The sequence below is a fragment of the Medicago sativa genome, chromosome 3, assembly GCF_051527215.1.
Source record: "Medicago sativa cultivar Bolivia chromosome 3, Bolivia_mono, whole genome shotgun sequence".
Taxonomy (NCBI): Eukaryota; Viridiplantae; Streptophyta; class Magnoliopsida; order Fabales; family Fabaceae; genus Medicago; species Medicago sativa.
Window position 1 is genome coordinate 69,818,779 of NC_140751.1, and position 144,179 is coordinate 69,962,957.

Here is a 144,179-nt window from a genome sequence, read left to right on the forward strand (position 1 = left end):
TGCAGCTTGACAACCAAGTAGGTTAGAACGTCCCAACGACCTCATCACTTGTATAGTCTACATAAGAAAACTAAACGCCAAAAGAATGTTAATTAATTCCAACGAAATAGATAGCGGGATTCGAAGAGTCCTAACCGTTGCATACTTTTCTGCAACCAAACAGGTAACTTGCTCTGTTGCAAACAGATAAAAATTTCAATCTCTAACCCTTAACTCTTTTATTTTATATCGTCAAACTAAAATATGAAACGCGAATTGTTTGGACGAAACGACAATCCATGTAGATAAGATACTCTACCTATCACTTTATTACTTAGTAAACGATTTGGTACACTTGCCTAATCCATCCATCAATATTCGGTAAAAAAACTCATTATTTATCTCTCTAAAACATTTATGTCCACGTGAACTTAACTCGGTTGTTAGCTACATTGCATAATATATGCATGGTCCAAACTCCCTATTTAGTCACTTTAAAAATGTGAATTTCTAGCCGATATATTCATTGATAATAAAAAATAACTCCTTAATTACTTTAAATATAATACTCAACCAAAAGTTGAGGGTAACTATTGGAATTTTATAAATTCATATAAACTCTTTAATCTAAACTTAAAAAATTCGAAGTAAAATTTTTTTTACACGAAAGTTACCCGTTTGAACATAAAATTGTTGGTCCTTATATATATAATGCTTGCATTGCCTTGTTCATTCATCTTAGCCAGTTGGGCACACCACCTAGGCATGGCTAACTTTGAGGGTGTGTCAAGCAACAATTGAAACATTGAATCAGAAGCCTTGGGTCAAATGCCACATATAGTGTTTTTTTGGCAAAATTACACTAATAGTCCTTTAACTTAATTTCAGGTAACGTTTTGGTCATTTATCTTATTTTTTTTCCCATTTCAATCCTTTATCTTTTTAAATGTTAACACTATTATCCTTTTTCAAAAAAAAAAAAAATTAAAAACCCAGCAAATTCATAACAAAAATAAGTTGTTCATCAATAAACCCATATCTTCATCAACAAAAGCCAAAAACTCAGATATTTATAAAAATCCAAGAGAAAAAAAAATGCAATCCATCTTCACTCTTTGTTTCACATAAACTTACTTTCTTCTATATTCAATATTCAAGAACAAGTACCTAACACATATTAGATTAATGCACAGCACAAGCACAATGTCTGTTTCAATTTATATATGTATGTATGCTATGCTATAGTTTGATTGATTTTTGAATTAAATTAATTCGGTGAGGAGTTGAAGGTGGGAAAGGGAAGCTGTGGTTCATTCTCAGACACTCGCGCTCTCAACAACTACTATCATTTTTTTTCTTATCTGATTATCAATTGATTTTCTCCCGTCTTACAAGTTAAAATCCATTTTTGCCACAAAGCAACAATAGATATGAATAAGTGTTGGAGGATAGGTGCATTTAGCGCACAAAACCAACACTCCAAGACCATTAGGCATTCAAAACCCAAAAGCAACAATAAGCTCCAAATTTGTAATCCAGATATCTCTCTCTCCCACAAAGGCAAAGTGGCAGTAAGACAAAGTGACGATAAGAGTTTGAGTTTGTTTAATTGAGAGAAGTGGGTTGATAGATGGTGGTGAGGTAGGTGTGGAAGAGCTGAATTGGTGTAGGTTGTATAAGAGGTTGTGATTGTCATTCATTTTCTGCAGCACAAATCTGATATAGAAAAACAGAAATGGTGAAGGGGATTTTATGAAGATATGTGTTTCTGGGTTTTATTAAGAAGATATGAGTTTCTTATTGAAAAATTGATTTTTGTTATGAATTTGCTGGGTTTTTGTAAAAAAAGGATAATAGTGTTGACATTTAAAAAGATAAAGGATTTAAATGGAAAAAAAAATAAGATAAAGGACCAAAACGTTACCTGAAATTAAGTTATGGGACTATTAGTATAATTTTGCCTATTTTTTTTATTAATAAATTGTTGTCCCTCTCCCAACCATGCAATATTAATAAATATGGAAAATTCTATGGTGAAGTCATGGAAATGTCTTTTTTGGTGAAGTTAACACTATAACATCAAAAATGTAATGAATAACACCTCATTGTTTGTACAATGGCATCAAAAGTCCAGTCCTCATAGTATCATCAATTCATCAGATTAACAAGACTACACTTAATCTAATTTTATCCTACCTTGTTATAAGCGTAACACCCCACAAAATGTAACACTTAAGACTATCACATAATATCATCAACTCTGTTTGCATGTTAAAGATTCCGACAATAAAATAGTACTTGTAAGTCCAAGATGTTGCAAGCATTACTAGATGAATGACTGTTGATCATTAATCAGTAATCAACAATTTAAAAATGAATCAAACATTAAGATCAAAATTAACTTTTTCAAAAAAGCCAGTTTTCTGACTGCACCATAGAAGCTCCCAATTAATATATGTAAGAGCCATGTGTTTAAATCTTAATTAAATTATTTTCAATTCAAAGTGATCTCAAGGACACGTCGATTTGTGTTTAATTATGCATTGAATTATTATTTTATATTAGTAATCCCAATAATGTAGAGAGTGATCATAAATTGAGATTGATACGTGCCATTATTTAACTACTGAACATTTTTTGTTTTTTTTATATTGTTTTTTTTTCAATTTAAATTAATAAAACATAAAAACATAAAATAATAATATTTTAAAATATACAAATAAAATGAATAATAAAATATTACAAATTAAAAATTATCACCACAAATGAGAAAAACTAGAAATGTTCGTGTGTGCTACATTCCCTATGTCTAATGTCACGAACAAAATATTATGGTTCTTCCGATTGTACATTGTCTATAGATGATTTCACAGAAAAACCATATCCTTGAAGTAATCCGTGAAATGATAGAAAAAAAAAATTCTCTTTCAACTTCATCTTCGCGTAGAAAATCTTCGTCGGTTGTGCCAACGTAGAGGAAAATCTTAATGGACACATGCATATGACAAAGGTGCACGCGGGGGTCACATAACCTCTAACCTTGCAGAGTCGATAAACAATTTGTTCAAGGGTATTCGTAACCTCCCAGGCACAACTTTGGTCAAATCAAAGCAATAGAGAGAGAAAGTAAAAACATAATGTGCATATGAGAGAGGAAGTTATTACAAAAGTTTGTCAAAAAATTATTGTACAAATCATTTCTCTTAATTTAATGTAATTGATATTTTATATTATGTTATCTATTAATGTTATTAATATTATTGTTGTAACATTTTATTACGAAATTTATTAGTCTTTTTTTTAAGCATTTCTAATTTATTTTTAAAAAATTAAAATTAAAATTGAAATAAATAATAATATAAAACAACAAAAAACAAAGAAAAAAATAACGAATGCTTCACTAGCTAGTGCACCAAACTTGTTGCCACATCACCAATGAGTGCGCTATTTTATTTGGTATACTCGAAATTCCAACTAGGACAGTTTGGTACTTAAAATCTCAAGCAAGGCAGATTGGTGATAAAATCTCATAGATAGGGCAGACAGCTAAAAAGAATGTATCTTGTTTGTATGATTTGCTGCTGGCGCAAACTATTAAGCCATAACCAACCTTAGGCCTAGCAAATGAATCTTTATGAGGAATGATGTTGGTGTTTAATTTGTTTTTTCTAAGCCAAGAGAAAGAACATGCATCAAAGGAAACAACGATATCCCAATTAAGTTGGCATCCCGCGAAACCTCCATCTTATGCTGCCAAACTCGAAAATTTTATTAAAAAATGATAAAAATATTTACAAGAGGGGGGGACTAGACCAAAACTCTCATAAGTCGAAAAGAAAAGAAAAAAAAGCAGGAAATGACAAGCAGATTAAGGAAATCTGTAGTTAGGTAGACCACACCGATCAATAAAGAAATCTTAACATCGTTTTATGAGACAAACCTAATTTTTTTAATGCAACTCTTGTATCCGAGTTGCAATACCTCGAGTATTCCAATAAAGGACATTCACTGTGCATTTGGAGAGGGGTCATTGTAACGCCCTATTTCTATTAAAGCGATAAAACACGCGAATATAACAAATATTCAAGAAATAGACGCTACGTCTCAACAAAATCCAAAATCATCATGCATATATAAAATATCTCAACAGTCACAGCGGATACAAATCATATATCTCCAACATATACATACCATGGTCAAAATACATCATCATATAACATCCTCCAAGTCCCAACAAGTGGGCAAGTTTCAACAATAAAAATAGAATCCAACAATAATATAAAGACACGACCACTTAATCAGAGCCTAAACCTACGACTCCAAACGTTAACGGAGATAGCTCCCACTATCCAAGCACTCACCAAAAGCAACTACTCATGCACATCGTCTACCCATCCATACAGACAGATAGGGGGTCAAAACCACTGGAGGTTAGCTTTACATTAATCACAATTAATAAATAATAATTGACATAAATGAATCAATTCAACTTTCAATAGTTTGCATGAACAATAAATTTTCATATACATTCATACAATCACTCCAAGTATCACAAGCAACACTCATCAAACAATTATCACCAACAAACATCCTTCACATATCACGACAAGATCTCATCTCTATATGCAATGCACCTATACATTGACACATATATGCATGTGGTACCATACAACAACAGTAGATGCCAACCGCACATCTATGTAAGAGTACACCTCCTATTACAACAACTATGTAAAAGTACACCTCCTTTTACATTTCAACATACGACTCATATGATATGATGCATGGACATACAACAACGACCCAATAATGCACAACTTCAACATAACAACTATCAACAACAATGTAAAAGTACACCTCCAATTACATTAACTATCTCAACAACAATTGCATTATCAAGTATTCATGTCCACACATTCAACAAATCACAATTCAAATAAGAGTCATCAGCATGGATCAACATACATCAACATCAACTAGAAAATATCACAACAATTCCATATACTCCTCATAAACCAAGTAAAATGGAGCAACACAACATTTCATGATAATTATCATATTCAACCTTCAACAATCATCCACATATTCTCAATTAATCATGTAAAACCATTCACGAAAGATTTATAAGGTAGTTGGTTTAAAGGAACCATTTTCAACCAAGTTCGTCTATCTTACTACCATTTTCAAAATAGTTGAAGCTATTGAACCAAAACCAGGTAAACAAGATCCAATGCCTCAACTAAGTATACCTTTAGGCTACATATAAGTGCAGTAGAGTATACCTTGGCGTTTCACCGGCTAAACACGACGAAATCATGAAATTCACAAAGTTCGTCTCACATAATCACTTTTCAAGAAAATCCCATTTTCAAAGCAAAACAACTAAGACTTGATGAAACCAATCACATCCATTTTTAGAAATCATACAATCAGTACACAACCTTAACCCTACTTCAATTCCATGAGAAAAACGAGTTTCTGGAAAATTGACGTTTTGGTAGGAGTGAGCACCGGTCGGGTTCGGCCGGGTTCGGGCCGGAAAGTGTCCATCCATGGAAAACCGAAGAGCTTAAAAAGACACCCATTTCCGTTAGTATGAGTAACGATTAGCGTCGGATTCGGGTAAGGTGGAGTCACGGGTGTGTCGGACGGGTAGTTTCGGTTAGTAATTTCACAAGGCAGTACCAAATTTTCTTCTCATCTACGACAACAATGGTGGAGAGAGACGTGAATGCAAGGTAGAAGATGCTTTGGTTAAAAGCTTTTATGAGCTGTGTGCTTGTATACAACTATAAACCAAAAGCAGCACACGTAGTAGCTAGCTAGTACATTGGAGTATTCATTTTAAACTATATTTTATGAGATATGTACTTGTGTACAGCTACAAACCAAAGGAAAACTGCACACCTAGAGCTAGCTAGTACACGTGACATATGAGTGTTCATATTATTTGCTGTAATGCGGTCGGGCTCGGGTAGCAATAAATTTATTTTTTTAAGCCGACATCGACCGTCCAAACCCCTCTCTAACCGTTTTTTTACTCATTTTCTACCCGTGGACCGCCCCGCCCCGCCTGTAACACTCATATTTTCAACGGGTTTCTCGGGTTTCGGTCGGGTGGTTGGAATCTGCTCAGTCCTACGTTTTGGACCATTTTTCAAAAGTTAACTGAAATTCACAAAATCAAGTCCAATTCGATTCAAATGAAGTTCCAGTAGGTTTAAGTGTGTAAACAGAGGTTAAACAAGTTAAAAGAAACATTTTAGAAAGCCCGGATTGGTCCCTAAGTGCACGAAGCGAGGAAATAAAAATGGCTGAACTGGGTGTTGCACGCTTAAGCGTCCTCTGCACGCTTAAGCGTCCAACTTCCAGTAGCTTCTGGGAGTATACGCTTTTGGCACGCTGGGTAGCTCGCTTGCAGCTCGCTTAAGCGTGGTGAGCACGCTTAAGCGTCCTCTATCAGTCTGTCAAAAATCAGTTACGGGTTCCAACCCTTTTTCAGCCAAAATCCCAATTTTGATCCTTCCAAACCCCAAAACTTAATCCCAAAGATGTTTATAGGTCACATACACTTCAAAACACTTAAACATGCATAAGTTTTGAGATTAAAACACCAACACAACAAAATTCACAACTTCACCAAACTTCCACAACTTTCAACAACAACAATTCTCATCACCAATTCACCAATTCATGATACCCAATGCATCAATTCATCAACAACACATCTAACAACAACAACATCTAATCATGAATTCATCAACAATCTAACAACCACAGCATCATTCATCATCAATTTCACATAAAAACACATTATGGTCATATATACCCATTTTGACATACAAATTCAACAACAACAACACAATTATCATTCAATTCATGTACATAATCATGTCATCAAAATTAAGCACGAATTTCTACAACAATATTCAAATTAACCACTTAAGCAAAGAATTAGGGAAGAACTACAACTATTAATTATGATTAAAGTCTAACCCCTTACCTTAATTCTTCACAAAATCAACTAAGGCTTCACTTTAGCTCCAAAGACTTGAATCTCTAGCCTCCTCTAGCTCTCTCTAGATCTTCCTCTTCAACCCTTTCTCTTCTCTTGCTCTTTCTCTCTCTACCTCTTCTCTCAAAATGAAAAATGATGGTAAACCCTATTTTCCTCTAACACTAGAGTTTATACAGGCTCTACCTAATTGGGCTCAACTTACAATGCCTTAATGGGTCTAACCCATTACTATTCTAATTCAAAATGTTACTACTCACTTAACGGTAAAATGTAATAATAACGGTCACCTACCGGTAATAAAACAATTCACTACAACTCCCTAGCACTTAGTAAAATAATAAGGCTCTCACTAAGCACTAAAAATAATCCTCATCAAAATTACTAAATTACCCCTACTCACAAAATGACCAAAATACCCCTGAGTCCAAAATGACTAAAATACCCTTCTAACACTGAATTCCACAACTCCCAACCAAAGATACACACAGAGGCAATAAATCACATAAGAGCACATATAACACACATAAATAAATAATAAAATAAATCTAGCAAAAAATCGGGCTGTTACAGTCACCCCTTGAGCGGGTTCGATACAACGACTTTCGAAGTACTTGTTCCTTTAATTGCTTCTTCTGTTTCTTGGATAAAACCGGAGTGAATGGTTCCTCGGTTGAACGTTGATCATACTCCCGAATTCTATTCCAAAGATCCATATCTTGCTGCAACGAAGAGATAATGCAGCCTATGAGTTGTGGGCTCATAGGAATTTAGATAATTTACGTTTGATGCAACAAAGAGAGAATGTAGCATATGGACTAAATTATTCATAGTACTTTGAAATGGAAACCGTTCGCAGCAACAAAGAGATAATGCATCGTATCAGTTACATGCTCATAGTAATTTAGATAATTTCCGTTTCTGCAACGAAGAGATAATGCAACCTATGAGCCACGAGGTCATAGTAAACATAGATGATTACCGTTCGCTGCAACGAAGAGATAATGCAGGCTACGTGCTAAATGCTCGTAGCCCCTTTGAGACCGTTTACAACAACAAAGAGATAATGCAGCTTACGCGCTAAATGCTCGTAGTCCATTTAAGAGCGTTCGCCACAACGAAGATATAATGTGGTCTATGTGCACATAGTGAAATGATATAGATGACATGACATATATGAGAAATGTTGGATTTATTAAATTCCTTTATTGATAGATGTATTTTGACATTTAGAATTCACATGTATTTCTAATGATGAGTTCTTGTTAATAATTTCATGGAAAATGTTATTTTCGATGTTGTGAAATGTTTAAAAGGTAGAATTGAGCTTTAATTTTTGACTTTATTTTTTTTTTTTTTTAGTTTAATAATCTGTAAAACATGTGATTCTCACTTCTCATGTCCATTTTGATCGTTATACTCTAACCGAGTCTTTGTGACTCACCTCTTTCCTTCTATTTGTTTTTCTTCTTTCTTTTAGTTTACAGGTTGTAAAAATAAGTGTTGTAAAAAAAAAAAAAAAGTTGTAAAAATAGACGAGAAACAACCAAATTTGGTAGCTCTGTATTTTAGAAAACGAGTAAATGACATGCATTACTTACAGAAAACACACACCATATAATATTAAATAGCCACAACAACCATGCACATACATCATTATTGAAATTTGGATGGATATTAACAAAACCCAATTATTTAGTCGGAAACAAAGACTACTTATATAGATGCATAGTATCTAGCATGGTAGGGTTTTTTTTGACATATCGGATATTAAGCTATAGGCCATCTTTAATGCATATTCCGCTTCAGAGTTAGAGGCAAAACACCAGCCATGTTTGATATCAGAATTCGGAAGACGAGCACAAAAATTCCCATTACCCATTTTTGTGCATTCAGCATGAGACCAACATAATTTATGATTTTCCTGAAGCTTCTTCATATGATCTACAGAAGAACGACTAGGCTCACAAGCACCAGTATAAGAGCCAGGGGGAATGATGCAGAAACAACTGCCACAGTCATATCCAACAAACAGGCCGCAAATACCTCCACAAGGAATTGTTGCATCTACTTTCTTCATTGGGAATATCGCTGTAAAATGACAAAACTAATTAATGTTTGAACAACATACATTACACATTCCATTATTATAAGAATAAAATTATTGACCACCAATTTTAGATAGAAAAACAACTGAAATTTATTACTTCTGTCGCTAAATTTAGTGGAAAATGATTCTGATTAATTTCTCATGATTTCTAAAGCATAAATAGAAATGCATGAGTGGTATATATTGGTGAGAAAGATGATTGAAATACATACAGAGTGCAGCAAGCAAGAGGACAGCAAAAGCAGCAAGCTTAACATAAGCCATTGATTGATCAAAAGAAAGAATACTATTGTTTGTTAATTATGAGCTCAAGTTTGTATTGCATTTCTTCAGTTCTTGCATGCAGCGCAATTTATAGACAAAATAAATGCTACTGTGATCCCACGGTTAATAATGTTTCCCTTATTAAATTCAGAAACAGGGAACACGGGGTTAATTAATTTAAGGGAAATGTTAACTTATGCCCTTAAGGAATAAGATAAGGAACCCAACATAGTAACTTTTTGTTGGAATGTGTGTATTCAATTTAACTTTTGAATTTATCATAAATAAAATGCACAAAATTTGAGGGAATATTTATACTTTTGAATTCCTTAACTTGTGCCCTAAGGGCACAAGTTAACATGACCCTTAATTTAATTAATAATCTCTATATTATTAAATTCAGAAAATTGTACAATACATGAGCTGGGAATGGAGACATACAAGATGCTTATACATGTAGGCAAGGCTATCAAAATCAGGACTTTACTTCAAGTCGAAAGGGAGTACCAAAATTGGGACTCGTAAAATCGCAATCAAAATCGAAGGATTTTACTCCAGGTCTTTTGTAGAATCGATTTAGGATAGCAAAGTCGCGACTCGTAAAATCGCAATCAAAATCGAGGATTCTACCAAAACAAAAAATAATGCTAAATATATGTTATAAATTGCACATCGTCATAAATGACTAAAGTTCAAAGTCCACAAAATACATATACATAAATGACTCAAAGCCTAGATGCAAATATTCTTTAGTAGTCATAATAATGCTAAATAACCTAGACAAAATACTTAAAGGCAAATACTAAATGTCTAACAATGATGGGTTGAAGCAAAAGGATGATGGATTGAAGGAAGGAGGCAATCTAGTTAGGTTTAGTTCTTTTTGAACTAGATGAAAAATGAACAATCCTATGTAACTATTGAGGAAGTGTGGGGGAAGTGAAAGAATGGAAAATTTTGGCCTTTTGGGTATTTGTAGAACCGGGTCATGGATTCAAATCGGGTCAATTTACGAACCGGATCAAAAATTGACCCTTATAAAAAAAATCCTGCAATTTTGAACGGGTTTCACGATTTTGTGCGATTTTGATAGGATTCTGCATGTTTTTAGGACTTTGCTATGGATTTGAGTCGTTGAGGCTACACAAATTCGCAAAAACCAGGATTTAGGGACTTAAGTCGCGTTTTTGAGAACAATGCATGTAGGAGCTTCCGTCCAAACTTTTGCAAAAGAATAAAATAAAAACCCAAATGTGCCTTTCATGATTTGAATGGTTCTTTTCCTCGGACACCGCAACACTCCAAAACCTACAAAATAAAGAGCAAGAATCGCTCCCCAAATAAAGAGCAAAAATATATCCACAAGATCATAATTCAACTGGTAAAGACATTGAATTATACATATAGAGGTCAGAGTTTGAACGTTGGGTTTCCGATTTATTCACCTTAAACAAGAATATTTAGTCACTAAGCTAATTGACAAAAAAAAGCAAAAATCTTAAGGAGAATTATACATATAGAGGTCAGAGTTTGAACGTTGGGTTTGCCATTTATTCACCTTAAACAAGAATATTTAGTCACTAAGCTAATTGACAAAAAAAAAAATGCAAAAATCTTAAGGAGTAAATGATGTTTGAATTGTGTTGAATATAATTATTGTTTAACAATTTTGTCGTTTCCTAAAAAAAAAGCTGATTTTGTTGCTCTTTACACAATTTTTAATTTTTTTTTTGGTATAATCTCCTTACACAATTTATATCTCCATATTTCTCACTATGAAGTTGGAGGTGTTGCGTTATTAGCTGAGTTACGTACTATCCAGATAGGTCTTGATTTTTGTAGTAAAAAAGGTTATGTCAGCATTATCTGTGAGAGTGATTGTTTGAAAGCAGTTGACCTGATTATTGATGGTCACGATCATACCTTGCACACTTATGCTACTGACATCCTTCATATTAGAGATGTTTTACATGCAAATGGAAATACAACATTGGGGCATGTTCTTAGGGAACAAAACATGTGTGCAGATTTTTTGGCTAAGGAAGGATTACATGGAAGGTGCTCTGCTCACTGGAACTGCCCTCCGCCTGGCATGAAATCTCTCATCCTGAGAGATAAGCTTGGAACTTAATTTCTTCTCTTTTTTTTTTCTTTTTTCTTTTTTCCTCGTTACACTGTAACACTACCAAAAAAAAATATCTCCATATTTCTTCAAAAAAAATTTATATCACCATATTTATTTTATTTCGAAAAATTGAATATTATTTGTTTATTGGGCATAAACAAACAATATGGTAAAAATTAAAAAATTTAGAATTTCGTCTTTAATAATTTTGAAAATTGATTTGACCTGAAACACGATTAAGGATGACGTGGTTGCGGTGTGGTTGCGGTGAACTGATATGGTGGAAGAGGAACTCTGGTGCGGTTGAAGCTTTCTCTTCGGCGAAGGATGGCATACTTACAAAACGTGTGCTGGGATAATTGGTTACAACTACTATACGTTGGAAACATCGATTTGGATCCTCAGCTGCAGCATCGTCTACTGCAATGTCTGCTGCTAAATCTGAGCCATTGGACTAAATAATTAATTAATTAAAATAGATAATAATAAAAATATGAAAACTGCCCAATTACTGCATGTAGTGCGCGCGTTATTTTGTTTCTACCAGGGAAGTTATTCATTGATGCTGCAAAAACTAACTAGCTTGTGCCAAGATACAAAGAACGCTAATATTCTTTGTCCTTATTTACTTTTTCGATTGTCTCAAATCTCAGGTATGTTTGTTGTTTTTTCTCCAATGGTCATTACTAATTTCATATGCTGATCCATTTCTTTTACTTGTAATATTTTTCATATGTTTGTCCTTATTACTTATATAAGAAACAAATTATTTCACATGTTTTTTTTTTGACGTTAAATTATTTCACATGTTTGTCCTCATTCACGATTACAAAAAATTAACCAAGAGAGTTGAGAATTGATTTTAAAATGTGATACATTAAATATTATATATATGTTTCTTTTGTGAGTTATATATACTCTTTTACGATAATTTAGACTGTTTATACTCATGTATAATTAAATAAGGTATACATTTGGCTACCGCAAATACGATATACATTTATTTTTTTTAGGAATTTTTAAGACTTTTGATACAAGATGAATGAAGATTGGAAGCCAAAAGTAGATATGGTTTTCGGTAGCTTTGAAGATGCTTGGGAGTTCTGGAAAACTTACGGTGGTAAGGTTGGATTTGGGGTGAGGAAAGATTATACACACAGAAAAAAGGATGGTTCAGTTTCTTCTTGTAGGTTTGTTTGCTGCAAAGAAGGCATACGAAAGCCAGACAAGCGAGATCATAAAACAAAGAATCCAAGACTAGTGACCAGAACAAATTGTGAAGCAAGGTTAGGACTTAAGAATGTGGATGGAAAATTGATGGTGCATGATTTTGTGGAGGACCACAACCACGAGTTACATTTGCCAGAAACAACTCATATGTTGTCTTCTCAACGAAAGGTTTCTGAAATTCAATGTCAACAAATTGAACTAGCTGATAGTGCCGGTGTACAACAAAGGAAATCGTTTGATTTACTGAGTAAAGAAGCAGGAGGCAGAACTAACTTGGGTTTTATTCGTCTTGATCAAAAGAATTATCTTCGAAAAAAAAGAGAAAGAAGTTTGGTACAAGGGGAGGCTGGCTATTTACTGCAATACTTTCAAAGAAAGTCAGTAGAAAATCCAACTTTCTACCATGCTTATCAGCTAGATATTGAAGATCAGATCACCAATGTGTTTTGGGCAGATGCTAGGATGTTGATTGATTACAGTTATTTTGGTGATGTTGTTTCTCTTGATTCAACATATTGCACAAATAGTTCACACAGACCACTAGCAATCATCTCGGGATTTAACCACCATCGAGGAGCTGTAATTTTTGGAACTGCATTATTATATGATGAAACTGCTGAGTCATACGAGTGGCTCTTTGAGACATTTCTAGAAGTACATAAGCAGAAAATGCCTCAAACAGTTTTTACTGATCAAGACAAATCAATGGCAAAAGCATTAGCCGAGGTTATGCCCGGAGCTTACCATGGTTTATGTACGTGGCACTTGATGCAAAATGGAATTAAACACTTAGGAAATTTAATGAAGGGGGAATCTTATTTTCTTACTGACTTTAAGAAATGCATGTATGGTTATGAAGATGAAGAACAATTTGAAGATGGTTGGACATCCCTCCTTATAAAGTATGGTGTTCAGAAAAATGATTGGTTGCAAAGAATGTACAGTATAAAGGAGAAATGGGCATCTTGTTACACGAAGAAGACTTTGACATTAGGGATGCGAAGCACTCAACTTAGTGAAAGCGTGAATGCAGATATTAAAAATTTTATGAGTAAGGACTTGGATTTAATTAAATTTTTTGAGCGTTTTGAAGATGTTGTAGAAGAAAAGCGGTATAAAGAATTGAAGTGTGAATTTGAAGCACGCCAAAAAATTCCAAGACTGAAGAACTCGTATTCTGATATTTTGCAACAAGTGTCCAAGCTTTATACTCCTACTATTTTTGACTTATTCCAACGTGAGTATGAGTTGTTTGAAGCATGCTTTGTGAAAAGCATGGACATACAAACATCATCATCTACTTATGTTATTGCCAAGAAAAGGAATATGGGAGAATGGCAAGTGACCTTCGATTTGGAAAAGAATACAATTTGTTGCTCTTGTCGTAAATTTGAGAGCTTTGGCATACTTTGTTGTCATTGCTTAAAAGTCTTCATTCATATGGACGTTACTTCAGTGCCAGAGCCTTATATTTTAAAGAGGTGGACAAAGATAGCAAGAAGTAGAGCTTCACAAACTATTGGTGTTAGTCATGTTGCAGAAGACTTGGATTTATCTCCAGCACAATGTTATAAGGAAATTTGTCCCCGCTTTATTAGGATCGTCACAGAAGGATGTAGAAGTCCAGAAGCTGTTGAGTTTCTTAAGGAAGTTGCTGATGAATTGGATGAGCAAATGTTGAAGTTTCAAAATATGCAAATTAAGTAGTGAACAAGTGAATGGAACCTCTAACAATATTAAAGAGATATCATGTACTAATGATGGTGCAACACAAGTAAAGGGGTTTAAGAACAAAGAAGGTCCAAAGGGTTCAAAACGTTGGAAAGGTTGGGTAGAAACAAAATTGGCCAAGAGAAAGAAACGCGCAAAGTCCACTGCTTCACAAATTCAAGAACCTATGGTATTATTATTATATTTAGTTTTATTTTTTGTTTTTGTTGACTACATAAGCTCACCTTTATATTCCTTTTTTTCATATAGAAGAACAAAGCTAAGCAGGTTTCCAAAAATGTAATGAGGCGGGATGAAGTGTCAAACACAAGTGCTTCACAAAGTCAAAATCAATATGTTGTGTCCAACATTAGTGATTTACAATGTCAACGGCCATATGCATCGCCAATTACAAGTGCACCTATATGGCTTAATAATGCATACAATCAACCATCTATGGTTAGCTAATAACAATTTGAATTTGTGAATGACCTTAACTATGTTTAGTGTTTAAATTATTTTGGTTTTTATGTAGGGAGACGATGGAACATCTAGTCAATTTGGCGTCACTAGTTTTACTAGCTTATTGATGGTAAATTTCAAATTATACGATTCACTTTCAAATATATATATATATATATAATATTAACTTGCATTTTTTAAATTATAGGAGCAACTTGATGATGGTACCAGAGACTTGAATGGAGGCCTGTAGTTGTGCTGAGATGTTGAAGAGCTTATGATACAAATTCAGTGTTGACATGAGTTTTTTTTATCAGCTGCTATTTTTGATTAGTTATTTAAGTGTTATCATGAATTTTTAATTAGGTATTGCTTTACATGAGCCCCTTTTACAATTATTGTACTATTTCTTTGCTGTTTGATTAGGTACTGTCAAATGTCAATGCAAGTAAAACATCCATTTGCTTTTCTTGTTTTAAATAATCAAATGATATATTGTTATGTGTTTAGCTTCTCTAAAATGAGTTTGTACCGTCATTAAAATAAGTTTTTTAATTTAAAATCCAAGCAACATGATATAATAGAGGAGTAAATTGTCCGTCGTTGTGTGTATTTTGTAACGACCGTCACGAGGACTGTTATCATCTGTTTTTCCACTGCTGTATAGCAGTTGGTATTTGGAGAAGTACAGGTTTATGACAAGTAATAGAACCACTTCTGCATAGATTTCATGATGCACCGGAAATTATTTTTTATCTGTTGGAACACGGTACAACGGTGCAATCCGAGCTACTTGTCAAAACTATGTGGAGCATTTGGAAGAGTAGGAATAATAAGTTATGGCAGCAAGTAACAGAGTCAAATGGAAGTATAATTGAGCGAGCCAAACATCTCCTTGAAGACTGGAGAAATGCAAACAAAAAGAAGGAAGTGCAGGCATCTCAGCAAGGAAATGCAGCTGCTGTCATGCTGCCAACTACACAGCAGGTCACGGCAGGAAGTAATGAGGGGAATAGGTGGAAAAAACCAATGTGTGGACAGCTGAAATGTAACGTGGACGCTTCGTTCTCATCTTCCACTAACAAAGTCGGTGTAGGTATGTGTATAAGGGACGAAGATGGATGTTTTGTTCGTGCAAAAACAATGTGGCACACACCGTTATGTTCAGTTGATATTGGAGAAGCATTGGGGCTGCATCACATCATTCGTTGGGTTCATGAACTACAACTCCAAAATGTTGATTTCGAGGTAGATTCAAAGCGTGTAGCAGACTACTTCAACCGAGGCAATGGTGATTTCACGGAATTTGGGGTCATTATGGATAGTAATAGGCACTATCGTTCTCTTTATTTACCAAACTCTCGTGTTGAGTTTTCTAAGAGGCAAGCGAATGGGGTTGCCTATGAATTAGCAAAGGCAGCCCTTTCCGAGTCTAGCTTCCGTATTTTTTATTATGTTTCAACATGTATTAACAATTTGATATCTAATGAAATGCTATAAACATATTTCCTTAAAAAAAATGATACCAAACCAGTACTTGTTCAAAAAAATAATAATTCCAAACCGGTAAATGAGTTTCTTGTTTGTACAATATCTTTTGCACTTTCAAATCTTACAAACTAGTATACACTAACCAAACCAAACTCCACCAAGCCACAAGGCATTTATAAGTTCACACAACTTGCTCCATCACCCAATGACCATATCTCTATTTAAGGAGAACTAAACTTTGATAAAAAAAAAAAAACCCTGCTAAATGCCATACAAAATCCAGTACAGCCAATAAATCTAATTGCAATCCAACAACTCATATGGCAAAATACTAACATAATCCTATGACAAGAGCATGGCTTGAGATGTGGATGTGCAGCTCGAACTCAATGAAAACCGTGATCATCCTCCAAAAACAATTCTAATAATTGTCTGAATTTGAGACTGAGACAATTGTAATGTTAAGCCACCAATACCAGAAAATTGCAGAAGAAATATTAGTTAAAATCACTTGTGACTCCGCAGTAAAATTAATCACCAATTCACCATCCACCTCAAAGCACATACCAAAACACAGAGAGCCACACTCAATAACTTATCCATTTTATAAGAAGCACTAAGCAGTGATTTCATTTTTTACTGATACAAGCAGTGATTTCTAACAAAATTTCTTTTAGTTTTATCAATGTTAAAACCTGAAAAACTTATCTCCCTGATTAACCCAATTCACAGAACCAGAATAACATGTATATGCCAGATTTTGAACTGCAAGAAAGATGAGAAGTGAGATGATGAGAATTGAATAGAGGACCACTGATCACTGAACGATGACAATTTTGATCCATTGTTCTTCAAATCACGTTTCATCTCCGCACCGACCGCACCCAAAAGAAATTTAGGGGTTCCAATAGGTGAGTGATTGTTGAAAGAGACGGTAGTTCTGAAGATTTCAACGGTTGTTCCGATAGGTGATTGTTGAAAGAGACTGTGTATCTGAAGATTTTGTCATTCACACTCACTGAGTCGTGTGTTCTTGTTTGCCATTCGAAAACAAAATAACGCGTGCAGAACACGCCGTAATTGGGCAGTTTTCATATTTTTATTATTATCTATTTTAATTAATTAATTAATTATTTAATCCAATGGCTCAGATTTAGCAACATACATTGCAGTAGACGATGCTGCAGCTGAGGATCCAAATCGAATGCTTATACTATAATTGAATTGAAGGTAAACAAACACCAACTCTTTTCAAGGATCGACAGCTACTATAACTGGAGATTTAATTTTATATAAAACTAGCTGAAAAATATAAATATTATGCATCTATATCTATACTATATATAAAAGGGAAAATTACACTCACCTCCCCTGAGGTTTATTAAAATAACAATAACACCCCCTCTAGTTTTAAAACTTACACTAACCTCCCTTAAATTTTCTTTTAATAGACAAACACCTCCCTTACTATTAACACCGTTAGTTTTTTCCGTTAACTTTTTTGTTTAGAATTTTCAATTAACCGTTAATGGGGACAAACCTCTTCTTGAATCCATTCAAGAAACTATAATATATTGATCAAACTCCAACACAAGCAGTACCAAAAGGTAGAAAAGGATTACAAAGCAAGAATTTGAAAGGCTGGGAAAAAAACCCAAACAGCTAGCGTGACAATATCCAAAGAGCACAACAAGCCAACACCGAAACCTAAAAAAACTATGAAAATCACCTCTCCTAAACATAACAGCAGCCACCACAGCCCAGTAGAAATATGTGTATTGGATCAAAGGTATTCCAGACATTAAAGAAACTATAGGGTTCTCCTTCTTAATTTCACATGGATTCACACATTGTTAATTTTCCACTCTTATCCTTATATATGTTGCACTGTGATTATTGACTATGATTCTGCTGGAACTCATCTAATTATCAATTTCATCTATCACTCATCCTTTATTTAAACTGCTAATTCCATTTTTTTATGCTAATTGAAATTATCTTTCATTAGGTTAATCAAATCAAAAGTCCACTGTATTCGAAATCAATTTAGCAGCATAATGGTAAAAGCCTACAAACAAGAAGTGTATAAACATCCATCAACAAAATATAAAAATAACGGAAAACATAACAGAGTTAGTAGCACGGGAGGTGATTGTATATTTGTGGAAAACTTAAGGGAGGTTAGTGTAAGTTTTAAAACTAGAGGGGGTGTTAGTGTTATTTTCATAAACCTCAGGGGAGGTGGATGCAATTTTCCCTATATAAAAAGAAAACAACTCCTTTCAGCTTTTGTCTTCTCTGGATCCTCAAATTGTCATATTAAATTTAGAAGCGAGGGACACGTGGTTAATTTAATAACCATTCCCACTAAAATACACAAGCTGAGGTAATTGTTAACGATTTCTATATGCTTATCTATAACTCGTGATTTAACTTCATAAAAAATAAGCTGAAAAATAAATAAATAAATAAATAAATAAACAAACATTATCGACATATAAAGATTGGCGACTTGGCATCAATATCTTAATATGTAATGCAATAGTCGTATGCAAGTTATTTTCAAAGAAATTAGGAAACTCTACAAAGTTTGAAGTAAGATAATGATGGTTTCTGTTACTATTCTATAACCATATAAGAAATGTTATATAAAAAAAAAAAAAAAATCCATGGAAGCTGAACTGCGAGCTATTCTTTTAGACGTATATTTCGCCCAAAAAAATTTGTTTAGAAAATCGATCATTGAACTTGTTTGCCAATAAATTTTTAGGTTAATATTATTTATGGATTTTGATAATTATTACATTAATTAGAAATACACTACATATGTTTAACCGAGCAAATTAGTTTTGCAGCTACGATTTCTAGTGATTACAACAATTTCCATAGTGGATTAACTTTACAAAAAATAAATAAATTAGGGTTTATCGATTGAAGCTATAATTTTTAAAATAGTCAGTTTCTAGGAATAATAAATAAATTAGGGTTTATCGATTGAAGCTATAATTTTTAAAATAGTCAGTTTCTAGGGAATTTTTGAAGTTTTTTCTCCAAAATATCATTGAAAAATCTTAAATTTACATAGAAGAAAATTTGAAGTTGAATGGAACTTTTTTTTATCTGGATTAAGTCTACATACCTCTCTTGTCAACCAAACTAGAAAATTGATCTTTTTTTTTTTTTGGTGGTGCCTTTAGTTTTTTTGGTGATGAGAAAATTGATCTTCTTATCCATAGGCACGGGAGAATAAACTATAGCCAACAGTTAAAACTTCCGAGTAGACAGAAGATAAAAAGGTTGTCAAATGGAGCCTCTGTGTTATCTATCATGTGTTCTTTTATGTCTAATGCACCATTTTTATAACACAATTTTGGTAAATGAAATTAGATAGGTTTTTTTGTCCTATATATTCTTTTGTAGTAGGCTAGCCCATATTTTAGTTATAAAGGCCAACTTATATCACATTTGATTTTGGATTTAAGATCTTTCATTTCAAATCGTGAGCAAACATGTTTAGAGAGATTATTTTAGAAAAATAAAATCGTGTGTTAATATCACCCATTTTTTTTCGGTGTTAACTCTCCGGTTCCTAAGAAAAAAGGGATTTTTGTTATCCGAAGTTTGACCGTAAACTAAGTATAGATTGGTCAAAGATTATTTCACCCAGGAATCGAACTTCATTTCTCCCTAACAATTTGTCCTTTGGAAAAGCTCATTCAACCAGTTGAGGTCAATCATTTATTAATAACACTAGAGATTTTATATTACACGCAAATATAAAAAAAATAGTTTTGGCAAATTAGATAAAAAAATATTAATAAAATAATTGAAAAAATATTATTAAAATGATAAACTAATTTAGATTAAGGGTAACAATGGAATAAAAAACCTCCTGAAAAATACACATTCCCTTCATATATAAGGTATAAATGTATTTTTACTTTTTTTAATTAATAATTTTGTAACAAGTTTTACCAACAAAATTTAAAGTATATACAAAAATTTAGTAAAACTTTTTTTGCAGCACGGGTCTCAACTAGTATTCTCCATATCCCTCTCCCAACAATGCAATATTAAGTATGTACACCATCCAGTCCCTATTTTAAGAAAAAATCAACATTTTAGATTCATTCATTAAATGATGTATGTGATCAATAATAAAGACTACATATATCATTAATTGAACGAATGTATTCATTAAATGATGTATGTGATCAATAATAAAGACTACATATATCATTAATTGAACGAATGTAAAATGTAAATTTTTACTTATAATAGCGACGGAGGGTGTACTACGTAGGTGACATTTGTTTAGATCTTACTTAAATTATTCGTGAATATGACCAACGGACGGCGAATGAAGGTTTTACGCAAGTATTGTCCAAGAAGCAGCAGCAGGCAGTGAAAAAGCAAGTGTTAAGAAACGCTTCATATAACACCCGTGCAAAGGGTACAAAGCCTCCTTCACAATGAATCTACTCTATTGGAATGTCCGAGGTATTGGCAATTTTGATACTAAAATTGCTTTAAATTTTTTTTGTTCTGTCACATAAGCTTTTAATTTGAAATGAGCATTTTTCACACTTTTAAGGATTTGACTGCACAAGTTTTAAACTAATGCCTGAAAAGTACTGTGGGTGCCATATGTTTAGATCTTGATTACTCCCTCCGTTTTAATAATAGTGTTGATTTTAATAGCAAAGTGTTATGGTTTACTAAAACATCCTTATTAATTATAGTTCCTAGAATAGTTATAGATGATTGAAATACAATAAATAAGGGTATGCTAGTGGAAAAAAAAGTAATAAATGTTGTATTGATATTGTTAAAAGGACAAATAATACGAGACAAAAATTTTTAGGAAAGAGGAAACCCATTATAAGACGGAAGGATTAAATTATTTTCAAAGTGATCTCATCAGACACGTCGATTTGTATTTAATTATGCATTCAATAATTTCCATAATAAAATTAAACACGATTCATAAAATAACTAAATAAAATGACTTAAATTAAATAGATCCAACAATTGAAATAGAAGTTCATCTTAGAACCTTATCCAATAGGGTTTAGTTACTCATGGTAATTAACTAAAGACAAAATCCAAAAGAAATAAAACCAACTCTAGAAACATAGAGCGAGGAGAGATAACCCTTAAAGCTATTGCTTGTTTTCCTCTTGATCCGCTTCGTTCTGAATGAGAGGAGTTGTATTTATAGGTTACGTTGTCACCAGGGTTTGGGTCTTAAAACTGTTTTTTTACCAAAAAATAGTAAAAAGCAGTTATTTCCCAAAATACAACACTCTGGGGCGCGCGGACCACGCTCGGGGGGCGCACAAGTGTATTAGTTCCTTTTTTCACTCGTAATCGCCTGTTTCTTCGTCCTTTGAGTGTTTTCTTTTATATAACTTGTCTTGGGTCAATGCCACATAGTTTTTTTTAAAGGACATAGTATTTCTTTTTATTAGATATTAAATTAATAAATATTCTACATATCCCTCTCCTAACCATGCAATATTATATACGTACTAGGTAGGTGTCATATGTTTAGATCTTAATTAAATTATTTTTAAAGTTATCTCATCGGACACGTTGATTTGTGTTTAATTATGCATTCAATAATTATTTTATATTACTAGTAATCGCAATAATGAAGAGAGTAATCATAAATTGAGATTGAGACATGCCATTATTTAACTCTTAATCACATGGTAGGATGTATCTTGTCTTGTTTGTATGATTCGCTGCCGGCGCAAACAAAGTGATAGAAACCTCTGGCCTAGCAAAGGAATCTTTATCAGCACTGAGGTTGTTTTAAATTATTCTTGTGGAGTTGTATTCGAACGAGGAAGAAATGGAATGACAAAGAGAAGATTTAAAAAAATTAAACACTTATTTGGAACGATTAAAATTAGATTTATTATATTAATTATAAACATATGATTTTTTACGCAATTATATTTAGAGAAGGATACAAGAGCTGGTTTTACAAAAACTATATTGTTTCTAGAATATATGTAATTGTTTACTGGAATATTTGGTAAACAAGATGACTAGTTTTTATATGTTACTTGCAGGATCAAACTAGAAATTCTAGGACATGTTGTGCAAATTTTTTCCAGAAAATATACGAATGTTCATCATATTCATGAGTTTGTTTATGAACAAGATGAATAAAACTGTTTGGATATGAAAAAAACTGTCTTTGGACAGAGATCATCAGTTTGTTAAAGGATTAAACACTAAAAAAAACTTAGAAATTGAAAAGGCAAATAAAGTTAAAAGAAAGTAATTGAATTGCATTTAAGTTGTTCATCAAATCATGTGCATAGATTAAGTTACTCTATTCTCTCTATGCCTGGATAATGAGTTTGAAGAACTGTTGGTCAGTGGTGGAGCTAGAAAAAAATTTCGGGGTGGGCCAATTTTTGTAATGTGTGTAGATTTATATTTTTTATTAGTTATTTTAGTGGCTATTAAATTTTTTTTAGAACAAATTATGCTTTGTTAATATATATTATTAAAAGCAAGATCAAGATATGAAAAGTTGTTACCTTTTTGGTGGAAAAGAATTTTAAAAGTTAAGCAATATGCACCGATTTGAATCTTGATGGCCTTTTTAATTTATTTATTTTATAAAAAAATCGTAAGAAATTAAAAAAGTGGCACAGCATGAATCGAAAAATCGTAAGAAATTAAAAAAGTGGCACAGCATGAATCGATCATGATCATGAGATATGAAGCAGCAAAGACCATCGACTAACCGCTGGAACACGCGGAAGGATTGTAAATTCTAGCGCAACATAAAATATATAATATAACATCATACTATAATTTTTATATATATACCTATTAAAAATTATTTTTTAAGGGTTTGGGGTGGGCCGTGGCCCACCCTGGGCCATGAGTTGCTCCGCCACTGCTGTTGGTAATGATGGATACTTTGAGTTTGAAGAACTGTTGGCAATGATTTCTGACCCCTTCTTTTCTATGTAAAACTTTTATATATATATATATATATATATATAGACACACACACACACACACAAGAAAAATAGCTAATATACCAACGGTCCTAAACTGCATCTCTTCGACAGCTTTTCCGCGTGTCTGGACATTTGATATTGCCTCTTCAGTGAGGATTTGAATTTCTCTCTATCGAATCTTAGAGTCCATCGAACCTTTCCTGTCGAAAGATTTACGCCTCATTTTGTACTTAGAGAATTTTATGGTCTTGATAACCAATTTGTATGTCGAAATGCATACTTAAAAATACAGGCTAACATTAGTTTACCCTAGATTTAATGTATATAGAATTTTTTCTCAGTTATTTTTAGAGAAGAATACAAGAGCTCTGGTTTTACAACTTCTATATTGTATTTTCCACCCAATCTACATCTCTTTTATTTTTTTATATCTCCTCTCTCTCCTTATTCAATCTCTTAGAGAGTGTGAGTGCAGGACTCACCCGGGGTATAAATAAGATGGATAGGGTGTACAAATATCACAGTCCAAGACATAAAAGGTGTTTATGCTATAACTGAAGGTAAACAAACAAACTCTGTTTTGTTGACAAGAAAAAAAAAAAAGCTTTGCACATTAAATATTCTTATACATAAGGGAAATGCAACCAAATTTTATCTTAGGATACATTAAAATGTAACTTTTTCAACATAAAATTTATCAATTGTTTCCTATTTTTAATCCTTAACAAAGTGTTCTGAGAACACTTGTTAGCAAGACCCTACGATGACTTATACCGCAGTGGCATCAGTTCGGTTTACAATGATTCTCCTTGGTAGTCTGCTACAATTAAGACAATGATAGGATAGTGCAATAAGGGACCATTGCAATCTTGGATATGGCCACCACAAGTTGTACTTCTCGAGTTGGAGAAGAAAGTATCATGTTCATTTACTTAGAAACATTCAATAGGAAGTGAACTCCATGCTACATAAATAAAGGTAGTATGAATTTGAACCTTATTTTATAAAATCATGGTATTCTTCTGAAAAATGGGTGATTTTGGAAAGTATCTTTCCAAATTTGATAGAAGTTCCTTACCACTAAGACCAATCTATCGTACACGCAGCACAAATGCATGCAGGCATTTCTTTCCTTCTTCTCCTTCTTCCCTATCATTCCATCACCGCCACCGCCCCCTCTCCATGGTCCGTGTTTTCTCACTCACGTCCCCTTACAAATTGATTTCAATAATTTCAATTCATTTCAACAATGCAGGGACTGGATTGAATATTGTTTTATTGACTCTCTAAAAAACTTGAAATTGATTTCAATTTCTACTTTAAAACTCATAAAAAGAACAAATCATAGTTTGTAATTTTCGATGCGAAGGTCTAGATCTAAGAGATATGACCACTATAACCAGGGTTATGCTCCTGGAAGCTTAGCGAGAACAAGGATACTTATAACCATGCCACTACCAAAGCAACTCCAACTGTCAACACAATGTAACAGGTGGCGGTGGCGAGAGGAAGAGGGACATACTCGATGGATATGATGAGATGAAGAAGATGAAATTGGGGAATTGAGAGGAGTTGGAGGAAAAGGGATCAAGTGTGTGATGGTTTAGTGTGAAAAACATATATTAATTAAACAGGCCTAACAAAAGCATAACACATGCTACGAAAGACAACCAAAAATACAAAGTCATGAAAGCACAAATAGAAATCTTCAACTGTATATTATATATATGAAAATTACAAACGAGTAATGGCATACATTACTTGCAAAATAAAATAACACCATATCTTACATGGACAAACCATGCACATACATCATTATTGAAATTTGGATGGATATTAAGATATCCAATTATTTAGTCGGAAACAAAGACTACTATTTAAAGTAGTACATAGATGCATGATATCTAGCATGGTAGGCTTTTTTTTCACATCGATCGATATTAAGCAGAAACAGACATCTTCAAGAAGTCTTTCTTGAACTTATAGGTAGAGGCCATCTTGAATGCGTCTTGTGCTTCAGAGACAGAGGCAAAACAAAAGCCATATTTGATATCAGAATTAGGAAAACGAGCACAATAATTCCCACTACCCTTTTTTGTGCATTCATCATGAGACCAACATAACTTAGGATGTTCCTCAACCTTCCTCTGAAAATTCCCACTTACCACATTGGGATTTTCGCAGGTACCATAACAAACAAAAGTCACACACTCAAAGAGTACGCATTCACAACCGCTATCACAGTCTTTCATAAAGGTACCGCAAAGACGTCCATCACAATTTGCTTCTACTTTCTTCATTGGTAATATTACTGTAATTGACAAAGCTAATTAAAGTTTGAACAACATACAAATACCATTAATATAATGATAAAATTAGTTGAGAGTGGATTCTGATTAATTTCTCATGATTTATTAAACATAAATAGAAATGCATGAATGGTATATATTGGTGAGAAAGATGATTGAAATATATACCGAATGCAGCAAGCAAGAAGACAGCAAAAGAAGCAAGCTTAACATAAGCCATTGATTGATTGATCAAAAGAAAGAACCAGCTACAATATACTATTGTTTGTTAATTATGAACTCAACTTTGTATTGCATTTCTTCATTTCTTGCATGCATCAATTTATAGACAAAATTAATGTTTTTGCCTTATCCATGGATCCTCAAATTGCCTTATTAAATTCAGAAGCAAGGGACACGAGGTTAATTTAATAACCATTCCCACTACATTACACAAGCTGAGGTAATTGTTAACGGCTTCTGTATGGTATCCCTCTTAAAAGAATAAACTTCTACATCAACATCTTAATATGTAATGCAATAGTCGGCAGACAAGTTATTTTCAAGGGAAATGACAACTCATATGTTATCCCCATTTTCCAAGTGATTTCCACAAGATTGATACTCCCTCAGTTTCAAAATACATGTTGCATTTTGACAATATGTATTATTCACATAACTTATACTTTGACCATATAAAAACAAATATTAACATAAAGGATGTTGTTCGATTTGTCTCGATCAATATTTTCATAGAAAAACACACTAATACTCCTTGCATCGTATTTTAATTGTCGGTTTTGAGTTGTGGACGTTATTAAACAAATGATTAATTATATTGATTTTGATGATAAAATTAGTATCCTTAACTAAAAAGTTTATTAAACATGCGGAATATTGCACATATTAAAACAACTAATGTAACAACTTTTTTAAAAAAACAACAATTATTTATTAAAAAACTATATATTTAATAAAAATGCACAAATTCCAATAAAAACTTACTATTTTAAACTTCTTATCATGTGTAAATTTGCACATGATAAAAAAAGTTTAACTAAAACACTATTATTAATTTTCGTTAATAGAGTATTATGTTAGATAAAATTCAATCAATAAATGTATAATAATAAGAGAAAAAATATTAAATTCATATTCTTAAATGTCAATTTTTTTAAAAATAAAAATAAAGGTTTTTTTAAGGAAAAAACAAAAAAATAATGTTAAAATGACCGTTAAAAAAACGGAGGAGATATTGCCTTATTAAATTCAGACGCGAGGTTAATTGAATAACTAGATCTGAATCGGAATACTCTTTGCTGTGAAAAGTTGATGAACCAGAGATTACGCTTGATTTTTTACTTCCTGAAAAATGTAGAATGTGTTTTCCGATAGCTTTGCAATTAGGAGAGGGTGAACGGAAACTTTTCGAAAAATTCAAGGAAAAAATTGGTGTTTTAACTTTATATTGAAGGGTAAAATAGACAATTCATATAAAATGTAGGGGTGAGAGTATAGATGCTGGGGTATAGGGTAAAACTTCCCCGGTACAATATACAAGCTGAGGTATCTATATGGACCGGACCCCTAAAAAAAATCTATATGTTGGGAAAGGAGACATAAAAGTTGAGGTAATTTTTTGTTTTTTTTTGTTTTTAATGAAAGATGAGTTAAAAGTTAACAACTTCTGTATAGTCCTCTCTCAAAACAAAAAATATATGGTCCCCTTCTCAAAAAATACTTCTATATGTGAAAGGAGATATAAAAGATGCTTATCTACAACTGAGGGTAAACAAACACAAATTAGGTACAATGTTCGAATACTACTATAATAACTTGTGATTTGTTTTCATAAAAATGGGATGAAGAATAAAAAAATATAGACATATAAAGATTGACGACATGGCGCAAGTGATTTTCAAGGACAATGGGAACTCATAAAAGCCTTTACCAAAGGAAATGAGTCCCCATTTTCCATGTGATTTCCACAATTACGGTTGATAGAGTTTGGCGTGGAAGGCATTTATCTTCAACGGCATTGGACAATTCGACCAAATGATCTGCCATGTAAATTGTGTTTGCATGTCTCCAGTGCAGTTAAATAATTTTCCTTACACATTACAAATGCGATTCTATCCTTTACACAAGGTTTAAGTAGTTTTTTTTTTCTTATTAGATCGTTTGGTCTCTTATTTAATTTCAAGTATTCATTTTGGTCCCATAATTAATAAAAATGGTGTTTTAGTCCCTTACATTTTTCTCCGTTTGCCAAATAAATCATTTCCATCAAATAAATCTCTTTTCTGTTAGTAGGCCACATGGCAATTATAAAAAAAGCATTTTTTTTAGAAACCCAGAATAGGGTTCCTCTTCCCCTATTCTTCATCTTCTTATAATAATCATGAACAACCTTCAACAATCCCAAAAAAATTACAGAAAAACCAAAAACATAAATTCAATATTAACCCTAATTAACTCAACATTAAATTCAACATTATCTCTTCATATCATCTTCGTCGATGGAGATTTTTTTTTTCAAAATGCAGAGAAGAGATATAAAGAGAGAATCATCGTGAGAGAGGGGGGTAGATCAGGGGCGTCAATGGAGTGATGAGGGCACGGTGGTTGTTGCTTCGACGGTGGTGGTGGCGATTGGTTTTGACAGAAGAGGGAGTTGTGTGCGGCGGCGCTTTGGTCGGAGATGGCCGTGACAGATCTGTGGTTGTAGAGGCGGCAGCGGTGCTGGATTTCCCCTTTCTTGCTTCTTTTTTATTTTCATTGCTTTCTTTCTTTCCCAGCCCCCTTCAAACACATTTTTTTATGTTTGTGTATTTTTTGTATAGAAAGCAGTAACAAACAAACTATAAAGTTTTGGAGTAGTGAAATGATTGATGGATATAAAATCACTAATTTGGTCCCTGAAGGCATTTAAACAGAATGAAATTGGTATTCAAAAAATGTATAATTTCGGTGATTCTGACATGAATTAAGGGAAAGCTTAATCACCTGATAATCCAAAGCGAAATGAAAGGAAGAATGAGCGGCGATATAGAAAGAAGGATTTGGTTCCTACTTCTGTCCATTGATGGAGTGGTCTTTTAAAAAAAAAATGGGTTTAAAGGTGTATGAAGATGAAGAAAAAATAGAAGAAAGAAGATGAAGAATAGAAAAGAAAAATCATGTGTTTGTAGTCTATTATAAGATTCAATGGTCTTGCATGATCCAAGGGCCTATTTTGTTTCAAAATGATCTAAAGGCTAAAGTTAAATAAATTAATAAGGTCTGTGGTGGACCATCTATAATGCTACCAAGTGTCCTTAGCATACTTTATAAGAAGTTTAAAGTGAAAATTTTATCTCGGGTTGTGTATTTAACACATTGAAACATTAAAAAGTATTTTTTTAACATAAAATTTATCAATTGTTTCCTTTTTTGAATCCTTAACAAAGTGCCCTAAGGATATTTCTTAGCAAGACCCTATGATGAATTATTCGGCAGTGGCAGCGGTTCAGTTTACAACGAATCTGCTTGAAGGTCTGCTTCGATTGATATAATGATAGGAGAGTGAAATAAGGGACCATTGCAATCTCGGATATGGCCACCACAGGTTGTACTTCTCGAGTTGGAGAAGAAAGAATCATATTCATTTACGTTGAAAGATTCTAAATAAATAAAGATAGTTTGGATTTGAACCTTATTTTATAAAATCATGGTGTTCTTCTGAAAAATGGGTGATTTTGGAAAGTATATTTCCAAATTTGATAGAAGTTCCTTACCACTAGGACTAACCCATCATACGCACAGCACACATGCATGTAGGCATTTCTCTCTCTCTTCTCTAACCCGCTTCTATCTCTTCCCTATCATTCCATCACCGCCACCGCCCCCCTATCCATATCCCCTTACAAATTGATTTCAATAATTTCATTTCATTTCAACAATGCAAGGATTGGATTGAATTTTTTTTATTTTAATGACACTTTAAAAAACTTGAAAAATGATTTCAATTTCTAGCAGAAAACATTGTAACGTATTTGTTCTTGTAATGAGTTGTTTTGTACTAAATTAAAATGCAAAGATATCTTGTACTCTTCTTTTGAATTATAATGGAATGGTAATGAGATTAATTGTTCAAATTTTGATTCATCAATTACCTCATTGTCTAATTGACTGTGCAATTTCCTTGATTACTAGAAAAAACATATATTAATTAAACAACATGCCTAACAAAAGCATAACACATGCTGATGAAAGGCAACCAAAAATACAAAGTCATGAAAGCAAAAAATACAAATCTCCAACTATATATTATACATGATAATTAGAAAACGAAAAAATGACATGCATTACTTGCAAAATAACACCATATCTTAAATGGCCACAACCATGCATATACATCATTATTGAAATTTTGATGGATATTAAGAAACCCATTATTTAGTCGGAAACAAAGACTACTATTTAAAGTAGTACATAGATGCATAACATATATCTAGCATGGTAGGCTTTTTTTGACATATCGATATTAAGTAGAAACATACATCTTCAAGAACTCTTTTTTGAATTTCGAGCTAGATGCCATCTTGAATGCGTCTTCTGCATTAGAGATAGAGGCAAAACAGAAACCATATTTGATATCAGAATTTGGAAGATGAGCACAATAATTCCCACTACCCTTTCTTATGCATTCAGCATGAGACCAACATAAGTTAGGTAGTTCCTCAACCTTCTTTTCAATAGAAATAAGTGTGGCGCAAAAGCCAGGAAGAGTCAAAGCATCCGTGACAAAGCAACGACAACCATCACCAGCGTCGCAAAAAATTGTGTGTCGCAAGCCTCCCCACACTTTGCTCCTTCTATTTTCTTCATCGAGAACATTACTGTAAATGACAAATCTAATTAAAGTTTGAACAACATATACATACCTTTATTATATTATAAGAATAAAATTAGTTACTAATTTTAGATAGAAAAAAAAAACTGAAATTTATTATTTTCGTTGCTAAATTTTGTGGGTAATTTAGTTATTTTTAAACATAAATAGAAATGCAAGAATGATATATATTGGTGAGAAAGATGATTGAAATATATACCGAATGCAGCAAGCAAGAAGACTGCAAAAGAAGCAAGCTTAACATAAGCCATTGATTGATTGATCAAAAGAAAGAACCAGCTACAATATGGAGTACTATTGTTTGTTAATTATGAGCTCAACTTTGTTTTGCATTTCTTCATTTATTGCATGCATCAATTTATAGACAAAATTAATGTTTTGACCTTATCCATGGATGCTCAAATTGTCTTATTAAATTCAAAAGCAAGGGACACGAGGTTAATTTAATAATTAACCATGGATCCGGATATTGCACGGTTAATTAGACATGTTTTTAATACTCCATTAGTAATTAATTATAGAGTGAAGATCCTCTCCATTTATGTTCCTCTCAATTTCTTCCATTCGTAAAGATAAAGACACACAAAAAAATTGAAAAAGTATAAAGTAATTAACGATGGTGGGATCCACTTAGTGGTAGGATCCACCATCTATTTTTTGTTTCTATCTCTCTCCAAATTGTATCTTCCATTTATTTTGTCAAATTGAGAGGATCTTAACCTCTAATTGTAAGCTCCCTTAGAAAAAAAATCTAGTTCCTAAATATAAGTCATTAAATACACCACTAATTAATACTGTTAATTTGCATTCGAATGTAAACAAATCAAATTAAATACACATATAAATAAAGGATGATTTAGTAAAATTCACACACAAACTAAACATATTAACTAGAGTATCAAATTTTCTTAATATGTTTGAAATTAGTCAAAGGGACTTATAATAAAGGATGGAGGGGGTAACTTTTTTCAATGGCAAGTGATTTATATAGAGGGACTGCTAACTTAACTCAACATAAAAACATTAGATATAAGTTAACAAGTGTGCATCTTGTTGTCGGATATATAATATTATTAGGGTTATACTAACTAGTGTCTCACAGACATTAGTCAACGGGAAAAAAATCAACTTTCACTTTGAAATGAGCATTTTTCACACTTTTAAGGATTTGACTGCACAAGTTTTAAACTAATGTCTGAGAAGCACCGTGGGTGCCATATATTTAGATCTTGATTACTCCCTCCGTCTTAATAATAGTGTTGATTTTAATAGCAAAGTGTTATGGTTTACTAAAACATCCTTATTAATTATAGTTCCTAAAATAGTTATAGATGATTGAAATACAATAAAGGCTTATTAGATCATTTGGTCCCCTAAACAATTTCATGTTTTCATTTTGGTCCCATAATTAATAAAACAGGCGTTTTAGTCCCTCATTTTTTGCTCCGTTTGCCAAATAAATCTCTTCTGTTAAATAATTAACACTTCCGTTAATAAAAGCTCACGTGTCAAAAAAACCCATAAATTTGGCTTCTTCCTTTGTTTTCTTCATCATCTTCCTTTGTGTTCTTCCTTTGTGAAGGAAAAAAAAAACATAAAAAAAATTCAGCAAACAAACAACTTCCCTACCCTTTCCAATTTCCCTTCTCTCTTTGTCGATCCCTTTCTTTTTCTCTTTCTCTTTCTCTTTCATAACCTTCAAAACATCTCATTCAACAAACAAAAATCCTTGATCCCACAAAAGAGGTGGGAAAAAATTGATGTGTTGGGCGTGTCTCTTCCTCCATCCATCATGCCATTATTATTCTCTACTGGTAATCAGTAACAATTAGAAGAAACATCAACAAAATCAACAATTAGAAGAACAACACCTCGTCGGAGATTTGGACGCGGCCACCGGAGGTTCTTGGCCTCGAACTCAGATCTGGCCGTGGCTGAGGTTTTTTGGCATGTGAATGGGTTTTTGAGTTGAAACTTGATCTTCCTTGCTCTTTTCTTCCCAAAAACGTGTTTTTTTTAAACAAACAAATCATTAGAAGAAATCAATCAGTATCACCAAACCAAAGAATCCTCCAAGAACCTAACCTCTAAAGATCTACTCTGATATTTTCTTTTTTCCTTCCTTATTCATTGCTATGGCTTGAATATTGATAGTTGCCATGTAGTTTGCATCATTGGATTGGATGATTCTTTGCTCTCTTCCTTGAATATTTATTGTTGCCCCTTACTGTTTTTTTTTCTTATGGGTTAGATTTGATGATTTATGAAGATGGTTTTACTCCTTTTTTATGTTTCTATTGTATTAATTTGTGCAGATTTGATGTTGTTGTTGTTGTGGTTTCATTGATTTGTTGATGTTGTTATTGTTTTAAGAATTGTTGATGTTGAACATTATATGAATTTTGGTGATTAGATTATGTGTTGTTGTTGTTTCTGAATTTTTTCTGGATTTTTCTCAATGTTGATGAATGTGAGTTGAAGATGATGAAGATTAGTAAGATAGAAGATGAAGAAAGAAAGAAAAAAATTAGGTGTTGTTGGTACACTGTAAGTAACAATAGACATGCGTAATCCAATGGTCATCTTTTTAAAAAATTTAATAAGGTTTATGGAGGACCACTCTTGAGGTTGGTCCACCATAGACATTTGGGGTTAAACTTAACAACCATGGATTTATTTGGCAAACGGAGCAAAAAATAAGGGACTAAAACGCCTGTTTTATTAATTATGGGACCAAAATGAAAACATGAAATTATTTAGGGGACCAAACGATCTAATAAGCCTACAATAAATAAGGGTATGTTAGTCACAAAAAAAAAGTAATAAATGTTGTATTGATTTTGTTAAAAGGACAAATAATACGAGACAAAAAAATTTAGGAAATAGGACACCCATTATAAGATAGAAGGATTAAATTATTGTGGAATGCTAGAAACACTCACTTTTCAACACTTTCTCTAGCACTCACTATTTTATTGGAGGAAATCAATGTATGCCCCACCATTTTGTGTAGGTTCAATTTTCAAAATGTAGACCCACGATAATTTAAACCAATAAAAAGTGAGTATTAGAGAGAGTGTTCAAAAGAGAGTGTTGCTAGCATTACTCTAAATTATTTTCAAATTGATCTCATCAGACACGTCGATTTGTATTTAATTATGCATTCAATAATTTCCATAAAAAAATTAAGCACGATTCATAAAATAACTAAATAAAAGGACTTAAATTAAATAGATCCAACAATTGAAATAGAGGTTCATCTTAGAACCTTATCCAATAGGGTAAGTTACTCATGGCAACTAAAGACAAAATCCAAAAGAAATAAAACCAACCCTAAGAAACTTAGAGTGAGGAGAGAGAATTCTCCCTTGAAGCTATTGTTTGCTTTCCTCTTGAACCGCTTCGTTCTGAATGAAAAATTATGAATGAGAAGAGTTGTATTTATAGGTTATGTTTTCACCTGGGTTTGGGTCTTAAAACTGGGTATTTTCCACCAAAAAATAGTATAAAGGAGTTATTTCCCAAAATACAACACTCTGGGGCGCACGGACCACACTCGGGGGGCGCACAAGTGAATTTTTGTATACCTGGGGCCGGGGGGTGCACAAGTGTATTAGTTCCTTTTTTCACGCGTAATCGCTTGTTTCTTCGTCCTTTGAGTGTTTTCTTTCATGTAACTTGAAGGGTCAATGCCATAGTTTTTTTTAAAGGACATAGTATTTCTTTTTATTAGATATTAAATTAATAAATATTCTACATGTTGTTTTTGGATTTCCAAACTGTTGTATTTGGATTTCCAAATTCTATTATCTACCGAAGTTGTTACTAGGTTAAGTCACGACCAGGTCGCTCTCTTTAAGACGTTTCGTGGCACTACCCAAAATTGTGCAAGGTAGACTATCAACCACGCCGCCTCCAGGATAAAACAAGCCCAGCTACAACTGTTCGATTAACTACTGCACTGTAGAAAATCGTTCGAGAATTACACCGTCAAATATGGTACTAAGACCACTCTTTAATACTGAAACCACTTTAATATGGTATCCTTACCATTCTATTATGGTGCTAAGACCACTCAAATATGGTGTTTCCACCATTCTAACCTTTAAGTTCTCCAAACTATCAATATGGTACTATGACCACTCAAATATGGTGTTACCACCATTTCTCCTCAAATAAAATTATTGAATAATTTTTATATACCGTTAAGATCATTCTTGATTCCGACGGGACATTGTTTATTCCAAATAGGGACTATGATCTTAAAAGTACTCTTTATTTCGAAGGGACTTATATTATCGAAGGGACTATGAACTTAAGCCCATTCTTAATTCCGAAGGGACATTAAACCGAAAAGGGACTATGGTCTTAAGAACACTCTTGATTCCGAAGGGACAGAAAGGAGTAGAAAAAGGAGAATGACTTGTTAAACAAGTCGAAGGAGGGAGAAGAGATGAAAGACTCGTCAACACAAGTCAAAAAAGGGAGAAGAGAGAAAGAGTTCCCAACAACTCAATGAAACTATTTGGTGTGTGGAATGCACTGTGTGAGCTCTCTATTTATAGAGAAAATTCACAACTAATAAGTGAAAAACTTTGGGAACAAGTAATATGAGAAACTTTGGGAACAAGTAACATATTACTTTGCAATTAAGTAATTCACATATTAGATCTAGTACAAAAATATCTTAATTGAGTACTAAAATATATTAAATTTAGTACAAAAATATATTATATTATGTACCAAAATATTTTAGCAAAACTTGGGGACTAAGAAAGCACTTTCTAATAATGATTAAATTAATTATTTAATTTATCATTTCCAAATAATAAAATATATATCAATATATATTTTTTCTCTAGTGCTTATGTACCCCCATTAATTAGAGGTACACCCCCACTATATAAACACTACTAATGTGTGTGTTCCATCCGATGTGGGACTTCCACTTTTTTCAATTCACACAACACTAGTTCTACCCAACATGGGAATTTGTGTTTAGTCTTTTTAACTCAATTTCCACACATGTTCCAGCAATCCCCCACTTGAATTTAAAAAATGGTTTCAGAAGTAACGTCAAAAACGTCTCCATAAGATTTGCTAGTAAACAAAGGTGTCGCCTACAACTTGAACCTTTGCATAGCGAGTAAAATTCTGATTAACAAGAGTTGCTTACAGCATTGAACTCTATCTCAGACATAGAACTCACACACAAACCTTTTCATAAGGTGTATTCTAAAAGCCCGTGCGTTTATGGCCTTGCACGTGTATCCCGGTTTTAACGAACGCTCTAGGTATTCTGCCCCGAATCCCATAGGAACCGGCCCTTAGTTCCACATTCATATAGGTGAGTCTATCAAGAGTACTCTTGTAACTATGTACTCCACTCCAAATAGAGTATAGATCTCATTAAGAGTTTCTATTATCTCATCCTTCTATCGCTGCAGGAATCATGCTTTCTTACTTTTTACATAGCATGTTCTATCACTTGTGACTTGTTATTACCCATTGAACCTATTTCTTGGGATCTCCAGTCATGTAGGTCGGGTTACCATCACTTGTGACCTTTGGGCATTAGTCCCATCCTATTGGATGTGTTTAGGACTTTCTTTTTAGTAATTCCTTTCGTCAAAGGATTGACTAATTCTTTATCAGTACGTACATGATCTACTTTAACCGTTCCTTTTGAGAGTAGCTAGCTCTCTAATACTTTATGTGTTCGTGACTTAATAATCGTCTCTTACCATTGTGGTAACGATTCTCAATTTTGTAATAGCTGCAGACTATCACAATAAATTAACACTTCTGGAAACGGTTTTATCCACTAAGGGATCTCAACTAGAAAGCATCTTGTCAACTTGCTTCTCCACTAGTTTTCTCTAGTGTTCGCATCTCAGATTCATTCCATAGTGGACTGAGTCAATATCATTTTTTTTAATAAACAACTCCTCTAGTGATGCTCAATGTGCAAACACTAGTCGCTAAATATTCATCTGAAAGATGTTCTATTTTATATCTTGTACCATTTAAGTACAATAGGTTATTCCTAGTGAAGTAATCTTAGAGTCATAGTCTTCTTAAGGCACCTCATGACTCTTTCTATAGCATGGCAATGCTTCTCATCCGTCTACTAGTAAACTTGGACAAGAGTTTTACGACATCGGCAATGTCGGGTCTAATACATTCAGTGGCTTACCTAAGGACTGCCAATGATGCTCACATATTTTATTTGTTTAACTCCATCTCAAGTGTTCTTACACTTGGATCATAATATATGATTGCAAGTTTATGGTGAAATAATAATATTTCCTTAAGAATTTTAACTTTGTCTAGGTCTTTCTTATCAATGTTATTGATAAACAATGATTTCACATAATTCATAACATGAATCTTTAAATCAAATTTGAGCAAGTCGTCTTTATAGAGATTTATGATCGTGCAAATATTATTTGTCACTTTCATTCACTTTATACTCATTCGATAGCATTAGAATGTCAAATTTTTCATGTCATTCCTTAAGAGTTTATTTTAGACCATACAAATAATTATCTAACTTACATACCATGTTTTCTTGTCCATGAATCTCAAAATTTTTAGGTTGTTTCATATAGATTTCTTCTTCTAGTTCACCATAAAAAGAGGCAACTTTTACATCCATTTGGAGTACTATCGAGTTATGAACGGCGGCTAAAGGGACTAGTACTCTTATGGATATGATTTTCGTGACCGGTGAATGAATGTCAAAAAAGTCTATATTTATCTCTTTGTCTAATACCTTTGATTACAAGGAGGGCCTTGTATTCATAAACTGTACCATCAGGTTTTAGTTCTTTTTCCCAAAATCCAAATACAACCGATTAGTTTGCAACTATGAGGCAAGTCAACAAAGTGTCATGTTTTGTTAGACTCTAGAAAATCAATTTCATCGTATATTGCTTCTTGCCAAAATTCAACATCCAATGAGGATATATCTTATTTAAGGCTTAATGAATCTTCTTCCAATGTATAAACCATAAGGTCCATACTCTTTAGCAATTCTTGCTTTCTTACCTCTTCGAGGTTCTATAACATCTTGTACAATGTTTTCATAACTAATTCTGATTACTGAAATATGATCAGATATAGTGCCCCCACTAGTTCTTAATATACAAGGGGAATTTAGTTTACCCCCACTAGTGCCCCCACTATTCTTTAATTTACAGGGGGTACTTACTTCATAGAAATCAACATCTTTTAATTCTATTATCACTTTAACATTTAGGTCCTAAAACCTATATGCTTCGTTATTTATAACATACCTAATGAATACACATTCATAGGCTCTACTAGTGAGTTTAACTCTCTTGGGGTCCTGAAGCCAAATATAGTCCGGACAATCCCAAGTTCAAAAATAAGACAAGTTGAATTGTCTTTTCTTCAAAAATTTCTTAATTAGAATTTTTGTTCTTAGACTTGGGTACTCTATAAATTTCAATTTTCGTTATAAAAATTGAACATTCAAGCATATCAATTTTATTTTCCAAAATTCACAGTCATCAATAAATATGATAAAAACATCATTTTATCATTTCTAATTTATGTGTCATCAAATTCACACATATCATAATTTATTATGTTTAGAGATTCATATTCTCTAAATTCTGATTTATATGAACTTTTGGTTCATATAGCTTGACTGCAATAAATAAAATTGTTCAATCATATAACTTTAGAATTAATTCCAAGTTACTCAAGTTTAAAATTAAAAGCTTGTTCGTGATCAATTTTGACATGTCAAATATTAAAATCACACAACTAATGAAATAGAAGGAGAATTTAATTTTTAACATACCATCAAAGTGCAGTCTTTTCCTACAAGAATGCATGGTACACAAGTCTTTCTTTAAGTCTGAGTAAACTCAGTCTTATTCAATAAAAAATTTGAAATTCAGATTCTTTCTTATTTTTATACGAAACATTTGGAACACATTTTTCATATAATTTCTAGTTCATCAAAGAACCTCTTTCAATTTGATCCATTCATTGATTTTTCAATATTAATTAAAGAGGCTTAGTTTAGAACATGACGTATCAGCTTTAACAATTTATTTCTTATCATGATGATGATTATGTAAAACCTTACATAAGCATTTCACGTTACTGATTCATAAGAAAAAACAACACTTAAGCATGTGTTATTAATTTTCAACCGAAGACTTTCGAGTTAATCAAATCAAAAGAGCAGCCTCACGTTATTTTCTTTTCCAGTCCAAACCTTTTTCATATGTTTTTTAACAAACTAAACTTGTTTGGTTCTGTAACAAATAATTTGTTTTGTAACAAATTATTGTTTCACTATATGGCTCTGATTTCGAAACCATATTTCAAACAAATTCAACGTATTTGAATTTTTAGTGTTGTTATTTAAAACAATAATCACTTCATCGTTTCAGTCAAAAGATGTATTTCTATAGCTTGATTTATCCTTAATATATTTAGGGACAACTTAACCTTAATAAATAACTTCTTCGGTAAACATAGTAGATCGAAATGTCTTAAAATTGTTGTTTTTGGATTTTCAAACTGTTGTATTTGGATTTCCAAATTCTATTATCTACCGAAGTTGTTACTAGGTTGAGTCACGACCAGGTCGCTCTCTTTAAGACGTTTCGTGGCACTACCCAAAATTGTGCAAGGTAGACTATCAACCACGCCGCCTCCAGGATAAAACAAGCACAGCTACAACTGTTCGATTAACTACTGCATTGTAGAAAATCGTTCGAGAATTACACCGTCAAATATGGTACTAAGACCACTCTTTAATACTGAAACCACTTTAATATGGTATCATTACCATTCTATTATGGTGCTAAGACCACTCAAATATGGTGTTTCCACCATTCTAACCTTTAAGTTCTCCAAACTATCAATATGGTACTATGACCACTCAAATATGGTGTTACCACCATTTCTCCTCAAATAAAATTATTGAATAATTTTTATATACCGTTAAGATCATTCTTGATTCCGACGGGACATTGTTTATTCCAAATAGGGACTATGATCTTAAAAGTACTCTTTATTCCGAAGGGACTTATATTATCGAAGGGACTATGAACTTAAGACCATTCTTAATTCCGAAGGGACATTAAACCGAAAAGGGACTATGGTCTTAAGAACACTCTTGATTCCGAAGGGACAGAAAGGAGTAGAAAAAGGAGAATGACTTGTTAAACAAGTCGAAGGAGGGAGAAGAGATGAAAGACTCGTCAACACAAGTCAAAAAAGGGAGAAGAGAGAAAGAGTTCCCGACAACTCAATGAAACTCTTTGGTGTGTGGAATGCACTGTATGAGCTCTCTATTATAGAGAAAATTCACAACTAATAAGTGAAAAACTTTGGGAACAAGTAATATGAGAAACTTTGGGAACAAGTAACATATTACTTTGCGATTAAGTAATTCACATATTAGATCTAGTACAAAAATATCTTAATTGAGTACTAAAATATATTAAATTTAGTACAAAAATATATTATATTATGTACCAAAATATTTTAGCAAAACTTGGGGACTAAGAAAACACTTTCTAATAATGATAAAACACTTTCTAATAATGATTAAATTAGTACAAAAATATATTATATTATGTACCAAAATATTTTAGCAAAACTTGGGGACTAAGAAAACACTTTCTAATAATGATTAAATTAATTATTTAATTTATCATTTCCAAATAATAAAATATATATCAATATATATATTTTTTCTCTAGTGCTTATGTACCCCCATTAATTAGAGGTACACCCCCACTATATAAACACTACTAATGTGTGTGTTCCATCCGATGTGGGACTTCCACTTTTTTCAATTCACGCAACACTAGTTCTACCCAACATGGGAATTTGTGTTTAGTCTTTTTAACTCAATTTCCACACATGTTCCGACACTACATATCCCTCTCCCAACCATGCAATATTATATACGTACTAGGTATGTGTCATATGTACCTAGATCTTAATTAAATTACTCCATTTTTAAAGTGATCCCATCGGACACGTTGATTTGTGTTTAATTATGCATTCAATAATTATTTTATATTAGTAATCCCAATAATGAAGAGAGTGATCATAAATTGAGATTGAGACATCCCAATCACTTGGTAGAATGTATCTTGTCTTGTTTGTATGATTCGCTGCCGGCGCAAACAAAGTGATAGAAACCTTAGGCCTAGCAAAGGAATCTTTATCAGCACTGAGGTTGTTTTAAATTATTCAGCATTTGGAACTTTATCAGCATCCAAAGTAATCTTGTGGAGTTGTATTCGAACGAGGAAGAAATGAAATGACAAACAAAAGATTTAAAAAATTAAACACATAGTTGGAACGATTAAAATTAGATTATATTAATTATAAACATATGATTTTTTACGCAATTATATTTAGAGAAGGAAACAAGAGCTGGTTTTACAAAAACTATATTGTTTGTAGAATATATGTAATTGTTTACTGGAATTTTTGGTAAACATGATGACTAGTTTTTAAATGTTACTTGCACGAATAAAACTAGAAATCATAGGACATGTTGTGCAAAACAATTTCAAAAAATATATGAATGTCCATCATATTCATGAGTTTGTTTATGAACAATATGAATAAAATTGTCTGGATATGAAGAAAACTCTCTTTCGACAGAGATCATCAGGTTGTTAAAGGATTAAACACTAAAAAAAGTTAAAAATTGAAAAGGCAAATAAAGTTAAAAGAAAGTAATTGAATTGCATTTAAGTAATCTGTTCATCATATCATGTGCATAGATTATGTTACTCTATTCTCTCTACGTCTGGATACTTGTAGTTTGCAGAACTGTTGGTAATGATTTGTGACCCCTTCTTCCCTATGTAAAACTTCTATATATATACATAAGAAAAATAACTAATAGACCAACGGTCCTAAACTGCATCTCTTCGACAGCTTTTCCACATGTCTGGACATTTGATCTTGCCTCTTCATTGAGGATTTGAATTTCTCTCGATCGAATCTTAGAGTCTGTCCAACCTTTCCTATCGAAAGATTAACGCCTCATTTTGTACTTAGAGAATTTTATGGTTTTGATAACCAATTTGTATGTCGAAATGCATACTTTAAAATACAGGCTAACATTAATTTAGCCTAGATTTAATATATATAGAATTTTTTTCTCAGTTATTTTTTGAGAAGATTACAAGAGCTCTGGTTTTACAACTTCTTTATTGTATTTTCCATCCAATATGCATCTCTCTTATTTTTTTATATCTCCTCTCTCTCCTTATTTTATCTCTTAGAGAGTGGGAGTGCAGGACTCACCCGGGGGATAAATAAGATGGATAGGGTGTACAAATATCACAGTCCAAGACATAAAAGGTGCTTATGCTATAACTGAAGGTAAACAAACAAACTCTGTTTTGTTGACAAAAAAAAAAAGCTTTGCACATTAAATATTCTTATAGATAAGGGAAATGCAACCAAGTGTTCTTAGGATACTTTATAAGAAGTTTAGAGTAGAAATTTTATCTTGAGGGTTGTGTAAGGGAAATGCAACCAAATTTTATCTTAAAAAAAAGCTTTGCACATTAAATATTCTTATACATAAGGGAAATGCAACCAAATTTTATCTTATGATACATTAAAAAGTAACTTTTTCAACATAAAATTTATCAATTGTTTTTAATCCTTAACAAAGTGCCCTGAGAACACTTGTTAGCAAGACCCTATGATGACTTATATCGTAGTGGCATCAGTTCGGTTTACAATGACTCTCGTTGGTAGTCTGCTACAATTAAGACAATGATAGGATAGTGAAATAAGGGACCATTGCAATCTCGGATATGGCCACCACAAGTTGTACTTCTCGAGTTGGAGAAGAAATAATCATGTTCATTTACTTTGAAACATTCAATAGGAAGTGAACTCCATGCTACATAAATAAAGGTAGTATGAATTTGAACCTTATTTTATAAAATCATGGTATTCTTCTGAAAAATGGGTGATTTTGGAAAGTATCTTTCCAAATTTGATAGAAGTTCCTTACCACTAAGACCAATCTATCGTACACGCAGCACAAATGCATGCAAGCATTTCTTTCCTTCTTCTCCTTCTTCCCTATATCATTCCATCACCGCCACCGCCTCCTCTCCATGATCCGTGTTTTCTTACTCACGTCCCCTTACAAATTGATTTCAATAATTTCAATTCATTTCAACAATGCAGGGACTTGATTGAATTAATATTGTTTTATTGACTTTTTAAAAAACTTGAAATTGATTTCAATTTCTACTTTAAAAGTCATAAAAAGAACAAATCATAGTTTGAAATTTTCGATGTGAAGGTCTAGATCTAAGAGATATCACTACTATAACCAGGGTTATGATCTTCGAACTTTAGCGAGAACAAGGATACTTATAACCACCTCTACCAAAGCAACTCCAACTGTCAACACAATGTAACAGGCAGTAGTGGCGAGAGGAAGAGGGACATACTCCATGGATATAACGAAATGGTAATGAAATTCAATTGTTCAAATTCTGATTCATCATTTACCGCATTGTTTAATTGTGCAATTTCCTTGATTTTGAGAAAACATATATTAATTAAACAACAGCCCTAACAAAAGCATAAGAAATATCTTCAACTATATATTATACATATGAGAATTAGAAAACGAGTAATGACATACATTACTTACAAAGTAACACCATATCTTAAATAGCCAAAACCATGCACATACATCATTATTGAAATTTGGATGGATATTAAGAAACCCAATTATTTAGACGGAAACAAAGACTACTATTTAAAGTAGTACATAGATGCATAACATATATATCTTGCATGGTAGGCTTTTTTGACATATCGATATTAAGCGGGAAGAGACATCTTCAAGAAGTCATTCTTGAATTTATAGGTAGAGGCCATCTTGTATGCGTCTTCTGCTTCAGAGACAGAGGCAAAACACCAGCCATATTTGATATCAGAATTAGGAAAACGAGCACAATAATTCCCACTACCTTTTTTTGTGCATTCATCATGAGACCAACATAACTTTGGATCTTCCTCAACCATCCTCTGAAAATTCCCACTGTATTTTTCGCACTCACCATAACAATAAAAGTTGATACAGCCAATGATATGGCAGCGACAACCGCTAGCACAGGTCGTATAGATATCGCAACCTTTTAAACATTCGTCTCCTTCTACTTTCTTCATCGGAAACATTACTGTTAATGCAAAGCTAATTAAAGTTTGAACAACATACAAATACCATTATTATAATAATAAAATTAGTTGAGAATCGATTATGATTAATTTCTCATGATTTATTAAACATAAATAGAAATGCATGCATGGTGAGGAAGATGATTGAAATATATACCGAATGCAGCAAGCAAGAAGACAGCAAAAGGAGCAAACTTAACATAAGCCATTGATTGATTGATCAAAATAAAGAACCAGCTACAATATACTATTGTTTGTCAATTATGAGCTCAACTTTGTATTGCATTTCTTCATTTCTTGCATGCATCAATTTATAGACAAAATTAATGTTTTTGCCTTATCCGTGGATCCGCAAATTGTCTTATTAGATTCAGAAGCGAGGGACACGAGGTTTTAATAATTAACCGTGAATCTAGATATTGCACTGTTAATTAGACATGTTTTTAATACTCCCTTCGTCCTTAGTTACAAGCTCATTTTAGAAGGAAAAAATCTACACCATCCGGTTATTATTATAAGCAAAACTTTGCATTTTAAATTTATTCAATTAATAATGTATATGGTTATTATAGACCACATACATCATTTAATGAATAAATTTAAAATGTAAAGTTTTGATTATAATAGTGTCCGAAGGGTGTATTTCTTAAATATAAACTCTTGTACAAAAAAAAAATTGATAATAGCTCCTATACAAATTTTTAGATTCATTTATTATTTTTTTATGGGTTTTTCTAACCTATGCAACATTACATAGGATAAGATGTAATAAATACACCACTTTCTTCAACATATTAATTATGTTTTTCTTGAAAAGTGATAAAAATAAAAAATTCTTCTCTCCCTCTCTCTCCCTTATGTCATCTTCTAAATACAATTCAATGTAGTTAAGCTTTTTTTCTTTCACATTATTTTCTCCTTCGACGTTAATTTTTTTCAAGGATATGGCGACATATACATTTTTTCAATTTCTTTCACGTTTTTCTCATATGTTCTCAATTGCTTTTACCTTTTTCTCAATCGACTTCTACTATAATTCATATGTTCTCATGTTAAAAAACTCATATGTTCTCATTTTCAAAAACCATTATAATTCATTTGTAATAATTATATCTATTATCTAACATTTTTCTCATACCCATCTCGACTCAAACATGTACTCACGTACAAAAAAACATACAATAACCATGTCAAACATGCACTCATGCACACAAGCATATAGTATTTGTTACAATTAATATATATTTCACCACTAATCCCTTCTTTACGAATACAATAATAATATTTTGTGGTAGTTGGGCAAAAATTGGTAATATTTTACTTTTTTAGCAATCTAGTAATAATGTGAATTTATTTGTGTAGGTTGAGAGTGACAGATTTATTTGATTTGAACAAATCTTTTAAATAATGAACCATGTGATAATTCATAATATGAAGTAATCGATTTGAGCAAAAATGAGCAGCATCCTATTAAAAATTGTTTTGAACCTTTTATTGGTCAATGTTCTCTATGAGAAAGAAGCTTTCAGATTTTATGAGAATTATGCTAAAAGGAGTAGGTTCCCAATCTGTAAAGGTCAATTTTTTAAGAAAAATGGGATGAAACATAGGAAATATTTTTGTTGTCACGGTGAAGGATTTTCAGAAGAAAAAAAAAATTATGATCCATCAAAAGAAACACAGTTGCATAAGGTGATAATTTTCCATGCATTTATTACTATGAATAATCTTTAGTGTTGTAGTATAAAAAAAATCACTTTCCAAGAAAAACATAATCAATATGATAGTTTATTTTGAAAATAGTGGTATATTTATTGCACCTTATCCTATGCAATGTTGCATAGGTTAGAAAAACCCTTTTTTGTTAAACATATCACTAATTAATTCTAAGAAAATGTTAATGAGTGCCTCCGGAGGATTCTTTAAACACTTTTAATACTCCCTCCGGTCCTTATTATAAGAAACAGTTGACTTTTTTGGTTCATAGAATAATTAATGTATCTTGTTATAAATATAGACTAGATACATCACTTACACAATGAACCTAAAAAGTCAACTTTTTCTTATAATAAGGACCGGAGGGAGTAGGTAGTACTACCTCCGTCCCTAATTATAAGACCCTTTTGAGAAATTTTTTTGCCCCTTTTTATAAGACCCTTTTGCTATTTCCAACTACATTAATTATTTCTTTACATACACGCCCCTATTTATTATACATCTTTTTCTTCAATCAACAATAAATAACATGTTGAAAACATAAACAACCCTCTCTCTTAAAGGATAAAATTGTAAAAACAATAGTAATTACAAACATATTTAATACAAATATCCACTATCTTAATTCCCGTTATTTTTTCAAAAGGGCCTTATAATTAGGGACGGAGGTAGTAAGTATTTATAAAAAGTTGTGTAATCAATGCAATGAAATTTGTAACATTTGACTTTTTTAAAAAAGAATAATGCTTGTTAATGCGAATTTCTCCCTCCGTCTCATATTAGATGACTTAGTTGACTCCGACACACGTACCAATGCATATGTTTTATCTTTGATATCTTCAATTCTCTACTAAAAAAAATTATGAAAATTTAATATTTTTAAAATATTCATCGAGACGAATCCAACATCTTACATGATATTATTTATCTTTGTGAATTAGTAGAAAAATATAGTCAAAGTATGTTAAGTCAATAATGTATATTGTTAAATATGTCATCTATTGAAGGACGGAGAAAGTATCATTAGACGAAAACCGACTAATAGCTGAATTAAGTGATTTTAAAGCCAACCACCCGTGTTTACTATAAATGCTTGGGACTATGATATTATTATTATTATTATTATTATTATTATTTTATTAAAAACTAATGTTAGCGGCAACCACTCCTTGTATTTCTCAAACGGCGATGTGATGTTTTTTAACTTTCTAGTATAAAGGGTGAGTCAAGTGTCTCCTAAAAAATATTTTTTAAATTTAGGATCCTTAAAAAGTGTTTTGGGGCACTCGTCAACAAGACCTTTAATACTATTAACTTGCATTGGAATAAGAAAAATTAAATTAAATAAACATACAAACAAAAGATAATTTATTAAAATTCACACACAAAATAAACACATGCATTAACTACAATATCAACTTTTCTTATGAAATTTGTCAAAGAACTTATAATAAAGGACAGAGTATATGTTTCAACTTTGAAGCCACGTCATATGTCACTAAAAAAAGTAATTACCCACTGTACTAAATGAGAGTTTATTATATGTTTCCACTTTGAAGCCACGTCATATGTGGCATGTATTTGCTTGCCTATGTCCTCTGCTTAAAATAACTAATTGCATTTGAGAGAATCGAACATAAAACTTTGAGGAGATGCACACTCCTAGATCTCAAACCAATACCATCGGGTCAACCCAAGTGGGTCTCCGTGCGTTGGATAACATTATATTGCCTTCTAGTGGAACACTTTCTTGTTGATTAGCAAATTATTTGGCCATTTGTATAATGCTTTTGAAATTCTAGCGCACTTGTTTTAATATGTTCTGTCATATATTTTAACATTTGCAATGTTCCGTTCAATGTTCCAACATCGTGAAGTAAACAAAAATAAAAACAAGAAAATAAATGACAGGAAAGTAAAGAGCACAAAGAGTTTGTTGACAAACACACCTACTCAGAGGGCTACCAAGTCAGGAAGGAAATCCACTAGTGTAGTCCTTATTCAAAAGCTCTTAGAAAACTCCTCGTTTACACTTTTTGACCTAGGACCTACCCGTATAGACTTCAACCTAGGAACTCCTAGATCTGAGATCTCATCCCACTACCTAATGGTCAGTCACAGCCCCTGTGACCTATCAGACATAGACCAAAACACAAACAACTAACACCTTGTTTCACAACTTCGGTGTAGTACACAAGAGTATCAAACTCACACAATCAGTCCTAAACTAGTATCACAGACGATACAAGAAAGGCACACAATAAAGATTCTAAACTTGCATCAGCATGATACAAGAGCATAATACATGTAGACTCAAAACCCTAAAAATCTAAACTTTTTAATATGACGGCTTGAATGAGCAATTAGGTCTTGAAGTCTTGTTTATATAATGAAGCAGCTTGGGCTAAATACTTAGTTGGGCTTCAGAACAATGCAGATCAATTCAACTAATCTACAAAACAAAAATCAGAAACAAATATGGAAAGTCCTAAAATGTCGGAACATTTATAGGATCGTTCCAACCAATAACAAAACCCAGGCACAGTGAACCGTGTCAGGATGTTGGAACATCGTATCGACATCTTACAGAGATGCCTAACCACATGTTGGAACATTGGCTCCAACCTACATAACAAAGATATTTGTTTTAGCAATAATGCAGCCAACACAAATACCCAACAACTTTGATACAAAAGTCTCAGCTTGTTGCTTGAAATTGAGAGTAAATGCCTGATAATAAACTAGAAATTATCATAGTCATTCAATCTTCTTCACAATCAACATCAATAACTTCATATACAATTGCTTTGTGAGAATCTGCATCTTGATGGATCTTAGTAGTGCCTTCTAGTGAAACACTTGTATTTCTAGTAGCAAATAACCCACAAAATTTAGCAACGGAAATAATCAATTTTAGTTTTTTCTCCTATCTAAAATTGGTATGTGTATGTTGTTCAAACTTTAATAGCGTTGTCAATTAAAGTACTCGATGAAGAAAATAGAAGGAGACTATTGTCAATCTTGTGAGGATGGTTGTTAGTGTTGTGCCTTCACCCCTTGGGGTTTTAGGCACCTGCGCATCACTTTCTTTTAAATGTAAAAAAGTTGAACCCTGAATAACTCTCCACGCAAGACACGGGTTCCTACATTAGTTAGAAATAGTTATAGTGGAAAACATTGTAACGAATTTGTTCTTGCAGTGAGTTGTTTTGTACTAAATTATAATGTAAAGATATTGGCTTTAATATGTGTTTCGTCCCTGCAATTAGGGGTCATTTAAAAATTGGTCCCTGTAATCGTTAATACTGGCAAATTACCCTTGCAAAGTTTAATCATTTAAAATTTCGTCCCTTCCCCCACTTAATCATTGCCACGTCACTGATTAACTTAAGGCTTAATTGCACTTTTCCCCCTATCTTTTGCTAATTGTGCGATTTTGCACCCCCTCTTTTTTATGAGCGATTTTGCACCGCATCTTTTGCCAATTGTGTTTTGTTCAAAATCATCATTAAAAGAGGGGAAAGGGGGCAAAAGATAGGGTGCAAAATCGCTCAAAAAAAAAAAGAAGAGGGGGTGCAAAATTGCACAATTAGCAAAAAAATAGGGGGCAAAAGTGCAATTGAACACAAAGATGGGGTGCAAAATCGCACAATTAGCAAAAGATAAGGGAAAAGTGCAATTAAGCCTTAACTAAATAATGACGTGAATGGACAAAAATACCCCTGGACTCATTAGACAAATGTGAAAAGACCAAAATACCCATGGCTTCATCTTCTTTCTTTTTCCTCTCGTTTCCTTCCAATTGACCTGCAACTCCCCCTTGTTCTTCTCCCAACAACAGTTTGGTTAAACACTTGCTTCACAAATTCCTTTGATAGGATTAATAGATATCCTTCAAAAAAGATAATTAGATATAAGTTATTTCAATAAGCAAATTGAAACAAATTAAAAAAAAAAAAAGAAGTATAGACACAAGTTATTTTTCGTAAATATGTTCAAAAGATTGAATTTTTATATGAAAACAGCGACGGCAAATTTCCATGAATTGAGTGGTAATTTTTCCGATTTAGGTTTCAGAATTCGATGAAGGAATTCAGGTTTGATGAAGGAAATCTTGTATGGATTCCTAACTAGATCCCAACTATCTTCTTCCCAATAAAAAACCCAGCTTCAACTTTTTCCATTTTTTGAACATGTTTGGATTCATAACCAAAATTGTTGAAACCCACAGGAGTGCCTTAAGCAGTAGTATTGGTGTTGCTCTGATGTCTGTTGGAATTGTTTTGCTATTTTTCGTTGAGGTCTAGATTCATAACCAAAATTGTTTTGTTGTTTTCTCTGCCACAGGGTTGCGGTTTTGGGGTTTTCCGGCTAGCTCTTTGTTGGGCTCTGGTGTGGTGGTGCTAGTTGTACCTACCTAGTTACATTGTTTGATAAAGGGAATGAATAAACACATTGAGTTGAAAATGAATGAATCGACGGAGAATTGAAGATTAATGGATCGATGGAGAAGATGGTCTTAGGGGGTATTTTTGTCATTTTGCCGCACTTTGATAGAAGGAAGGGCATTTTCGTCACTTCAAGCCAAACTTTGTTGAGTAAATGTGCCACGTCAACTAATTAGTGACGTGGCAGTGATTAAGTGGGGGGAGGGACGAAATTTTAAATGATTAAACTTTGCAAGGTAATTTGCCAGGATTAACGATTACAGGGACCGATTTTTAAATGACCCCTAATTGCAGGGATGAAACAAATATTAAAGCCAAAGATATATTGTACTCATATTTTAAATTATAATAATGAAATGGTAATGAGATTCAATTGTTCAAATTTTCATTCATCAACTACCTCATTGTCTAATTGTGCAATTTCCTTGATTACTTGAAAAAACATATATTGCAAGTATATTGTACTTGCAGTGAGTACAATAATAGAATCTAGGGTTTAGACTGTTTATGTGATGCCTTGATAATGCTCTTAAGAATTGCATTTATAGCCATTTGTGGGCTTGTTTTCGCGTGACTTAAGCCTCAAGCAAGTTGGGTCTTAAGTCTTTTTACTAAACTCTAGCTGCTTCTAGTATCTAGTTGAGGCAGTGCCTCTGGGAGGGCGCGACCAGGCCTTATTATCCCTTCTGGAGGGCGCCAAAGCCTATCTAGAGGGCATTCGATCCCTTCGGAATATATTGACGGTCCACAGCTGATGAAAGTCTGTCATTCCACATTTTTAGAGTCTTTTTATGATATTTTTGAGTTCACAAGCAAGCTTAAGCAACAAGAAAAGTAAGAAAAAGTGAAGAAACTGAAGAAAGGGAATCATGTCACGATAACTGAAAAATGTGTCACGATTACTGAAAAACGTGTCACGATTTGGATATCTCAAGAAACATGCATTAGACATTGGTGAAAACGTGTCACGATGTCAAAAACGTGACACGATTATGGAATTCCTAATTTGGATGGTTTGTTACACCAACAAAAATGTGTCACGATTTACTTAAATCGTGCCACAATTTTAGGAACAACTGTTGCCTATTTAAGATGAAGGCTATTCTGAAAACAAGGGTTACAAATTGGAGAGAGCAAAGTGCGATTTTGAGACCTAAAGACGGCTAGGAGGGCAATTTCTTCAACCTTCTATCAGTTCATGTATGTTTTGATTCCATTATTGATTATGCTATTTGTAAACTCGATTGTGAGTAGCTAAATCTCTTAGAGATTAGGTCTGAGATGATTCTTTGTAACCCTAATTGAACCACGTTGTTGTGAAACTCTATTTATTGTGAATGACAATCTAGTTTTTATTCAATTCAATTGTTCTTAATGCTTTTTATATTCTGATCAAATATAAACATAATTTAGTGAGAATGAATGACTACTGACCATAGCTTTCTACTTAGACCGAATTAAATTTTCTAATATACAGGGTTAGTCTAGGAATGGATAATCGTTTGTTAGTGATATTAGATTAACGTGCTTAAACCTTCAAAGATTATTAGACCACCTAAGGAATTAGGGACTGTAGTTTAAGAGGAGGGTCCTAAGTCAAGGGATTGATTATGACTATTTTGTTAACTATCGTGGAACTAGAAAATCATTCATAAGAATAGGTGCAGCATACCAATTAGGGGAACATAGATGATTCGAAAGATCTGATCTCATCTCTCTTCATATTTTCTAACCAAATCTATATTTTCTAACTGAATCTTTATTTTATGTTATTTAATTTTATGCAATCAAATCAAATCTATAAAAGTCATATTTTGTAACCGAATCCTAAATATTTACTTTATTGTTAAATTGAGATTAACACAGTCCTCGTGGATACGAACTAATTTTATTACTACGATAGTTTTTGGTACACTTGCCAAATTGTCTATCAAGTTTTTGGCGCCGTTGTCGGGGACTGTTGAATCATTTCAATTTGGCAATTTTGTTTTTATTTAGGATTTATGTCATTTATATTTTTGTTTATTAAAAAAAATTGGTTTATGTCTTTCATGTTTATCTCATTGTACTTTGCTGCTAAAAAGTTTGTCCAAGTTTTGCAGCTATGATATACATGTTAGTAGACAGGTTACACCTCTATGACATAGAAGAGATTTTTACGTTGCAGTACGAAAAATATATTCTATCTTTGAAGATCAATTATTTGGACGATAACATCTCAAGATTAAATAAGAAAAATGATCGTTGTGAGGCAAATCAACCAACATGTAGTGATTGTGAAGGGAAGAAATAGGTGATCAACATCGATTACGACACTCATTTTGAAACGGAGAGAGTAGAATTTTTCAACTAGGGAAGAATAAATTATGAATTTTGAAGGCGACACAAACTCAAAAAAGAATACAATGGAAATCTCAACCTAGAAATTGAATTTTGAGTTTATTGTTTGCAGAGACATCTATAAAAATACATTAAAAGGATCTGCAAAGTTTCATATCATTTCGAAGATGTTTCGATTTATTTTTATTTTTCAACCAAAATGTGTAAAATTGCAATTGTTCCGAGTAAGTGTATACTCATGGGTTAAATTTGTTCCCTAATTTTGTAGGCATTCTAGAACATCATAAGAATATTCACCATGAAATTTTAGAGTTTTTAAACAAGAGACAAATTAATTATGAATTGTTTAAACACACTCACCGCATATGCCAAATTTGGCCTAGTGTGTGCCAAATAAATCAACTTTCACACTAGTCTTTAATACCGCAGTGTGTCAACTTAGGCACTTTCCTCCTCAAAACTTATCTTGTGATTTTGCTCAATCGAAACACTTGTAGATTTGCATCCAAGTTTGCATGTTCCTATAAAAATATCAAGTACATACTTTCTTTGAGAGATGATAATAATTCCTTGTTCTTTGTAGGCAATACTTAAGTTCAATATTTTGAAATGCCCTGTTGCCTTGTTCTTTTTACTTGTTTACATAACTTACAATTTACAAATAGTTCAATATGTACACACGTGGTAGTTTTGACGCGGATGGTGAGAAGCGGATTTTGATGCGTTTGGTTATGTGGTGGTGGTGATGGTGTGATTTTGCTCACTTTAATTATGTGGGTGTTTTTGAATTTTTTGGGGATTTTTTTGCTTGTTTCCACATTGAGCTTGTGGTGACCTTAGATTTGGGTCTATCTCCGTCGTCCCTTACTCGTGTCATTTTTGGGTTGTTTTTTTGTTGGTTTGTGACTTGATTTGGGTGGTTCGATTTGGGTTGTTTTAGTGTTGATTATGTTTGTGTCACTGTTCCATCCATCAGCTGACTATCTTAGTGATTTGTTATATAGATTTTGGTGAGCCGATCGCTTTTGCTTCGAGATCAGAAGTTAGTGTCTAGTTTCAAGTTCTTGGGTTGGTTAAGGTGTCTGCTCTAGTGGTTTAGGAATTGAGGGGTGCTCTATTGATTTGTTTCTGGAGTCTGGTGGGCCGATCGCTTTTGATTCGAAATCGGGAGTCAGTTCTCTTGACTCAAGTTTTTTACGCTTGTTTTGGCCTCTTCTCCAACAAACTTTTGGTTGATTGGTGGTGGCATGTGAAGGAGTGCTGGAACAACTAATTTTCAGCGTTTTAATTGGACTCGGTTGTGGTGATGATAAGGTGAGGTGTTGCAGTTAGGGGTTTTGCCGGTTGTGATGGTTTTTTGAAGGGGTTTGGTGTGACTAACGGACGATGGGTATTTGGATTTTGTTTCTATAGTCATTCACGATGGAGTTTGGAGGCTTTGGTTCATGTTTTTGGTTTCTATCGGTTTGTGGGGGTTTGTTTGAGTTTTGGTGTTGGCTTTGGGTTTGGAGGTTTGTTTTTATTGGTATTTGTGGTAGCCTTCGGCGGGGTTTATTTTTATCGGTGTTTATGATGTATGGTGTTTGAATTTTATTTTGGATGTTCCGCCTATATACAACACTTTTTACTATGTATAAGTTTCTGTCTTACCGGTCCCTATTCGTCTTGGGTCGAGATTTGGTTTTTATTAAATTTTGGTGTTAAAGAAAAAATAAACAAATAGATCAATATGTTGAAATGCCCTTTGCATGTTGGCTTGTCAATGACTTATAGTCCATAAACTAGACTTTGAGTTGTTCTAGTCTTTATATAATATGCCAGCTACTTTTACTCTTTAATGGAAATACAATGTGCTTGTTAGCTATTAGTAGTAAGTGAAAAGAATGTGAAATGCACTAATCAAATAAAAACGAAAGAATGGGAAATGTTATTGTAGCTGTTTCCATTGTATAATTTAGACATAAAATCTGTTCTATTTACCTATTTGGTGAGTACAACTTTATTGTTGTGACAGATAAGATTATTGCATATTGCATAGATTCTTCTCATGTGTTTTTTCACTTGTATACGTATCAAGGAAGAAAGGTGTTTTTGCCTTTTCAACAATAGCTTCATATCTTCATAATCATAATAGTCAGCTGTTTATACGGCTATAGATCTCAAACTCAGCATCCCCCATTTTGTCATCCATGCTGAATATTTTTCACATACTGCATTGCAGGGTCATGTTTAGAATATTTTCGTCTCAAATTATTTCCCATTTTTTAATATTGAGATAGTATTAATTTATACGTTTTCAACTATATTCGTATTTATTTATATCTCAGCAAACATACACTAATTAGTCCTTCCACCAAATTCATATTACAATAAGGACAACTTAGTCAAAAAAATTGCTTTACCTTAATTAACTGCGGATTTGATGATCTTCCATAAGCATAGAGAGTAACAAAGCTATGCTTTAAATATTACAACAAACCCCACAATTGATATCTTGTACTCTTCTTTTGATATCTTGTACTCTTCTGTTGAATTATAATGAAATGGTAATGAGATTAATATTTGCAATGACAAAATGGAAGAATTAGTAACTTCATGGACGAAAATTCAAATGACCTATATTTGCAGGGACGAAAGACCTATTTATGCCAATTTTGATTCATCAATTTACCTCATTGTATAATTGTACCATTTTCTTGATTACTTGAAAATGTTAAATAGGCTTGGATGCCATCCCAAAAGCTAGCTCAACTTATATACTCAAGCATATTTATACACTCAACAACCCAAGAACCTGAGCAATGTAGGACAAATAACAAACTACAAATAACTTCAAAACCAACTTCAACAGAAAAACCATATATTAATTAAACAACAGGCCTAACAAAAGCATAAGATATGCTGATGAAAGGCAAACAAACCATGAACATACATCATTATTGAAATTTGGATGGATATTAAGAAACCCAATTATTTAAAGTAGTACATAAATGCATAATATCGATATTAAGCAGGAAGAGACATCTTCAAGAAGTCTTTTTCGAATTTCAAGCTAGAGGCCATCTTGAATGTGTTTACTGCTTCAGAGATAGAGGCAAAACACAAGCCATATTTGAGATTAGGAAAACGAGCACAATAATTCCCACTACCCTTTTCTGTGCATTCAGCATGAGACCAACATAACTTAGGTTGTTCCTCTACCTTCTTCTTAAGCTCTGCAGATGAATGAGGAGTAACATATTTAAATGCAGGAGGCGAAGGAAATGGATAAACGAGTTCGCAGTCACAATCGCCACTACAGTAAAGTTCAGGGTAATGGCAATAAGCGCCACATTTATCTGCTTCTACTTTCTTCATTGGGAATATCACTGTGAACAACATACACATTCCGTCGCTAAATCTTTTTTGTAGACAACTTGTTGTATATCTTTAGATTGAGATTAGGAAGTCTTCTAAGTTGAGGCAAGGAAATCTAGGACAATGTTGTCTTAGTGTTGTTGTAATCAGAATTTGATTACAGTGTTCAAATAGAAGTGCAGGGTGAACCGAGATAAACTCTTTATATTGTCACTTTTCCGTATTTTTTTTATTTTCCGCTATCGTTTATCTGTGTTTTAAAAGAGGTTTCAAAACGCATCAAACATAATTCAAACCTTTCACTTTTGGTGTTTTTCTTACCTTCAGTTGACATCGGAGCAAGGGCTCTGAAGTTTTACTTAACTGTGTCAAAGAAAAGATCCTAAGAAAAATATGACTTCCTCTATTACCTTCGTATATGTGTAGAGAAAATCTGACTTCCTATAAAGTATCTGCATATTATAAACTAGAAAAAACAAAACTAGCAACATGAATTAGTGACAGAAAAAATAAAATCGCTCACCAATTTTATTCTCGCGAAATTTAATGACCAAATTAGAGAGAGATTTCATGTTTTCACTCACTAAATTTCCCTAACTAATTTTTGTTTTTCAGTGACACATATGATGTGGCTTCAAAGTTGAAACATATATTTAATACTCCCTAAACAAGGGAAAAGCTAACTTTTATCATTAAGGGCACATGTTAACAAAACTAAATATAAAAATATACTACCTCCGTTCCTTTTTAATTGTCACATTTTGACATTGTACACAAACCAAGACAATCAATAAATGTTGCTACTTTTGATACAATAATTTCTATTTTTACTATAATAACCTTATTTATTTAATATCTCATTACATATATTTCTCTCTCCACAATAATAAATAAGGGTAATATTAGTAAAATAACATTTAATGTTGCATTGAACTGTGTAAAGTGACACTTAAATAGGAACAAAAAAATTCTCCAAAAGTGACACTTAAAAAGGAACGGAGGGAGTAGTATTAGAAATTGTGCATTTAACATTTTAAAAGTTTAAAAGTTTTTTTTTTTAAGAAAAAAGTTTAAAAGTTTATTTTTTTAATGCAAAATTTATTTTTCATTTTCTTTTAAAATTCTTGACTTGTGCCTTTAAAGCAAAGCACAAATTAGGATGACTTATAAACAAAATCAACAATTTCACACTTTTTAAGAAAATTGATTGTCCACATTTATTATCAACTATATAGTACCTAAATTACCCCTCATATAAAAATAGTCATCCACATTTATTATTCACCAACCCACACTAAAATTTGTTTAGCGGCCACTTTTCAACGAAAAAGTAACATGACTCTTTGTCTATGAAGTCCATATACATGATACGATACGACACTGATATGTCGATACGGGAAAATTTTAAAATTCAAGATACAATACGGCTGGGATACTTCAATAAAAAATTAAATTTAAACTACATATTAAAACTCAAAATACAAAATATGGACTAAAACTCAAAAGCAAAAAAATTGACGCAAAACATAGACCAAATAGACATAGAAAAACGATAAGGCACAACAATGAAATTGCCTTCACACAACAATCAACAATAGTATCGTTCTCAAACAAACAAAGAGACACAAAACAGACGGCGGCATCAATAGAAAATAAATATAAGTAATATTGATAATAAAGAAAGCGACAATTAGTCAATTACATATATGATATATCCTAAATAGAAAACATCATTACTTAGTCAATTAAATATATATCAAATATAATAGAAACATCAGATAGCCTGCACATATCGGTTTTCCACCGCCTATCCCTCGTATCCCATATGTATCTAAAAAGTATCGAATTATTGTTTAAAAAAAAATCTCCTGATACGTATCAGAAAGTATCGAGCAGGTATCAGTGCAAGATACGTAAAGGATAAGGTAAGTCATCATTTTAAAGTATGTGGCCTTTTGAGCTCTTTGTTCTCTCACATATTCCAATCACTTATGGAAACTTGTTTCAATTAATATAACTAATTAAATTAAATAAAGGGTATTTTCAGTATTTTATCATTTAATATAATGTAAAAGTTAGCTTTTGCTTATGGAGTATTTTGTTACAACATAGAATGTTAAATTTTCCTTATATTGTGTAACGGATGGAGTATTTAATAAAGAAAAATGTTAATTTGTGTTCTTAGAGTACATGTTAAGGAATCTAAATTGAAAATTTTGTCTAAAAAATCATTTCAATTTGTTCTTTTAGAGATTGAAAAAGAATGTTTTGTAGTAATAAATATTTATCATTTATGAAATTCTTAATATGTGCTCTATAAAGACATAAGTTAGCATGGTCCTTTAATAAATTAACGTTTAAGACAGTGGGTAATAATAATTTAGTAGACGGCAACTATAGACATATGACGTGGCTTCAAAGTTGAAATATATACTTTAGGACAGCGGATGATTAATAATTTGGAGTAGATTCCGATAAATTTCTCATGACATCTAAAATATAATTTCTCATGCATGGTATATATTGGTGAGAAAGATAATTGAAATACATACAGAATGCGGCAAGCAAGAAGACAGCAAAAGGAGCTAGCTAAACAGAAGTCATTGTTCAATCAAAAGAAAGAACCAGCTACAATATACTATTGTTGTTAATTATGAGCTCAACTTTCAATTGCACTAGTTCATTTCTAGCATTCAACAATTTATAGACAAAATAAAAGCTAATTGCTTATCAAAAAAATAAATAAAAAAATTCAGAAGCAATGGACACGAGGTTAATTGCTGAAGAAAAAAAAAGCATAAAAAATAATTGGTCCCCCTCTCAAAGAAAAACTTCTATATCTGCTTATCTATAACTTAGGGTAGAAAAAACACAAACTTCTATGTGGTTGATAGTGGTTTTGCGTATAAGGCATCTATCCTCAATGGTGTTGCACCATCCGGTCAAATGACCGTGCCATGTAAATTGTGTCGGCATGTCTCGAGTGCGGTTAAATAATCTTTCCTCAGAGATTACAATCGTGACTCTGTCATATTTAAAACAAGTTTGAAGTAGTTGATTCAAGGGAATGTTGTAGACGTTTTTTAGGGATTGCGCCAAGATTTTTTTTTTGTGGTGCCAAGGATTTTAATCGCAAAGTGATTTATTCAACAAATACATTTTCCTTGAGATTAACAATAGTCTTCCATGGTCAATTCTATACAGCCGATGATCTTCCATGAAAATTCTGATTGTGGATCATGCCTTAATTTCAATACCCATTTAAATCGATTATGTCTCTAAAAAAATTCATGGCTTGTTCTTGAATGAAATTTCCAGCAATAGGATTAAACTTATGAATCTATATGGGTTGTTCTTCTAGATCTTATAATAGTGACAGTAGCAATATGAAATATGTTATTGGAATTTCTCTTCTTAAAGATTCTAAATCACCTTAAATTTCTTCTAATGAATCTGAGACTTGGTGTTTGCAGTTGCAATCGTACTGATCGAACGAACAAAAACACCTTTGATCTTGTTGTGCAATTTCCTTGATTTTGAGAAAACATATACTCTCTCCGGTCACTATTATAAGCAAAAGTTCACTTTTTAAATTTATTCTATAAATGATGTATGTAGTCTATATATACCACATACATCATTTATTGAATGAACCTAAAAAGTCAACTTTTGCTTATAATAGTGACCGGAGGAAGTATTAATTAAACAACGGGCCTAACAAAAGCATAGCACGAGCTGATGAAAGGCAACCAAAAACACAAAGTCATGAAAACAAAATACAAATCTCCAACTATATATTATACATATGAAAATTAGAAAACGATATTACTTACAAAGTAACACCATATCTTAAATAGCCAAAACCATGCACATACATCATTATTGAAATTTGGATGGATATTAAGATACCTAGTTATTTAGTCGGAAACAAAGACTATTTGTTTAAAGTAGTATATAGATGCATGGCAGGCTTTTTTTTTTTTAACATATCGATATTAAGCAGGAACAGACATCTTCAAGAAGTCTTTTTTGAATTTCGTGCTAGATGCCATCTTGATTAGGTTTTCTGCTTCAGAGACAGAGGGAAAACACAAGCCAGATTGGAGATTAGGAAAACGAGCACAATAATTCCCACTGCCCTTTTCTGTGCATTCAGCATGAGACCAACATAAATAAGGATGTTTCTGAACCTTCTTCTTAAGCTCTGTAGATGAATACTTTTGATGACAGGCACCAAAATCAGGCACTACAGGCCATAGCGGAGGAGGGACGTCGCAGAAACAATCGGCCCCACTACAGTAAAATCCTTCACTACCGTAGCAAATAGCTGGTTCACAATATGCTTCTACTTTCATTGGGAATATCACTATAAATGATAAAGCTAATTAGAGTTTGAACAAGATAAACATATCATTATTTTAAGAATAAAATTAGTGACCAATTTTAAATAGAAAAAAAAAAAAAAAAAACTGAAATTTATTACTTCCGTCGCTAAATTTAGTGAAAATGATTTCATATTTTCACTCACTTAAATTTTGTGGGTGAATACTAACCATTATACTACTTGACCAAAAAGAGACAAGCAAGCATATACATGCAACACATGACGTTGGCTTCAAAGTTGAAACATATACTCCCTTCGTTTCTTTTTAAATGGCATTTGACTATAGATTTAGTGTTTCTATTTAATTGTCGTTTTGTTATTTTAAGGGTATAATTTGCCAATTATAATCTTTTTCAATTACTCTATTTTTTTTATAAACCTAATAAATATTATCTATTTGAAAAACTCAAGTTTGTTTTTTCAAACAAAGTTTGTTTTTCGTTATCTATAATAATGGTTTAATGAAGAGGTGAAATTCTAAAAATAAGATGAATAGCATTGTTAAAAACTTCAAAAGCAAAATAAAAAAAACAAGTATGATAGTAAAAATAAAAGACTTCATGAATGTTCAATACGAAGAAAAAGTGTAAGACCTACAAAAAGGAGAAGAGGGAGAAACAGTTGACAATTGTTTGTTATGAGAGAGAAATATAATGTGTGCAAAAAAATAAAAATTTGTTAGAGAAAAGGACAGGAACTAAAATTTGTTTGTTACAAAAGAAAGATAACACATTATATTTATTAGAAAGAGAAAGCGTGTGCAAAAAAAATAATTTTATTAGTGGATTAAAATGAGTGGATTATATAAAAAAAATGTCCAAAAATCCACTTCTTTAGTTTAATGTTGCTATTCCAAAACAACACTTAAAAAACAAGTGAGGCGTAATATTTTTTTTTTTGAAACGGCCAAATTTTATTAACCGACGAGCCCGTGCGAGGAGCACTAAGAAGCTCGGGTGGAGAAAAAAATACAACTAAGGGGAAATCGGTTGCCATTCAATCACCAGGCTCGAACTAAAACCCCTTTAAAAACCACCCAAAAACAAGAGAAACAACCCCAAAGGGTAATGACGCAAGGATATACCTATGACGACACATTAGCATACCCCTGCGTCAACACCAATAAACCACCCTAACCAACTAGCAAACCCACCAAAAAACACCAGCAGCCTAGCGCATACCAAGGCTCGCTAAACCGCCAAAAAACACTGCTACTAGACCAGCAAAACAGGCCACAGACAAAACAGCTTCTGCCCCCTACCAAAACAAGGACACAGCCACGCCTAAGAAGGGAGAAGACAGCGAATACTGCTGCCTGCACCACACACTGCTGCCACAGAAACAGCCCTGACTTCTAACAGCAGAAAACACTGTTGCACCAGCCGAATCAGTGCCCCTTAAAACAAATGCCGCCCCCCAATTAACACACAAAACTCCACCAAAAAACAACCCCGGGTCAACCACCAAGACAAAAGCAAGGATTCCAACGCCATTCATAGAACAAACATGTAGCGATTTTCAAACGGGACAAGCTCCATTGCCATGACAACACTTTAATTTGCTCCACCAACTCATCCACTCCAATAATCTTATTATTGAAAATCCGATTATTTCTAGTCTTCCAAACGACCCAAACCACCGCATGCCAAATCAACCACGCTCCCCTTCTAAGCTTCTTAGAACACACCTCTCTAGACCAACAAAGAGCATGAATGAAAAGATTAGGAGGAATGATAAAATTAAAACCCAACCACCTCATGACCTCCCGCCAAACTTTCGAAGCCATATCACAATGTAGGAAAAGATGGACCGCCGATTCAACTTCAATATCACAAAAAACACACCGCTTGGGATCATCCTCCCCTAGAAGCCGTCTCTTCGCGAGATTAACCTTGGTCGGAATACGATCAAGTAACAAAGTCCACGAGAACGCCAACACTTTTCCGGGTGCCTTACTCCTCCAATTCTCACGAAAAATCAACTCCTCTTCATAAGACAAAGTACCAACCGGAAGTCTTTGATCTTGAAGAAGAGAGAAGCAAGACTTTACGGAGAAAACCCCATCTAAACCCGGTTTCCACACCCACCTATCAACACCATCCCTCCTCACAAACCCATTCAATCTCTCCAAGAGAGAGCATAAAAGCTCTTTTGCCCACTCAAACAACTCACGCCGCCAACCCAACCTCCACAAACCCCCCTCCTCATTCCTCTCAAAAAAATCACTCACCACACCATCTTGAGAATCCACTAAGGAATAAAGGCGCGGGTAGACCTCCCTTAAAGGAACATTAGTCACCCACGGGTCCTTCCAAAAGAATGTATTGGTTCCACCTCCTACCTTTCTCTCCAACTCATTAAAAAACCACCGCCCCCCTTGATCTTCCAACCCCATCAAATCTTTCCACCAACGCGACGCATAGGAAGGCCAAGCCTCACCCACCAACCTACTTCGGAGACTCACACAAGGGCCATATTTATCCTCAAGGACCTCTTTCCACAAAGCCGGAACATCATCAATAAGCCTCCATTTCCATTTAGCAAGGAGGCTAATATTAACCAACTTGATATCTCTCACTCCGAGCCCCCCTTTACTTTTTGGTTGACAAACATTCCTCCACTTAACCCAACAAACTTTCTTATTATCCCCGACGCCTCCCCATAGAAACCTCCTTTGAATACCTTCCATCTTTTTCACCACCTTGATCGGCATCTTGAAGAATGATAGATAGAAAATGGGAATCGAATTTAACACCGAGTTTAGAAGGACAATACGACCTCCTAAACTAATGTATTTATTCCCCCAAGAATTAAGCTTAGCACTAATCCTCTTCAACACCGGTTCCCATGTCGACAACTTCCGCGCATTTGCACCCACCGGTAAACCCAAATACATGAAAGGAATGAAACCCACCTTACAATTCAGGAAAGTCGACGCCATCCTCAAGAAATCCGGCGAAACATTCACACCAATGAGACAACTTTTATGGAAATTAACCTTTAAACCCGACACCATCTCAAACCCCCTTAGCAACGCCTTAATAGTCCAAAGGTTCTCCACCGAAGCCTCTCCAATACACAAGGTATCATCCGCATATTGAAGGTGCGAAATCACCGTACCACCTCTCTTCACCTCAAACCCCTTAAAAAGATTCTGATTCACCGCATTATCCATAAGCCCACTAAAACCTTCCGCCACCACAAGAAAAAGGAAAGGAGCCAACGGATCGCCTTGCTTTAAACCCCTTTTAATATCTATTTCTTCCGTCGGACTTCCATTCACAAGGATTCTAATTAATTAGGACGGTGGGTAATTTAATAAACAAAATTTTACAAAACAAGAAAACTAATAATATTTAGGACGGTGGGTAATTAGGAGTAATTTAGTAGACGACCACTATAGTTGACTAGATTCTAATTAATTTCTCATGATTTCTGAAATATAAATAGAATTTAATGCATGGTATATATTGGTGAGAAAGATGATTGAAATACATACAGAGTGTGGCAAGCAAGAAGACAGCAAAAGGAGCTAACTTAACATAAGCCATTGATTGGTTGATCAAAAGAAAGAAGCAGCTACAATATACTATTGTTTGTTAAGCTTACGTTAATCTACAATATACTATTTTCAAACTGTTTTGATCAACATAAGCCATTGATTTGTTTACCCTTTGAATTGCATTGATTCATTTCTTGCATCAATTTATAGACAAAGTTTATGTTTTTGTCTAATTCATGGATCCTGAAATATTGCTTTGTTAAATTCAGAAGCGTGGGACACGAGTTTAATTGCTTATAAAAAAATAAAATTAAAAATTAAAAAAAAATTAAAATTAAAAATTAAAAAAAATAAAAAACAATTGGTCTCCCTCGGAAAAATAAAAAAAAAGAAAGAAAAATCTTCAAAATCGTCCCCTCAAAAAAACTTATATATGGTCCGCTCAAAAAAAATCTTATATATGCTCATCTATAACTAAGGGTAGACAAACACAAACTCTGGAAAAGGATCGATTACCACTACAATAACTCGTGATTTAAATTCACAAAAAATAAGCTAATACATAAATAAATAAATATTATGGACACTAGCGGAAAGATGGGCACTCAAGTATCTGTCTTTCCGCTATTTTTATTTCGCTAACATTTGAAAATTATTAACTATGTTTTTTTTTATGAAATTTTGATTTGGATTAAAACTAAAAATATAAATGTTTGTTTCTTTCAAGTTATAACAAATCAAACTAATCATGAATATTTATGTTTTTGTCTAATCCATGGATCCTGAAATATTGCCTTATTAAATTCAAAAGCGAGGGACACGAGGTTAATTGCTTATAAATGATAAAGGAAAACACCAGACATATATATATAATATCATGTTTGTTACATTTTTTTAATGTTAATATTATTCTTATCTATTTATTACATGTGTTATTTGTATTTAAAATTGATGACATTTTTGTAAAGAGAAAAATCCAATCCAAAAATATATATATATATAGAGAGAGAGAGAGAGAGAGAGAGAGAGAGAGAGAGACACACACACACACACACACATAGGGGGCTGCTAACTTACTCCCACCTAAAAAAATGAAGGAGTAAGTTAGCAAGCCTACTCCCACCTTTCTTTTACTAAAAACCCTTTTAAACTATTCAAACCAATTTTTAGTTGAGGATAGTTTTGTAAATTTCATAAAAACAAAAATATTTGTCACCCAAAAAAACACCCCTGTCTACGTGTTCTCCGTTCACCTCACTGTATTTGTGTTTGCCATGTGCCTTTTATGCTTTTTTGGATCGTTAGCTTCATTTGCATTTACAGTTGGCTTTAGGGTTTTAGAACCGGCATGCCGTTACGTCAAGAAAGAACATTGTTTCAAAAAATATATTTAAAAGGCAAAATTACAGTAATGTCTATTCATTAAAATACAGTTTATTAATGACATGGAGGAGTTTTTAGTAAAAAACAAGTGGGAGTAGGGTTGCTAACTTAATCCTTCATGTTTTTTAGCAGCCCCATATATATATGGGTTTTGTTACAAACCACCCTTTGTTGGTGTCTTTTAACAAGTCACACCTTAAGGTGTGATTTTTACTTTTTAGTTATAACTTTGCTAAAAGACACCTTCATAAAACTAAGTTGGTGTCTTTTCGCAAATGCTCATAGAGTAACTTGATAAAAGACACCTTCATAAAAGGTGTCTTCTATCATATATATATATATATAAGGGATCCATTGACTCCAAGAGTAAGTCTAAAAACTTACTCCAAATATTGACCCTTGATTTTAATTGTAATTTATGGTTGTGATTGATTGTACTAATTCTTATGGTGAATCTTTTATACTCCCTTCTCCTTGCTGAGACTACACCGCTAAACTAGAAAATGGAAATATCAAAGCAATTTATGCCACCATTATTAGCATAATCTCAACAAACATTGTTTTCTATTGAATCCAATTGACATTTTTTTTTCATGATCGAGTGAGCAGTGTGATGTTAATGGAATAAAATATTTTTTATTCATAAAGATCATCTAAACCAAAAAATTCAAGAAGGGCTTTGGATATATCATAGAGGATTATCTTTTGTTGAAGGCGGTGGATGAATCATAAAAGACTAAAAGTATCACAGAATTACATCCCTAAATTCTTGTGAAACCATTTTTTTTTTGGGTTAAAAACTTATCATGGTGATGAGAAAAAAAACGTATCAAAAATAAAAACCTATAACATCTAAATCATAATTTTACAAAACGATTTAGATGTTTAATTTGCAAAATCACTCGATCACCATAAGAATTTTATGTTTCTAATTATACAAATTCTTGTGATTGTCCCAAAAGAAAAAATATCATGCTATGCAAGTTTTTTTTTTTTTTAGAGACTATGCAAGGTTTTTTTTTTTTTTTTGAGCTTTCATGTTATTTGAGATTATGTATGAATCAAATATTCTTCTTTAATGTAACCAAAAAAAAAAATATTCTTCTTTAATGACCATTAATTATTGGTGTCGGGTTGTTTGAGAAGAATGAGTATGAAAATTAAGACTAAGGATCAAATAGTAATCAATCACAACCATTAGATAATAGTGAAATCAAGGGTCAATATTTGTAGTAAGTCTTTAGATTTACTCTTGGAGTCAATGGATCCCTTCTCATATATATATATATATATATATATATGTATATATATATATATATATATATATAAAGATTGGCGACGTGACATCAATATCTTAATATGTAATGTTGTAGTCGGTTCGCAAGTGATTTTCAAAGGAAATGAGAACTCCAAAGAAAATGAGTCCCCAATTTCCAAGTGATTTCCATAAGGTAGATATATAGTAGTTTGGCATGCAAGGCGTCTACTCTCAACGGCGTTGCACAATTTGGCCAAATGACCTGCCAAGTAAATTGTGTTTGCATGTCTGCGGTGTAGTTAAATTATCTTCCTCAAAGATTACAATTGCTATTCTATCAGCTTTAACACAAGGTTGAAGTAGTTGACTCAACGGAATGTTGTAGACGTTGTTTAGGGTTTGTGCCAAGGTTTTCTTTTCTTGTTTTCATATGGTTTTGAAATAGGCTTAGAGACGATCATTTGTGGTTAAAGCATAAATTAATGGCCATTTAATGATGACGATATATTTTTTTTAATAGGCAACAAGAAGCTTTTTATTAAAATAAAATGCATCAAATAACACAAGATGTACGCTGATGATAAAAATAGAGCAAGAACAAAATGTGCAGATGACAAATCCCCCTTAGAACACCTCAAACAGTAACAAAGAAATCAGGAAATTCCAAAGAAAACAAAGGATTCTAACGAGCCATTACTATCAAATTAATTAATGCCTCCAAGACAAACCACGACCAAAGTGCCAACAACAAAGAGAGAACTCCAATATAGAAGAAAACTAAACCTCCCCAATATAGAAGAAAATTAAAACTCCAATGACGAGCAAACTTCAACTGAACAACCCGAAGAAATGACAAAGGATCGAATAAAAGTTAAACAACTTAGGATCTCGCTCTATACCACTAACGAGCTTTCGTGCAAAGTCAATACAAAGAATATCTTCTGTGAGTCTGGAGCTAAATGAACAAGGATTTTGAGATACAATGTGGTTCAGAAGCAGCGGTAGTCAGGGGCGGAGCTAGCTAGCTTTGAGGGTGTGCACTTGCACACCCTGAATTTCTGAAACTTGCACCAGTTTTTCTACTATCATTGCTACTTGCACACCCTGGTATTTTTGTTTTGCACCTGTTGTCTGAGTGATGCACGCAGCTCTGTATTAATTGGTGTCGTGCATACTGAATACTGACGCGCTGTTTTTGACTTTCAAAGTGTTACTATTATTTTATTTATTTAATTATTTGGAAGATTTTTATCAACTAAAAGCCAAAAAAAATAACATGAGTATAGAATTCATGTTATAGGGCTTTGGCCTGCATCTACAATTATCATCCATTCATGTTATAGGGCTGCATTTATAATTAATTATCCACGGCACCAATCAAATATATTTGTTATATCTTCGCAAATAAGTTTTTTTTTTTTGAGAAAATCTTCGCAAATAAGTTAGATGGTGTATATTTCTAAAAAAAAAAATTAAAATTAGATGATGTATATTATTCAAAACAAAATTTTTTATACAATGTCTCATCGATGCATACTAATTAAATAGCGAGAGAAATAACTAGGTCAATATATATATATATTAAAATTTATAACATTAATAAGTTAAAAAATTTGCACCCCCTGCTCCAGGGACCTGGATACGCCACTGGCGGTAGTTATACGGCGGCGGTGGTTTTCAAAATGTTTCTTTATAGTGAAGTTTTCTCATGCCTAATTTAACTAGGAAAGTGTAAATTGAAAACATATAGATTTTAATCAGCCTGAATGATGAACATTCATGCCAATTTGTTGAGTTAATGAGATGTGGTCATCGAGTAAGAAAAAGAACGGACGGTATCAATTATTCTATCTGTTCCTTTTTAATTGTCACTTTTAATTGACATCGGTGTCAGCAGGATTTGGAACTTTATCAACAACCAAAGGAATCTTGTGAAGTTTTATTTGAATGAGCATGAAATGAACCGACAAACAGAAGATTTGAAAAATTAGATTTATTGTATTAATTATAAACATGGGATTTTTTACACAATTATTTTTAAAATGGAATACAAGAGCTGATTTTCCATCCAATCTACACCTCTCTTCTTTTTTTATTTGTCCTATCTCTCCTTATTTTGTGTCTTAGACATAAAAGGTGATTATGCAATAAAAAAAACTGAATAAATATAAATACAAATATTCCAGACTTATAACTGCAAACACCAAAATAAATTGTGGGACTTGTTGACAAAATGATTTTGCCTCAAGAATATGTGCAACCACACTTTCTTATCGCCGACTAAACTCGTCCTAAAGTTTGTAAAATTTGAAGATAAGAGATTTTGACATGCTGTAAAAACGTGGTATGAATATCTTAAAATGTAATGTCGTATCTAGTCATTTGAAAATTCACCATCTTCTACTAGTTAATTTAAAATATAGGATAAATAACCAAGTGGTTGTGACGTGGTTAACGAGCTTAGTCAAATGAGGAGAGAATCCAAGTTTGATTTCTAATAGAACAATTCTTGTTGATACTTTTTTTTACCTCTCGGCTGAACTAGATCCATTTCCTCTGGTAACGGGATGGTTAACTCCAAAAAAATAAAATATACATTTTATTTAGTATTGATTATTAATAAAAACAAGTTGAACATTAATTCTTTTTGATTAATTGAAATAATTTCTATGTTCTTTTTGAAAGGAAGAGTAGTGGCCGTTGTTGGTTAAGAAAACAACACAATGGTTCTAAAGTTTGGAGTTCTATTTTGCATGTCATGTGATTTTTTTGTGTATGGATAATTTGGAAACAGAGAAACAACAAAATTTTCAACCATAAAGAAGAATCAATTCAACATCATTTGGACCAAATAAAGCTACTCACTTTTAGGTGGCTAAAGGCAAAACATGTAAATATTGTTTTTGGTTATCATAACTTGTGCCTAAGCCCTCTCTCTTGTTTGGGTATTGTTTAATTGCTCTCTTTATGTGCTTCGACATTGTATAATAGTGCAATTTCCTTGATTACTTGAAAAAACATATATTAATTAAACAACAGCCCTAACAAAAGCATAAGACATGCTGATGAAAAGCAAACCCATGCACATAAGAAGCCTATTTATTTAAAGGAGTACATAGATGCATAATATATATCTAGCATGGTAGGCTTTTTTTGACATATCGATATTAAGTAGAAACATACATCTTCAAGAAGTCTTTTTTGAATTTCGAGCTAGATGCCATCTTGAATGCGTCTTCTGCTTCAGAGATAGAGGCAAAACAGAAGCCATATTTGATATCAGAATTAGGAAGATGAGCACAATAATTCCCACTACCCTTTCTTATGCATTCAGCATGAGACCAACATAAGTTAGGTAGTTCCTCAACCTTCTTTTCAATAGAAAGAAGTGTGGCGCACCAACCAGGCTGAGTCAAAACACCCGTGACAAAGCAACGACAGCCATCACCAGCGTCACAAAAATTAAATTGCGTGTCGCAAGCCTCCCCACACTTTCCTCCTTCTATTTTCTTCATCGAGAACATTACTGTAAATGACAAAGCTAATTAAAGTTTGAACAACATACACATACCATTATTATATTATAAGAACAAAATTATGGGAAATGCTAACGGGTACCCCCGGGGCACTGGTTAAGGATATGAAAAAGGAAATTATATAGTAGTTAATGCATTGAAATTGTGTAATTAATTTATAATAAAGTCAAAAACAGTTTTCTTTTATGGTAATAATTCTCTTTTATGGTATGTTTAACCAGTGCCCCGGGGCACCGGTTAGCAGGACCCTAAAATTATTTACTAACTTTAGATAGAGAAAAAAAAACTGAAATTTATTATTTCCGTTGCTAAATTTTGTGGGTAATTTAGTTTTTTTTTTTTAATTAGCGGAGGCCAGAGGCAAGCGGATACATGCCACATATGATAGTTAATTTCTATTAAACATAAATAGAAATGCAAGAATGATATATATTGGTGAGAAAGATAATTGAAATATATACCGAATACAGCAAGCAAGAAGACAGCAAAAGAAGCAAGCCTAACATTAGCCATTGATTGATTGATCAAAAGAAAGAACCAGCTACAATATACTATTGTTTGTTAATTATGAGCTCAACTTTGTATTGCATTTCTTCATTTATTGCATGCATCAATTTATAAACAAAATTAATGTTTTTGCCTTGTCCATGGATGCTCAAATTGTCTTATTAAATTCAAAAGCGAGGGACACGAGGTTAATTTAATAATTAACCATGGATCCAGATATTGCACGGTTAATTAGACATGTTTTAAATACTCCCTTAATACTACCTCCGTCCCTAATTATAGGGCCCTTTTGAAAAAATAACGGGAATTAAGATAGTGGATATTTGTATTAAATATGTTTGTAATTACTATTGTTTTTATAATTTTATCCTTTAAGAGAGAGGGTTGGTTTATGTTTTCAACATGTTATTTATTGTTGATTGAAGAAAAAGATGTATAATAAATAGGGGCATGTATGTAAAGAAATAATTAATGTAATTGGAAATAACAATGGGGTCTTATAAAAAGGAACAAATTTTTTTCTCAAAAGGGTCTTATAATTAGGGACGGAGGTAGTACTTAATTATAAAGTGAAGATCCTCTCGATTTATGTTCCTCTCCATTTCTTCCATTTGGAGAGATAAAGACACACACAAAAATTGAAAAAGTATAAAGTAATTAATGATGGTGGGATCCACTTAGTGGGTATGATCAACTATCTATTTTTTGTGTTTATCTCTCTCCAAATTGTATCTTCCATTTATTTTGTCAAATTGAAAGGATCTTATCCCCTAATTATAAGCTCCCTTAGAAAAAAAATCTAGTCCCTAAATATAAGTCTTTAAACATACCACTAATTAATACTGTTAACTCCATTTATTTTGTCATATATTTATAGCTAACTTGACTTATTTTGAGGCCTTTTTTAAACCCAAAATCTTGAGGCCTAAAGCCCTTGCTTGGGTGGCTTGGCCCTTAGGCCAGCCCTGCATGTTTTTAATACTCCCTTTGTCCTTAGTTACAAGCTCCTTTTAGAAGAAAAAAATCTACACCATCCGATTATTATTATAAGCAAAACTTTGCATTTTAAATTCTTTCAATTAATGATGTATATGGTTATTATAGACCACATACATCATATAATGAATAAATTTAAAATGTAAAGTTTTGATTATAATAGTGACCGGAGGGTGTATTTCTTAAATATAAACTCTTGTACAAAAAAAAATTGACAATAGCTCCTATAGGAATGATTAGATTCATTTATTATATTTTTTTCTTAAACATATCACTAGTTAATACTAAGGAAATGTTAATGAGTGCCTCCGGAACATTCTTTAAGCACTTTTAATAGTAAGTCCTTATAAAAAGTTGTGTAATCAATGCAACGAAATTCGTAACATTTGACTTTTTTAAAAAAAGGATAATGCTTGTTTGTGCGAATTTCTCCCTCCGTCCCATATTAGATGACCTAGTTGACTCCGACACACGTACCAATGCATATGTTTTATCTTTGATATATTCAATTCTCTACTAAAAAAAATTATGGAAACTAGAACCATGACCCGTGCTGACGCACGGGTCTTATTTTCATGTAGAAACTCACAATATTACCTAAGCCAATATTATACCATAGCAGAATAAGTCATAATAATTATAAAAATAAGTCATAAAACATAGAGAGTGCAAAATTTATGATACATTCCAAGCCTTGAATCATAGGAATAGAAGAACTTTAATTCTGTTAAATAATAGAAAGTACACAACCTAGGGAAATTTGTCAGGCATAAATAATTAACAATGAAGAAGTTTAATTTTGGTCAATCCTTCCAAGTGCACAATACATGAGTTGTTTCATAAAACATGTAAGGAGACACAAAACCAACCTTGTCATCAACCAAGAGGATGTTCATGAAAGTCGTCATGTCGTTAGGATCCTTCTTAGATGGTATACACCATACATGAGCAACGCGTACTTTCATCTTGAGATCTCTTTTCCCACCAGTTACAGCCAAAAGGTTTGTGTAAGCGTTGGCCATAGCTGCAGCAGACAAAAGCAAATGTTGCAATTGAGAATTCAGAAACAGAAGTTATTATTTATAGGAAATCACTCGCAAAAATCACGGAAAATTAGGAGCAGCCAATAAATACAGGTTTCCTGAATTTGTAATGTTGACTTTGTATAATCATTGAAAATTGATAGTGGTAGTATCAGTGTCGCATTGGAAGGGGAATTTGGAGTGCGTGATTTCAGGAAACATATTTCGATACACACCTTTAAAATTGGAAGTTATAGTGGCAATCAAAATATTTCTTATGGTGGGAGAATTATTTCAAACAATAAATTAATGAAAAATTAGGTACGTTGGAAAATTCCTCATGAATTATGTTAGGATTAAATACGTTGAGTTAAAAATTAATTCTATTTAAATTGTGTTCCTTTCGGAAAAAAAAAAAAAGAAAATTGTGTTACAGTGCCAAGAAAATAATTCTTACTGTGGTATATTTCTTTTTAACGTTAACCATATGAAAAATTAGTTGCTCCTAAAATCTTTCGGAATTCATGTGAATAAGTATTTGTTACATTAAATTTAATTTCACAATTAAAATAGAATTAATTTTTTATTAATTGTAACTTCTAATTTTAGCTAAAGCAAATCAATATGATTAATTTGAGTTGCCGAAAGTGAGGGTCAAATGATTGCAGGTTTAATGTGTAATATTTATTTAAAATGAATAAAAAGACGCGGACTCATTAATATGATTACATAAAGATTTTATTTCCATGACAGTAAATGTCAAACCTGTAATTCCATAACCTAAAATTACAAATGAAAAAGTGTTTTAGTGAAAGTTAAAATATTTCTTATGATGGAAGAATTATTGCACACGATAAATGAATGAAAAATTAGGTACGTTGGAAAATTTCTCAAGAATTATGTTAATTTTAGGGTTAAATACGTTGAGTTAAACAGTAATTTTATTTAATTCGTGTTCCTTTCAAAAAAACAAAAATTGTGTTATAAATGGTGGTACAATTGATTGGGTGTTATTTTATTTCCATTATGCAAACCGTGTGGTTTTCTTTTAATATGCAAAAGGTGCTGTTTTTTTTAATAAGCAACCGTGTGGCCTCTTTTGTTTTTAAAAGAAATTTTCAACTGTGTGGTTTTAATGCTAATCAATATACAATTGATTGTGTCTTATTTTATTTCCATTATATAATCTCCATTATGCAAACCGTGTGGTTTTCTTTTAATATGCAAAAGGTGCTGTTTTTTTTAATATGCAACCATGTGGCCTCTTTTGTTTTTAAAAGAAATTTTCAACCGTGTGGTTTTAATGTTAATCAATATATACAATTTTGTACGTAATTCACGGGTCTAATTTGGGATGGCAATTAATACAGCAATCGTGTGTTATTCTATTTCAAAAATTAAAATAATATGCAATCGTGTTATAAATGGAAGTTACTACAACCTATAATGAAATGACTTTATGGCGTGTATTAAAGGTGAGGTGGTCAAGCGTCGACATAAATGCTTTAGAATGAGCGGGAAAATGCTAGCTTTAGGGTTAGGGTTAGGTTAGCTTCACCTGACAAGCTTTAGTAAGTAAGATTTAATATTTTAAATATATTCATTGAGACGAATCCAACAACATCTTACATGATATTATTTATCTTTGTGAATTAGTAGAAAAATATGGTCAAAGTATGTTAAGTCAATAATATATATTGTTAAACATGTCATCTATTGAGGGACGGAGGTAGTATCATTAGACGAAAACCGACGAATAGCTGAATTAAGTGATTTTAAAGCCAACCACCCATGTTTGCTGTAAATGGGACTATGGTATTATTATTATTATTATTATTATTATTATTATTATTATTATTTTATTAAAAACTAATGTTAGCAGCAACCACTCCATGTATTTTTCAAACGGCTGATGTGATGTTTTTTAACTTTCTAATATAAAGGGTAAGTCAAAGTGGGAAGCCGATTTCCTGCTGTAACAGTAGGATGTTGTAAGGCATGTGAGCCGTCCGATCATAAATAAGTGGTTGAGATCAAACTGTGTGAAAACTAGCAGAACAAATCTGAGCCGTTGAATCAATGTTTTATGGCTGAGATTTACCACAGCGTGAAACTGTGTGTTGCTGTTACAGCAGGGAATTCAGGTCTGTCAAAGTGTCTCCTAAAAAATATTTTTTAAATTTAGGATCCTTGAAGAGTGTTTCAGAGCACTCGTCAACAAGACCTTTAATACTATTAACTTACATTGGAATAAGAAAAATCAAATTAAATACACATACAAACAAAAGATAATTCATTAAAATTCACACACAAAATAAACACATGCATTAACTACAATATCAACTTTTTTTAATATGTGTGAAATTTGTCAAAGAACTTATAATAAAGAACAAAGTATATGTTTCAACTTTGAAGCCTCGTCATATGTCACTAAAAAAAGTAATTACCCACTGTCCTAAATGAGAGTTTATTATATGTTTCCACTTTGAAGACACGTCATATGTGGCATGTATCTGCTTGCCTCTGTCCTCTGCTAAAAATAACTAATTGCATTTCAGAGAATCGAACATAAAACTTTGAGGAGATGCACGCTCCCAGACTTCAAACCAATACCATCGGACCAACCCAAGTGGGTCTCCTTCTTGCGTTGGATAGCATTGCCTTCTAGTGGAACACTTTCTTGTTGAATAGCAAATTATTTGGTCATTTGTATAATACTTTGATACAAAAGTCTCAGCCTGTTGCTTGAAATTGAGAGTAAATGCTTGATAATAGACTAGAAATTATCATAGTCATTCAATCTTCTTGACAATCAACATCAATAACTTCATATACAATTGCTTTGTGAGAATCTGCATCTTGATGGATCTTAGTAGTGCCTTCTAGTGAAACACTTGTATTTCTAGTAGCAAATAACCCACAAAATTTAGCAACGGAAATAATAAATTAGCGTTGTCAATTAAAGTAATGTTCTCGATGAAGAAAATAGAAGGAGACTGTTGTCAATCTTGTGAGGATGGTTGTTGGTGCTGTGTGTGTCTTCACCTTTTGGAGTTTTAGGCACCTGCGAGTCACTTTCTTTTAAATGTAAAAAAGTTGAACTCTGAGTAACTCTCCACGCAAGACACGGGTTCCTACATTAGTTAGAAATAGTTATAGTGGAAAACATTGTAACGAATTTGTTCTTGTAGTGAGTTGTTTTGTACTAAATTATAATGTAAAGATATAGTGTACTCTTCTTTTAAATTAGGAAATTATTCTAAAGGGTCTTGTTAAGGAATGCCCCCGGACACTCTTTAAGCATACTAAATTAGGAAATTATTCTTTCAAAAAGTCAAATAGTTCAATTTCCCATGCATTGAATACATAATTTTTTATAAAAAGTTTCTATTTAAAACCCTTAAAGAGTGCCTCGGGGGCACTCGTTCACATTTTCCTTTAAATTATAAGGAAATGGTAATGAGATTCAATTGTTGAAATTTTCATTCATCAATTACCTCATTGTCTAATATGCAATTTCCTTGATTACTTGGAAAAACATATATTGTACTTACGGTGAGTACAATAATAGAATCAAGGGTTTAGACTGTTTATGTGATGCCTTGAGAATGCTCTTATGATGTGTATTTATAGCCCTTTGTGGGCTTATTTTCGCGTGACTTAAGCCTCAAGCAAGCTGGGCCTTAAGTCTTTTTACTAAGCTCTAGATTAATCTTCTAATAGCTAGTTGAGGCGACGCCTCTAGGAGGGCGCGCCCAGGCCTCAGGAGCCCTTCTGGAGGGCACCAAAGCCTTTCTAGATGGCATTCGAGCCCTTAGCTAGGAATGTATTAACGGTCCACAGCCACCAAGCACGAGTGTTGAGATAAGGCGAAGTGATTAATTATGAAGTCGACAGTCCATATATTAATTAAACAACCGTCCTAACAAAAACATAATAGATGCTGATGAAAGGCAACCAAAACATAACACATGCTGATGAAAGGCAATAATCTTATCAGTTACAACAGTCATAAGCTGTACGAGTCCATCTTTGAATAGTTATATCAATTTTAAGGTCATGTTTCAGCAGAAACTAGCAAATATGCCTAAGTATTGAATATATTAAACCCTTATAAGTCATTCTTAAGAGTCATATATATCCAAATTTTTCCCAATACACCCCTCACACCCAGCACTATTGAACTTGGTACGTGTATATAAATGGTGGGTGACCTAATCGATAGATTCTTGTATCATATTAAAAATTGCAATGGTTGGGCCTAACACAACACCACAAAACTGATTTATGAGGTGAGGATTGCCCTGACTTATAAACACATTGTCAGGTCATATCTTATCCGATGTAGGACTCTTTAACACACCTATTCACGCCCATATGAGTGAACATATGATGTGTGGATATAAATATTGATAGGTGGTTCGATAGCGGAAACATTATAGCAAGTGACCCAGTGAACTTTGAGGAAGGCTCTGATACCACGTAGAAAAATAGATTAATATATTTGAATATTAACTCCAAAATGATCCAAGAACTGAGTTTAAATAAATAATAATTTACACCTTTTTATTGGTTGTTTCAAAGCACATTGGAAGGGTGCCTTTGAATTAATTTTTTTTACATTTACCAAAGTTGTTGACTCAACCAGCAAAATCTCTTCACTCATTGAAGATTACTTCATTCTTTAGGGGAAACAATTGAAATATTTGCCTTTGTAGCTTTCCAAAACCTTTTCCTTCCTTATTTTAATTTTCATGATGAAATTTTTGTTGGCAATTGTATACCTTTTAGTGGCGACACTTGTCTATGAATAATAGCTATTCAATTGCAAAGTTGTTCATATATTTTTGAGTTTGTTAGTATTTGTTGGTCAGCTTGTACTCTCGTTTGGTTGTGTCAACAGAAATGTAACAAAGGCAATATGTGTAGCTTTATTGGTTGATAACATTGGAGGAGTCACTCTAGTAAACTCATGATTTGCTAGAATAGTTGGAGGCCGAAGGGATAGAGCAACAGTGTAAGTCAGATTTACTGAAGTTGAGATAACAATGGGAAGATCCTTACATTTCTTCTTGTTCTTTTTGTTGATAACCTTCCTATTCACAGGGGGAATGGGCCCTAGTAATCCAGAGTTCAACCGAGATATAAGTAAAGTCTGACCAATAATTGTTCCACCCAAGAATTAAATATGGGTTTTGCTGAACGATTTGTCTTTTGGTGGAGCTAATTAACCATTTGAATCACTTGGTAAAAGGTAAAGTTACGTGGCAAAGGTGTTTGTTGTATCAATATATGCTAAAGGTTTTTTATTTTTTATTTTATTTTTAAAATGAATGAAAGAGTGGAAAAATCATCAACAATATTTTTTACGCTGCAAGAATTTGTGAATTTTTAGAGTACATGTATAACCCAGGGATGATTGTCCTTCAAGTTACATTGGGTTTGTGACTAATGAAATTTTTACGAAAAGTTGATTTTAAAGGGAAAGGTATTGTAACGAAGCTTCCATCTGGAGGATAAGTCCGTATAACATGGCAATCACGTTGAGCCAAATTCAGTTAGAGTGTATAAGCCAAGGTATATACTCTACTGCATAGGAACATAACCAACTCCTAGAAATCAGGGAGTTAGTTATAACTAAATTGTTACAAAATGGTTAAAAGGAGAGATAGCTTGCAAAGAAAGTTACAGGAGTCTATGGTGTTCCTCTTCTGCATCATCAAGCAAACTTGACTAAATCTTATTTCTATCATTCTTCAATTATATACGCGGCTGTAACAACAAAGAATAGCAGGATTTAACAGTGTAGTTATGCAGATTTTCGGGTAGCCATCTTGGGTGGAATCGGAGATAAAAAATCCTCAAATTTTGTTGAACTTATGGCTTCAACAGAACTTGACTCCTTACTCCAGAACAAATTCCACTCCCACCGATTATTGAACCAAGCATATCCATCTTTACCATTTTTCCATCTTTGTCGTAGGAGGCCAAATAGAGATTATAAAATCTAGATTTCAAATTGGTATCCACACACCAAATATGTTTCCAACAAGAAATACTTTTTCTGTTATCCAACACCCTTCGAACGACCGAAGCAACTCAATTGAGCTCAAAATCACCCACTTTGCCAATTAACATTATATCTTTCCAATAACTATTCCTTCCGTACTAAGTAATTTCTCCGCTAATGGCCATATCTAATCTCAATTATCTCGCGCCAAATGGAGTTTGATTCAGTATTACGTTTCCACCTCCACTTACACAACATCACCAAATTGAATTCTAGTTTTTAACCAAACCCACTGTTCTTCTTGGGAAGATACACACCTTCTCCCAACTCATCCAATTGATTTTCTTGCTATCTTCCCCTCATCCCAACTCTTACTTGATTGCATTGTTTTAACTGAAGTTCATGTAAGTATTTCGATTACTTGGTACGTGACATGAATAATGAAAATGTGCAATAGTCATTGTTTATTAGCGGAGAGTTCAGTGACATTGTGAATTTATAAAGCTTCAAAATATAGTTTTTGCCAAAATCACAGTGGCTCGTGGTAATTCTATCAATCTCGCCGTCATTTCAACCAAATTAATTTATTTTATATTGAAAATAACCTTTAATCAAATTGCTATCAATATTCAACCAAACAGTTGCTTAAAATCAGGGAAATCCAAACATCCATTGCAGAGTCAGAAACATAGATGGCAACTTTCAAAAATTATAATAAACACACACAAACTTGTCATATGTCATTGTTGGCCTGACATTTTCATTGTGTTTTTGGCATTGGTGGGGACTACTATGAAGATATTGTTGAAAAGCCAAAACACCTTTGTTAGCTGCCTTTTCGGTACACGTATACTAGTGAAAAAACACATGAGAAGAATCCGTGCAAAATGAAAAATCTAATCAGTCACGACAATTAAATTGTACTCACTAAATAGGTAAATAGTACCAAGTTTATGTCTGCATTTTGAAATGGAAACAGCTGGTATTTCCCGTTCTTTCGGTTTTCTTTGATTAGGGCATTTAACATTCTTTTCACTCACTATTAACTGCTTAAAAGCACATTATATTTGCATAAAAGAGTAAAACTAGCTAACACATTATACAAAGACTAAAACAACACAAAGTCTAATTTATGCAAGAAACAACCAGCAGCATGAAAATCAATCCAATGCAATTGGAGTTTTCCACTTCTCCACATTCAACATTTCTTCATCTAAGAACCATGTTATGGAAAACTATTAAATCTTCAAGTTGGTCTTTAAAACTGTAAGATTGTATGAACTTAGTCCTCCATGTTATCAATATTATAAAATGATCTCGGAGATTGGAAAAATGTTAATCAATTCGTCTCTCTGTTTGGACTTGTTATCTGATAATGTCTCTAGCATGATTCATTTAGTTTCAAATTTATCCCTGATGTTACCTACTTAATGCCATTCTTGTCCTTACAAATAGAATGGAGGGGCGAGTTCGATAATGTGAACAACTAGATTGTTATATTCTTACAATTTCAAAAGTCAAATTTGGTATTTAGTCATCATGAAAATGTGCAAGAGTCGTCATTAGAAGAGAGTGGTGGCTTGAATAACTGATGTGTAAAAGAAAAATGCGCTTAAATTAATTTATTTTATATTCAAAATAACCTTTAATCAAATTGCTTAAAATTTTGGAAATTCAAACTTGCACCTCAGAGTTAGATCCTCAGATAGCAACTTTCAGAAATTCAGTGATTATAATGATCAATGAACACACTAGTAAATTGTTAGCTTACAATAACATTTATTAAGTAACTTTTTTTTTTGTGTTTCTAGTAATCGTGGGGACTATTCTTAAGAGATCCATGAAGATATTGTTGAAAGGCAAAATAGATTTCAGCCTCTAGGTACAAATGGAAACAATTAACAGTTTAAGATTTATAAAAAAAATACATGAGCATCACAAAAACCTTGTCGATTCAAGGATTAGTCTCATGGAGGGTCCATATGGCCTGAGCCGTTAGAATATCTTGAGCATCTATGCAATATGCACATTTAAGAACAACAGTTGCAACAGGAAAGAGTGCAAATCTGCAATAATCTTATCAGTTACAACAGTCATAAGGTGTATAACACATCATGGAGAAAAACATGAGAATAAGAGTAGCTAGACCAATAACTTGCGCAGCAAGTTACTTTGCCCTAGTTAGTTTTCAGTTAGTTAGATTAGCTTTTATTCTCTATGTGCTGGTTCATTGTAATAGAGTACACCTCCTAGAAACTATATAAGTTGTACTTTGAAGGTGAGAAAAACACAAGAAGGGGGGTTGAATTGTGTTTTAGAAAATTTCTTCGTTTCTCCTAAAAACTGAACACACTGATCAGAAGCTAAGTGAGACAGCTTCTGAAGTGATAATCAGAATCTAAATGCAGCGGAATAAAACAGAGAGAGAGAAGAAGAACGACACAAAGCAATTATACTGGTTCCTTCCACAATCCGGAAGTAGTCCAGTCCCCCTTGCACTTCCAAGGAGATTTCACTATGAGTAATATCTGATTACAAATGCTCAAGCACACAAGCAAGAGACTTCCAATGCTCAAGCACACAAGCAAGAGACTTCCAATGCTCAAGCACACAAGCAAGAGACTTCCTTTGCTCAAGAACACAATCAAGAGACTTCCTGCTCAAGCACAACTGCAAGAGACTTCCTAACTAAACAAAATTACACAGAAAATTGTTTAAGGTTGAACACTTGATATACAATCAGAGGTGCTCACAATACAAATCAGATACAGACTCAATGGACTTAAGAATTTCTAAGATATGACTTTGAGACACAGAAATTCTAAGTGAATGCAGAACAATTTCAGCAGAGGTTTGGTACTTGTGAAAATCTTTGTGAGTCTTTCGTTCAGCGTTCTTGCATTACCAATTCTCTAGGTCTTCACTCCTTTATATAGAGGTGTGAAAGAGACGTTGTGAAATTGCCAGCACACCAAAGAGTCGTTGTTGAAGCTTGATCTTTCACCAATGATCTTTTGCCTGATTTGGTTGTTGTCCTATGAAGAACAAATTTGAAATACATTCCTTATCCAAAGGAACATCTATGCAGGCGAGACCGTATTCTGGAGCTGTTTTCTTGTCTTGAAGTGCAGACACAAAACAGAGTAGTGGAGAACGTGGTTGTACAATTCGTACAAAGTACAATGTCAACGCTTTCGTCCAAATTGCAAACACATGCCTTCAAACACCTTTGAAATGACCGTTGCAAACTCCACTAATCCTTTGTTTGTGTTTTCGAATCCAATAGACAGCTTTTGCATTGATAATTCTTCAATTCTTGATTCTTTGCAAATCCAGTTGATATTCAGCTTCTGGTGAAATGGCTTCTGATGAAGCAGCTTCTGATGATGCAGCTTCTGATGATGTGACTTCTGGACCTCTTGTCTTCAGGAGCACTATTCTTCAGGAGCAGCTTACTTCAGGAGCGCTATTTCTTCAGGAGCAGCTTGACTTCAGGAGCGCTTTTTCTTCAGGAGCAAGTTGCCTTCAGGAGCGTCCAAGCTTCAAATTTTTGTTGTTTCCATAGCTCTTTATTTGCTCATTCAGAACCAATGATGATGTAACTTTATAATTATGGTCCTGTACACTTGAACAAATATTAGCTAATCCAATTTACAATTTTTAATACCTTGTTATCATCAAAACTCTTTAAGGTTTATTGTTAAACATATTTTGTTCCAACAATCTCCCCCTTTTTGATGATGACAAACAAAAGTATTTAAAATTGATCAATTGTTGTTAATCTAATTAACAAGTTGACTTTGGGGTTCTGAGGTTTGTAAGCTCAGAATCTGAGGTTTGTAAGCTCAAACTCCCCCTGAGTCTGACAGTCTTTAAGGTGAGGTTTGTAAGCTCCCCCTAAGTTCTATCCAGGTTAATTAAATTCATTTTGCGCAATAATTATTATCAGAGCTTAAAAGCAAAATTGAATCATTGAAAGAATTTACTTATAGATAAGAAGAATGGTTCAATTAACTTTACTTGAATTTTGATACTCCTTCGTTCATTAAGCTTATACCAATAAGGTAAAAAGATAGAAGTTTTTCAAAAATTTCAAATGCCATTAATGGGGCTCAGAGCCTTTAAATACTTGTCACATATACTCCCCCTTTTGTCATTATCAAAAAAAAATTAAAATAAATCTAAGCACAAAAGACAAAAAGATATGAGAAAAACTCAAACGAGAGAGAGTATACTAAGCAATGAACTAAATAAATCAGAGCAAAAAATCATGTATATTCAATAGTCAGAAGCAGCTAAACAGTCAGAATCAGTAAGCATTCAGAAGCAAAAGAAATAAGACAAGATGATTTCAGAAGCAAGGACTAAGAAAATAAAACAAACAACAAACAAAGAAAAACACAAGGGTGTGCAACTAAGGGTTGGTTTGTTGTTGTTTCTTCATCTCTTCCATTTCTTCAATCTTCTTCTTCAACAATTCTTCAAGTTGTTGTTGCCTCTGAAGAAGAGCTTGTTCCCTTTCTTTAGCTTCTTGCTGCTGCTGTGCCATCTGTTTCTTCAGAAGCTTACACAGCCTTGCTTCTCTGGTCAAGTAATCCGTTTCAAAGAAGAAAGGCTGGTTTGCCAGAAGCAGTGTAGAACTTCTTACTCTAAGACTCTGATTCAGATTTTCCATTAGCCTTCTGACTGAAGCTTGCTTGACTCTGATGCATTTAGCCTTGATTTCTTCAATAAGCTCAGCTGCCCTGTTCTGAAGTGATGCCCAGGAGTCTTCATATGCACCTGTGAGATCAATTGTCCTTCTTTGATCCACCAGATTGTGCATCTGACTCAAGATTGTCAGAAGCTCAGAATTGATATATCCAGATTCCAGGATGTTTGTGGGTGGATGTTCAAGGATTTCAAGATCAGAATCACTGATTTCTAAGTCTTGAATAGGGTTAGGAACTGGAATGGTAAGGTGTGTTTGTGTGTTAGAAGATGAGGGCTGGTCAGAATCAATGTGTGTGGTGGAGGTTGAGGCTTGAACATTGACTAGAGAGATGTCAACATCCATGGGAGTTGGTTCAGGAGAGTGTTCAGGTAAAGGTTGAAATTCAGTTTCAGATGGTGGTTGTTGTGGTGAAGTTGTTGTTTGAGTGTTGAGTTGGGGGTCAGTGATGGCTATTGGTGATTGTGGGGGTGTTGTGGGTTTATGTGGTTCAGGTGTTTGTTGATGAGGGTTTTCTGAAACAACATTTTCAGAAGCAGCTGCTTCTGGAGTTGTTTCAGAGGCTTTTTCTGAGGCTTTGTCTAAGGGTAACTCACCTGAGTAGTGGAGAGCAAGATTGTCTAAGACAGAAGTGTCTTCTATTGGTTCAGGTGCTGATGGTGAAGAGGGTGAAGTGGGGATAGAGGTGACTGGAATCTGGATTACCTGATCTGCAGGGCCAGCTTCAGAAGTGATAGTACTAGGTGCTTTCAGAACCGCTTCTGAAGCTTTAACAGCCACTTCCTTGACTTCTTCAGACTTCTTCTTAAAAAATTCATCACAATTCTCCAGACCTGAAGCCTTGAGCCTTTGATCCCTCTCCAAATTGTATTGAGCTTCTTTCCTTTTTAATTCAGTTAGCATCTGAACAGCTTGCCCATCAGCTTCTTTCTCCATATCAGAAGTTACTTCAACCATTGGAGTGAAGGTTAGTTCAGATGCCTTCTTCTTGTGCTCATTTGCCTTTATCCCATCAAGAGCTTTATTCAGATGCTCTTCTGTGATGACTGACTCTGATCTGTCCTTGCTTCTTTTTATGGGAATAGAAGCAGCCCTAATTCTCTTCTTCTCCTGTAACTCTGATAACTTAAAAGCAGCAAATTCCTTAGCCATTCTGGCCTTGGCAGGAGTCAGCTCAACCATAGAGCTTTTTATATCAACAGGTGCCTTTTTCTTCTTCAGTTTGGGCTCAACTTCCTCCTTTTCTATTTCATCCAAAGCTTCATCCAGTTTTTCCTTGTGATAAACTGTTTCAGCTTTCCCCCTCTTTCTTTTGACATCCTTCTTTTGCTTGCCCTTATCAGTAATTGCTTCTGATGCAGTGGCACTTTTTACCTTCTTTACTTTAGCAGGAACAGCTTCCTTCTGAGTGCTTGCATCTTCTTCCAGGACATACTCAGCTACTGATTGAACTAGGAAATCAGAGTCACTTTCCTTAAAAATGGAAGGAAAGTCCCTGATTATCTCAGTTTCAGCAGTTGTCATCTCTAACCACTTTTCATCTTTAGGGGCTTCTTTGATGAACTTCATAGAGCATAAGCTCCTGCTACTGATAGTCCTTTCAGCAGTAGAGACTTCGAAACATCTATCAGAAGCACTCCTTGTCCTTTTTAAGAACTCCAGCACCCTTCCTTGATAAAAGATTTCAGACAGCAATCTTCCATAGGGTACTTGTTTTCTTCCTCTGATAGTGCTTTCATTTATGGCCCAGCAGAGATGATCCATTACATATCTTGGAAAGTTTATCTTTTCCAAAATAGCCATGAAGTAAATTGCTAGCTTCTGTTGATTGTTGGGTTGGTCAGATCCTCCTGCTCTTTGAAAGAAGCAATCATTACTGAATTTCACCAACATCCTGTTGTGAATCTCCATTTCAGAAGGCTTTGCATCTTTCTTCCCACCCAAAAGAGTGTTGTAGTAACCTTGTAGCAGGACATCTTCCTTCCTGACTATTTCTTGGAATCTTCCCTCTGCATCCATCCTACAAGCTTTAGCTATAACGTCCTCAGTGATGGTTATAGGAATGCCCATCACTTCAGACCTTATTTCTAAGCTATCAAATGATGTAGGATTCATATCCAAGACCATTTTTCCCTTTCTTTGACCCCGCTTGTTTGCTTACGACTTTTGCAGGCTTTTCATTGTACACTTCAGCTTTTAACCAAAAGTCCTTGACCAAGTTCACATATGTTGGCCCATTTAGCATCTTGAAATACTCAGACAACTCCTGTGTTTCTATTAATCCTTCCATGTTTACTTCGTACTTCTTGAGTGAAGTAAAATCCACTGGTGACTCTATTTGGACTATCAAGGATTCCCATGGAATATCCATAGTCTTTTCTTTGTAGATGGACTCAGATTCTGATACGCTTTGCTTGTTTGAAGTAGATTCTGAAACTTTTGAGCTTGATGATGCCATTTGATGATTGACGAAGATTTGAAGAAGATGAAGATTTTTAGGGTTCTAAGGTTGAGAGAATGCGCTTACTTCGCAAACGGTTTGAGAGCAAATGTGTTTGTTGTGAGTGAGTAGTGTGTGAATTGACAAAGTGTTAAAAGTAAAACGATTGCAATTCAAAAGAGACAAACAAACATAACATTAATGACAAAATTGGGGGCGCGTGAAAAGTACTTTCATAGCTATTAAATCATCATTGCCCTTTTAGTTATACACCAACACATACAGGCCACGTAAGAAGTTCACAGAGTAACTACCAAGTTAGTGGGCCAGAAGTTACTTTAAAAAGTAACTCCTAACGTTTCCACTAATCCAACTATTCAGAAGCAACAAATCCAGCTTCTGGACTTCAGATGCTGATGTCATCATCAGAAGCGAGTTTTCCTCAGAACCTCAATAAAGAGCTTCTGATGGACTACTGCTTCTGAACTAACTTCAGAACCTAAAATCCTATTCAGGAGCAAGCAAACATTTAATCAGACACGAAGTGCATGTTCAAATTTTTCTTTATAAAATCAAATCTTTCAACAGTTAAAGGCTTAGTAAATATATCAGCCCATTGATTTTCAGTATCAATGAATTGTATATCTAAAATTCCTTTTTGAACATAATCTCTGATAAAATGGTGTTTGATTTCAATGTGCTTAGCTCTTGAATGCAAAATTGGATTTTTAGACAAACAAATAGCAGCAGTATTATCACAATAAATGGGAATACTGTTAGCAGTTATCTGATAATCTTCCAACTGATGTTTCATCCAAAGTAGTTGTGTACAACAACTTGCAGCTGAAATGTATTCTGCTTCTGCTGTAGACATAGCAATAGTTGTTTGTCTTTTGCTAGCCCAGGATATAAGATTATCACCCAGAAATTGACAATTGCCACTGGTTGATTTTCTTTCAATCCTATCACCAGCATAATCAGCATCACAGAATCCAATTAGCTTATAATCTAAGGATTTCCTATAAAGGAGTCCAAGATTAGTTGTTCCCTTCAAATACCTGAAGATTCTCTTGACAGCAGTCATATGAGATTCTCTAGGATCTGATTGGAATCTTGCACACAAGCATACACTGAATAAAATATCTGGCCTAGATGCAGTGAGGTATAACAAAGAACCAATCATACCTCTATACAGCTTCTGATCTACTTTAGCTCCTTCATCTTCTTTGCTCAGGTTGCACGTAGGATGCATTGGAGTGTTCATCACTTTACAATCTTCAAGTTTGAACTTCTTCAGAAGCTCCTTTGTGTACTTTGATTGATGAACATAGACTCCATCTTTGCATTGATTGATTTGAATGCCAAGGAAGAACTTCAGCTCTCCCATCATGCTCATTTCAAATTCATCCTGCATTAACTCAGAAAATTCCTTGCAAAGAGATGCATTAGTAGAACCAAATATTATATCATCAACATATATTTGCACAACAAGAATATCTTTCCCAAGGGTCCTTCTGAAGAGTGTAGTGTCAACCTGTCCTCTCTTAAAATCATTTTTGATTAAGAAATTACTTAGTCTATCATACCAAGCTCTGGGAGCTTGTTTCAAGCCATATAGTGATTTCTTCAATTTAAAAACATGGTCAGGATATTTAATATCCTCAAATCCAGGAGGTTGCTTAACGTACACTTCTTCTTCTATGACACCATTGAGAAATGCACTCTTGACATCCATCTGATATAATATTATGCCATGATTAACTGCATAGGAAAGAAGTAACCTGATTGCTTCCAATCTTGCAACTGGAGCAAACGTTTTAGTGTAATCAATGCCTTCTTGTTGACTATACCCTTGTGCAACAAGTCTGGCTTTGTTTCTTGTTACTTCACCTTGCTCATTCAGCTTGTTTCTGAATACCCATTTTGTTCCAATAATGTTCTTGTGCTGAGGTTTGGGTACCAGATCCCACACATCATTTCTTTGAAATTGATTCAACTCTTCTTGCATAGCTAGGATCCATCCATCATCTGAGAGTGCTTCATCAACTGTTGTAGGTTCAATCATTGAGATTAGTCCAATCATTGACTCTTCTTGTCTGAAATGTGATCTTGTTCTTCTTGGACTATCTTTGTTTCCAATGATTAGCTCCTCAGGATGTGAAGACTTGTGTTTGAATGTGTTTCTGGGAGGATCTTCTTGATGTGAGCCATCTTGTGCTTCATCAGAAGCAGTTTCATCTTGCGCTTCTGATGTGGGTTCAGCTTCTGGACTATCTTCAGACTCAGCTATCTGATCAGGTTCTGGAGTAGCTTCAGGAACCTGTATCTCTGCAAAACTTTCACCCTGCTTTGAAGTTTTATCTTCAAGCTCCTTGTCATCAAATTTAACGTGCATAGATTCTTCAACACAGAGTGTTTCTGAATTATACACTCTGTATGCCTTTGACCTTTCAGAGTAACCTAAAAAGATTCCTCTTTGGGCCTTGGCATCAAATTTCTTTAGGTAGAGCTTGTTGTTCAGAATGTAACAAGTACATCCAAATTGATGAAAGTAAGAGATATTGGGTTTTCTTCCTTTAAAGAGTTCATATGCTGTTTTCTCCAAAATAGGTCTAATATAGATCCTGTTTTGAACATAGCATGCTGTATTCACTGCTTCTGCCCAAAAATGTTTTGGTAAATTGTTTTCATGAATCATGGTTCTGGCCATTTCTTGTAAAGTTCTATTCTTTCTCTCTACAACTCCATTTTGTTGTGGTGTTCTAGGAGAAGAGAATTCATGGAAAATTCCATGTTTTTCACAAAAAGCTTCAAATGGCTCACTTTCAAATTCTCCACCATGATCACTTCTGACTTTCAAAAATTTTGATTCTTTTTCAGATTGAATTTGAGTGCAGAAGCTACTGAATACATCACACGCAACATCTTTACTCTTTATGAATTTCACCCAAGTCCATCTGCTGTAATCATCAACAATGACTAATCCATATCTACTTCCATATAAGGATGCAGTACTCACTGGTCCAAATAAATCAATATGGAGTAATTCTAAAGGTCTTGAGGTTGAGACAATGTCCTTGGTTTTAAAAGATGATTTCACAATTTTCCCTCTCTGACATGCACCACAAAGTGCATCTGAATGATAGTCAATGTCTGGTAGCCCTTTCACAAGTTGTAACTTACTAAGCTTAGAGATTAACCTCCAGTTAGCATGTCCCAACCTTCTGTGCCACATCCATTTCTTATCATTCACTGATAGTAGGCAAATCACCTTCTGATCAGCCAGTTCAGAAAAATTGATTTTATAGACATTGTCAACTCTCTTTCCCTTGAACACAATGGATTTGTCTTTCTTGTTGATTACTGTACAGTTGGGTTTTTCAAAAAGCACATCATAACCATTATCACAAAATTGACTTATGCTCAAAAGGTTATGTTCAAGACCATCTACCAACCATACATTATTAATTGAGGTAGAGGAATTACCAATAGTTCCTGTACCTATGATCCTGCCTGACTGGTTGCCTCCAAATTTCACATTTCCTCCCTCTTTCATTGTTAGGCTGAGGAACATGGACTTGTCTCCTGTCATGTGTCTTGAGCAACCGCTGTCTAGGTACCATGATCTTTGCTTTGGCACTGCTCTTAGACATACCTGCATCATTGACATTTTTAGATTTAGGTACCCATTGTTCTATGGGTCCTGGAAGGTTAGTACTTAAGGCTTTACTCTTCACTTCTTGTACCTTGTGCTGTGAGTTGGGTTGCTTCTGATTAACCATCACCTTAGGTTTTGGTACTTCAGAAGCAGTAACTGTCTTCTTCTGAAACTTAGACTTCAGAACCCCAGATTTTGGTTTCACCAGACTCTGAGGAATAGGTTCTGATCTTTTCAGGATCCTAACCTTTGAAGTTTTGGAATCAGATTTGATCATAGCCTTTGACTTAGAGTTCTTTGGCTTTGAAGTAATCTTAGCCTTAAAACTGGAAGCTTCAGGTTCTGATTGAACAACAGTTTCCAACTCAGCCCCTTCTGGTACAAAGAATGTTTTCAGACCTTCCTTGATGCATTCACAACAAGACTTTAGATTGGTTTTCTCCAGTTTCACTTCTGGAAAACCAATTCCTCTGCCATTGTTCTTGTAAATGCTATAAATCATAGAAGCCACTCTGCTTCTGTCAATGCCAGATATAATAAAATCTTCAAGAGCAATTTCATGGTTACTTAAAGGTTTTTCATTACACTTTTCTTGTAGCTTCTGACATAAGAACCTGAGCTGATCTTCATATGTTTTACACATGAAGTCAAAGCCCCTCAGTCCTTGTTCAGAAGCTTTCAGATCCAATAAAGTTGATTTTTGCTGTTGTACCAAATCAGCATATTTTTCTTTTAAATCCTTCAACTCATTGGTTCTTACTTCAAAATGTGTAAGAAGTTCTTTAAGTGACTCAACAAGTTCATCTCTGGGAATTTTGGAATATACCTCATTTTCATCTTCTGAGTCTGAATCTGATCCAGCTTCTGAAGTTGCTGTTGCTACCAACCCAACAGCTACCTTTGCATCTTCATCAGCTTCCTCTTTATCAGATCCAGATTCACTACCCAAATCATCCCAGGTTGCCATTAAACTCTGCTTAATCTGCTTCTTGAATTTGCTTGGTTTGAATGTAGACCTCTTTGACTTGTCCTTTGACTTTTCTCTTTGAAGATCAGGGCATTCAGCAATGAAGTGACCTGGCTTCTTACAGTTGAAGCATCCCTTCTGATCTTCTTTCCTTGAGCTTCTGGAGTTACCCCTTCTGGAGAGAAACTTTCTGTTCTTCTTGGCCAGATATTGAAGTCTGTTTGAGAGCATGGCCATTTCTGCAGCATCTGGTTCAGAATCTGAACTTGACTGTTCTTCCTCTTCAGATTCAACCACTTTGAGAGCTTTTGATGACTTGCCTTTGGATGGAAGAGCTATTGATTTACTCTTCTTAGTAGACTCATGTTCATTAAGACTTAACTCATGAACTTTGAGAGAACTAACAAGATCTTCGACACTTAAAGTGTTTAAATCTTTAGCTTCCTCAATGGCAGTCACTTTTGGTCTCCATCTGGCAGGTAAGCTTCTGAGTATCTTGCTTACATGATCAGAAGCAACATAGCTCTTCTTTAGAATTTGTAGACCAGAAACTAAGGTTTGAAACCTTGAGTACATCTCCTCAATAGTTTCATCATCCTTCATTTTGAATAACTCATACTGATGTACAAGCAGGAGAGCCTTTGCTTCTTTGACCTTCTTGCTCCCTTCATAATTTGAACAGAGAGAAGCAAACATAGCTTTAGCAGTGGATTTGTCACTCATCTTCATGTATTCTGCTTTGGGTATGGCAGTGACAAGAGCTCCTCTGATAATATGATGCTTCTTGTAAAGTTTCCTCAGTTCTGGAGTATGTTTCTTTCTATCCACAGCAGCTCCTTCTTCATCAAGGACTAAACCACCAACGCCGTCTTCCAGAATATCCCACAATTCTTCATCTAGGCTCATGATGTAACTGTAAAAATTGGTCTTCCACCAAGAGAACTCTTCAGCATCTCCATTGAACTTTGGAACTTTTCCAACACTTGTTTTCTTACTATCACTATAATCATGTGAGACATTTTTATAGCTAGTATCACCATCAGGAGGAGGAGTAGTCATGTTTTTCTCAGATCTTTGACTGTTGCACGGTTAAGTGATACACAACAGACCAAGGCTCTAGATACCAATTGAAGGTGAGAAAAACACAAGAAGGGGGGTTGAATTGTGTTTTAGAAAATTTCTTCGTTTCTCCTAAAAACTGAACACACTGATCAGAAGCTAAGTGAGACAGCTTCTGAAGTGATAATCAGAATCTAAATGCAGCGGAATAAAACAGAGAGAGAGAAGAAGAACGACACAAAGCAATTATACTGGTTCCTTCCACAATCCGGAAGTAGTCCAGTCCCCCTTGCACTTCCAAGGAGATTTCACTATGAGTAATATCTGATTACAAATGCTCAAGCACACAAGCAAGAGACTTCCAATGCTCAAGCACACAAGCAAGAGACTTCCAATGCTCAAGCACACAAGCAAGAGACTTCCTTTGCTCAAGAACACAATCAAGAGACTTCCTGCTCAAGCACAACTGCAAGAGACTTCCTAACTAAACAAAATTACACAGAAAATTGTTTAAGGTTGAACACTTGATATACAATCAGAGGTGCTCACAATACAAATCAGATACAGACTCAATGGACTTAAGAATTTCTAAGATATGACTTTGAGACACAGAAATTCTAAGTGAATGCAGAACAATTTCAGCAGAGGTTTGGTACTTGTGAAAATCTTTGTGAGTCTTTCGTTCAGCGTTCTTGCATTACCAATTCTCTAGGTCTTCACTCCTTTATATAGAGGTGTGAAAGAGACGTTGTGAAATTGCCAGCACACCAAAGAGTCGTTGTTGAAGCTTGATCTTTCACCAATGATCTTTTGCCTGATTTGGTTGTTGTCCTATGAAGAACAAATTTGAAATACATTCCTTATCCAAAGGAACATCTATGCAGGCGAGACCGTATTCTGGAGCTGTTTTCTTGTCTTGAAGTGCAGACACAAAACAGAGTAGTGGAGAACGTGGTTGTACAATTCGTACAAAGTACAATGTCAACGCTTTCGTCCAAATTGCAAACACATGCCTTCAAACACCTTTGAAATGACCGTTGCAAACTCCACTAATCCTTTGTTTGTGTTTTCGAATCCAATAGACAGCTTTTGCATTGATAATTCTTCAATTCTTGATTCTTTGCAAATCCAGTTGATATTCAGCTTCTGGTGAAATGGCTTCTGATGAAGCAGCTTCTGATGATGCAGCTTCTGATGATGTGACTTCTGGACCTCTTGTCTTCAGGAGCACTATTCTTCAGGAGCAGCTTACTTCAGGAGCGCTATTTCTTCAGGAGCAGCTTGACTTCAGGAGCGCTTTTTCTTCAGGAGCAAGTTGCCTTCAGGAGCGTCCAAGCTTCAAATTTTTGTTGTTTCCATAGCTCTTTATTTGCTCATTCAGAACCAATGATGATGTAACTTTATAATTATGGTCCTGTACACTTGAACAAATATTAGCTAATCCAATTTACAATTTTTAATACCTTGTTATCATCAAAACTCTTTAAGGTTTATTGTTAAACATATTTTGTTCCAACATACTTGACCTTCATTCATCAATTAATGAGCATAATATTCATTCATTCTTTCTTTCATAATATGGTATCAGTGACTTTTCCCAATTGGTTGGAAAAGTTTGTTACGATTTAGTTACACCGTTTCCGCCATTGAAGCTTCATCTTGAAGCTTTTCTTCTTCCTCTTTCTTCTTTCTTGCTTCATACCGAAGCTTCTCGTTCGTCTTTCTTGCTTCACAACGAAGCTTCTTGATACTCTGTTTCTTCTGTGTTTTCTTCGCAGTTCCTCTCTTCTTCTTCGCATATCTTCTTTTCTGTTTTTCCATGGCTCCACGCCAAACTCAACCAGATACCGATTCTCCATTTTACGTTCATCCAAGCGAAAGTCCTACATCTCTCACTGTCTCTCCGAAATTGGATGGATCCAATTATCTTGCTTGGAGCCGTTCCATGAAACGTGCTCTTGGCACGAAGAACAAGCTCATGTTCATTGATGGATCCATTCCAATTCCTGATCTTGATGATCTTAATCGTAGTGCTTGGGAACGTTGCAATTATCTTCTCCATTCTTGGATTTTGAACTCTGTTTCTGAATCCATCGCTCAAACCATCGTGTTTCATGATACTGCCATCTCAGCTTGGGAAGATTTGAAAGAACGGTTTGCCAAAGTTGATCGTGTTCGTATCTCTACCTTGCGTTCTACAATTAACAATCTTAAGCAAGGTACCAAGTCTGTTTTGGAGTATTTTCTTGAGCTTCGTAGCCTTTGGGATGAATTGAACTCCCATAGACCTATTCCTACATGCAACTGTGTTCATACGTGTAGACTTGATGCCATTCGTATGGCAAAGAATTATAGAGTTGAGGATCAGATTATGCAGTTTTTGACTGGATTGAATGAGTCATTTTCTGTGGTGAAGACTCAAATCCTCCTCATGGACCCTTTACCTCCCATTAACAAGGTGTATTCACTTGTGGCTCAGGAAGAAAGCCAAAACTCTTTGCTTCCTACACCTATATCCCTTGATGAATCTAGTGTTTCTGTTAATGCGTATGATTCAAAGAAATTTGCTGGGAACAAAGGTAAGGGACCTGCTGGTACTTCCAACAATAAGTCAAGTGGCAGATATTGCACCTTTTGCAATAGGTATAATCACACTGTTGAATTTTGTTACTTGAAGCATGGGCACCCCAATTCTACTAAGTCCCATAATTCAACCAATGCCACTACTGCTGAAACTTCTGATGCAAGCAAATCTTCCTCAACTTCTGACATGGTAGCAACTGGTTCTAGTTTCAGTTTGACACAAGAAAAGTATGATCACCTCGTGACCTTGTTGCAACAAGCAAATTTACTTTCTTCAGCATCTTCTTCAGGACCTGTCTCCAATCACATTCATACTTCTTCATTCCCAGATCATTCATCTGGTCATGTTTCTCAGACATGTACCTTCAGTGTCATTTCTTGTTCTATTCAAACTGCTTGTGATTTTTGGTTGTTAGATTCTGGTGCCAATGATCATATATGTTCTTCTTCTTCTTCCTTCTCTTCCTTTTACAAAATCAAACCCACTTATGTGAATTTACCAAATGGTACTTCTGTTCAAGTTACTCATGCAGGAAATGTATCTTTTTCTCCTCATTTATATTTGACTCATGTCTTGTTTTGTCCTTCCTTTAAACTCAATCTTATTTCAGTTTCCAAATTATGTGATTCCCTTTCCTGTATTGTGAATTTCTCTTCTAATAGTTGTGCTATCCAGGAGCTGAATTCCAGGAAGATGATTGGTTTGGGTGAAAAGACTAATGGCTTATACAAACTGGTGTTGAATGCTTCTGCTTCTAGTTCTTCACCCTTTCCTAATAACATTTCCCCATCCCTTTGTAATTTTTCTGCTTCCAATAAATCTTCTCCTATTGTAATTCCTTCTTCAGCCATATGGCATTTCAGATTTGGACATCTCTCTCATCAGAGACTGTCTCATATGCACAATTTGTATCCATCTATTACTTGTGATAATAAAGCAACCTGTGACATTTGTCATTTTGCCAGACATAAAAAGTTATCTTTTCCTATTAGTAAATCTCATGCCTTATCCAAATTTGAATTACTTCATTTAGATATTTGGGGTCCTCTTGCTATTCCTTCTGTTCATAATCACAGATATTTTTTAACCATTGTAGATGATTTTAGTAGATTTGTTTGGACCATTTTACTTAAATCAAAATCAGAAGTATCCCAACATGTCAAAAATTTTATTCAAAACATTGAAACACAATATCATATCATTCCTAAAATCATTAGATCAGATAATGGTCCTGAATTCCTCATTCCTGATTTTTATACTTCCAAAGGAATTGAACATCAAAGGTCTTGTGTTGAAACTCCCCAACAAAATGGGAGGGTGGAAAGAAAGCATCAACATATTTTAAATGTTGCTAGAGCTTTATTGTTTCAGTCAAAACTCCCTAAACATTTTTGGTCTTATGCTGTTCATCATGCCACCTTTTTGATCAATAGGGTTTCCACCTCTTTACTTAATAATATCTCTCCTTATCAGGTTTTGTATGATTCTCTACCTGATATTAACCTTTTTAAAGTGTTTGGGTCTCTTTGTTATGCCTCTACTCTTCAGGCTCATAGATCCAAACTTGATTCTAGAGCCAGAAAATGTGTTTTCTTGGGATACAAGTCAGGTTTCAAGGGTTCTGTTCTTTATGACTTGAATTCTAGAGAAATATTCATTTCTAGACATGTTACATTTCATGATCATATTTTACCTTATGTCAATTCTAATGTCACCAATTGGGAATATTTTCCTTCCCAATCTTCATCTGTTTCTCCCAATGAGACTGACAGCTTACCTGTCATGCATCCCTCTACCTTTGATGCCATTCCATCCAATAATGTTGTCCCTTCTACTTCACCACCTGAATTACCTCCTCTTATTAGATCATCTAGAATCAGACAAGCACCATCACACCTCAGAGATTTTGTATGCCAAGTCTCCAATCAATCATCTTCTCCTTCATCCTGCACTGCTTCTTCCTTTTATCCTCTTACTTCTTCTCTTTCATATAATAACTTGTCTAACCAACATCTTCATTTTGTTTTGTCTCTTCAAACACATACTGAGCCAAAGTCATATGCTGAAGCAAGTAAATTTGAGTGTTGGAAGAAGGCCATGGAGACTGAACTCACTGCTCTTGTACAAACTGGAACATGGAAGATAGTTGATTTACCTCCCAACATTAAACCTATTGGCTGCAGATGGGTTTATAAAATCAAGCACCATGCAGATGGGTCCATAGAAAGGTTTAAAGCACGTTTGGTTGCTAAAGGATATAACCAGATAGAGGGTTTAGATTACTTTGATACATACTCTCCTGTTGCCAAGATGACTACAGTCAGATTGGTCATTGCTTTGGCTTCCATACATAATTGGTTTATTCACCAACTTGATGTTAACAATGCCTTTTTACATGGTGAATTACAAGAAGATGTGTATATGCAGTTACCCCCTGGCATCAATGTATCTAAACCTAATCAAGTTTGCAAATTGGTTAAATCCCTCTATGGATTGAAACAGGCTTCTAGGAAATGGTATGAGAAGCTCACATCTTTATTATTGGCTCAAGGATACAAGCATGCTAACTCAGATCATTCTCTCTTCACTAAATCCACTGCTACTGCATTTACTATTCTTTTAGTCTATGTAGATGACATTATACTAGCAGGAAATTCCATATCTGAGTTCACCAACATCAAAACCATCCTTCATGCCTCTTTCAAAATCAAGGATTTGGGTCAACTCAAGTATTTTCTGGGCTTGGAAGTTGCTCATTCTCAGCAGGGCATTTCACTTTGTCAAAGAAAGTACTGCTTGGATCTTCTTGCTGATTCAGGTCTTAATCATTCAAAACCTGTTTCCACTCCTTCTGATCCATCCATTAAGCTTCACCATGATTCTAGTCCTGCTTACACTGACATTTCTGCATACAGAAGATTGGTTGGTAGGTTGCTATATCTCAACACCACCAGGCCTGATATTACTTTTGTTACACAGCAATTGAGCCAGTTTTTGACCAAACCAACTCAAGTTCATCACAATGCTGCTCTGAGAGTGTTGAAATATCTCAAATCATCTCCAGGCAAAGGTTTATTCTTCCCTAGAGATTCAGCTCTTCAGTTGTTGGGCTTCTCAGATGCAGACTGGGCTGGTTGCTTGGACTCCAGGAGGTCCATTTCTGGTCAATGCTTCTTCCTTGGCAAATCCTTGATTTCATGGCGCACCAAGAAACAACTAACTGTTTCCAGGTCCTCTTCAGAGGCTGAATATAGGGCCCTTGCAGCTGCCACTTGTGAACTTCAGTGGCTTCTCTATTTGCTTCAAGATTTGCACATTCAAACCACAAAACTGCCTGTTTTGTATTGTGACAACCAAAGCGCCTTGCACATTGCTTCCAATCCTGTATTTCATGAGCGTACAAAGCATTTAGAGATTGATTGTCATCTTGTACGTGACAAACTTCAAGCTGGTGTAATGAAACTTCTTCCAGTTACTTCTCAAGCACAGATAGCAGATTTCTTCACTAAAGCTCTCCTTCCTCAGCCTTTCAGCATTTTATTATCCAAGTTGAATATGGTAGACATTTACCATCCTTCAACTTGTGGGGGGCTAACACATCATGGAGAAAAACATGAGAATTAGAGTAGCTAGACCAATAACTTGCGCAACAAGTTACTTTGCCCTAGTTAGTTTTCAGTTAGTTAGATTAGCTTTTATTCTCTATGTGCTGGTTCATTGTAATAGAGTACACCTCCTAGAAACTATATAAGTTGTACTTGACCTTCATTCATCAATTAATGAGCATAATATTCATTCATTCTTTCTTTCATAATAGTGTACTTACTAAATAGTTATATCAATTTTAAGGTCATGTTTCAGCATAAACAAGCAAATATGCCTAAGTATAGCATATATTAAGCCCCTTTTTTCCTCTAAGAACTTATCCTTTTATGTACTCGCAAATTATATCACCAAACAAAATGTTTAATTGATTAAAATTACTGGAAAGAAAATACGGACAAATTATTAGATCACCATGCAATAGATCCTTTTTTTCATTTCACATTATCTTGGTCATGTTCCTTGTACATCACATAAGCCGAACACGATTCAAAGTTTGAATTATGAAAGGGAAACAACTAGCATTTTCCATTTCTTTTCACTCACTATTAGTCGATCATAGCTATATAATCAATGTCAAACCAGCAGAAAAATAAAATAAAAGACATTTCAACATATTAACTACTTGTAAATTATGTGAAAAAGCATAAGCTGTTTATACGGCTACAAATCTCATTTGGGATACCTTCCAACTGTATCTTTATTGCTTCAAAAATTGGACCGATCTCTAACTCAGCATCCCCCATTTTGTCATCCATGCTCAATATTTTTCACATACTGCATTGCAGGTTCATGTTTAAAATATTTTCGTCTCAAATTATTTCCCATTTGAATATTCAGATAGTATTAATTATAGGTTTTCAACAATATTCATATTTATATATATCTCAGCAAACATACACTAATTATTCCTTCCACCAAATTCATATTACAATAAGGACAACTTAGTCAAAAAAATCGCTTTTCCTTAATTAACTACGCGAGATATGATCTTCCATAGGCATACCCCACAATTGATAGTGTTCATAATCCCCAAAAATTAACATATTTTTGCTGTAAGGTAATGTTTGTATGGTTTAAGATGTGTTCTGTCGTATATATACAGATCAAATTTCTGCCAATTGAAAAGGCTTATCATAATTTTGTTCTTGTATATATTAGGATATTTTCTTCTTCTTTGAAACTGGTATTAGAAATAGTTATAGCAGAAAAAATTGTAACGAATTTGTTCGTCTAGTGAGTTGTTTTGTACTAAATTATAATGTAAAGATATCTTGTACTCTTCTTTTAAATTATAACGAAATGGTAATGAAATTCAATTGTTCAAATTCTGATTCATCATTTACCGCATTGTCTAATTGTGCAATTTCCTTGATTTTGAGAAAACATATATTAATTAAACAACAGCCCTAACAAAAGCATAAGAAATATCTTCAACTATATATTATACATATGAAAATTAGAAAACGAGTAATGGCATACATTACTTGCAAATCAACACCATATCTTACATGACCAAACCATGCACATACATCATTATTTTAAGATACCCAATTATTTAGTCGGAAACAAAGACTATTTGTTTAAAGTGGTACATAGATGCATAACATATATCTGGCATGGTAGGCTTTTTTGACATATCGATATTAAGCTGGAAGAGACATCTTCAAGAAGTCTTTGTTGAATTTATAGCTTGATGCCATCTTGAATGCGTCTTCTGCTTCAGCGATAGAGGCAAAACACCAGCCATATTTGAGATCAGAATTAGGAAAACGAGCACAATAATTCCCACTACCCTTGTTTCTGCATTCAGTATCAGATTGACATAAGTCAGGATTTTCTTCAACCATCTTTTTCATTGAAGGAAGTTCGGTGCAGACGCCCCAATAACCAAAAGGATCCGGTATATTGCAATAACAATGACTACTACAATCATTAGGAAAAAATACATAGCAAGCCCGTTGACATTCATCTCCTTCTATTTTCTTCACCGGGAACATTACTGTAAATGACGAAGCTAATTAAAGTTTGAACAACATACTCATACTAAATTGCCTTTGAAAACTCATGGGTAATTTACCCAAACCAATCAAAAATAGCCATGTGTCCTCCACTATAACAATCATATTTATTATTTTATTTTGCAAAAATTTAGCATGTATTTTATTATTTGCATATTCACCCCATTTTAAATTAATGACATTTTACAAGTTAAACCATCAAATTAATTAAACTTCCCTTCCAATCCAATCGTCACTCTCCAAACTTTTTAAAAAAAAAAAAAAACTGGTTTCATTCATCTTCTTCAACAATTTCCCCACCAATCCAATCCAATCACTGTCCAAACTCTTTTTCTTTAAAACTGGGTTCATCAGAATTTAATAATGGCTTTGAAAATCATTAAAAATTTAAAATATCATATTCCTCGGAATCGGTTTCATTCATCTTCTTCAACAATTTCCCCACCAATCCAATCCAATCACTGTCCAAACTCTTTTTCTTTAAAACTGGGTTCATCAGAATTTAAGAATGGCTTTGAAAATCATTAAAAATTTAAAATATCATATTCCTCGGAATCGAACCAAGGTGCACACACTAACAAAATTCTTACTCCCAATCACTGTCCAAACTCTTTTTGAAAATCATTAAAAATTTAAAATATCATATTCCTCGGAATCGAACCAAGGTGCACACACTAACAAGATTCTTACTCCCAATCACTGTTCAAACTCTTTTTCTTTAAAACTGGGTTCATCAGAATTTAAGAATGGCTTTGAAAATCATTAAAAATTTAAAATATCATATTCCTCGAAATCGAACCAAGGTGCACACACTAACAAGATTCTTACTCCCAAACCACTTGATCAATACATCTTTTATGAAATTATTTGGAATGCAAGATATATGATATTAATGAGCAATTTTTTTTTTTTTTTTGCAGTAACTTATAACCCAGCTTTAGGCAAAAAAAACATATGTGTATATATATGAAATAGTAAATCTTTCTTTAAAAATATATGAATTCATTCATTTGATTTTTTATATTTTAAATATTATTATTTTATATAAATTCATACTTTTATCTAGATTCGATGAACTTCAGCAATGTTTCATTCGTGATCAACCAAATTGTGATTTATTTTAGGTCTGACCTTTCGTTTGGATCAGATAAACTGTTTAAAGGTATTAAATGAAAATTATCAGGATAAATGAAATGTTTCTATTAAATATTTTTGCCTTATGTAAGAAATATGTTAAATATTTGCATTGCGCTCTTTGAGGATTTTATTTGCTTATATATGCTGATACAAATTTTATGTATCAAGATGAGAAAGTTAATATGACAATTTTGAAAACTAATAACTATTTTTAAAATATCTACATTAACGTAGTATTTCTTCTAAATATCTTTTTTTATTTTATTTGCAAAACATCGTTAAATAATTTTTTTTTTGAAGAGGACATCGTTAAATAATTGCAGTACACTCGTTGCGGAATTTATGTGCTTATATCTGCGAAAATATATTTGTACTTGCAGTGAATACGATTCTATAAACTAAGGTTTATAATGTTTAGGTCATGCCTTGAGAATGCTTTCAAGGTTTGTATTTATAACCGTCATTGGGCCTGTTGAACCCGCTATTTCAGGCAATGAAACAGATGGGCTCAGGTGATTGCGTGTCGCTTCTAGGTCCTTCTAGAAGGCTTTGAGGCGGTTTACTGTGCGTGGGACGCGCAAAGGCTTCTTAGCCCTTTTGAAGGGCAAATTTTCCCTTGCTGAGGGCGCTTCGTCCGTATCCGGGTTTCCCCTGTCTACAAGCTCCCCAAACACGAGTCTTGGGACAAGGCAAATTGGTTTTAATGTCCTGAGTGCATAGGACTTTCTGGCTATATGAAAGGCGTTTTAACCCTTGCTATGGGCGCTACGTCCCTCAACCGGGTTCCCTAGTCCAATATTTTTATGTACCGGTATGAGAAAGTCGATGTGTAAAATTTTCAAAACTATATTGAGGCAAAATCCCTAATATGTTTTAAAGATAAACAAATCATGATGATTAAATGATTAATGGACTTTGATAGTTTCTTCGTATTTAATATGTATTCTTGAGTGATTGACTAAGACATGAATAAAGTGTAAATCAAACCAAGAATCAAGTGATCAAAGAACATTAAAGATTATGAACCCAGTCAGAGTTCAGAAGGTTGTTCCTATGATTTATTAAGAACAAACCCAAAAATTAATGACGATACCAAGAACATTCATGGCACACGGGACCTAAACAAAAAGCACAAAAAATGACTATGACCTTAAACCAAACAAGTAACAAAGGTATTTATATGAATAAAGGTCAAAAGCACATTCTTTGTTCATTTAAGTTTCATCTTGAAAAGTATTTTTAAAGTGTAGGATTAAATTTTGAAATGACCACAATTCAAACCTCTTCTTGACTTATCTACTTCAAACTCATGATTATTTTTTCAGAATATTAACTTTAATCTAGTGTTTCTGTTAAGTATTTTTTTGTTTTATATGCAAAACTTTGTGAAATATTTGCATAGTATCTGTTGCGCATTTGATTTGTTTACAACTACGAAAGTAAATTTTTATGTATTGATATGATAAAATTTTAAAAGTTCATGATCATTTTTAAAATATCAGCATTAATTTAGTGTTTCATTAAATATTTGTTCTATTTTATATGCATATTAGTAAGATTAATAGATTGATCGATAACGTATTGGAAAGTATGAGAGATTGAAGATTAGATTACTGGTGTGATTTCTTGGCATTGACGTTTGAGATTTCAAATTGTAACAACGTAATTATCTTTTCAAATATAATAATTATATTATTAATTTTATCTTTTTAACGACATCAACAAAATAGCATTATTATTGGAAAATTTGTTAATTGTATAATTTGAATAATAAAAATTTGTACTTGAAGTCAGTACAATATTAGAAACTAGGGTTTTGACTGTTTATGCGATTTCTTGAGGAGGCTTTCAAGGGGATATTTATAGCCCGCTATGGATTGGGCTTTCTGTGACTTAATCCCTAAGTCATAGGGGCTTTAGGTCTTTTTACCAAGCTCTAGAGGCTTCTAGAAGCTAGGTGAGGCGGTGCCACTAGGAGGGCGCACCTAAGCCTCGGGAAGTCCCAGGAAGGGATTAAAGTTAGCTTGAGGAGCCTCTCTGGAGGGCCATTGTGTTTTAATCTATGAGGAATTCTTGTGCTTAGAGCCCTTCTTTGGGTTGGCATCATGTCTTTATTCAGAGCCCGTCAAGGGTTAATGTTTAATTTAAACTAAGTTAGCTGGAGAAGACGACAATAGTATGTTTTGCTTTAGCTATTTTTAATGATAGCTTTTCTTTCCTGGGGTTGGTGTAATGTCGACGTTCAGAGCCCCCTTATAGAGTTGGCAGAATGGCGTTCAGAGCTCTTTTTAAGGTTTGACGTAATGTCGATGTTCAGAGCCCCCTTACAGGGTTGACAGAATGGCGACTTTCGAAGCCCTTTTAAGGGTTGACGTAATGTTGACGTTCAGAGCCCCATTGCAGGTTTGACGAAATGGCGACGTTAAGAGCCCTTTTTAAGGGTTGACGTAAAGTCGACATTCAGAGCCCCATTTCTTTTTGTTATTTTATTGATGTCATTAATGTTACATTTTTGGTATAAAAATAATTTTTTTGCACTTGTTCCGGAATTAAAAAAAGTTCCATTTGTTCCTGAATAACTTCCTTTAAAAGGGCTTTCGCTTCCGCAGTGAATGTCTTGGTAGAAGATATGATTTCGTTGAATTCAAGTTTATTTGTTTTCAAATACGCTCGTAACTCAACGAGAAAATAATCACGAGTTTTACAAATTTTATCATATTGACTTTCTTATTTCGGTACATAAAAATTTGCTTCCGCAAATATAAACATTTAAATTTTGCGATGAGTGTGGTGCAATTATTTAACGATGTTTTGAAAATAAAATAAAATAAAATATACATATATTTAATTGAAACACTACATTAATGTTAATATTTTTAAAATAGTTATTAGTTTTCAAAATTGTCATATTAACTTTCTCGTCTTGATACATAAAAACCTTTACCAACAGAGATATAAGGAAATAAAATCCTCAAGGAGCACAAAACAAATATTTAACATATTTTTTTACATATAAAATGCAAAAAAATAATAATCAAAACATTACATTTATTCTCACAATTTTCATTGAATAACTTTAAATAGTTTATCTAATCCAAACGAAATGTCGGATCTAAAATAAATCACAATTCGATTGATCACAAATGAAACATTGTTGTAGCTTATCGAATCTAAATAAAAGTATGAATTTATATTAAAAAAATATTTAAAATATAAAAAATCAAATGAATGAATTCATACTTTTTTATTAAGAAAGATTTAATTTTATTTTTTTTAAGGATGGAAAGATTTACTATTTCATATATACATACACATAAAATGTTTATTTTTTACTAAAGCTGGGTTTATAAGACACGGCAAATATATATATATATATATATATATATATATATATATATATATATATATATATAATTGCTCGTTAATAACATATATTTGCAATCCAAATAATTTAATAAAAGATGTAATGCTCAAGTGGTTTGGATTTAAGATTCTGGTTAGTGTCCTTAAAAAAAAAGATTCTGGTTAGTGTGAGCACCCATTCCTAGGGGAATCCTAGGGGTTATAATTTTAATTTTTAATGATTTTTGCAAAGCCATTCTTAACTTTGGATTGGAGGGGAAATTGTTGAGGATGAATGAATGAGATGAAATCAGTTTAAAAATAAAATAAAATTGGAGAGTGATGATTGGATTGGAGGGGAAGTTTAATTAATTTGATGGTTTAATTTGTAAAATGTCATTAATTTAAAAATGGGTGAATATGCAAATAATAAAATACATCTTAAATTTTTGCAAAATAAAATAAAATAATAAATATGATTGTTATAGTGGAGGACACATGGCTATTTCCTATTGGTTTGGGTAAATTGCCCATGAGTTTTGAAAGGCAGCCTAGGCCTCACCTTATTAGAAGAATAAAATCAGTCACCAATTTGGAAAAAGCTGCTTGGTACGATGGTAGAGACACGCGAAAAGCAACGAATGAATTCTATCCATTGGATTATTTAATTTATAATAACCATTGGATTGGTTTTTGATTTTAACTTTTATTTATTTCAAAAATATAAACCGCACCCCACCGTTTATCGTGTGGAGATCGTGCTTATATCATTCGCACCATATAGCAAAGCTGAACCAATTTTAGATAGAAAAAAACAGGAAATTTATTACTTCCGTTGATAGATTTAGTGGAAAATGATTTCATATTTTCCCTCACATAAATTATGTGGGTAATTGATTATTTAGGTGTTAACCCTTCGGTTCTTAAGAAAAAAGAACTTTGGTAATTCGGTGTTCGACCATGAGTTAAGTATAGATTGATCAAAGATTATTTCACCTATGAATCGAAGTTCGTTTCTCCCTGTCAATTTGTCCCTTAGAAAAGATAATTTAATCGGTTGAACCCAATCATTTATTAATCAAACTAGATATTTTATATTAGACTCAAATGTAAAAAAAAAATATATAGTGTTTTGGCAAATTAGATAAAAAATAATAAGATTAATAAAATAATTTAAAACATATTATTGAAATGATAAACTAATTTAAATTAAAGGTAACAGTGGAATAAAAAATCACCTGAAAAATACATATTCCCTTTATATATAAAGTATAAATGTATTTTTGTTTTTTTAATTATTAATTGTGTAACAAGTTTTACCAACAAAATTTAAAGTATACACAAAAATTTAATAAACTTTATATATGAAGTATATATCCCACTCCCAACCATGCAATATTAAGTATGTACTGTGTTTGGTCAAAAAAAGAGTATGTACTATGTAGGTGTCATACGTTTAGATTTTAATTAAGCGAAATGCTTGATATCACAACAACTTATATCAAGAATGCTTCACGACTGCACAAAACAAGCTATCTTTTTTTCCACTTAAAGAGTTTCACGATGGATAAAATGTGGCATAAACATGTGTTTATAAGTGGGGTAATCCTCATTTTACAAACCGATTTTGTAAGGATGATTTATGACCAAATATCAACAAAATATAAATAGAAATGCATCGTATATATTAGTGAGGAAGATGATTGAAATACATACAGAATGCGGCAAGCAAGAAGACGGCAAAAGGAGCAAGCTTAACGCAAGCCATTGATTGATTGATCAAAAGAAAGAACCAGCTACAATATACTATTGTTTGTTAATTATGAGCTCAACTTTGTATTGCATTTCTTGCATGCATCAATTTATAGACAAAATTAATGTTTTTGCCTTATTAAATTCACAAGCGAGGGACACGAGGTAAATTTAATAACTATTTCCACTAAAATACACAAGCTGAGGTAATTGTTAACGTCTTCTATATGGTCCCCCTCTCAAAAGAAAAAACTTCTATATGCTTATCTATAACTGAGGGTAAACAAACACAAACTTTGTACAAGGATCGACTAATACTATAATAACACGTGATTTAACTTCATATAAAGATTCGCGATGTCGGCATGTAAGTTATTTTCAAAGGAAATGAGAACTCATAAAAGTCTTTACCAAAGGAAATGAATCCCCATTTTCCAAGTGATTTCCACAACGTTGATAACCCTCCATTTTAAAATACATGTCGTTTTTTGACAATGTGCCTTATGCATACAACTTATTTTGACCATATTTTTTAACTAATATATGTGCATGTTTATTAAGCGCATTTTTGTCCATTCAAGTAAAAAATATGAGTCAGCAACCACTTATCCCAATTAATGCATGACACGTCAGCTAATCACTGCCACCTCAGCGAGATTATTACATGAGGTACTAAATTTTAAATGATTAACTTTTGGCAGGGCAAAATGTCAGGATTAACGAATTCAGGGACCAAATTTTAAATGACCCCTATTTGCAGGGACTAAACACATATAAAAGCCTTTAAAATATAGTATAAATAACCAAGTGATTGTGACGTGGTTAATGAGCTTTATCAAATGAGGAAAGAATCCAAGTTCGGTTTCTGATAGAACAATTCTTGATCATACTTTTTTTTTTACCTCTCGACTGAACTAGAGCCATTTCCTCTGGTAACGGGATGGTTAACTCCAAAAAAAAAAATAGAATATACATTTTATTTAGTATTGATTATTAATAAAAACAAGTTGAACATTAATTCTTTTTGATTAACTGAAATAATTTTTATGCTCTTTTTGAAAGGAAGAGTAGTGGCCGTCGTTGGTTAAGAAAACAACACAATGGTTCTAAAGTGTGGAGTTATATTTTGCATGTCATGTGATTTTTTTTGTTTATGGATAATTTGGAAACAGAGAAACAACAAAATTTTTAACCATAAAGAAGAATCAATTCAACAGCATTTGGACCAAATAAAGCTACTCTCTTTTAGGTGGCTAAAGGCAAATCATGTAAATATTGTTTTTGGTTATCATAACTGGTGCCTAAGCCCTCTCTCTTGTTTGGGTATCGTTTAATTGCTCTCTTTATATGCTTCGACATTGTATAATTGTGCAATTTTCTTGATTACTTGAAAAAACATATATTAATTAAACAACAGGCCTAACAAAAGCATAAGACATGCTGCTGAAAGGCAAACCATTCACATACATCATTATTGAAATTTTATAGTAGTTTATAGATGCATAATATATATCTAGCATCGTAGGGTTTTTTTCACGTATCCATATTAAGCGGGAAGAGACTTCTTCAAGAAGTCTTTCTTGAACTTATAGGTAGAGGCCATCTTGTATGCGTCTTGTGCTTCAGAGACAGAGGCAAAACACCAGCCATATTCGATATCAGAATTAGGAAAACGAGCACAATAATTCCCACTGCCCTTTTTTGTGCATTCATCATGAGACCAACATAACTTAGGATGTTCCTCAACCTTCCTCTGAAAATTCCCACTTACCACATTGTCTTTTTTGCAGGAACCATAACAAATAGGCATCACACAATCAAAGATTACGCATTAACAACCGCTATCACAGTCTCGAAGAAAGGTACCGCAAAGACGTCCATCACATGCTTCTATTTTCTTCATCGAGAACATTGCTGTAAATTAGTTGAGAGTCGATTCTGATTAATCTTTCATAATTTATAAAACATAAATAGAAATGCATGCATGGTATATATTGGTGAGAAAGATGATTGAAATATATACCGAATGCAGCAAGCAAGAAGACAGCAAAAGAAGCAAGCTTAACATAAGCCATTGATTTGATATATCAAAAGAAAGAACCAGCTACAATATACTATTGTTTCTTAATTATGAGCTCAACTTTGTATTGCATTTCTTCAGCTTGCATGCATCAATTTATAGACAAAATTAATGTTTTTGTCTGATCCATGGATCCTGAAATATTGCCTTATTAAGTAGAATTATTCAAAAAATAATAAACAATTGGTCCCCCTCTCGAATAAAAGAAAATTCTTTAAAATGGTCCGCTCAAAAAACTTCTATAATCTTCCTCAAATATTACAATCGCAATTTTATCACCTTTAACATAAGGTTGAAGTAGTTGACTCAACGAAATGTTGAAGACATTGTTTAGGGCTTGTGCCAAGATTTTTTTTAGATATGCACGTGGTTTTGAAATAGGTTCGGAGACTATCGTTTGTGGTTGCAACATAAATTCAAGACATGGCCATCTATTCTCTAATTATAAAACTTAATGTCTACCAAAAATACAATCTTACCCCTTCTTAATTTTTTGACACGTCATCAAAATTATATTCTTTTGTGTCTTTTGCTTCAACCTCCCTCTATTTTTCTCTTTTAAAAACAAATTAAAACAAACTCATTCGATAAAACACACTAACTTAATCTTTTTTTAAATTACCCCTTCTTAATTTTTTTACACGTCATCAAAATTATATCATTTTGTGTCTTTTGCTTCACCCTCCCTCTATTTTTTCTCATTTAAAAACAAATTAAAACAAACTCATTCGATAAAACACACTAACTTAATCTTTTTTTAAATAACAGACAAACTTAATCTTTTATTTTCTAATTATCTATTCTCTAATTATGAAACTTAATGTGGACCAAAAATACAATCTTACCCCTTCTTAATTTTTTGAGTCGTCATGAAAATTATATCCTTTTGTGTCTTTTGCTTCAATCTCCCCCTATATTTTTCTCTCTTAAAAACAAATTAAAACAAACCCACTTGATAAAACACTCTAACTTAATCTTTTTCTAAAGAACAAATAAACTTAATCCCAATCAAAATAAATTTTTCTATAACTCAACTTCTAAATATCTAAAGAGTTAAAAACAATTTACAATCTATTATCTTTCTCTAATTATTAAAGTTAATATTTCTCTAATTATTGAAGTTGATGTAATTTTGTAACAAAAAATCCAATTTATTTTATAGTTGTATCCAAACAAATTAAATTATTTAAAACATGTGATTTTAATTACAATAACCAAACAAAATAAATCGTGATTTGTTTTATAAATTCTCTTAATTAAAAGATATCAAAATCACTTTTATTTTAATTTGTAACAAAACGGGTCCTCACTTTTATTTTAATTTGTAACAAAACGGGTCCTGAATTGTTTTTTTAAGAGGTGGTTTTTATCATGATAGATTTTTTTATAAATTATTGAATTTCATTTTTTTAATTGTAACAAATTTGTCATGTATTTAATTTACATTTATTAAAAATAAACTTTATGACGTACATGTGATTTTATCTGATCATGTGTTTCTAATAAAAAACATTAATAAACACATTTCACATATGAATAATATCAAAAATATAGGAGAAACATTTTATACCCATACTTAAAAAAACATGGGGAAAAAAAGAGTAAATAAAAAAGAAAAGCACAGGACTTTTCTTTGACAAAAAAAGCATAGGACTGTTTCTCACTATTACATATTTTTACATCCAAATTTATTCAATTATATCCAATTGAATGATCACAAATAACATAACTTTAGGAGAGTTATAAAATCTTTCTCATTTATAAATTATACATGGGGTTAGTATTTATTATGAGAAATACAACTACTTTACATAAAATTACACATCTTCAAGATTACTTCTTTTGTATAAATGATTTTCATATGTTTTTTGGTTTATCTTAATGTCATATTATAAAATTATTATTTTTAATCGATATTCATTATTAATCATTATATCCTTTCAAAGAATGGTTATACAAAAAACACAAGACAAATGTTACTCCCTAATTAATTAGACACTAACTAATATTGTTATACAAATCATACATGGGACAGCAATCGGTTACATATTAATTAGTTAAAAAAAAATTTATGTATTGTATCTAGGCATGGCAACAAAACTCATATCCGCGAGTACCCATCTGAATCAAACTCAATTTAATGGGTTTTTCCCTGCTTTGACTCGGTTTGGGTTTTTCCCGATTTCAAAACACTGGTATGGGATGAGTAACAAGGATATATGTATACCCTCCCCGAACCCGTACCCAAACTCGTCCCGAATGTAGAAAATCATTTTATTGCCCCCTTTTATATAAAAAGAAACTCAAACCATAAATCATTTCAGTCACATAATCAGAGTCTCAGTCTATCAGATGACACTCACTTCTGAGAGTTCTCTCTATTCTCCATCACCATAGCCATGATCTATCATCGTCATTTCTTTGCAGGATAATGCATTGCAACATTGCGTATGAGGCAGAAAAATACTTGTATTTTATTAAAAAAAAATCCATTGCGGGGATGGGGCAGGGATACCCGAACCCATCAGAGACATGGATGAGATTTGATTTCTTATTCCCGTTGCGTATGGGTAAGGTAGCAGGTAAGTATATGATAGTAGGGTATGAAGACGGGGAAGGTAAAACATGTCCCCACCCGCCCTATTGTCATGCCTAATTGTATATTCTAAACAATAGTGGGAGTAATTATAATATACTAATTGTAATTATAATTTGATATAAGAATCTTAGACGATATACATATTTATTGTTTATAAATTCATATAAAAATAAAAATAAATGCTAAAAAAATTACAAATATTTTTCAGTGATATATAAAAATCATGGGCTTATTAACGTCCCCGTTATCATTATTGTGATTTTATTATTTATAATATTTTCACAGATATTTAGTCTATTACTTTATAATATTTAATAACAACTATTTCAATGTTTTTATTTTTATCTTCATCTTTATCATTAATTTTATTTTCTTATTTCTTAATGTAAATAGTATTGGAATTGTGTTTTTACACATAAATCGCGATTTAAGGATCATCCCGTGCGAAGCACGGGTCTGTTGCTAGTTTAATGATGACGATAATTTATTTTATTTTTGAATAGGCAAAAAGAAGCTTTTATAAAATCAAAATGCATCAAATAGCACAAGATATGCTAAGTTAATGCTAAAAACATGGCAAGAACAAAGCCTGCGGATAACAAATGCCCTAGAGTACAACCGTAGTGATCCTCCCTTCTATTGTGATGGGAGAGGATTAGGTTAAGGGTCATGTTAACTTGTGCCTTAAGGGCACATGTTAAGGAACCCAAAAAGAGCAATTTTATATTGGAAATCATGATAGTTTAACTTTTAAAAAGTTGAATGCACGACTTTTGATACGTTTATTTCTATTATGAGTTTCTTAACATGTGCCCTTGAGGGCACAAGTTAACATTTGCCTTAGATTAAAGGTGATTTAGAGGGGATTATTTAAATGTGATCTCGACCAGGGTTTTCTTGGTCATACGTATCCCTTGGGGAATTAAAGCTACATAGTTCTGTATTAATTGGGACTTAGGTTTATAGGTCTAGCCGACAGGGTCATCCCTATGACATTGGAGGCCCTACTCTCATAGTAAAGATATGTCCCTAGAAAGAAAAAATAACACAATTTTTTTATAAGGAAAAAATGTTTATAATGTTTGTTTTTTATAAGGAGTCAAGAGCCTCTTCATTTCTTCCATTTGGAGAGAGATAAAAAGACAAAGAATTTAAAAATAATTAATAGTGGTGGGGGTAGGACCTACTACATACTTTTTTGTATTTATCTCTCACTAAATGGAATTGTCCATTTATTTTTAGTAAGAGTAAAATACACTCCCCTCCCCTCAAAGATGTAAGTATTACACTCCCCTCCCTTCATGTTTCAAAACACACACTCCCCTCCCCTAATAGTTACAATATACACACTTCCGTCACTTTTTTTTAACTCAGTTAACTTTTCAAATAAATTTATCTTACATTATATTCTCTTTTACAAAAATAACCTTTAACCTTTGTGAAGCATGTTAGTGTCATCTCAAAATCTCCTTCGATAACCTTTAACCTTTACAAATTTACAATCCATCACCATTATACAAGATATTTTTTTTTGGTTGGACAATTTGTGAATCAAAGAGTCGATAAAATGTTGAATCATTCTTACAGTGTCGAAATTTGCAGTTCTCAATCTAAGGCACCAGTGTTTCCTGAGAATTAGATCTTGTTATTGTTACTCGTCTGACTTGTTATTATTAATTAACAAGAAACTGGTTGAAAAGGGTTGTGCCAATAGAAAACTCAATATTTGGGATTTTAGGGCTATTGCTTCGGATGTTAAATTCCAGAAATTGCCAATAGAAAACTTTCCCATACAAATACGTTGCTTCAGGAAATTATGAACAATGGAGAGATTTATTTTATTTCATTTTTAAATTGTTTGCAACATAGTGAATTGGTAACTTCTAGATCAATATTGTTAATGCTGGAGTAGTTGAAGCCAAGGAAAAGAAATTAAATGGGTATTTCAGTAATAAAATAAATTATTTAACAGATGTTAAGAATAGTTGACGGAAAATCTAAAAAAGGATCAAATTGTATTGAACTTAATTTATTAAGGGAGGAGAATGTGGGTTTTGAAACATGAAGGGAGGGGAGTGTAATACTTACATCTTTGAGGGGAGGGGAGTGTATTTTACTCTTTTAGTAAATGGAGATGATCTTAACCCAAAAAAAAAAAAAGGCGTTGCTAACCGGTGTCCCAAAAGGCATAGGTTAAAAATTCCATTAATAGAAACTTTGTCTTGCAGGTACGGGTCTTTCTTTTTTTCCTTAGCTATTACACAACTTTTTTTGTGCAAACTTACTTATTTTAATACTTTAATCAATACTTCAAGGGCACTCATTAGCATTCTTAAAAAAAATATAGACCCTAAATATAAGTTCCTATACAAATTATTAGATTCATTTATTTTATTTTTTTACTAAACATAACCCTAATTAATACTGTTAACTTGCATTGAATATGAAAAATCAAATTAAATTCAATTACAAAGGATAATTTAGTAAAATTCACACACAAACAAAACACATTAACTATACTATCAACTTTTCTCGATATGTGTGAAATTAGTCAAAGGGGCTTATAATAAAAGACGGAGGGAGTACCTTTTTTTAATGGCAGACAATTTATATAGAGGGATTAGTAACTTAACTAAACCTAAAAACATTAGAACTAAGTTAACAAGTGTGCATCTTGTTGTCTGATATATAATATTATTAGTGTTATACTAACTAGTGTCACAAGCATTAGTTAAGGAAACAAAAAAAAAAAAATCAACTTTTACTTTGAAATGGGCATTTTTCACACTTTTAAGGAATTGACCGCACAAGTTCTAATATATTATCATTATATTTATTTCTAAACTAATGTTTTAGAAGCACCATGGGTGCCATATGTTTAGATCTTAATTACTCCCTCACGGACAGTGGCGTATCCAGGACCTTAGGCCAGGGGGTGCGAATTATTTTAAAAATATATTAATATTTTTTAAGGAAAAAACATTATTAATATTATTAATCCTATATAATATATTAGAATTCGAATAATAAAATTTAATATAAAGCCAAGTTAGAGCATCTAAAATGATAGATGATTTTCATATTTAGCACCAAGTTAAACAAACACCCTTATTATGAAGTTTGTTAAAAAAAAAAAAAACTTGAATGCCTATAGAGAATAGTAGCAATAGAAGCACCATCTTTCTTTACATTTCTCGACACCACTTAATAAATTATATGAAAATAAATGATTTTTATTAAAATGAAATGATATAGAATTAATTGTGTTGATTATTTTGCATTTTCTTTGGGTGGAATAAATTATAAAATAAACATGTATAAGATTCTTTTAAGCTCTAAAATAGGGAGCTCTGTTGTACTACTTCCCTCCTTAAATATAGAACTCTTTTATGAAAAAGAAAAAACATGAGAATTAAGAAAGTTAGCTGTTCTACTAATTTTGTTTATAATTATTATTCTTTTACACATTTATCATTATAAGAGAAGTAGTTAATATTTTCATAAGTATTTATTATATATTCTAGAAATTTATGTAACATAAATAAAGGTATATTGATAAAGAAAATATTAATGCACTTTAAAATTAGAAAAATGTCTTATAAAAAAAGCATAAAAGGGTCTTATATCGCGAGACAATGTTATTAGTAAATTATACTAATATATACCAATAGTAATGTACAAAATTTATATTAAATATCTTGTATATTTCACTTGTTAGGAATATATTTTACTTAGTACAGTTTATTATCACGTCTACCTCTCTAGCTTAGTGGCAAAGGATCAATGCTAGAGCTTTTATATAGGAGGTTCGAACTGATGGTCATTTTTCAAGAATGTTTTGCTTTTAATTTCATTTCTATAAATAAACAATTCAAAATACTTAAAGTTTCATTTGTATAATAAACAATTCCAAATACATACACTGCGTGTACTTTGACTAGACCAATGTGCAGTGCACTGACATATTGACTATAGCTTGTTATCATGATACGAGAGTTGCAGATAGAAAAGTGCAATTGGTGCAAGCTAAAAAATTGAGGGTGTGCAAAATGAGTTAAACTAGGATTATTGGTGTAAATATAAAAAATTGAGGGTGTGCAGCTGACTACCCTGGTGCAAGGGTAGATCCGCCCCTGCTCACGGAGGTGGGTAGTACTTTTTCTCTCTCTAAAAAACAAGAAACAATTATGTCCTCTCTCTAGTTTCAGATTTGTCGCTCCCTTCATATCTAAATCCTTTCGTCCAATGTAGTCCCAACTAATGGTGGTGCGACGAGCTCTGCCTCCGCATCACCTCAAACCCTCTTGGGGTTGCTCAACTCTATTTCTCTCCAAGTGGGTTAGGAGGTAAAACGAGTTTGGAGTTTCGTCTCGGCGGTGCCGCCTTTCAACGGCGGTGGTGGGTTGTTGAGGGTATGGTTTTATGTTTTCTTCTTCTAGTCGTTGTTCTTTGTGGAGTTGTTTTCGTCCGTTATCTGACAGTTAAGGGTGTTTTTGAATTTGTGGTGTTTTTCGTGGTGCAACGAGACTTCGTCTTCGCACCACCTTCTTTAGCTTTCCCTGTTTCATTTTTTGCGCTTTCCCATTCTGATTTTTGTCTGCATTTTTCTTCGTTCTATATCTATTTGTTCACAACTTGTGGTGGTGAAGAGGTCAAGAGTTATGGTGGCTCGGAGGTTGTGACGCGATGTGTTTAAGGAATTCGCAAGTTATGGTGGTGTTAGTGTGGTGATTCGGTGGGACGTTTTTATGTGGTGGTGGTGGTGATGTAGTGCAGGATTGGAGGTGGTGACAGTGATGTGTTAGCTGTGCTCCGTGATGGTTGGGGGCAATTGTGGTGGTGTGGTTTTGCGTGGGGATATGTGGGGAATGTAATGGTGTGGTTTGGATGGGGTTGGTCGTGGATAGCTTTGGATTCAGATTTGGTGTCAGAGTGCTTTGCGGATGGGAGCTGTTAAGAGGGGGTGGTAGGTGTTGTTTAGATAAGGAGGTGGGTCGTTTTGTGGTGATTGTTGCAGGTGATTTTTATTGTAGGCCACCTCTGTTAATCGGGTCCATATCCTCCATCGCTAGCTCTTCTTGCAGTTTGGGTTGTTTTGGTGTTTTGGGTGCTTTGAGAATGTGTGTCCTTCGAGCTGAGCCTTTTCCTTTCTGATTTGATTTAAGTTTTGCACCACCACAAATCAGGTCGATTGCCTTACAAATTATGTGTTGATTCTGGTGGGCCGGTTACTTTTACTTCGAGATCGGAAGTCGGTGCCTAGTTGCAATCTTGTTTGGTTGGTTATGGTGTTTCTCTGTTGGACTAGGGGTGAGGGGTGCCCTTCTAATTCGGTCTTAGAGTCAGGTGGGCCGATCGCTTTTGATTCGATATCGGGAGTCAGTTCTTTGATTCAAGTTTTTGCTTTGGGTTTATTTAGTGTTGTTTCGGTGGACCGGAGGTTGAGAGGTGGTGGAAGCTGATTGACCTATAGAATAGGACATTCAACATACAAAGGGGTGTGAACATGGTGTTTGATTCAAAGTGGTGTATTTTTTTTGGGTAAGTAGTGGCGATTGGTGGTCATGAATATCGTTTTTAGTGGTTGTTTTGTGATGGAGTCTATTTTACGTGTGTTGCCCTTATTGGTGTTGAAGGTAGGACTTGTTAGGTGTTATGTGTAGGGGTGTCTTTTATGGTATTTATTTTGGGTGTTCGCCCTATATACGACGCATTTTGTTTGTAGTCTTTGAATCACCGATCTCTGTTAGTATTGAGCAGGTATCTGGTTTTAATAAAATTTATTGTTCAAAAAAATTAATCTCTTACGATTATTAAGGAAATGATTAATAGTGTTGATTTTAAATAGCAAAATGTTATGATTTACTAAAATATCCTTATTAATTAAAGTTTCTAGAATAGTTATATATGATTGAAATGCAATAAATAATGGGGTGTTATTGGGGAAAAAGTAATAAATGTTGTATTGATATTGTAAACAAAAACATTATATGAGACAAAAATATTTAGGAAAGATGACACCTATTATGAAACGAAGGGATTAAATTATTTTCAAAGTGATCTCATCAGACACGTTGATTTGTATTATTATTATTTTTTTTTTGTCAAGTAGCCTAGTGGCTAGAATTCACCTTTTTAAAGGTGAATCAGCGGGGTGTCATGTCGATTTGTATTTAATTATGCATTCAATAATTATTTTATATTATTCATAATAAAATTATTTTATATTAGTAATCCTAATAATGAAGAGAGTGATCATCAATTGACATTGAGACATGTCATTATTTAACTTTTGATCACTTGGTAGAATATATAAAAATATCCGGTTATTATAATAAGCAACAATTAACATTTTAGATTTATTCAATTAATATCATATATGATATTTATTATAAATTACATATATCATTTAATGAATAAATTTAATAAAATGATGGAAGGGAATCACGTGGAGTTGTATTTCAACAAGGAAGAAATTAAATGATGGAAGATTTAAAAAATGAAAAACGTTTTTGTAACGAGAAAAATTATATTTAAAGTTTTTTTTAGAGAAAAATTAGATTTAAGGTTAAACTGTATATTTGGTCCTCTAAATAATTTTCAAGTGTCATTTTGATCCTATAATTAATAAAAGTTCGTTTATTTTTTTTTTAACAACAAAATTTATTAATAACCCAATCTGCACAAGAAGAACAGAGACCGGAAACACAAAAACTACATTAAAAAGCGTCGTATATAGGCAGAACACCTAAAAGAAAACACATACCTTGCATAGTAAAAGTTATGTTTCGATCCCTTAAATATGCTTTGGCTTATCAATTTAGTCTCATTCTATTAACTTTATCCCAAAATATCTAAGATGGACCAATATTGTAGGTGGTCCACCGTAGACCTTATTAATTTATTTATTTTTAACCCTTTAATCATTTTAAAACAAAATAACATATTAGATCATGCATTTGTCACACTACCAAAAAAAAAACACTACCAAAATAAAGATCATGCATTTGTCAAAAAAAAAAAAAACTATTAGATCATGCAAGACCATTAAATTTAGTAGTGAACCACCAATACATAATTTTGCCTTCCTTTTTTTTCATTTTGTTTGTTCTATTTCTTCTTTATCTTGATATGATCTTCATCACCATCAGTCCATCATCCATTTCAAATCCAGAAAAACAAAAAAAAAAAAATTAAAAATTCAATTTCATTTTTTTAAAAAATCAAATCTTTATCTCATTTACTCCCAAGACCCATAAATTCATCAACTAAAAAGAAAAACAACGTCTAATCTCTTCACTACATTGCCATCATAACCAACAACAACTCTAATTCTCATCTCTCAGTCGCTTTGTTCTTCTCTCACATACCAAATATGTAATTGTTTACTGGAATTTTTGGTAAACAAGAAGACTAGCTTTTAAATGTTACTTGTAGGATCAAACTAGAAATTCAATGACTTGTTGTGCAAAGTTTTTCCAGAAAAAGCATGAATGTTCATCATATTCATGAGTTTGTTTATGAACAAGATGAATAAAACTGTTTGGATATGAAGAAAATTGTCTTTCGACAAAGATCGTCAGTTTTTTAAAGGATTAAACACTTGGAAATTGAAAAGGCAAAGAAACTTAAAAGAAAGCAATTGTGTTGCATATAAGTAAATTGCTCATCAAATCATGTGCATACATTCTCTTACTCTTTTCTCTCTAAGCCTCGATACTTTGAGTTTGAAGAACTTTGGGTAATGATTTATGATCCGTTCTTTCTTGTGTAAAACTACTACATATACATAAGAAAAATAAGTAACAGAACAAAGGTCCTAAAATACATCTCTTCGACAACTTTGGCTTGTTTTCCACGTGTCTGGACCTTTGATCTTACCTCTTCAGTGAAGATTTAAATTTCTCCTAGTCCCGGTCGAATCCTAAAGTCTGTCGAACCATTCCTGTCGAAAGATTTACCCATCATTTTTTACTTAGAGAATTTCATGGTCCGGATAACCAATTTGTCTGTCGAAATACATACTTAAAATTACACTCTAACAATAATTTAGACAAGATTTAATGTATATAGGATTTTTTTTCCTCAATTATTTTTAGAGAAGAATACAAGAGCTAGTTTTCCAACTTCTTTGTCGTGTTTTCCACCCAATCTACAACTCTTTTCGTTTTTGATATCTCTTCTCACTCCTTATCTTTTGTCTTAGAGAGTGGGAGTGCAGGACTCACCCGAGATGGATAGGGTGTACAAATATCACAATCTACGACATATAAGGTGCTTATGCTATAACTGAAGGTAAACAAACAAACTGTGTTTTGTTGATAAAAAAAAAAAAAAAACAGCTTTGCTCATTAGATATGTTTATACATAAGGGAAATGCAGCCAAGTGTCCTTTGGATACTTTATAAGAAGTTTAAAGTAGAAGTTTTATTTTGGGGGTTATGTATTTAACACATTGAAGCATTAAAAATTAATTTTTTCAACATAAAATTTATCAATTGTTTCCTTTTTTAATCCTTTACAAAGTTCCCTAGCAAGACCCCCATGATGACATATATTGCAGCGCCCATCGGTTTGGCTTACAATGACTCTGCTTGGTAGTCTGCTACAATTAAGATAATGATAGGAGAGTGAAATAAGGGACCATTGCAATCTTGGATATGGCCACCACAAGTTGTACTTCTCGAGTTGGAGAAGAAAGAATCATGTTCATTTACTTTGAAACATTCAATAGGAAGTGAATTCCATGCCACATGGATAAAGGTAGTATGCATTTGAACCTTATTTTACAAAATCATGGTATTCTTATGAAAAATGGATGATTTTGGAAAGTATCTTTTCAAATTTGATAGAAGTTTCCTTACCACTAGGACCAATCCATCGTACACGCAGCACACATGTATGCAAGAATTTCGTTCTCTCTTCTCTGACCCGCTTATATCTTCTTCCCAATCATTCCATCACCGCCACCTCCCCCCTCTCCATGGTCCGTGTCTTCTCACTCATTTCCCCTCACAAATTGATTTCAATAATTTCAATTCACAAGGATTGGATTGAATTTTATTTTATTGACGTTTTAAAAAACCTGAAATTGATTTCGATTTCTACATTAAAACTCATAAAAAGAACAAATTAGAGTTTGTAATTTTCGATGTAAAGGTCTAGATCTAAGAGAAATCACTACAATATCCAGGGTTATGATTCTCTTAGCAAGAACAAGGATACTTATAACCATGCCACTACCAAAGCAACTCCAACTGTCAACACAATGTCATAGGTGGCGGTGGCGAGAGGCAGAGAGACATACTCGATGGATATGATGAGATGAAGAGGATGAAATTGGGGAACTGAGAGGAGGTTGAAAATGAAAGGTGGGAGAGAAGGGATCAAGTGTGTGAGAGTTCAGAGAGCATGCGGTAAGGCATCTTAATCACAGCCTTTGATTTATTTTTCCAAGATGTCACATATCTATGTGTTAAAAACGAGTAAATATAACAAAGTTGAACTCTAAATAACTACCCATGCAAGACACGGGTTCCTACTACGTTAGTTAGAAATAGTTATACCAGAAAACATTGTAACAAATTTGTTCTTGTAGTGAGTTGTATTGTATATATATGTAAATATATCTTGTACTCTTATTTTGAATTATAATGAAATGGTAATGAGATTCAATCTGTGAAACCCCGATACTTCAAAATGGATGACGTATCGTATCCCCTGCATATCTTGCACCGATACCTGCCCGATACTTCACGATACGTATCAGGAGAGTATCCGGAGATTAAAATTTATTTTTTTTAAAAATAATTATCCGATACTTCTCGATAAGTATCAGGAGAGTATCCGATGATTATCCTGCACCGTTACCTGCCCTAATACTTCCCAATTAATATTAACTAAAATAACTTAACTCTTGAGGATAGTGCTTCTTTTTTGGGTTGATATAGTATAGCACTAACAATGTTCCTTTTGGATATAGTATAACACTCATGTTGCTCTTTCTGGGATATACTCTATATGTAATTAACTAATCATCACTCTTTTAATCGTCAATATTATTTATATTTATGTTGATGTGTTATGAGCCTATAACTGATTTCTTTTGTTTGTTAATATATTTGCATATTAAAAAAATGGTTATAATTATATTGTAAATTTAATTATATAATTTTTTATTAACGTATCCCAGCCGTATCGTATCTTGATTTTTGAAATTTTCCCGTATCAGCGTATCGGTGCAGTATCGTATCCGTATCGTATCTCGTATGCGGGCTTCATAGGATTCAATTGTTCGAATTTTGATTCATCAATTACCTCATTGTCTAATTGGGCAGTTTCCTTGATTACTTGAAAAAACATATATTAATTAAACAGCAGGCCTAACAAAAGCACAAGACATGCTGATGAAAGGCAAACCATGCACAAACTATATATTATACATATGAAAATTAGAAAACGAGTAATGACATACATTACTTGCAAAATAACACCATGTCTTAAATAGCCACAACCATGCATATACATCATTATTGAAATTTGGATTATATCTAAGAAATCCAATTATTTAGTTGGAAACAAAGACTACTATTTAAAGTAGTACATAGATGCATAATATATATCTAGCATGGTAGGCTTTTTTTGACATATCGATATTAAGTAGAAACATACATCTTCAAGAAGTCTTTTTTGAATTTCGAGCTAGATGCCATCTTGAATGCGTCTTCTGCTTCAGAGATAGAGGCAAAACAGAAGCCATATTTGATATCAGAATTAGGAAGATGAGCACAATAATTCCCACTACCCTTTCTTATGCATTCATCATGAGACCAACATAAATTAGGTAGTTCCTCAACCTTCTTTTCAATAGAAAGAAGTGTGGCGCACCAGCCAGGCTGATTCAAAACACCCGTGACAAAGCATTGACAACCATCATGATTATTACAAAAATTAACTTGCGTGTCGCAATCCTCCCCACACTTTGCTCCTTCTATTTTCTTCATCGAGAACATTACTGTAAATGACAAAGCTAATTAAAGTTTGAACAACATACACATACCATTATTATATTATAAGAATAAAATTAGTTACCAATTTTAGAAAGAAAACTATTTGAAAATTAATAATTTACTAGACTACCACCATAGTTGAGAGTTTAATTTCTCATGATTTCGAAAATATAAATAGAAATGTATGGTACATATTGGTGAGAAAGATGATTGAAATACATACGGAATGCGGCAAACAAGAAGACAGCAAAAACAGCAACCTTAACATTAGCCATTGATTGATTGATCAAAAGAAAGAACCAGTTACAATATACTATTGTTTGTTAATTATGAACTCAACTTTGTATTGCATTTGTTCATTTCTTGCATGAAACAATTTATAGACAAAATTAATGTTTTTGCCGTACTAAATTCTGAAGCAAGGGACACGAGGTTAATTTAATAACCATTCCCACTACATTACACAAGCTGAGGTAATTGTTAACGGCTTCTATATGGTCCCCCTCTCAAAGAAAAAACTTATACATGCTTATCTATAACTGAGGGTAAACAAACACAAACAATGTACAAGGATCGACTACTACTATGAATCTATAATAACACGTGATTTAACTTCATATAAAGAAGATTCGCGATGTCGGCATGTAAGTTATTTTCAAAGGAAATGAGAACTCATAAAAGTCTTTACGACTTTACCAAAGGAAATGAATCCTCATTTTCCAAGTGATTTCCACAACGTTGATAAACACTCCGTTTTAAAATACATGTCGTATTTTGACAATGTGCATTATGCATACAACTTATTTTGACCATATTTTTTAACTGATATATAAAAGCAAATGTTAGTATATATATAAGATGTTGATCGATTTGTCTCGATCAATATTTTAAAAATATCAAATTAGTTATAGATAATTAAAGATACTAATGGTCAAAGTTGTGTCTGGACTTGTGTAAAGTGGTTTCCTGTGACATGTATTTTGGAACGGATGGAATAATAGTTTGACGTGAAAGGCATCTACCCTTAATGGTGTTGCATACATGATGTATCCTCATTGATTAACTCATCTGAGGTTTTGACTTGGGTTTTGCCTTAGTTTGTGCATTATGCTAAAAGGTGATTGTACAATTATATTGGTCTCATTGTGATAACTCGTTTATTTTGAGTTATATCTTGTCTTATGATATATTTTAATGCATTCATGTTTTGTCTCACAAAGCAAATTTCTCCATGAATAATTGTTATGTTTTGATTATGTATGCTCATTGATTAACTTATATGAGATGGAGTTATTGGAGAATATGTTGAACCGAAGATTTGTCTTCCTAAAGGTGGCAATTTCTAAAGTTCAATGTATCCTCATTGATTAACTCATCCGAGATTCTAACTTGGGTTTTTTACCTTATTTTGTGCATCATGTCCAAAGGTGATTGTACTATTATATTGGCCTCATTATAATAACTTATTTATTTCAAGTTATATCTTGTCTTATGACATATTTTAATGTGTTATGTTTTTTCTCATCAACGAATTTCTCAATAAATAATTGTTCTGTTTCCATCAAGATCTTAAACGGGTCAAACCGTAAGATTTGGAGTTATCTCTAGGAGAACATGTAACAGGTCGTTTTCGCTAGATTTATTCTATTTATTTAATATATGTGTTTATATGTATTTAATTTCTTGCTTGTGTATTTGATTTGGGATTAGTGGATTTTTAGCCGAAAAGGGTATTTTGGTCATTTTTAGGACTAAGGGCGGTTTGGAATTTTGACCGTGGGTAATTTGGTAATTTTAGAAAGAGGTGTATTTTTAGTGGTTTACTGAGAATAGTTATTTTTACTAAGTTTAGTGATGCCTTGTGGTAAATATTTTGAGATGATAATAATTAGACGTTTTAATGAGTTAAGTGAGTAGTAACTTGTTAGAATTAAGTGGTAAGAGTTTTGAGACCCATTATGAATTGAATTAACCTAGCTCATTATTGAAGTATAAGTAGATAACTCATGAGAGGAAAATAGGGTTAGCTCATTTCACACTTTCACAATAGAGAGGCTAGAAAGATTTGAGAGAGAATAGAAGAATAGAATAGGAGAGGAAGACCCATTTGGAGAAAAGTGAAGAGGAAGCTAGGAACCTTAGGAGAGAGTGAAGATTCTTGAAGATTAGCTTAGCTTTTGAGGAAACAAGGTAAGGGGATTAGGTTTGCTCTACTAAATAAGCTATAATCTACTTTTTCACTTATGGGTCATATGTGTTTTGAATGAATTATGATTTTGATGGTTTTGGTTGTTACTTTTTGGGCTCATGATTAAGTGATGATTTTGGGATGTGAAATTTGTGGTAAACTTGTTGTTGATGCTTAATTTTTATTGTTGATATGTGTTGAAGTGATTACTTTGAGAATTTGGCTTAAAATGATGAAAATGATGATGTTGTTGTTGTTTGATGATGAATTCATGAATTATATGCTATGAATGTTGTTGGATATATATTGGTGATGGTAAATGTGTTGTTGTGGTTAATTTGTTGTGTTTTGGTGACTTTTGTAAAAATGGATCAACGGTGGAGAAGTTTGCTTTTGATGAATTTGAGTGGATTAACGATTTCTGTTTTGGTGAGAAATTGTTTGGGAGAAAATCGGGTTTTGTGTCAAAAGCCGTTTTAAGCACTTTTATGAAATAAGTCATTTTGGGGTGAGTTGAACCAAGTTGTTTTGGGTTAGAAAACTATGTTTTTTGTGTGTATCAATGGTCTACGTGTGTGGGACGAGTTTGGTGAAAACGGGAACGAAAACGGTTTTGAAAACGGGTTTTTACGCACGAAAACGAGCGAAGGAAAAATCAGAAAATTTGTGTTGTCAAGGTGGCACGACCGTGCGCCCCTGTGGCACGGTCGTGCGTGTTTTCACAACATTGGGTGGCACGACCGTGCCAACCTCCCTGTGCCCGAAAACTCTGATTTTTCGTATTTGAAGGTACTTTTAAGTATATCAATGGTTCCCAAACACCTAAACCTAATTAGATGAAGTGTAATTGAACTTCTAAGAGTGGTTTAACATAGGTTTATATTAGGAATGAATTGGCTTTAAAAAATGAAGAAAAAGGAGACGAGCTTTGTAATTTTTAGGGACTTGACGAACTTTGCAAAATGGTGATGTTAGGAAGTAACTAGGAGTGTTTTGTTGGTGTATGGGTATAATGTCTTATGTCTTATCTTGGTGGAATAATTGGAAATAGACGATTTTGTTAAATGATATGAACTTTCGTGAAAATAGACGAACTTTGGTAAATCACATACCATGGTGTGATAACTTACAAACGGCACATGATAACATGATGAAATAAGAATGAATCAATGATTGATTGGTGTATAATATGTATGTTATCATGTTGTGGTGAATTGTTCGTCTTTTATGCGAATTGTGATTTATGAAACGATGATGTTTCTTTTTGGTGATGTTTCTTCTTGGTGATGATTATTTGGTGATGATTATGATGATGACTTGCTAATGTATTAATGTAAATGCTGGATAATGAAATTGGTGGGTTATTGGTGAAGATATTATGATGGTGGGAATTGTATAATATAGTTTTGATGAGTTATGCATTGTCGAGTCTTTGCTTGTATGTTCATGCATTCATCATCATGTTGAGTCCTTGGTGAAGACTGGATCATTTATGATTACGTTAGTTTTTGGTGAAGAACGTAATAAGGTGGGGATTACTGTAACACCCATACTAGACGTATCTAGAAAGTCTAGCATGTGCATTAGTTTAGTACTGGATACATTAAAAATTTACAACATAAAAACTTCGAATGAATTTAATATACAACAAAAGCGTTCGTACAATAATATTACAACTCAGCTTTTCTAAAGAATAATAAATGCATCCCTTGAAATCCACATCATCCAGCAACGGGTACGAACGAACTCTTGTCGCAACATCCATTCGGCTACTAGCTTGCTAAACCATCCTGATATCTGAAACAAATAAGGATTGGGATGAGACATAATGTCTCAGTGAGTTCCACCTAACCCTAGGCTATAGGCAACCTCGGGGGAAACCTACGGTCACCAAGTGTCTACAATACAACCTGACGGTTGATTATACGTGTGTGGGGACTTGCTTTCTTAGACGGGGGTGCTTGCTAGGGCCGTCTTAATATTCTTAACTTGTTATAGGCTTCTCTGCTATACGTGTCATGGCGGTGAAGGGGGAACTAAAACCGCATTGCCAAGAGTACACTCTAAGCATCAAGGCTCTCTTATATCTCTATCATGACACGATTCTAAACCGGACGATTAGGGGTAACCTAAGATCGTCGTCGGCATATCTTTATTTACTTGCTTCTACTTGCTTAATATGTTGTATCTACAACATATCATCTCTTATCACCTAAGTGATTCTTGCTATTTTACTACTTCTTGACGAACTACGCCAAGTCTCTACTTGTTCTTGACGATCTACGTCAAGGCTCTATGACATAACATAAACATGTATAATAGATATGCATAGTTAGCTTCATTGATTATGTTAGCGTGTAACAAACAACTTATCTGAGTTCATTTTACGGATTAGTCCCGAGTGGAGTAACCCCGGAAGATAATCCCTTACTACCGGTGATATGCTTAGCAAGAGCGCACCGGACTCCCTTAGTGAACGTGCGGGTCCCTTACGGCTTACCCCATTCCCCTTGGAGAACCTTTTGTACCCAACCTTGGAAGGAATACAAAAGACACGACACCTTAACTTAGTGAAATGCGGCTCCCTTGCGGCTTAACCATTCCCCTTGGGGAACCCCTTGAATCCAATTTGGATAACAAGAGACATGACACTCTTTCTTTCTTAAAAGTCTTAGTCTTATGCATGAAAATTAACTTAAACATGCTAACTCTTTACCTTGGATCCCTAGACGATCCCACTAGAGGTAACTATATGCTTGCTCAACTTACTTCGTGAATGGATATAAAATCGATTCACGTCTTGCCATACTCGTATGGCACTTAACTTCTATGCGAAGATAATAATCTATATCACCTCGCATCTTAACAAGTAAAATACTAATGCAAAGCATTCTATTCTTTCTAACTACTCTAGTTCTCGATAACTATATCGAGGCTCTAGTTCTTTCCCTTCCTTAAGGATTAACTTGCTACCCGGTTCATGACCTAATTCTCTCAATTTCCATGCCTTGCTAACTATGCCAAATACTTACTTCTTATCAAGAAAAACCTTATTTAAAATTAGCTAATAGGATCTTGGTTTGAGGGGTTCATTTCATAAAAGACTGCTCGAAGAAAACTTAAGCCGGAACCTGCCATCATTACGCGAAACAAGCAAACAGTGCAAGTGCACTGTCTACTCGCCTCGCGAGTGAGCTTGTTCGCCATGGCGAGTAACTGCTCGCAGCTGCGAGTTGAAGGCGAGCAGACACCCATGTTCGGACTTCTAGCTCGCCTTGCGAGCAATCTGCTCGCAGTGGCGAGTAATGACAGTCCAGCACCTGCAAAATTGGTATGTTTGACCCAAAAACCTCAAAACCAAGTATCTCTATGCATATTAAGACTCTAGAGGTCATAGAAAACTTGTAAAACATTTGAATGACAAGTATTTACATATATGGCAAGCATGACATGAAAAGGGGTACTTATACTCTAAGTATAAACCCTATAAATCATTTCTCTACTTACAAGTCATAAACACATGAATCCAAGGTAGGAACACTATCTAAGGAACTCACCTAAACAAGATTTGCACATGTAGCCCAAGCTTCAAGCATCACTTTCACTTCATGCCTCAAAACCCTAGCTTTTGATCCTTTTGTTTTCTTTGTTCAAGCCACCTCATTTTTTGTTGTTTTCTTGCAATCCCAAGCATCATCATCCTTGCTAGCTCATCTTTATTCCAACTCAAAGCTTCCTCTTTACCAAATAACAAACCCTAGCTTCTTGGTTCAACCAACCACTAAAATTTCTAGTCAATCCATAGTTGATTATTGCTTACTAAGTTGTTAACAATCCATGCTTGGTTCACTCTTAAATTCTTGGAAGAATTGTTCTTTCAAAGGAGAGAGATGGAATAAGCTTCATGAGAAAGAAGAAGAAATTCAACGCAAAACCAAGCTTACACAACCTTGTGGTAATATGGGAGGTAAAGGAGGAAATCTTGTCATGGAAGAAGAAGAAATTTGGAAAGATTGTTGGAGAGGAGAGGAGAGAATGACGTGAGGGAAGAGAAGAGAGAGAAGGAGGAGAATTCTTCCAACTTAGAGAGAGAAAAGGATAAGGGAAATGAGATATTTTCCACCAAAAACATATAAATAATCTTTTCTGTAAAATTACAATTATGCCCTTGCCTCAAGCTTGTTTAAAACGACTCCGATACTTTTCCCGCGTTATGCTGACATGTCATAAAATATTTCCATCACACTTATCTTCCATGAATTTAATTCCTCTGACACGATCGACTGGTAATATTCCGATACTGACAGGCGGGATATTACATTCTACCCCCCTTAAATAAATTTCGCCCTCGAAATTTAGAAATCCTCTACCAATCATCGTAACTGAGACTTGTCTTCCTAGTTCTCCGTCAAATAATGTCCGATCATTATCATTTAAAAAGGTTGAAGCATACTTTACTTATCAAGACATGTAACTCATCTTCTTCCTTAATCCGCATAAAAACGACTATGATCTCTTCTAACTTATTATCTTTCTCAATCACAGAACTATCTCAGAACATAGTGATTGTTCTTACCTCCGCCACTTGAGAATTGGTTGTCTTGAATTCATAACTTATCTACTGAGCATAACAATGCATCCAGGTAACCTTTCATCATCTAAAACACTCAGGATTTGTCTTTAAACTGGGGTCCTACCGGAATCCAGGTTTGCCCTGCAGTGCTTACTTGTATCTCAACCATCTTATCATGCATACATTCTATCATGCATACATAATCTTTCTTACTATACTTTTAGGATACATGCCTCGTACTTTTGTTACTTATCTTGATGAGTTACGAATATCTTACCTCTTCACAATCTCCTTGCACCCGAATCCATGGGTAACTCGTCTAACTTGGCATGGAGAAGTGAAATCAATTACCCTGATTCACTTGATATTCCCTTAACCAGTTTTGTGAATCGCATTCTCTTAAACTTTCTTCTAAGGCCACTTGCACCTACATTGAACACTATTAGTACATGACCGTGCTTCCCGTATGATATTGATATCACACGAACGTTATCATTTCCTCTTAAAACTTTATCTCCATAGTACTTACATACTTCCAAATACTGCTTCTTGTTAGTTAATAACGATACCCCATCTAATACTTTACTTCAAGAAATTTCTAAACTTTAGTACATAGGTTCTTGGAACGAACATTTACTTGAATAAAGAAAATTTCATTTTGAAACCAAGTTTGTAATGGTACCTCTGAACCACAGGACGAGTCTCTAAATTTTATTAAAAAGGTTTTACAACTCGCCCCAAACTTGTATATAACAAGTTGGTTCTGAAGTCTGTACGTCTTAAGTGAGCTTGCTCACTTACGGCGCACCTCATCGGTTCCATCAATGATTAATATCATACTTTTAAAACAATTTCGTTCCCAAGTTCCTTAATACCAATCTTTACTTTAAGAAAATAATACTCAAAACTTAAAATTATTCCATCTAGTATCGTTATCATTTAACAAGTTTGGTATAGGAAGATATGTACTTCATCAACTTAGCATATACTCTTCTAGACTTTCGACATCATCGATTAGGCAATCCGTTTACTTCATCAGTGGTAATTCTAGTCTTCTTTGTCTTGCTTAAGTGAAGATACATTTCTTATACTTTTAGCTTAATCACCACTGACCGTATAAGCATCAATACTTACTTGTTACATCGAGAATTCCTCGTTCATTCATAGTACTCCTCACTAAAACTGTATTACCGACTCAAATATTCTTCACGAAAATTCTTACTAAAACATTCCAAGTTCCATGGTCACCTTCCACAACTTTACTGATAAATTCCGCGGCGCTACTCTGATTCCCACCGGTTGGCTTCAACCAATACTCTAGTCCGTTGGAATGGGTGAACTTCACACTCTGTATTTCATTTCTTTACTATCTTCTAGAACTCTTCCCAAAACTTCCTTTGTTGCAATAAATTTTGCAACCTTGCTCTACCCTTAGCTTGTATAATTAAGTTTCGAGGTAGACTTTTCTCTCGACATATTATTGCCCCACTTACACTTGTTCTCGAGTAATCTCTACTCATAGTATACTTCTCTGCTACTACTACTTACTATTTCCATGATAAACTCATCTTGCATTCGGGCATGACTTCTCATACATCTAATCGTGTACCTTTGTATTCTCGCATGCTATGTTTTGCTCGATAATACTATTACTTGCTCGTTAATTTTCCTCTTAAAGAAAACTTTATAAATTAGCACATGGGTCATTGACGGTGACGATTCTTTACTATTAAAACATATACTAAACCAAGGCCCCATTTGTTACTCTAAAATCACAGAATAAGTTGATAACACTCATGTGTCATCAAATCTTGATTCTAGTGAGTTTAGCTCACTCTACGTGAGTCGCAACAAATCGGCACCTACAAAAATTTAAATTTCGAAAATGTCGACTTCAATCACCCATATGCATATATCTTTCTAAAATCTTATAAACTTTACGTTTTAACATCGTAACGAGCCTTAGCAAGTCAATTAAACAAAACATAGATTCGAGGAATACTCTTAGTTCCACACAACGTGAACCTTGTGATTTCACACCATTTAACATCTTGCTTCAAGCCTTCTCATCTGTGATGTCCATTCCATATACCGGAACCTTTAAACTCTTAGGCTAAGCGCATTCTTGACTCTTGATACATTAACTTCCCAAGTTACCTTAAACTGAACCGACTTCGTTAATGGTTGCCCATGCCTTTTCCTATGGGAACCTTAGAATGTGATATGCATTTGTTACTTGATGTCATAAAAAGGTTTTCGTTGCATGAAAAATATTATGAAAACAACCCTCCAATAGTCAACGAAACCCTGGAGATGAATTAACGGTTTTCATGAAATAGGAAATCTCATTCCAGGTTTGCTATTGGCGAGTTTCTTCAGTTCAATTCTCTAGAAAAATACTTTACATACAATTATCATTTCTCGAGTAATCCAATGCACATCAGTCACTCTTACCTTCATAAAATACTTTATCATCTATGCATGGCAAGCATCAACCTAATTCAATACAATTTTTCAGTACGTTGGAAATTAATGCATTAGTCCTGATGACATAAAATTCTTAGCTTCTTCCGCTACAAGTAGCTTGCCTCGCTACATTGCGACTTAACGCACTTTCAAAACACTAGAACCTTGTCCACTCTGAGCTTACAAGTCCATAACCTCATCACATAACGCTATCCCTGAGAGTTTCCTAATTCCACCAGCTTACATCATCTTCTTTCTAACTTGTAGCCCTGCGCTGACGTTCTGGAACACAAATCCTTCTTATACAATAAATCTGTTCCAACAACAAATCTTACTGAAGCTTCAAATCATACTTAGACATTTCCAAACTCTTTACTCACGGGTATACGATGTATCTACAACATCTTACCCAACGCTGCCGGAACGTCCCTTCTTAACATTACCTTACATTCCCGAAGAATTCACATTTCTACTACTTAGTTCACCGGCCACCTATTGGCACAATCAAACTTCTTACTAATACTCCTTCCGAGTTCTTACTTTCCAATGCATCTTCATCACATACTTCGTTCCTCCAGGGTCCTATTTAGCTCTCAGGCATCCGTTATAATCGTCGAATGTTAAATTGAGTTGATCAGGCTCAACTAACAACAACAACTAGAACATTTACCCGGAACCCAATGGTCCCACTACTTTTGTTGTAACTTAATGACCCAAGGCACGGTCTGAATCGACCTGCTCTGATACCAAATGTAACACCCATACTAGACGTATCTAGAAAGTCTAGCATGTGCATTAGTTTAGTACTGGATACATTAAAAATTTACAACATAAAAACTTCGAATGAATTTAATATACAACAAAAGCGTTCGTACAATAATATTACAACTCAGCTTTTCTAAAGAATAATAAATGCATCCCTTGAAATCCACATCATCCAGCAGCGGGTACGAACGAACTCTTGTCGCAACATCCATTCGGCTACTAGCTTGCTAAACCATCCTGATATCTGAAACAAATAAGGATTGGGATGAGACATAATGTCTCAGTGAGTTCCACCTAACCCTAGGCTATAGGCAACCTCGGGGGAAACCTACGGTCACCAAGTGTCTACAATACAACCTGACGGTTGATTATACGTGTGTGGGGACTTGCTTTCTTAGACGGGGGTGCTTGCTAGGGCCGTCTTAATATTCTTAACTTGTTATAGGCTTCTCTGCTATACGTGTCATGGCGGTGAAGGGGGAACTAAAACCGCATTGCCAAGAGTACACTCTAAGCATCAAGGCTCTCTTATATCTCTATCATGACACGATTCTAAACCGGACGATTAGGGGTAACCTAAGATCGTCGTCGGCATATCTTTATTTACTTGCTTCTACTTGCTTAATATGTTGTATCTACAACATATCATCTCTTATCACCTAAGTGATTCTTGCTATTTTACTACTTCTTGACGAACTACGCCAAGTCTCTACTTGTTCTTGACGATCTACGTCAAGGCTCTATGACATAACATAAACATGTATAATAGATATGCATAGTTAGCTTCATTGATTATGTTAGCGTGTAACAAACAACTTATCTGAGTTCATTTTACGGATTAGTCCCGAGTGGAGTAACCCCGGAAGATAATCCCTTACTACCGGTGATATGCTTAGCAAGAGTGCACCGGACTCCCTTAGTGAACGTGCGGGTCCCTTACGGCTTACCCCATTCCCCTTGGAGAACCTTTTGTACCCAACCTTGGAAGGAATACAAAAGACACGACACCTTAACTTAGTGAAATGCGGCTCCCTTGCGGCTTAACCATTCCCCTTGGGGAACCCCTTGAATCCAATTTGGATAACAAGAGACATGACACTCTTTCTTTCTTAAAAGTCTTAGTCTTATGCATGAAAATTAACTTAAACATGCTAACTCTTTACCTTGGATCCCTAGACGATCCCACTAGAGGTAACTATATGCTTGCTCAACTTACTTCGTGAATGGATATAAAATCGATTCACGTCTTGCCATACTCGTATGGCACTTAACTTCTATGCGAAGATAATAATCTATATCACCTCGCATCTTAACAAGTAAAATACTAATGCAAAGCATTCTATTCTTTCTAACTACTCTAGTTCTCGATAACTATATCGAGGCTCTAGTTCTTTCCCTTCCTTAAGGATTAACTTGCTACCCGGTTCATGACCTAATTCTCTCAATTTCCATGCCTTGCTAACTATGCCAAATACTTACTTCTTATCAAGAAAAACCTTATTTAAAATTAGCTAATAGGATCTTGGTTTGAGGGGTTCATTTCATAAAAGACTGCTCGAAGAAAACTTAAGCCGGAACCTGCCATCATTACGCGAAACAAGCAAACAGTGCAAGTGCACTGTCTACTCGCCTCGCGAGTGAGCTTGCTCGCCATGGCGAGTAACTGCTCGCAGCTGCGAGTTGAAGGCGAGCAGACACCCATGTTCGGACTTCTAGCTCGCCTTGCGAGCAATCTGCTCGCAGTAGCGAGTAATGACAGTCCAGCACCTGCAAAATTGGTATGTTTGACCCAAAAACCTCAAAACCAAGTATCTCTATGCATATTAAGACTCTAGAGGTCATAGAAAACTTGTAAAACATTTGAATGACAAGTATTTACATATATGGCAAGCATGACATGAAAAGGGGTACTTATACTCTAAGTATAAACCCTATAAATCATTTCTCTACTTACAAGTCATAAACACATGAATCCAAGGTAGGAACACTATCTAAGGAACTCACCTAAACAAGATTTGCACATGTAGCCCAAGCTTCAAGCATCACTTTCACTTCATGCCTCAAAACCCTAGCTTTTGATCCTTTTGTTTTCTTTGTTCAAGCCACCTCATTTTTTGTTGTTTTCTTGCAATCCCAAGCATCATCATCCTTGCTAGCTCATCTTTATTCCAACTCAAAGCTTCCTCTTTACCAAATAACAAACCCTAGCTTCTTGGTTCAACCAACCACTAAAATTTCTAGTCAATCCATAGTTGATTATTGCTTACTAAGTTGTTAACAATCCATGCTTGGTTTACTCTTAAATTCTTGGAAGAATTGTTCTTTCAAAGGAGAGAGATGGAATAAGCTTCATGAGAAAGAAGAAGAAATTCAACGCAAAACCAAGCTTACACAACCTTGTGGTAATATGGGAGGTAAAGGAGGAAATCTTGTCATGGAAGAAGAAGAAATTTGGAAAGATTGTTGGAGAGGAGAGGAGAGAATGACGTGAGGGAAGAGAAGAGAGAGAAGGAGGAGAATTCTTCCAACTTAGAGAGAGAAAAGGATAAGGGAAATGAGATATTTTCCACCAAAAACATATAAATAATCTTTTCTGTAAAATTACAATTATGCCCTTGCCTCAAGCTTGTTTAAAACGACTCCGATACTTTTCCCTCGTTATGCTGACATGTCATAAAATATTTCCATCACACTTATCTTCCATGAATTTAATTCCTCTGACACGATCGACTGGTAATATTCCGATACTGACAAGCGGGATATTACAATTACGTTAGTGGGTTCATACGGTAAAATTATCTTTGTAATCCAAAATGGTACCACATGCATGTAGATGTGTCTAGAACATTGCCTGCACTTGAAATCGGTGAAATGTGTCATACTTGACTATGTGAATTGGTGAATATGTACATTGGTGAAATTTAGTAAATGTTGTGATTATGTGAAATTGTGGATGTGTATATTTTGCATGATATACTAAGATGGTGGTATGATAATATTCATGTGAGTTAGTATCGTAGAAATGTTGAATATGTATATTTGTATTTATTTGAAATCCTTGAATGCTTTATTTGATTATACTTTATTATCTGGAATATCATCTAACCCCCAGTGGTCATTTGGTTGACCGTCTGCCTATTTGTATGAATGAGTAGACTGCATGCAGGACAGGTTATCTTATTGCTTGTGAGTTGCTTGAGGACTACCGTGGAGCTACCTCGATTACCTTTTGCTCAAAGTCTAGTTGGGCTCTGATTAAGGTGTCGGGCATTTATGTTTATTGTCTTTTGTATGTGGTTGGATTTGATTTGATGAGACCATGGCTATGTATTTAAAACCTGAGATATGGTGTGGAGATTTTATCACTCATGTTTTTTAGGATTATTGCATGTTGATGAGATTTTTTGTATGATGATTTTCCGCTGCGAGTTTTATGAAAAAACAATTTATGCTTATTTTAAGAAAAATGAAGATGTAACATCTAAACTCTTTTGATATATGAAATTATCTGAATGTTTTATCGCTTTCGGGGTTTAGAGTGTTACAGAACATGCCTAAAATGAAATAACCTTTTGGTAAATAGGAGATGACTCACAAGTTAAATTATCTGACCATATTGGTTCTATGTGTCTAAGGAAAAATTCAATGGACATGAAAATATGACAATTTTGTAATATGATCTAGGAGTAATTGTGAAGTCAGTGGGAGATGTGAACATACTGTAAGATTAATAAGATTTAGGAGTAATTGTGAAGTTAGTGGGAGATGTCAACATAATTTAAGATTCTAGCTTTGAACTTGTTTTGAAAAATATTTTTCTCGTACCTTTCTTTAGGATGAATCTTATTTGTGTTTCTTTGTTAGATGAACTTGATTTTAGTTTTAATCTTGGAGGTAGGAAACTAAGTCTGAGATTGAACTCACATAACTTTGCTTCATCCTTTGTTGATCTATATAAATAGACTTTAGTTAATGGTTCATGGCTCCCAAGATCTTTTGTTGATGGTTTATATAAATTGTCTTTGACTTCACATAACCAAACTTGCTTCGTCTTTCGTTTTTAAATTTTTATTGTTATAAGGTCTAATATTGAGGAAGATATCTTTTACTTTATGACACAAGCACTTGGATCATATTTATTGGGAATGAAAGAGAGATCAATCAAAGTAAGAATTCTACCTTTCTTAAAGTTTCATGATCTAGGTACTCGTGTGAATTGCATTAGAAGCAAGAGCAATGCTTGCAACACTCTCTTTTGAACACTCTCTCTAATACTCACTCTCTTATTGGTTTAAATAATTGTGGGTGAACACTTTGAAAATTGAACCCACACAAAGTGATGGGACATATATTGATTTCATCCAATAAAAGAGTGAGTGCTAGAGAGAGTGTTGAAAAGTGAGTGTTGCTAACATTCCTCTTAGAAGCAAATTTACTAAACCAACATATAGGGTACAACTAGCAGTTTTGAACGTTTAGAAATTATCAACATTGAGGTTAGTGGCTCCTAACTCCTATAATTTACGGTAATAAATTATTTATGACATTCATTGGCTCCCTGCCTTTAATGTTAATTGTTTTTTTAACCAAATGGCTTAGACTCATTATTTTCAAGAGTCATGTTGAGTACATGATTATTGTGAATTCTTTTGATGCGTTTGGTTAGTGGGAGTTTGAATTTCATTCTATCGCTTTTATGATGTTGAATTTCGATTTCACGTATTTTCTTTGATATATTGATGTGAAATTTCATTCAATATAATTATTGATGATGAGATGAATTCTTATATATATCAAATATCAAATGTGAAAAATTAAAGCTCATTGTTGATGGGATCACTGTGACAGTGATCGACACTATTTTGGAACAGAGACATTATATATGAAAAATTTAAAGTTGGGTATTGATGGAAACATTATTTCGGTGACCGACACTATTTTAGAGTTGGGGCATTACATGTGAAAAATTAGAGCTCAATGTTGATGGATCTCTATGCCGACTGTCAACACTATTCTAGAGCTGATATATTATGTGTCAAAATTATAGCTCAGTGTTGATAGGATCACTATGTCGGTGATCAACATTGTTTTGGAGCTGAGATATTATATACACATGAAATATAGAGCTCAGTGTTAATAGGATCTCTATGTCGATGATCAACACTATTTTGGAGTTGAGGCAGTGTGGTTTTCCATGAACCACATAATTTCTCTGGCTTTGAGGCACTAGAGAGAAATTGAGGACTGACAAAGAAAATGATAGTATGATTGGTGATCACGTTGACATATCATTTTCTTGCTACACTCTACACAAATGAGTTGTCGACGGATTTTCTGTGAACCACATAATTTCTCTGGCTTTGAGGCATTGGAGAGAAATTGAGGACTGACAAAGAAAATGATAGTATGATTGGTGATCACGTTGACATATCATTTTCTTGCTACACTCTACACAAATGACTAGTCGACGGAATTGATGGTATTTGTAACCATGGAAAGTGTTGTATCAATAAGGATATAATTACCGCCATGATTCGATATCATTTAATTTTTGTTGGATGGAGCCTTAATTAAGTGTCGCATCTTGAGATCAAAGTTTGTTATTAGTCCCCGTGAAAGGTAAATGAAGACTTTGTCTTAGATCTCGGTAATCATGACTATGGCTTCATCAAGTAAAAAGTAAATATGTTCAAATTTCATATAACAGGTGATTTAAATTTTACAAGAAAATCCTAAACCCTCAAATTTTGTTGCACTCACAACTTCAACAAAACTTAAGTCGTTACTCCACACAATCAACACAGATGCCTCAGGTCATCTCCTGATGATGTGAGACTCTTTAACACACACCAACTCTGATACCATCTTAGAAACCGTGGTTGGGCATAACACAATCCCACAAAACCGATTTATGATGTGAGGATTGCCCCACTTATAAACATATTGTCAGGTCATCTTCTATCTGATATGGGACTCTTTAACAATTCCTTTTGTACTAGGTAATTTCTCCGCTAATGGCCATATCTAATCTCAATTATCTCGCGCCAAATGGAGTTTGATTCGGTCTTACGCTTCCACCTACACTTACACAACATGGCCAAATAGAAGAGTTCTATATTTTTAACACCTCATCCCAACTCTTATTTGATTGCATTGTTCTTACTAAAGTTCATGTCTGTATTTCAATTACCTGGTACGTGCACAACGTGACATGAATAATGAAATTGTGCAATGGATATACTTTTCCAGGTTTTTTAGGATATACACTTTTCCTTCCCTAGTTAAATATATAAACATAAAATAAAATGTTTATGATTAAGACATTAGACTATTTATGTTTGGATTAGCGATGAGTTCAGTGGCACTGTGATTTTGTAAAGCTTTAAAATATAGTTTTTGCCAAAACCATAGTGGGTTCTCGTAATTCTATCAATCTCACCATCAAACCAAACATTCATGTCGGAGCTTGAATAACTTGTGTAAAATGGAAAATGAGTTTAAATTATTTTACTTTATATTCAAAATAACCTTTAATCAAATTGCTATCAAAATTCAGCAAAACAGTTGCTTGAAATTAGGGAAATCCAAACGTGCATTGCAGAGTTAGATACATAGATGACAGCTTTCAGAAATTATAATGAACACACACAAACACTTGTCAAATGACATTGTTAGCAGACATTTTATGAAGATATGAAGCTATATTGTTGAAAAGGCAAAACACTTTTCTGCCTTTTAGGTATGAATACAAGTGAAAAAACAAATGAAAAGAATCTATGCAAATATGCAATAATATTATTAGTCACAACAATTAAGTTGTACTCACTAAATAGGTAAATAGTACAAATTTTACGTCTAAATTATACAATGGAAACAGCTAATAACATTTCCCATTCTTTCGTTTTTATTTGATTAGTGCATTTTACATTCTTTTCACTCACTATTAATAAAGACTAAAACAACTCAAAATCTGATTTATGCAAGAAACAGCTAGCATTTCCCATTCTTTCAACTCACTATAAGTCATTGTTATACAATCAATCAACTATTTGTAAGTTATGTAAAAAAGTAAAAAGATCAAAGTAGAAAGAGAAATTAAAGCATAACATGCTGTTGATTTATGTGGCTGCAACCCTCATATCTATAACATGCCAAGAAGTATTTTGTAACCTACAAACCCTTTGAAGTTTGAACCATGAATATCAATCCAATGCAACTGGAGTTTTCCACTTCTCCATATTTAACATTTCTTAATCTAAGAACCATGTTATGGAAAACTTTGCCATCTTTTGAAACAATGTGACACTCTTCTGCTAAGCAGTTTTATCTGCAAGGCTGCACCCTTGTAACTATAGTATCATTTTCGAGACCTTCCAACCGCATCTTTACTCCGATGTCAAACTCGGCATCCCCCATTTCATCATCCATGCTAAATGTGTCCTCGTCTTACACATACTGCATTGCAGGGTCATGTTTATACTATTTTTTTATCTCAAATTATTTGTCACTTCAGAACATTCTGATAGGATTAAATGTTATTTTTTCCCGATAATATTGTATTGATTTGTATCTCAGCTGCAGATTACTATCAATTAGTCTTTTAACCTAAGTTGTGTTACAATAAGGACAATTTAGTCAAAAAAATTGATTTACCAAGGGAATGAGAATAAACCATTTCATATGAGACAGAGGATGTAATGAATTGAACTAATCCTAACTTTCATGCTCTTCCACAGATACAAAGTAACAGAACTATGCTTAGATTGTTCATAAAGGTCATGATCCCCAAAATTTAACATCTTTTTCCTATAAGGTAGTGTGTTCTGTCATATACAGGTCAAATTTCTGTTGAAAGTCTCATCTAGGTACAAGTGAAAACAATTAACAATTTAGTATTCATAAAACACACATGAGCATCACAAAAACCTTGTCGGCTCAAGGATTAGTCTCATAACGGGTCCAAAGGGCCTAAGCCGTTGGAATAACTTGAGGTGCCTACTGGAGTCAAAGATCTTAACTACGGTCAGTTAGAAAGAAAAACACACACATACACACACACACACACGTACGCACACATGAGCAGCTGTGCAGTATGCGCATTAAAGAACAACAGTTACAACAGGAAAGAGTGCAAATCTGCAATAATCTTATCAGTTACGACAGTCATAAGTTGTACAACTCGTATCAATTTTAAGGTCGTGTTTCAGCAGAAACAACCAAATATGCTTATTTTCCTCTTAAGAATTTATTCTTTTATGCACTCACAAGTTATATCACCAAATAAAATGGTTAATCGATAAAAGTACAGGAAAAACATACAGAAAAACTATTAGATCATCCTGCAATAGATCCTTTTTTCTCACTTGCAAATTATCTTTCTCACGTTCCTTGTACATTACATAAGCTGAACACAATTCAAGTCTAAATATGCAAGGGAAACTACAAGCATTTCCCATTTCTTTTCACTCACTATTAGTCATTGGTATATAATCAATGACAAACCAGCAGAAAATAAAAAAGACATTTCAACATATTAACTACTTGTAAATTATGTGAAAAAGCATAATCTGTTTTTACAGCTACAACTGTTATACTTATAACATCACAATAAGTATTTAGTAACCTAGATACCCTTTGAACCAGGAATGTCAACCCAGTGCAACTGGAGTTCCACTTCCCCACATTCGACATTTCTTAGTCTAAGAACCATGTTTTGGAAAATTTTACCGTCTTTCCAAACAATGTGACTCTCTTCTGCTAAGCAATTTTGTCTGCTAGGTTGCACCCTTGTAACTATAGCCTCATTTGGGAGACCTGCCAACCGCATCTTCACTGCTTCAAAAAAGGGACCGATGTCAAACTCAGCGTCCCCCATTTTGTCGTCCAAGCTGAATGTGTCCTTATCATACACATACTGCATTGCAAAGTCATGTTTAGAATATTTTGTCTCAAATTATTTCCCATTTTATTAATATTCAGATAGTATTAATTACAATTTTTCATCAATATTCTTATTTTTTATATCTTCTCAATCATACACTAATTAGTCCTTCCACCAAATTCATATTACAATAAGCACAATATAGTCAAAAAATTGATTTACATAAAAAAATAGAGTAAATTATTTTCTGAAGACGTGTATTTTACCTTAACAACGGATAATATGAGACAGACCGAGTAAGAACTTGAACTAATTCTAAATTCAACAAACCCCGTATTTGATAATGTTCATGATCTCCCCAAAATATAACTTATTTTCGCTATAAGGTAGTGTTTGTATGATTTAAGATGTGTTCTGTCATATACAGATCAAATTTCTACCAATTGAAAAGTCTTATCATGTTTTCTGTCATATGATAATAGTGATATGCATCAATAACAACATGATAATACAGATAGCCAAACCAAAGCGAGAAAATTTCATATCTTTAACTAACCTAAATTTTTCATTTATCTTTTTAACCAAAATTTTGATTTGAAACACACAACGTTTAAAGAAAAGTTACTTACTAGATGGATTGGAGTATGAGGATCTGAAATGGATAAAGTCAAGTCCTCGTCCCACTCAGGATTTAGATTCTTCTTCACTACCCTAGTCTTCAGCTTCTGCATCAGACATAAAATACAGCAATTAGATGGATATACACAGACAAGAGATGCATAAGGCTGCTACCTATGTAGCACTGATAATTCACATTGAAGGCGTATCAAATGTCCGCACCTACACGATACTGACACATGTAATTACATTTCTATTGTTCTATTTTCTCAAATTACTAACGGTAACGACGTGTCAAGCTGTCAGCTTCGATGTCGGTGTCTGCGCTTCATAGTGTTCTACCCCTCTACAATCTAACATTAGTTAACACAATAACCCCAATGGGAGAACAACTTATTGTTGATTATATCGCACATTCTTACCATATAATATATAGCTGTGATTTATTATATTCTTAATTTCCCCACTCATAAATTGCAGACTATCTACTAATAGAATTAACTGAGTTGGAGTGTTGAGTACATAGCCTAATGACAGTATAAAAGCAATGATTCAAAAGTGTATTTATGAGAACCTCTGTAGCACCGACACTTATGATCAAATGTGTGTGTCTTACATGTGTCAGTGTCGCACACTGATACAACACTGACACATGTGATTACACTGAATTATGTCATTTTGTCAAATTATTATTGGTGTCTATGTTGTGTCAAGTGTCTGGGATTGTGTTTCATAGATGAAAACATCTCAAACTAAATTCTAAAACCATCTATGCATGTTGAAATGAAAATCATGACATGAAAACATACTCTACTGTTTGTCACATAAAAAGTCAAAAACATTAAAATCAAAGCTAAAGACAGAAAAACAGCAGAGTTAATGAAACACAACAAAAAAAAAAACATAAAAATGATTAAGATTAGAGAAACAAAATCAATAATTAACAAATGAAATTAACACAGTCAAAGAAACTCTAAACAAAATTCTAAGAATTCTCAAAACAAAACAACCTAATTGATTAACAAAAAGATCAAAGCAAGTGAAGAGAGTTGACCTGTTTTCCCATTTTGATGACAACATAAGGATCACTGCTGACTACATCTCTGATAGCAAGATTAACACCTCTTTGAACATGAATTTTGAGAAGTCCCAACAAATTCTCCATGAACACAGAATGTGTTAGAAAATTCAACAGTGTTGATTTCAGATAGAAAACGTGATGGCAGGGGCCTCTGACCAATGTAAACATATACTTATACTTATTTATAATATATGATATGATAATGATGTTCTTTCTTTATTGCAAAAAGGGGTCTAGAATTTTATTGCAAAAAGGGGTCTAGAAGAAGTGGTCTTTTTATTGGCCTGCCATACCATTCATTCAAAAATAATTTTTTAATATTATATTGTTTCATATTTTCACAATGTAGTAATTAGTAATATTGAAATTCTAGAATGAATTGATATTCTTACCATTTTAATCAGTATTGTGTGGTGCAGGTGTAATTATACCATAAATAAAAACGTACACCAAAAAATACCATAAACAAAAACGCGTCTTTTCTAATATACTCCAAAAATGTTTTTTTTTTTTTGGGTAGAACTCCAAAAATGATATAAATATTAAACTTGCTGTCAAAAAAATCTTAATCTATATATAAAAGTTGTCCCAAGCCAATTTTGAAGCCCTAATTTTTCCAAAACCCTAATGGCTACAATTACTGTTTTACCCTAACTAAATCGTTAATCTTTTTATCTATAAAAGTTAACCCGAAAGCTTATTTTATCCCTAATTTTAACCTAAACCCTAATGCTTAAATTTACTATTTTAACCCTAATGCTTAATTCCAATTTGTTTAATCTATCTATATATAAAAGTTGTCCCAAGCCAATTTTGAAAAGTTGTCCCAAGCCAATTTTGAAGCCCTAATTTTTCCAAAACCCTAATGGCTACAATTACTGTTTTACCCTAACTAAATCGTTAATCTATTTATCTATAAAAGTTAACCCGAAAGCTTATTTTAGCCCTAATTTTAACCTAAACCCTAATGCTTAAATTTACTGTTTTAACCCTAATGCTTAATTCCAATTTGTTTAACCCTATTAACCCTAATTTTTCCAAAACCCTAATGGGTACAATTACTGTTTTACCCTAACTAAATCGTTAATCTATTAATCTATAAAAGTTAACCCGAAAGCTTATCTATCTATATATAAAAGTTGTCCCAAGCCAATTTTGAAGCCCTAATTTTTCCAAAACCCTAATGGCTACAATTATTGTTTTACCCTAACTAAATCGTTAATCTTTTTATCTATAAAAGTTAACCCGAAAGCTTATTTTAGCCCTAATTTTAACCTAAACCCTAATGCTTAAATTTACTGTTTTAACCCTAATGCTTAATTCCAATTTGTTTAATCTATCTATATATAAAAGTTGTCCCAAGCCAATTTTGAAAAGTTGTCCCAAGCCAATTTTGAAGCCCTAATTTTTCCAAAACCCTAATGGGTACAATTACTGTTTTACCCTAACTAAATCGTTAATCTATTAATCTATAAAAGTTAACCCGAAAGCTTATCTATCTATATATAAAAGTTGTCCCAAGCCAATTTTGAAGCCCTAATTTTTCCAAAACCCTAATGGCTACAATTACTGTTTTACCCTAACTAAATCGTTAATCTATTTATCTATAAAAGTTAACCCGAAAGCTTATTTTAGCCCTAATTTTAACCTAAACCCTAATGCTTAAATTTACTGTTTTAACCCTAATGCTTAATTCCAATTTGTTTAACCCTATTAACCCTAATTTTTCCAAAACCCTAATGGGTACAATTACTGTTTTACCCTAACTAAATCGTTAATCTATTAATCTATAAAAGTTAACCCGAAAGCTTATCTGTCTATATATAAAAGTTGTCCCAAGCCAATTTTGAAGCCCTAATTTTTCCAAAACCCTAATGGCTACAATTACTGTTTTACCCTAACTAAATCGTTAATCTTTTTATCTATAAAAGTTAACCCGAAAGCTTATTTTATCCCTAATTTTAACCTAAACCCTAATGCTTAAATTTACTATTTTAACCCTAATGCTTAATTCCAATTTGTTTAATCTATCTATATATAAAAGTTGTCCCAAGCCAATTTTGAAAAGTTGTCCCAAGCCAATTTTGAAGCCCTAATTTTTCCAAAACCCTAATGGGTACAATTACTGTTTTACCCTAACTAAATCGTTAATCTATTAATCTATAAAAGTTAACCCGAAAGCTTATCTATCTATATATAAAAGTTGTCCCAAGCCAATTTTGAAGCCCTAATTTTTCCAAAACCCTAATGGCTACAATTACTGTTTTACCCTAACTAAATCGTTAATCTATTTATCTATAAAAGTTAACCCGAAAGCTTATTTTAGCCCTAATTTTAACCTAAACCCTAATGCTTAAATTTACTGTTTTAACCCTAATGCTTAATTCCAATTTGTTTAA

The 144,179-nt window shown here is 33.5% G+C and overlaps 6 protein-coding genes, 1 long non-coding RNA gene and 2 pseudogenes across 7 annotated transcripts; 2 read left to right on the forward strand and 7 right to left on the reverse strand.

The window, feature by feature from the left end:
- Positions 1-8,729: 8,729 nt before the first annotated feature.
- Positions 8,730-9,368, reverse strand: LOC146939661 (albumin-1 pseudogene; annotated as a pseudogene).
- Positions 9,369-10,174: 806 nt separating this feature from the next.
- On the forward strand, positions 10,175-11,499 carry LOC146939662 (uncharacterized). Its single transcript, XM_085749803.1, has 2 exons — positions 10,175-10,226; positions 11,150-11,499. Exons 1-2 carry the CDS (start codon positions 10,175-10,177, stop codon positions 11,497-11,499), a joined length of 402 nt encoding a protein of 133 aa, XP_085605929.1.
- A 1,032-nt stretch (positions 11,500-12,531) lies between these two features.
- LOC146939663 (protein FAR1-RELATED SEQUENCE 5-like) lies at positions 12,532-17,605 on the forward strand (annotated as a pseudogene).
- A 7,457-nt stretch (positions 17,606-25,062) lies between these two features.
- On the reverse strand, positions 25,063-25,979 carry LOC146939664 (albumin-1-like). Its single transcript, XM_085753224.1, has 2 exons — positions 25,853-25,979; positions 25,063-25,686 (listed from the first exon to the last, which is right to left on the reverse strand). The coding sequence occupies exons 1-2, from the start codon at positions 25,902-25,904 to the stop codon at positions 25,316-25,318; spliced, it is 423 nt and encodes a 140-aa protein (XP_085609350.1). The 5' UTR covers positions 25,905-25,979; the 3' UTR covers positions 25,063-25,315.
- A 17,208-nt stretch (positions 25,980-43,187) lies between these two features.
- Positions 43,188-44,071, reverse strand: LOC146939665 (albumin-1-like). Its single transcript, XM_085753227.1, has 2 exons — positions 43,945-44,071; positions 43,188-43,789 (listed from the first exon to the last, which is right to left on the reverse strand). The coding sequence occupies exons 1-2, from the start codon at positions 43,994-43,996 to the stop codon at positions 43,431-43,433; spliced, it is 411 nt and encodes a 136-aa protein (XP_085609353.1). The 5' UTR covers positions 43,997-44,071; the 3' UTR covers positions 43,188-43,430.
- Positions 44,072-59,477: 15,406 nt separating this feature from the next.
- On the reverse strand, positions 59,478-98,914 carry LOC146939666 (uncharacterized). The gene is made up of 2 exons (XR_015031745.1): positions 98,819-98,914; positions 59,478-59,557 (listed from the first exon to the last, which is right to left on the reverse strand). It is a non-coding gene; the product is annotated as an uncharacterized LOC146939666 (long non-coding RNA).
- LOC146939667 (albumin-1-like) lies at positions 59,605-63,883 on the reverse strand. The gene is made up of 2 exons (XM_085753225.1): positions 63,532-63,883; positions 59,605-60,014 (listed from the first exon to the last, which is right to left on the reverse strand). Exons 1-2 carry the CDS (start codon positions 63,581-63,583, stop codon positions 59,644-59,646), a joined length of 423 nt encoding a protein of 140 aa, XP_085609351.1. The 5' UTR covers positions 63,584-63,883; the 3' UTR covers positions 59,605-59,643.
- Positions 98,915-107,048: 8,134 nt separating the features above from the next.
- Positions 107,049-107,659, reverse strand: LOC146939668 (cliotide T2-like). Its single transcript, XM_085749804.1, has 2 exons — positions 107,544-107,659; positions 107,049-107,353 (listed from the first exon to the last, which is right to left on the reverse strand). The coding sequence occupies exons 1-2, from the start codon at positions 107,593-107,595 to the stop codon at positions 107,067-107,069; spliced, it is 339 nt and encodes a 112-aa protein (XP_085605930.1). The 5' UTR covers positions 107,596-107,659; the 3' UTR covers positions 107,049-107,066.
- A 31,870-nt stretch (positions 107,660-139,529) lies between these two features.
- On the reverse strand, positions 139,530-141,941 carry LOC146939669 (protein C2-DOMAIN ABA-RELATED 4-like). The gene is made up of 3 exons (XM_085753230.1): positions 141,754-141,941; positions 140,711-140,806; positions 139,530-140,114 (listed from the first exon to the last, which is right to left on the reverse strand). Exons 1-3 carry the CDS (start codon positions 141,862-141,864, stop codon positions 139,824-139,826), a joined length of 498 nt encoding a protein of 165 aa, XP_085609356.1. The 5' UTR covers positions 141,865-141,941; the 3' UTR covers positions 139,530-139,823.
- Positions 141,942-144,179: the final 2,238 nt, after the last annotated feature.

What these genes read in the sequence shown, in the direction of transcription:
- LOC146939662 (XM_085749803.1), top strand. Translation starts at nt 10,175, where the DNA reads ATGTCTAACAATGATGGGTTGAAGCAAAAGGATGATGGATTGAAGGAA. An exon ending in TGATGGATTGAAGGAAGGAG is followed by an intron (nt 10,227 to 11,149) that starts GCAATCTAGTTA and finishes CTCACTATGAAG; the next exon opens with TTGGAGGTGTTGCGTTATTA.
- LOC146939664 (XM_085753224.1), bottom strand. Translation starts at nt 25,904, where the DNA reads ATGGCTTATGTTAAGCTTGCTTCTTTTGCTGTCTTCTTGCTTGCTGCA. An exon ending in CTTCTTGCTTGCTGCATTCG is followed by an intron (nt 25,687 to 25,852) that starts GTATATATTTCA and finishes TGTCAATTACAG; the next exon opens with TAATATTACCAATGAAGAAA.
- LOC146939665 (XM_085753227.1), bottom strand. Translation starts at nt 43,996, where the DNA reads ATGGCTTATGTTAAGTTTGCTCCTTTTGCTGTCTTCTTGCTTGCTGCA. An exon ending in CTTCTTGCTTGCTGCATTCG is followed by an intron (nt 43,790 to 43,944) that starts GTATATATTTCA and finishes TTGCATTAACAG; the next exon opens with TAATGTTTCCGATGAAGAAA.
- LOC146939667 (XM_085753225.1), bottom strand. Translation starts at nt 63,583, where the DNA reads ATGGCTTATGTTAAGTTAGCTCCTTTTGCTGTCTTCTTGCTTGCCACA. An exon ending in CTTCTTGCTTGCCACACTCT is followed by an intron (nt 60,015 to 63,531) that starts GTATGTATTTCA and finishes TATCATTTATAG; the next exon opens with TGATATTCCCAATGAAAGTA.
- LOC146939668 (XM_085749804.1), bottom strand. Translation starts at nt 107,595, where the DNA reads ATGGCTTATGTTAAGCTTGCTTCTTTTGCTGTCTTCTTGCTTGCTGCA. An exon ending in CTTCTTGCTTGCTGCATTCG is followed by an intron (nt 107,354 to 107,543) that starts GTATATATTTCA and finishes ATAGCGGTTGTT; the next exon opens with AATGCGTAATCTTTGATTGT.
- LOC146939669 (XM_085753230.1), bottom strand. Translation starts at nt 141,864, where the DNA reads ATGGAGAATTTGTTGGGACTTCTCAAAATTCATGTTCAAAGAGGTGTT. An exon ending in TCATCAAAATGGGAAAACAG is followed by an intron (nt 140,807 to 141,753) that starts GTCAACTCTCTT and finishes TGTCTGATGCAG; the next exon opens with AAGCTGAAGACTAGGGTAGT. An exon ending in CTCATACTCCAATCCATCTA is followed by an intron (nt 140,115 to 140,710) that starts GTAAGTAACTTT and finishes TTTGCAATGCAG; the next exon opens with TATGTGTATGATAAGGACAC.